Genomic DNA, 144,179 nt, shown 5'->3' with positions numbered 1-144,179 from the left:
GGTAGTGCAGTGGTGTTTGGGTAGTGTAGGGGGTACTGCTGGGGGTAGTGTTTTAGGGTTTAGGGTAGTGTTGTGGTGTTTGTGTAGTGTTAGGTGTTGTGTTTTAGGGTAGAGGAGTGATGTTTGGGTAGTGTAGGGGGTCATGCTAGGGGTTGTGTTTTACGGTTTAGGGTAGTGCAGTGGTGTTTGTGTAGTGTAATCTGTCGTGCTGGGGGTAGTGTTTTAGGGTTTAGGGTAGTGCAGTGATGTTTGAGTAATGAAGGGGTTGTGCTGGGGTTTGTGTTTTAGGGTTTAGGGTAGTGCAGTGGTGTTTGTGTGGTGTAGGGGGCCATGCTGGGGTAAGTGTTTTAGGGTTTAGGGTAGTGGAGTGGTAATTGAGTAGTATAGGGGGTCGTGCTGGGGGTAGTGTTTTAGGGTTTAGGGCAGTGCAGTGTTGTTTGTGTAGTGTAGGATGTCATGCCGGGGGTATTGTTTTAGGGATTAGGGCAGTGCAGTAGTGTTTGGGTATTGTAGGGGTTGTGCCGGGGGTATTGTTTTAGCGTTTAGGGTAGCACAGTGTTGTTTGGGTAGTGTAGGGGGTCATGCTGGGAGTAGATGTAGGGTTTAGGTTACTGCAGTGATGTATGTATGGTGTAGGTGGTCATTCTGGGGTAAGTGTTTTAGGGTATAGGGTAGTGGAGTGGTGTTTGGGTAGTGTAGGGGGTCACGCTGGTGTTAGTGTTTTAGGGTAGTACAGTGGTGTTGTGTAGTGTAGGGGGTCATGCTGGGGTAGTGTTTTAGGATTTAGGATAGTGCAGTGGTGTTTGTGTAGTGTTGGGGGACGTGCTGGGGTAGTGTTTTAGGGTTTATGGTAGTGCAGTGGTGTTTGTGTAGTGTAGGGGGTATGGCTGGGGGTAGTGTCTTAGGGTTTAGGGTAATGCAGTGGTGTTTGGGTAGTGTAGGGGGTACTGCTGGGGGTAGTGTTTTAGGGTTTAGGGTAGTGCAGTGGTGTTTTTGGTAGTGTAGGGGGTCATGCTGGGGGTAGATTTAGGGTTTAGGGTAGTGCAGTGGTGTTTGGGTAGTGTAGTGGGATCATACTAGGGGTAGTGTTTTTGGTTTTAGTGTAGTGCAGTTGTGTTTGGGTAGTGCAGGGGGTCATGCTGGTGGTAGTATTTTAGGGTTTAAGGCAGTGCAGTGATGTTTTGGTAGTGAAGGGGTTGTGCTGGGGGTAGTGTTTTAGGGTTTAGGGTAGTGCAGAGGTGTTTGTGTAGTGTAGGGAGTCGAGCTGGGGGTAGTGTTTTAGGGTTTAGGGTAGTGCAGTGGTGTTTGTGTAGTTTAGCTTGTTGTGCTAGGGGTAGTGTTTTAGGGTTTTGGGTAGTGCAGTGGTGCTTGCGTAGTGTAGGGGGTCATGCTGGGGGTAGTGTTTTGGGGTTTAGGGAAGTGCAGTGGTGTTTGGGTAGTGTAGAGTTTAGTGCTGGGGGTAGCGTTGTGGGGTTGAGGTTAGTGCAGTGATGTTTGTGTAGTTTAGGGGAGAGTGGTTTAGGGTTTAGGGTAGTGTAGTGGTGTTTGGGTAGTGTAGGGGGTCGTGCTGGGGGTAGTGTTTTAGGGTTTAGGGTAGTGCAGTGGTGTTTGGGTAGTCAAGGTGGTCATGCTGGGGGTAGTGTTTTAGGGTTTAGGGTAGTGTAGTGGTGTTTATGTAGTGTAGGGCATCGTGCTAGGGGTAGTGTTTTAGGGTTTAGGGTAGTGCAGTGGTGTTTGGGTAGTGTAGGGGGTTGTGCTGGGGGTAGATTTAGGGTTTAGGGTATTGCAGTGGTGTTTGGGTAGTGTAGGGAGTTGTGCTGGGGGTAGTGTTTTAGGGTAGTGCAGTGGTGTTTGTGTAGTGTAGGGGGTTGTGCTGGGGGTAGTGTTTTAGGGGTACTGGTAGTCCAGTGATGTTTGGGTAGTGTAGGGGGTAGTCTGGGGTAGTGTTTTAGGGTTTAAGGTAGTGCAGTGGTGTTTGTGTAGTGTAGGGGGTAGTGCTCGGGATAGTGTTTTAGGGTTTAGGGTAGTGCAGTGGTGTTTAGGTAGTGTAGGGGTACATGCTGGGGGTAGTGCTTTAGGGTTTAGGTTAGTGCAGTGGTGTTTGCGTAGTGTAGGGGGTAGTGCTCGGGGTAGTGTTTTAGGGTTTAGGGTAGTGCAGTGGTGTTTAGGTAGCGTAGGGGCTCATGCTGGGGGTAGTGCTTTAGGGTTTAGGTTATTGCAGTGGTGTTTGCGTAGTGTAGGGGGTCATGCTGGGGATAGATTTAGGGTTTAGGGTAGTGCAGTGGTGTTTGGGTAGTGTAGGGGGTTATGTTTTAGGGTATAGGGTAGTGCAGTGGTGTTTGGGTAGTGTAGGGGGTACTGCTGGGGGTAGTGTCTTAGGGTTTAGGGTAGTGCAGTGGTGTTTGTGTAGTATTGGGGGTAGTTCTGGGGGTCGTGTTTAAGGGTTTAGGGTAGTGCAGTGGTGTTTGGGTAGTGTATGGGGTAGTGTTTTAGGGTTTAGGGTAGTGCAGTAGTGTTTGGGTAGTGTAGGGGGTCATGCTAGGGGTAGTGTTTTAAGGTTTAGGGTAGTGCAGTGGTGTTTGTGTAGTGTAGGGGTCGTGCTGGGGGTAGTGTTTTAGGGTTTAGGGTACTGCAGTGGTGTTTGTGTAGTGTAGGGGCTCTTGCTGCAGCTGGTGTTTTAGGGTTTGTGTGGTGTAGGGGGTCGTGCTGGGGTAAGTGTTTTAGGGTTTAGGCTAGTAGAGTGGTGTTTGGGTAGTGTAGGAGGTTCTGCTGGGGCTAGATGTAGGGTTTAGGGTAGGGCAGTGGTGTTTGGGTAGTGTAGGGGGTCTTGCTAGGGGTAATGTTTTAGGGTTTAGGGTAGTGCAATGGTGTTTGTGTAGAGTAGGGGGTCATACTGGGGTTAGTGTTTTATGGTTAGTGGTAGTGCAGGGATGTTTGGGTAGTGTAGTGGGTTGTGCTGGGGGTAGTGTTTAAGGGTTTAGGGTAGTGCAGTTGTGTTTGTGTAGTGTATGAGTTCATAATGAGGGTAGTGTTTTAGGTAGTGCAGTGGTGTTTGTGTAGTGTAGGGGGTCATGTTTTAGGCTTTAGGGTGGTGCAGTGGTTTTTGTGTAGTGTAGGGGGTAGTGTTTTAGAGTTTAGGGTAGTGCCGTGGTCTTTGTGTAGTGTAGAGGGTCGTGCTGGGGGTAGTGTTTTAGGGTTTAGGGTAGTGCAGTGGTGTTTGTGTAGTGTAGGGGGTCATGCTGGGGGTAGTGTTTTAGGGCTTAGGGTAGTGCAGTGGTGTTTGTGTAGTGTAGGGGGTAGTGTTTTAGTGTTTACGGTAGTGCCGTGGTGTTTGTGTAGTATAGGGATTCGTGCTGGGGTAGTGTTTTAGGGTTTAGGGTAGTGGACTGGTGTTTGGGTATTGTAGTTGGTTGTGCCGGGGGTTGATGTAGGGTTTAGGGTAGTGCAGTGGTGTTTCTGTAGTGTAGGTGGTCGTGTTTTAGGGTAGTGCAGTGGTGTTTGGGTAGTGTAGGGGGTCGTGCTGGGGGTTAGTGTATTGGGGTTTAGGGTAGTGGAGATGTGTTTGGGTAGTGAAGGGGTCGTGCTGGGGGTAGTGTTTTAGGGGTTAGGGTAGAACAGTGGTGTTTGTGTAGTATAGGGGTTCATGCTAGGGGTAGTGCTTTAGGGTTTAGGGTAGTGTAGTGGTGTTTGTGTTGTGTAGGGGTAGTGTTTTAAATTTAGGGTAGTGCAGTGGCGTTTGTGTAGTATAGGGGATCATGCTGGGTGTAGTGTTTTAGGGTTAGGGTAGTGCAGTGGTGTTTGTGTGGAGTAAGGGGTTGTGCTGGGGTTAGTATTTTGGGGTTTATGTAGTGGAGTGGTATTGGGTAGTGTATGAGGTACTGCTGCGGGTAGTGTTTTAGGGTTTAGGGTAAAGCAGTGGTGTTTGTGTATTAATGCAGTAGTTCTGGGGGTAGTATTTTAGGGTTTAGGGAAGTGCAGTGGTGTTTGGGAAGTGTAGGGGTCGTGCTGGGGGTAGTGTTTTAGGGTTTAGGGTAGTGCAGTGGTGTTTGTGTAGTGTAGGGGCTCATTCTGGGGGTAGTGTTTTAGGGTTTAGGCTAGTGCAGTGGTGCTTGTGTAGTATTGGGGGTTGTGTTTTAGGGTTTAGGGTTGTGCAATTGTGTTTGGGTAGTGTAGGGGTTCGTGCTTGGGGTATTGTTTTAGGAATTAGGGTAGTACAGTGGTGTTGTGTAGTGTAGGGGGTCATGCTGTGGTAGTGTTTTAGGAATTAGGATAGTGCAGTGGTGTTTTTGTAGTGTTGGAGGACATGCTGGGGTAGTGTTTTAGGGTTTATGGTATTGCAGTGGTGTTTGTGTAGTGTAGGGGGTATGGCTGGTGGTAGTGTCTTAGGATTTAGGGTAATGCAGTGGTGTTTGGGTAGTGTAGGGGGGACTGCTGGGGGTAGTGTTTTAGGGTTTAGGGTAGTGCAGTGGTGTTTGGGTAATATAGGGGATCATGTTGGGGGTAGTGATTTAGGGCTTAGGGTAGTGCAGTGGTGTTTGTGTAGTGTAGGGGGTAGTGTTTTAGTGTTTACGGTAGTGCCGTGGTGTTTGTGTAGTATAGGGATTCGTGCTGGGGTAGTGTTTTAGGGTTTAGGGTAGTGGACTGGGGTTTGGGTATTGTAGTTGGTTGTGCCGGGGGTAGATGTAGGGTTTAGGGTAGTGCAGTGGTGTTTCTGTAGTGTAGGTGGTCGTGTTTTAGGGTAGTGCAGTGGTGTTTGGGTAGTGTAGGGGGTCGTGCTGGGGGTTAGTGTATTGGGGTTTAGGGTAGTGCAGATGTGTTTGGGTAGTGAAGGGGTCGTGCTGGGGGTAGTGTTTTAGGGTTAGGGTAGAACAGTGGTGTTTGTGTAGTATAGGGGTTCATGCTAGGGGTAGTGCTTTAGGGTTTAGGATAGTGTAGTGGTGTTTGTGTTGTGTAGGGGTAGTGTTTTAGATTTAGGGTAGTGCAGTGGCATTTGTGTAGTACAGGGGATCATGCTGGGTGTAGTGTTTTAGGGTTCGGGTAGTGCAGTGGTGTTTGTGTGGAGTAGGGGGTTCTGCTGGGGTTAGTATTTTAGGGTATATGGGAGTGGAGTGGTATTGGGTAGTGTATGAGGTACTGCTGCGGGTAGTGTTTTAGGGTTTAGGGTAAAGCAGTGGTATTTGAGTATTAATGCGGTAGTTCTGGAGGTAGTATTTTAGGGTTTAGGGAAATGCAGTGGTGTTTGGGAAGTGTAGGGGTCGTGCTGGGGGTAGTGTTTTAGGATTTAGGGTAGTGCAGTGGTGTTTGTGTAGTGTAGGGGGTCATTCTGGGGGCAGTGTTTTAGGGTTTAGGCTAGTGCAGTGGTGCTTGTGTAGTGTTGGGGGTTGTGTTTTAGGGTTGTGCAATTGTGTTTGGGTAGTGTAGGGGTTCGTGCTTGGGGTATTGTTTTAGGAATTAGGGTAGTGCAGTGGTGATTGTATAGTGTAGGGGTTCATGCTGGGAGTAGTGTTTTAGGGTTCAGGGTAGAGCAGTGGTGTTTGGGGAGTGTAGGGGGTACTGCTGGGGATAATGTTTTAGGGATTAGAGTACTGCAGTGGTGTTTGTGTAGTGTAAGGGGTTGTGTTTTAGGGTAGAGGATTGATGTTTGGGTAGTGTAGAGGGTCATGCTGGGGGTTGTGTTTTAGGGTTTAGGGTAGTGCAGTGGTGTTTGTGTAGTGTAGCTTGTCATGCTGGGGGTAGTATTTTAGGGTTTAGGGTAGTGCTGTGGTGCTTGTGTAGTGTAGTGGGTCATGCTGGGGGTAATGTTTTTGGGTTTAGGGTAGTGCAGTGGTGTTTGTGTAGTGTAGGGGGTAGTGCTGTGAATAGTGTTTTAGGGTTTAGGGTAGTGCAGTGGTGTTTGGCTAGTGTAGGGTGTAGTGCTGGGGGTAGTGTTGTAGGGATGAGGGTAGTGCAGTGGTGTTTGTGTAGTATATGGGTAGTGTTTTAGGATTTAGGGTAGTGCTGTGGTGTTTGTGTAGTGAAGGGGGACATGTTGGTGGTAGTGTTTGAGGGTTTAGGGTAGTGCAGTTGTGTTTGTGTAGTGTAGGCGGTCGAGCTGGGGGTAGTGTTTTAGGGTTTAGATTAGTGCAGTGGTGTTTGGGTAGTGTAGGAGGTAGTGCTGGGGTGAGTGTTTTAGGGTTTAGGGTAGTGCAGTGGTGTTTGTGTAGTGTAGGGGGTAGTGTTTGGAGAAGTGTTTTAGGGTTTAGGGTAGTGCAAAGGTGTTTGGGTAGTGTAGGGAGTAGGGGGTACTGCTGGGGATAATGTTTTAGGGATTAGAGTACTGCAGTGGTGTTTGTGTAGTGTAAGGGGTTGTGTTTTAGGGTAGAGGATAGATGTTTGGGTAGTGTATAGGGTCATGCTGGGGGTTGTGTTTTAGGGTTTAGGGTAGTGCAGTGGTGTTTGTGTAGTGTAGCTTGTCATGCTGGGGGTAGTATTTTAGGGTTTAGGGTAGTGCTGTGGTGCTTGTGTAGTGTAGTGGGTCATGCTGGGGGTAATGTTTTTGGGTTTAGGGTAGTGCAGTGGTGTTTGTGTAGTGTAGGGGGTAGTGCTGTGAATAGTGTTTTAGGGTTTAGGGTAGTGCAGTGGTGTTTGGCTAGTGTAGGGTTTAGTGCTGGGGGTAGTGTTGTAGGGATGAGGGTAGTGCAGTGGTGTTTGTGTAGTATATGGGTAGTGTTTTAGGATTTAGGGTAGTGCTGTGGTGTTTGTGTAGTGAAGGGGGACATGCTGGGGGTCGTGTTTTAGGGTAGTGCAGTGGTGTTTGGATAGTGTAAGGGGTCATGTTGGTGGTAGTGTTTGAGGGTTTAGGGTAGTGCAGTTGTGTTTGTGTAGTGTAGGTGGTCGAGCTGGGGGTAGTGTTTTAGGGTTTAGATTAGTGCAGTGGTGTTTGGGTAGTGTAGGAGGTAGTGCTGGGGTGAGTGTTTTAGGGTTTAGGGTAGTGCAGTGGTGTTTGTGTAGTGTAGGGGGTAGTGTTTGGAGAAGTGTTTTAGGGTTTAGGGTAGTGCAAAGGTGTTTGGGTAGTGTAGGGAGTAGAGTTGGGCAGTGTTTTAGGGTTTAGGGTAGTTCAGTGATGTTTGGGTAGTGAAGGGGTTGTGCTGAGGGTAGTGTTTTAGGGTTTAGGGTAGTGCAGTGGGGTTTGTGTAGTGCAGGGGGTCGTCCTGGGTGTAGTGTTTTATGGTTTATGGTAGTGCAGTGGTGTTTGGGTAGTGTAGGGAGTCATGCTGGGTTTAAGTGCTTTTGGGTTTAGGATAGTGCCGTTGTGTTTGGGTTGTGAAGGGGGTCATGCTGGGTTAGTTTTTTACGGTTTAACGTAGTGCAGTGGTGTTTGTGTAGTCTAGGGGGTTGTACTGGTGTAGATTTAGTGTTTAGGGTAGAGCTGTGGTGTTTGGGTAGTGTAGGGGGTACTGCTGGGGGTAATGTTTTAGGGATTAGAGTACTGCAGTGGTGTTTGTGTAGTGTAAGGGGTTGTGTTTTAGGGTAGATGAGTGATGTTTGGGTAGTGTAGGGGGTCATGCTGGGGGTTGTGTTTTAGGGTTTAGGGTATTGCAGTGGTGTTTGTGTAGTGTAGCTTGTCATGCTGGGGTAGTATTTTAGGGTTTAGGGTAGTGCTGTGGTGCTTTTTGTAGTGGGTCATACTGGGGTAGTGTTTTAGGGTTTAGGGTAGTGCAGTGGTGTTTGTGTAGTGTAGGGGTAGTGCTGTGAATAGTGTTTTAGGGTTTAGGGTAGTGCAGTGGTAATTGGGTAGTGTAGGGTGTAGTGCTGGGGGTAGTGTTGTAGGGATGAGGGTAGTGCAGTGGTGTTTGTGTAGTATAGGGGTAGTGTTTTAGGATTTAGGGTAGTGCTGTGGTGTTTGTGAAGTGAAGGGGGTCATGCTGGGGGTAGTGTTTTAGGTTTTAGGATAGTGCAGTGGTGTTTGGATAGTGTAAGGGGTCGTGTTGGTGCTAGTGTTTGAGGGTTTAGATTAGTGCAGTGGTGTTTGGGTAGTGTAAGAGGTAGTGCTGAGGTGAGTGTTTTAGGGTTTAGGGTAGTGAACTGGTGTTTGGGTAGTGTAGGGGGTCATGTTTTAGGGTTTAGGGTAGTGCAGTTGTATTTGGGTAGTGCAACGGATCATGCTGGGGTAGTGTTTTATGGATTAGGGTAGTATTATGGTGATTGGGTAGTGTAGGGGGTCATGCTGGGGGTAGTGTTTTAAGGTTTAGGGTAGTGCCATGCTGTTTGTGTAGTGTAGGGGGTCATGCTTGGGATAGTGTTTTATGGTTTAGGGTAGTGCAGTGGTATTGGGTAGTGGATGAGGTACTGCTGGGGGTAGTGTTTTAGGGTTTAGGGTAAAGCAGTGGTGTTTGTGTATTATTGGGGTAGGTTTGGGGGTAGTATTTTAGGGTTTAGGGAAGTGCAGTGGTGTTTGGGTAGTATAGGGGTCTTGCTAGGGGGAGTGTTTTAGGGTTTAGGGTAGTGCAGTGGTGTTTGTATAGTGTAGGGATCATGCAGGGGGAGTGTTTAAGGGTTTAGCGTAGTGCAGTTATGTTTGGGTAGTACAGGGGGTCATGCTGCGGGTAGTGTTTTACGACTTAGGGTAGTGCAGTGGTGTTTGTGTGGTATAAGGGTCATGCTGGGGTATTTTTTTTAGGGTTTAGGCTAGTGCAGTGGTGTTTGTGTAGTGTAGAGGGTAGTGCTCGGAGTAGTGTTTTAGGGTTTAGGGTAGTGCAAAGGTGTTTGGGTAGTGTAAGGGGTAGAGTTGGGCAGTGTTTTAAGGTTTAGGGTAGTGCAGTGATGTTTGGGTAGTGAAGGGGTTGTGCTGGGGGTAGTGTTTTAGGGTTTAGGGTAGTGCAATGGGGTTTGTGTAGTGTAGGGGGTCGTCCTGGGGTAGTGTTTTATGGTTTATGGTAGTGCAGTGGTGTTTGGGTAGTGTAGGGAGTCATGCTGGGTTTAAGTGCTTTTGGGTTTAGGATAGTGCAGTTGAGTTTGGGTTGTGAAGGGGGTCATGCTGGGGTAGTTTTTTAGGGTTTAACGTAGTGGAGTGGTGTTTGTGTAGTCTAGGGCGTTGTACTGGTGTAGATTTAGTGTTTAGGGCAGTGCAGTGGCATTTGTGTAGTCGTGGGGATCATGCAGGGTGTAGTGTTTTAGGGTTTAGGGTAGTGAAGTTGTGTTTGGGTAGAGAAGGGGGTCGCGCTGGCCGTAGTGTTTTAGGGTTGAGGGTAGTGGAGTGGTAATTGGGTAGTATAGTGTTCGTGCTGGGGGTAGTGTTTTAGGGTTTAGGGTAGTGCAGTGATGTTTGTGTAATGAAGGGGTTGTGCTGGGGTTTGTGTTTTAGGGTTTAGGGTAGTGCAGTGGTGTTTGTGGGGTATAGGGGGCCATGCTGGGGTACGTGTTTTAGGGTTTAGGGTAGTGGAATGGTAATTGAGTAGTATAGGGGTCGTGCTGGGGTTAGTGTTTTAGGGTTTAGGGTAGTGCAGTGGTGTTTGTGTGGTGTAGGGGTCATGTGTTATGGTTTAGGGTAGTGTAGTTGTGTTTGGGTAATGTAGGGGGTCGTGCTGGAGGTAGTGTTTTTGGGTTTAGGGTAGTGGAGTTGCGTTTGGGTAGTGAAGGCGGTCTCGCTGGGAGTAGTGTTTTGGGGTTTAGGGTAGTGTAGTGCTGTTTGGGTAGTGTAGGGAGTCATGCTGGGTTTAAGTGCTTTTGGGTTTAGGATAGGGCAGTTGTGTTTGGGTTGTGAAGGGGGTCATGCTGGGTAGTTTTTTAGGGTTTAACGTAGTGGAGTGGTGTTTGTGTAGTCTAGTGGGTTGTACTGGTGTAGATTTAGTGTTTAGGGTAGTGCAGTGGCATTTGTGTAGTCGTGGGGATCATGCTGGGTTTAGTGTTTTAGGGTTTAGGGTAGTGAAGTTGTGTTTGGGTAGAGAAGGGGGTCGCGCTGGCCGTAGTGTTTTAGGGTTGAGTAGTGGAGTGGTAATTGGGTAGTATAGGGTTCGTGCTGGGGGTAGTGTTTTCGGGTTTAGGGTAGTGCAGTGATGTTTGAGTAATGAAGGGGTTGTGCTGTGGTTTGTGTTTTAGGGTTTAGGGTAGTGCAGTGGTGTTTGTGTGGTGTAGGGGGCCATGCTGGGGTAAGTGTTTTAGGGTTTAGGGTAGTGGAGTGGTAATTGAGTAGTATAGGGGGTTGTGCTGGGGGTAGTGTTTGAGGGTTTAGGGTAGTGCAGTGGTGTTGGGTAGTGTAGGGGGTACTGCTGGGGGTAGTGTTTTAGGGTTTAGGGTAGTGCAGTGGTGTTTGGGTAGTGTAGGGGGTACTGCTGGGGGTAGTGTTTTAGGGTTTAGGGTAGTGTTGTGGTGTTTGTGTAGTGTAAGGTGTTGTGTTTTAGGGCAGAGGAGTGATGTTTGGGTAGTGTAGGGGGTCATGCTAGGGGTTGTGTTTTAGGGTTTAGGGTAGTGCAGTGGTGTTTGTGTAGTGTAATTTGTCATGCTGGGGGTAGTGTTTTAGGTTTTAGGGTAGTGCAGTGATGTTTGAGTAATGAAGGGGTTGTGCTGGGGTTTGTGTTTTAGGGTTTAGGGTAGTGCAGTGGTGTTTGTGTGGTGTAGGGGGCCATGCTGGGGTAAGTGTTTTAGGGTTTAGGGTAGTGGAGTGGTAATTGAGTAGTATAGGGGTCGTGCTGGGGGTAGTGTTTTAGGGTTTAGGGCAGTGCAGTGTTGTTTGTGTAGTGTAGGATGTCATGCCGGGGGTAGTGTTTTAGGGATTAGGGCAGTGCAGTAGTGTTTGGGTATTGTAGGGGTTGTGCCGGGGGTATTGTTTTAGCGTTTAGGGTAGCACAGTGTTGTTTGGGTAGTGTAGGGGGTCATGCTGGGAGTAGATGTAGGGTTTAGGTTACTGAAGTGGTGTTTGTATGGTGTAGGTGGTCATTCTGGGGTAAGTGTTTTAGGGTTTAGGGTAGTGGAGTGGTGTTTGGGTAGTGTAGGGGGTCACGCTGGTGTTAGTGTTTTAGGGTAGTACAGTGGTGTTGTGTAGTGTAGGGGGTCATGCTGGGGTAGTGTTTTAGGATTTAGGATAGTGCAGTGGTGTTTGTGTAGTGTTGGGGGACATGCTGGGGTAGTGTTTTAGGGTTTATGGTAGTGCAGTGGTGTTTGTGTAGTGTAGGGGGTATGGCTGGGGGTAGTGTCTTAGGGTTTAGGGTAATGCAGTGGTGTTTGGGTAGTGTAGGGGGTACTGCTGGGGGTAGTGTTTTAGGGTTTAGGGTAGTGCAGTGGTGTTTTTGGTAGTGTAGGGGGTCATGCTGGGGGTAGATTTAGGGTTTAGGATAGTGCAGTGGTGTTTGGGTAGTGTAGTGGGATCGTACTAGGGGTAGTGTTTTTGGTTTTAGTGTAGTGCAGTTGTGTTAGTGCAGTTGGGTAGTGCAAGGGGTCATGCTGGTGGTAGTATTTTAGGGTTTAAGGCAGTGCAGTGATGTTTGGGTAGTGAAGGGGTTGTGCTGGGGGTAGTGTTTTAGGGTTTAGGGTAGTGCAGAGGTGTTTGTGTAGTGTAGGGAGTCGAGCTAGGGGTAGTGTTTTAGGGTTTAGGGTAGTGCAGTGGTGTTTGTGTAGTTTAGCTTGTTGTGCTAGGGGTAGTGTTTTACGGTTTTGGGTAGTGCAGTGGTGCTTGCGTAGTGTAGGGGGTCATGCTGGGGGTAGTGTTTTTGGGTTTAGGGAAGTGCAGTGGTGTTTGGGTAGTGTAGAGTGTAGTGCTGGGGGTAGCGTTGTAGGGTTGAGGGTAGTGCAGTGATATTTGTGTAGTTTAGGGGATAGTGGTTTAGGGTTTAGGGTAGTGTAGTGGTGTTTGTGCAGTATAGGGGGTCGTGCTGGGGGTAGTGTTATAGGTTTTAGGGTAGTGCAGTTGTGTTTGGGAGGTGAAGGGGGTCATGCTAGGGGTACCCCCAGCAGTACCCCCTACACTACCCAACACCACTGAATTACCCTAAACCCTAAAACACTACCTCCTGCATGAACCTCTACACTACACAAACACCACTGCACTGCCTTGAACCCTAAAACACTATCCCCAGCATGACCAACTACAATACACAAACACCACTGCACTACCCTAAACCCTAATTCTACACCCAGAATGACCCCCTACACTATGCACACACCACTGCACTAACTTAAACCCTAAAGCACTACCCCCAGCATGACCACCTACACTACCCAAACACCACTGCCCTACTCTAAACCATAAAACACTACCCCCAGCTCGACCACCTACACTACACAAACACCACTGCACTACCCTAAACCCTAAAACACTACCCCCTATACTACACAATCACCACTGCACTACCCTCAACCCTACAACACTGCACCCAGCACTACACCCTACACTACCCAAACACCACTGCAATACCCTAAACCCTAAAACACTATTCCCAGCACTACCCCCTACACTACACAAACACCACTGCACTAACCTAAACCCTAAAACACTACCCCCACCACGACAAGCTACACTACACAAACACCACTGCACTACCCTAAACCCTAAAACACAACCCCCAGCATGACCCCCTACACTACCCAAACACCACTGCACTACCCTAAACCCTAAAACACTACCCCAGCACTGTCTCCTACACTACCCAAACACCTATGCACTACCCTAAACCCTAAAACACTACCCCAAGCACAAACCCTCGCACTACACAAACTCCACTGCACTATCCTAAACTCTAAAACACTATCCCAAGCATGACCCCCCACACTACACAAACACCACTGCACTACCATAAACCCTAAAACACTACCCCAGCATGACCCCCTACACTACCAAAACACAACTGCACTACCCTAAACCCAAAAACACTACCCCTAGCACGATCCCCCTAAACTACCTAAACACCACTGCACTACCCTAAACACTAAATCTACCACAGCATCACGCTCTACACTACACAAACACCACTGCATTACCCTAAACCCTAAAACACTACCCCAAGCATGACCCCCTACACTACACAAACACCACTGCACTACTCTAAACCCTAAAACACTACCCCCAGCACGACCCCCTAAACTACCCAAACACCACTGCACTACCCTAAACCCTAAAACACTACCCCAGCACTACCTCCTACACTACCCAAACACCTCTGCACTACTCTAAACCTTAAAACACTACCCCCAGCACAATCCCCTACACTACACAAACACCACTGCACTACCCTAAACCCTCAAACACTACCCCAACACAACCCCTTCCACTACCCAAACACAACTGCACTACCCTCAACCCTACAACATTACCCCCAGCACTACACTCTACACTACCCAAACACCACTGCACTTCCCTAAACCCTAAAACACTACCCCCAGCATGACCCCCTACACTACACAAGCACCACAGCACTATCCTAAACCCTAAAAAACTACCCCCAGCACGACAAGCTACACTACACAAACACCACTGCACTACCCTAAACCCTAAAACAAAACCCTCAGCATGATCCCCTATACTACCCAATCATCACTGCACTACCCTAAAACACAACCGCTACCACAACAAACACCACTACACTACCCTAAACCCTAAAACACTACCCCCAGCAGTACCCCTACACTACCAAAACACCACTGCACTATACTAAACCCTAAAACACTATCCCCAGCATGACCCCTACACTACACAAGCACCACACCACTACCCTAAAACACTACCCCTAGCACAACAAGCTACACTACACAAACACCACTGAACTACCCTAAACCCTAAAACACTACCCCCAGCACGACCCCCTACACTACACAAACACCTCTGCACTACCCTAAACCCTAAAACACTACCCCCAGCATGATCCCCTACACTACCCAAACACCACTGCTCTGCCCTAAACCCAAAAACACTACCGCCAGGACGACCCCCTTCTCTACACAAACACCACTGCACTGCCTTAAACCCTAAAATACTACCACCAGCATGACCCCCTACACTACCCAAACACAACTGCACTACACTAAAACCAAAAACACTACCCCTAGCACGATCCCAGTACACTACCCAAACACCACTGCACTACCCTAAACCCTAAATATACCCCCAGCATGACCTCCTACACTACACAAACACCACTGCACTAACCTAAACCCTAAAACACTACCCCAAGCATGACCCCCCACACAACACAAACACCACTGCACTACCCTAAAACACTATCCCAAGCATGACCCCCACACTACACAAACACCACCGTACTACCCTTAACCCCAGCATGACCTCCTTCACTACCCAAACACCACTGCACAACCCCAAACCAAAAAACACTACCCCAGCACGACCCCCTACACTACCCAAACACCACTGCACCACCATAAACCCTAAAACAGGACCCCTACACTACAAAAACACCACTGCACTACCCTAAACCCTAAAAGACTACCCCCAGCACGACCCCCTACACTACACAAACACCACTGCACTACCCTAAAAACACTACCCCCTACACTGCACAAACACCACTGCACTACCCTAAACCCTAAAACACTACCCCCAGCATGACCCCCTATACTACCCAAACACCACTGCACTGCCCTAAACCCTAAAACACTACCTCAGCACTACCTCCTACACTACCCAAACACCACTGCACTACCCCAAACCAAAAAACACTACCCCAGCACGACCCCCTACACTACCCAAACACCACTGCACCACCATAAACCCTAAAACAGGACCCCTACACTACAAAAACACCACTGCACTACCCTAAACCCTAAAACACTACCCCCAGCACGACCCCCTACACTACACAAACACCACTGCACTACCCTAAAAACACTACCCCCTACACTGCACAAACACCACTGCACTACCCTAAACCCTAAAACACAACCCCCAGTTTGACCGCCTATACTACACAAACACCACTGCAATACCCTAAACACTCAAACACTACCTCCAACATGACCCCTTACACTACCCAAACACCACTGCACTACCCTAAACCCTAAAACACTACCCCCAGCACGAATCCCTACACTACACAAACACCACAGCACTACCCTAAACCCTAAAACACTACCCCTTATACTACACAAACACCACTACACTATCCTCAACCCTACAACACTACCCCCAGAACTACACCCTACACTACCCAAACACCACTGCACTACCCTAAACCCTAAAACACTATTCCCAGCTCTACCTTACACTACACAAACTCCACTGCACTACCCTAAACCCTAAAACACTAGCCACAGCAGTACCCCCTACACTACCCAAACACCACTGCACTACCTTAACCCTAAAACACTACCCCAGCATGACCCCCTACACTACACAAGCACCACAGTACTACCCTAAACCCTAAAACACTACCCCATCACGACAAGCTACACTACACAAACACGACTGCACTACACTAAACCCTAAAACACAACCCCCAGCATGACCCCCTACACTACCCAAACATCACTCCTCTACCCTAAAACACAACCCCTTACACTACACAAACACCACAGCACTACCCTAAACCCTAAAACACTACCCCCAGCAGTATCCCCTACACTACCCAAACACCACTGCACTACCCTAAACCCTAAAACACTACCCCCAGCATGACCCCCTACACTACACAAGCACCACAGCACACCCTCAACCCTAAAACACTACCCCCAGCATGACAAGCTACACTACACAAACACCACTGCACTACCATAAACCCTAAAACACAACCCCCAGCATGACCCCCTACACTACCCAAACATCACTCCTCTACCCTAAAACACAACACCTTACACAACACAAACACCACTGCACTACCCTAAACCCTAAAACACTACCCCAGCAATACCTCCTACACTACCCAAACACCTCTGCACTACTCTAAAACCTAAAACACTACCCCCAGCACGACCCCCTAAACTACACAAACACCACTGCACTTCCCTAAACCCTCAAACACTATCCCAACACGACCCCTTCCACTACCCAAACTCGACTGCACCACCCTAAAACCTAAAACAATACCCCTGGCACGACCCCCTACATTGCACAAACACCACTACACTACCCTAAACCCTAAACCACTATCCCCTAAACTACACAAACACCACTGCACTACCCTCAACCCTACAACGCTACCCCCAGCACTACACTCTACACTACCCAAACACCACTGCACTTCCCTAAACCCTAAAACACTACCCCCAGCATGACCCCCTACACTACACAAGCACCACGGCACAACCATAAACCCTAAAACACTACCCCCAGCACGACAAGCTACACTACACAAACACCACTGCACTACCCTAAACCCTAAAACACAACCCCCAGCATGACCCCCTACACTACCCAAACATCTCTGCACTACCCTAAAACACAATCGCTTACACTACCCAAACACCACTGCACTACCCTAAACCCTAAATCTACCCCCAGCATGACCCCCCCCACACTACACAAACACCACTGCACTACCCTAAAACACTATCCCAAGCACGACCCCCCCACACTACACAAATACCACCGTACTACCCTAAACCCTAAAACACTACCCCCCCCATGACCTCCTTCACTACCCAAACACAACTGCACAACCCCAAACCCAAAACCACTACCCCGAGCACGACCCCCGACACTACCCAAACACCAGTACACGACCCTAAACCCTAAAACAATACCCCTACACTACACAAACACCACTGCACTACCCTAAACCCTAAAACACTATCCCCAGCACGACCCCCTACACTACACAAACACCACTGCACTACCCTAAAACACTACCCCCTACACTGCACAAACACCACTGCACTACCCTTAACCCCAAAACACTACCCCCAGCATGACCCCCCACCACTACCGAAACATCACTGCACTACCCTAAACCCTAAAACACTACCCCAGCACTACCTCCTAGACTACCCAAACACCACTGCACTACTCTAAACCCTGAAACACTACCCACACCTTGACCGCCTACACCTACACAAATACCACTGCACTACCCTAAACCCTCAAACACTACCCCCAACATGACCCCTTACACTACCCAAACACCACTGCACTACCCTAAACCCTAAAACACCCTAAACCCTAAAACACTACCCCAGCATGACTCCCTACACTACACAAACACCACGGCACTACACTAAACCCTAAAACACTACCCCTTATACTACTCAAACACCAGTGCACTACCCTCAACCCTAAAACACTACCCCAGCACTACACCCTACACTACCCAAACACCACTGCACTACCCTAAACCCTAAAACACTATTCCCAGCACTACCCCCTACACTACCCAAACATCACTCCTCTACCCTAAAACACAACACTTTACACTACACAAACACCATTGCACTACCCTAAACCCTAAAACACTACCCCAGCACTACCTCCTACACTACCCAAACACCTCTGCACTACCCTAAACCCTCAAACACTATCCAAACACGACTGCACTACCCTAAAACCTAAGACACTACCCCCAGCACGACCCCCTACACTACCCAAACATCACTGCACTACCCTAAACCCTAAAGCACTATCCCCTAAACTACACAAACACCACTGCACTACCCTCAACCCTACAACGCTACCCCCAGCACTACCCTCTACACTACCCAAACACCACTGCACTTCCCTAAACCTTAAAACACTACCCCCAGCATGACCCCCTACACTACAAAAGCACCACGGCACTACCATAAACCCTAAAACACTACCCCCACCATGACCCCCTACACTACCCAAACATCACTCCTCTACCCTAAAACACAACCGCTTACACTACACAAACACCACTACACTACCCTAAACCCTAAAACACTAACCCCAGCAGTACCCTTACACTACCCAAACACCACTGCACTACACTAAACCCTAAAACACTATCCTCAGCATGACCCCTATACTACGCAAGCACCACTGCACTACCCAAAACCCTAAAACACCAACCCTAGCACAACAAGCTACACTACACAAACACCACTGCACTACACTAAACCCTAAAACACTACCCCCAGCACTACCCCCTACACCACCCAAACACCACTGCACTACCCTAAGCCCTAAAACACTATCCCCAGCATGACCCCCTACACTAAACAAGCCCCACTGCACTACCCTAAACCCCAAAACACTACCCCCAGCATGACCCCCTTCACTACCCAAACACAACTGCACTACCCTAATCCCAAAAACACTACCCCCAGTACGACCCCCTACACTACCCAAACAACATTGCACTGCCGTAAACCCAACACTACCCCCAGCACTACCCGCTACACTACCCAAACACAACTGCACTACCATAAACCCTAAAACACTACCCCAGCACAACCCCTTACACTACACAAACACCACAGCACTACCCTAAACCCTAAAACACTGCCCCTACACTACACAAACACCACTGCACTGCCCTAAACCCTTAAACACTACCCCAGCACTACCCCATACACTACCCAAACACCACTGCACTACCCTAAGACACTACCCCAGCACGACCCCCTACACTACACAAACATCACGGCACTACCCTAAACCCTAAGACACAACCCCCAGCATGACCCCCTACACTACACAAACACCACTGCACTGCCTTAAACCCTAAAATACTACCACCAGCATGACCCCCTACACTATCCAAACACAACTGCACTACACCAAAACCAAAAACACTACCCCTAGTACGATCCCACTACACTAACCAAACACCACTGCACTACCCTAAACCCTCAAACACTACCCCCAGCACTACACCCTACACTACCCAAACACCACTGCACTACCCTAAACCCTAAAACACTATTCCCAGCACTACCCCCTACACTACCCAAACATCACTCCTCTACCCTAAAACACAACACCTTACACTACACAAACACCACTGCACTACCCTAAACCCTAAAACACTACCCCAGCACTATCTCCTACACTACCCAAATACCTCTGCACTACTCTAAACCCTAAAACACTACCCCCAGCACGACCCCCTACACTACACAAACACCACTGCACTACCCTAAACCCTCAAACACTATCCCAACACGACCCCTTCCACTACCCAAACACGACTGCACTACCCTAAAACCTAAAACACTACCCCCAGCACGACCCCCTACACTACCGAAACATCACTGCACTACCCTAAACCCTAAAGCACTATCCCCTAAACTACACAAACACCACTGCACTACCCTCAACCCTACAACGCTACCCCCAGCACTACCCTCTACACTACCCAAACACCACTGCACTTCCCTAAACCTTAAAACAATACCCCCAGCATGACACCCTACACTACAAAAGCACCACGGCACTACCATAAACCCTAAAACACTACCCCCAGGATGACCCCCTACACTATCCAAACATCACTCCTCTACCCTAAAACACAACACCTTACACAACACAAACACCACTACACTACCCTAAACCCTAAATCACTATCCCCTAAACTACACAAACACCACTGCACTACCCTCAACCCTACAACGCTACCCCCAGCACTACACTCTACACTACCCAAACACCACTGCACTTCCCTAAACCCTAAAACACTACCCCCAGCATGACCCCCTACACTACACAAGCACCACAGCACAACCATAAACCCTAAAACACTACCCCCAGCACGACAAGCTACACTACACAAACACCACTGCACTACCCTAAACCCTAAAACACAACCCCCAGCATGACCCCCTACACTACCCAAACATCTCTGCACTACCCTAAAACACAACCGCTTACACTACACAAACACCACTACACTACCCTAAACCACTACCCCCAGCAGTACCCCTACATTACCCAAACACCACTGCACTACACTAAACCCTAAAACACTATCCCCAGCATGACCCCTACACTACGCAAGCACCACTGCACTACCCAAAACCCTAAAACACTACCCCTAGCACAACAGGCTAAACTACACAAACACCAGTGCACTACCCTAAACCCTAAAACACTACCCCCAGCACGACTCCCTACACTACACAAACACCTCTGCACTACCCTAAACCCTAAAACACTACCCCCAGCATGACCCCCTACACTACCCAAACACCACTGCTCTGCCCTAAACCCCAAAACACTACCCCCAGCATGACCCCCTTCTCTTCAAAAACACTACTGCACTACCCTAAACCCTAAAACACTACCCCATACACTACCCAAACACCACTGCACTACCCTAAGACACTAACCCAGCACAACCCCCTACACTACACAAACACCTCTGCACTACCCTAAACCCTAAAACACTACCCCCAGCACTACCTGCTACACTACCCAAACACAACTGCACTACCATAAACCCTAAAACACTACCCCAGCACAACCCCTTACACTACACAAACACCACTGCACTACCCTAAACCCTAAAACACTACCCCATACACTACCCAAACACCACTGCACTACCCTAAGACACTAACCCAGCACGACCCCCTACACTACACAAACATCACGGCACTACCCTAAACCCTAAAACAGAACCCCCAGCATGACCCCCTACACTACACAAACACCACTGCACTGCCTTAAACTCTAAAATACTACCACCAGCATGACCTCCTACACTACCCAAACACAACTGCACTACACTAAAACCAAAAACACTACCCCTGGTACGATCCCACTACACTACCCAAACACCACTGCACTACCCTAAACCCTAAATCTACCCCCAGCATGACCCCCTACACTACTCAAACACCACTGCACTACCCTAAACCCTAAAACACTACCCCAAGCACAAACACCCACACTACACAAACACCACTGCACTACCCTAAAACACTATCCCAAGCACGACCCCCCACACTACACAAATACCACCGTACTACCCTAAACCCTAAAACACTACCCCCAGCATGATATCCTTTACTACCCAAACACAACTGCACAACCCCAAACCCAAAAACACTAACCCCAGCATGACCCCCTATACTACCCAAACACCACTGCACTACCCTAAACCCTAAAACACTACCCCAGCACTACCCCTACACTACCCAAACACCACTGCACTACTCTAAACCCTAAAACACTACCCCAGCACGACTCCCTACACTACACAAACACCACAGCACTACCCTAAACCCTAAAACACTACCCCTTATACTACACAAACACCAGTGCACTACCCTCAACCCAACAACACTACCCCCAGCACTACACCCTACACTACAAAAGCTCCACCGCACTACCCTAAACCCTAAAACACTACCCCCTGCAGTACCCCTTACACTACCCAAACACAACTGCACTACCCTAAACCCTAAAACACTACCCCAGCATGACCCCTACACTACACATGCACCACAGCACTACCATAAACGCTAAAACACTACCCCCAGCACGATAAACTACACTACCCAAACACCACTGCACGTCCCTAAACCCTAAAACACGACCCCTACATTACACAATCACCACTGCACTACCCTAAACCCTAAAACACTACCCCCAGCACGACCCCTTCACTACACAAACACCACTGCACTACTCTAAATCACTACCACCTACACTGCACAAACACCACTGCACTACCCTCAACCCTAAAACACTACCCCCAGCTCGACCACCTACACTACACAAACACCACTGCACTACCCTAAACCCTCAAACACTATCCCTTATACTACATAAATACCACTGCACTACCCTCAACCCTACAACACTACCCCCAGCACTACACACCACACTACCCAAACACAACTGCACTACCCTAAACCCTAAAACACTACCCCCAGCATGTCCCCTACACTACACAAGCACCACAGCACTACCCTAAACCCTAAAACACTACCCCCAGCACGACAAACTACACTACACAAACACCACTGCACTACCCTAAACCCTAAAACACAACCCCTAGCATGACCCCCTACACTACCCAAACATCACTCCTCTACCCTAAAACACAACACCTTACACTACACAAACACCACAACACTACCCTAAACCCTTAAACACTACCCCAGCACGACTCCCTACACTTCACAAACACCACAGCACTACCCTAAACCCTAAAACACTACCCCTTATACTACACAAACACCAGTGCACTACCCTCAACCCTACAACACTACCCCCAGCACTACACCCTACACTACAAAAACTCCACCGCACTACCCTAAACCCTAAAACACTACCCCCTGCAGTACCCCCTACACTACCCAAACACAACTGCACTACCCTAAACCCTAAAACACTACCCCCAGCATGACCCCTACACTACACAAGCACCACAGCACTACCATAAACCCTAAAACACTACCCCCAGCACGATAAACTATACTACCCAAACACCACTGCACGGCCCTAAACCCTAAAACACGACCCCTACACTACACAATCACCACTGCACTACCCTAAACCCTAAAACACTACCCCCAGCACGACCCCTTCACTACACAAACACCACTGCACTACTCTAAATCACTACCCCCTACACTGCACAAACACCACTGCACTACCCTAAACCCTAAAACACTACCCCAGCAAGACCCCCTACACTACCCAAACACCACTGCATTACTCTAAACCCTAAAACACTACCCCCAGCTCGACCACCTACACTACACAAACACCACTGCACTACCCTAAACCCTCAAACACTATCCCTTATACTACACAAACACCAGTGCACTACCCTCAACCCTACAACACTACCCCCAGCACTACACACCACACTACCCAAACACAACTGCACTACCCTAAACCCTAAAACACTACCCCCAGCATGACCCCTACACTACACAAGCACCACAGCACTACCCTAAACCCTAAAACACTACCCCCAGCATGACAAACTACACTACACAAACACCACTGCACTACCCTAAACCCTAAAACACAACCACTAGCATGACCCCCTACACTACCCAAACATCACTCCTCTACCCTAAAACTCAACACCTTACACTACACAAACACCACAACACTAACCTAAACCCTAAAACACTACCCCCAGCATGACCCCCTACACTACACAAGCACCTCAGCACTACCCTCAACCCTAAAACACTACCCCAGCATGACAAGCGACACTACACAAACACCACTGCACTACCCTAAACCCTAAAACACAAACCCCAACATGACCCCCTACACTACACAAACATCACTCCTCTACCCTAAAACACAACACCTTACACTACACAAACACCACTGCACTACCCTAAACCCTAAAACATGACCCCCTACACAAGACAAACACCTCTGCACTGCCCTAAAACACTACCCCCAGCACCACCCCCTACACTACCCGAACACCAATGTACTGTCCACCTACACCATACAAACATCACTGCAGTAACCTAAACCCTACATCTTCTCCCAGCATGACCCCTACACTACCCAAACAACACTGCGCTACCCTAAACACTAAAACAATACCCCCGGCACAACCCCTACAATACCCAAACACCACTGCACTGCCCTAATCCCTAAAACACTACCCTCGGCATGACACCCTACACTACACAAACAACACTGCACTGCCCTAAACCCTAAAACACTACCCCCAGCATGACCCCCTACACTACCCAAGCACCACTGCACTGCCCTAAACCCTAAAACACCAGCTGCAGCAAGAGCCCCTACACTACACAAACACCACAGCACTACCCTAGACCCTAAAACACTACCCCCAGCAAGACCCCCTACAATACCCAAACACCACTGCACTGCCCTAATCCCTAAAACACTACCCTCGGCATGACACCCTACACTACACAAACAACACTGCACTGCCCTAAACCCTAAAACACTACCCCCAGCAAGAACCCCTACACTACCCAAACACAACTGCTCTACCCTAAACCCAAAAACACTACCCTTAGCACGATCCCCCTACACAACCCAAACACCACAGCACTACCCTAAACCCTAAATCTACCCCCAGCATGATCCCCTTCACTACACAAACTCCACTGCACTATCCTAAACTCTAAAACACTATCTCAAGCATGACCCCCCACACTACATAAACACCACTGTACTACCATAAACCCTAAAACACTACCATCAGCACGACCCCTTCACTACCCAAACACAACTGCAAGACCCTAAACCCAAAAACACTACCCCCAGCATGACCCACGACACTACCCAAACACCACTGCACTACTCTAAACACTAAAACACTACTCCCTACTCTGCACAAACACAACTGCACTACCCTAAACCCTACAACACTACCCCCAGCATGACCCCTACACTACACAAGCACTACAGCACTACCCTAAACCCTAAAACACTACCCCCTGCAGTACCCCCTACACTACCCAAACACAACTGCACTACCCTAAACCCTAAAACACTACCCCAGCATGACCCCTACACTACACATGCACCACAGCACTACCATAAACGCTAAAACACTACCCCCAGCACGATAAACTACACTACCCAAACACCACTGCACGGCCCTAAACCCTAAAACACTACCCCCAGCACGACCCCTTCACTACACAAACACCACTGCACTACTCTAAATCACTACCACCTACACTGCACAAACACCACTGCACTACCCTCAACCCTAAAACACTACCCCCAGCTCGACCACCTACACTACCCAATCACCACTGCACTACCCTAAACCCTAAAACACTACCCCCAGCACGACCCCTTCACTACACAAACACCACTGCACTACTCTAAATCACTACCACCTACACTGCACAAACACCACTGCACTACCCTCAACCCTAAAACACTACCCCCAGCTCGACCACCTACACTACACAAACACCACTGCACTACCCTAAACCCTCAAACACTATCCCTTATACTACATAAACACCACTGCACTACCCTCAACCCTACAACACTACCCCCAGCACTACACACCACACTACCCAAACACAACTGCACTACCCTAAACCCTAAAACACTACCCCCAGCATGTCCCCTACACTACACAAGCACCACAGCACTACCCTAAACCCTAAAACACTACCCCCAGCACGACAAACTACACTACACAAACACCACTGCACTACCCTAAACCCTAAAACACAACCCCTAGCATGACCGCCTACACTACCCAAACATCACTCCTCTACCCTAAAACACAACACCTTACACTACACAAACACCAAAACACTACCCTAAACCCTAAAACACTACCCCAGCACGACTCCCTACACTTCACAAACACCACAGCACTACCCTAAACCCTAAAACACTACCCCTTATACTACACAAACACCAGTGCACTACCCTCAACCCTACAACACTACCCCCAGCACTACACCCTACACTACAAAAACTCCACCGCACTACCCTAAACCCTAAAACACTACCCCCTGCAGTACCCCCTACACTACCCAAACACAACTGCACTACCCTAAACCCTAAAACACTACCCCCAGCATGACCCCTACACTACACAAGCACCACAGCACTACCATAAACCCTAAAACACTACCCCCAGCACGATAAACTATACTACCCAAACACCACTGCACGGCCCTAAACACTAAAACACGACCCCTACACTACACAATCACCACTGCACTACCCTAAACCCTAAAACACTACCCCCAGCACGACCCCTTCACTACACAAACACCACTGCACTACTCTAAATCACTACCCCCTACACTGCACAAACACCACTGCACTAACCTAAACCCTAAAACACTACCCCAGCAAGACCCCCTACACTACCCAAACACCACTGCACTACTCTAAACCCTAAAACACTACCCCCAGCTCGACCACCTACACTACACAAACACCACTGCACTACCCTAAACCCTCAAACACTATCCCTTATACTACACAAACACCAGTGCACTACCCTCAACCCTACAACACTACCCCCAGCACTACACACCACACTACCCAAACACAACTGCACTACCCTAAACCCTAAAACACTACCCCCAGCATGACCCCTACACTACACAAGCACCACAGCACTACCCTAAACCCTAAAACACTACCCCCAGCACGACAAACTACACTACACAAACACCACTACACTACCCTAAACCCTAAAACACAACCACTAGCATGACCCCCTACACTACCCAAACATCAATCCTCTACCCTAAAACTCAACACCTTACACTACACAAACACCACAACACTACCCTAAACCCTAAAACACTACCCCCAGCATGACCCCCTACACTACACAAGCACCTCAGCACTACCCTCAACCCTAAAACACTACCCCAGCATGACAAGCGACACTACACAAACACCACTGCACTACCCTAAACCCTAAAACACAACCCCCAACATGACCCCCTACACTACACAAACATCACTCCTCTACCCTAAAACACAACACCTTACACTACACAAACACCACTGCACTACCCTAAACCCTAAAACATGACCCCCTACACAAGACAAACACCTCTGCACTGCCCTAAAACACTACCCCCAGCACCACCCCCTACACTACCCGAACACCAATGTACTGTCCACCTACACCATACAAACACCACTGCAGTAACCTAAACCCTACATCTTCTCCCAGCATGACCCCTACACTACCCAAACAACACTGTGCTACCCTAAACACTAAAACAATACCCCCGGCACAACCCCTACAATACCCAAACACCACTGCACTGCCCTAATCCCTAAAACACTACCCCCGGTATGACACCCTACACTATACAAACAACACTGCACTGCCCTAAACCCTAAAACACTACCCCCAGCATGACCCCCTACACTACCCAAGCACCACTGCACTGCCCTAAACCCTAAAACACCAGCTGCAGCAAGAGCCCCTACACTACACAAACACCACAGCACTACCCTAGACCCTAAAACACTACCCCCAGCAAGACCCCCTACATTACACAAACACCACTGAACTACCCAAAACCCTAAAACACTACCCCCAGCAAGAACCCCTACACTACCCAAACACAACTGCACTACCCTAAACCCAAAAACACTACCCTTAGCACGATCCCCCTACACAACCCAAACACCACAGCACTACCCTAAACCCTAAATCTACCCCAGCATGATCCCCTTCACTACACAAACTCCACTGCACTATCCTAAACTCTAAAACACTATCTCAAGCATGACCCCCCACACTACACAAACACCACTGTACTAAAATAAACCCTAAAACACTACCATCAGCACGACCCCTTCACTACCCAAACACAACTGCAACACCCTAAACCCAAAAACACTACCCCCAGCATGACCCACGACGCTACCCAAACACCACTGCACTACTCTAAACTCTAAAACACTACTCCCTACTCTGCACAAACACAACTGCACTACCCTAAACCCTACAACACTACCCCCAGCATGACCCCTACACTACACAAGCACTACAGCACTACCCTAAACCCTAAAACACTACCCCCAGCACGACAAACTACACTACATAAACACCACTGCACTACCCTAAACCCTAAAACACAACCCCTAGCATGACCCCCTACACTACCCAAACATCACTCCTCTACCCTAAAACACAACACCTTACACTACACAAACACCACAACACTACCCTAAACCCTAAAACACTACCGCCAGCATGACCCCCTACACTACACAAGCACCTCAGCACTACCCTCAACCCTAAAACACTACCCCAGCATGACAAGCGACACTACTCAAAAACCACTGCACTACCCTAAACCCTAAAACACAACCCCCAACATGAACCCCTACACTACCCAAACATCACTCCTCTACCCTAAAACACAACACCTTACACTACACAAACACCACTGCACTACCCTAAACCCTGAAACATGACCCCCTACACAAGACAAACACCTCTGCACTGCCCTAAAACACTACCCCCAGCACCACCCCCTAAACTACCCGAACACCAATGTACTGTCCACCTACACCATACAAACACCACTGCAGTAACCTAAACCCTACATCTTCTCCCAGCATGACCCCCTACACTACCCAAACAACACTGCGCTACCCTAAACGCTAAAACAATACCCCCGGCACAACCCCTACAATACCCAAACACCACTGCACTGCCCTAATCCCTAAAACACTACCCCCGGCATGACACCCTACACTACACAAACAACACTGCACTGCCCTAAACCCTAAAACACTACCCCCAGCATGACCCCCTACACTACCCAAGCACCACTGCACTGTCCTAAACCCTAAAACACCAGCTGCAGCAAGAGCCCCTACACTACACAAACACCACAGCACTACCCTAGACCCTAAAACACTACCCCCAGAAAGACCCCCTACATTACACAAACACCACTGCACTACCCAAAACCCTAAAACACTACCCCCAGCAAGAACCCCTACACTACCCAAACACAACTGCACTACCCTAAACCCAAAACAATACCCTTAGCACGATCCCCCTACAGTACCCAAACACCACAGCACTACCCTAAACCATAAATCTACACCCAGCATGATCCCCTTCACTACACAAACTCCACTGCACTATCCTAAACTCTAAAACACTATCCCAAGCATGACCCCCCACACTACACAAACACCACTGTACTACCATAAACCCTAAAACACTACCATCAGCACGACCCCTTCACTACCCAAACACAACTGCAAGACCCTAAACCCAAAAACACTACCCCCAGCATGACCCACGACACTACCCAAACACCACTGCACTACTCTAAACACTAAAACACTACTCCCTACTCTACACAAACACAACTGCACTACCCTAAACCCTACAACACTACCCCCAGCATGACCCCTACACTACACAAGCACTACAGCACTACCCTAAACCCTAAAACACTACCCCCAGCACGACAAACTACACTACACAAACACCACTGCACTACCCTAAACCCTAAAACACAACCCCCAGCATGACCCCCTACACTACCCAAACATCACTCCTCTACCCTAAAACACAACACCTTACACTACACAAACACCACTGCACTACCCTAAACCCTTAAACATGACCCCCTACACAAGACAAACACCTCTGCACTGCCCTAAAACACTACCCCCAGCACCACCCCCTACACTACCTAAGCACCACTGCACTGCCCTAAACCCTAAAACACCAGCTGCAGCAAGAGCCCCTACACTACACAAACACCACAGCACTACCCTAGACCCTAAAACACTACCCCCAGCAAGACCCCCTACATTACACAAACACCACTGCACTACTCTAAACCCTAAAACACTACCCCCGGCATGGCCCCCTACACTACCCAAACACCACTGCACTACCCTAAACCCTAAAACACTACCCTATCACTACCTCCTACACTACCCTAACACCTCTGCACTACTCTAAACCCTCAAACACTACCCCCAGCACGACCCCCTACACTACACAAACACCACAGCACTACCCTAAACCCTCAAACACTACCCCAACACAACCCCTTCCACTACCCAAACACGACTGCATTACCCTAAAACCTAAAACACTACCCCCAGCACGACCCCCTACACTGCACAAACACCGCTGCACTACCCTAAACCCTAAAACACTACCCCAGCACGACAAGCTACACTACACAAACACCACTGCACTACCCTAAACCCTAAAACACAACCCCCAGCATGACCCCCTACACTACTCAAACATCACTGCACTACCCTAAAACACAACCCCTTACACTACACAAACACCAGTACACTACCCTAAACCCTAACACACTACCCCCAGCAGTACCCCTACACTACCCAAACACCACTGCACTACCCTAAACCCTAAAACACTATCCCCAGCATGACACCCTACACTACAAAAGCACCACGAGACTACCCTAAACCCTAAAACACTACCCCTAGCACAACAAGCTACACTACCCAAACACCTCTGCACTACTCTAAACCCTAAAACACTACCCCCAGCACGACCCCCTACACTACACAAACACCACCGCACTACCCCAAACCCTCAAACACTACCCCAACACGACCCCTTCCACTACCCAAACATGACTGCATTACCCTAAAACCTAAAACACTACCCCCAGCACGACCCCCTACACTGCACAAACACCACTGCACTAACCTAAACCCTAAAATACTACCCCCAGCACGACAAGCTACACTACACAAACACCACTACACTACCCTAAACCCTAAAACACAACCCCCAGCATGACCCCCTACACTACCCAAACATCACTCCACTACCCTAAAACACAACCCCTTACACTACACAAACACAACTACACCACTCTAATCCCTAAAACACTACCCCCAGCAGTACCCCTACACTACCCATACACCACTGCACTACCCTAAACCCTAAAACACTATCCCCAGCATGACCCCCTACACTACACAAGCACCACGAGATTACCCTAAACCCTAAAACACTACCCCTAGCACAACAAGCTACACTACACAAACAGCACTGCACTACCGTAAACCCTAAAACACTACCCCCAGCATGACCCCCTACACTACCCAAACACCACTGCACTGCCCTAAACCCAAAAACACTACCCCCAGGACGACCCCCTTCTCTACACAAACACCACTGCACTACCCTAAACCCTAAATCTACCCCCAGCATGACCCCCTACACTACCCAAACACCACTGCACTACCCTAAACCCTAAAACTCGACCACCTACACTGGACAAACACCAGTGCCCTAATTTTATCCCTAAAACTACCCCCAGCACCAACCCTACACTACAAAAACACCACCTCACTACCCTAAACCCTAAAACACTACCCCAAGCATGACCCCCTACACTACCCAAACACCACTGCACTACCCTAAACTCTAAAACACTCCCCCAAGCACGACCCCCACATTACAGAAACACCACTGCACTACCCTAAAACACTATCCCAAGCACGACCCCCACTCTACACAAACACCACTGTACTACCCTAAACCCTAAAAAACTACCACCAGGATGACCCCCTTCACTACCCAAATACAACTGCACAACCCCAAACCCAAAAACACGACCCCCAGCACAACCCCCTACACTACCCAAACACCACTGCACGACCCTAAACCCTAACACACGACCCCTACACTACACAAACACCACTGCACTACCCTAAACCCTAAAACACTACCCCAGCACTACCTCCTACACTACCCAAACACCACTACACTACTCTAAACCCTAAAACACTACCCCCAGCTCGACTGCCTACACTACACAAACACCACTGCACTACCATAAACCCTCAAACACTACCCCCAACATGACCCATTACACTACCCAAACACCACTGCACTAACCTAAACCCTAAAACACTACCCCCTACTCTACACAAACACAACTGCACTACCCTAAACCCTGCAACACTACCCCCAGCATGACCCCTACACTACACAAGCACTACAGCACTACCCTAAACCCTAAAACACTACCCCCAGCACGGCAAACTACACTACACAAACACCACTGCACTACCCTAAACCCTAAAACACAACCCCCAGCATGACCCCCTACACTACCCAAACATCACTCCTCTACCCTAAAACACAACACCTTACACTACACAAACACCACTGCACTACCCTAAACCCTTAAACATGAACCCCTTCACAAGACAAACACCTCTGCACTGCCCTAAAACACTACCCCCAGCACCACCCCCTACACTACCTAAGCACCACTGCACTGCCCTAAACCCTAAAACACCAGCTGCAGCAAGAGCCCCTACACTACACAAACACCACAGCACTACCCTAGACCCTAAAACACTACCCCCAGCAAGACCCCCTACATTACACAAACACCACTGCACTACTCTAAACCCTAAAACACTACCCCCGGCATGGCCCCCTACACTACCCAAACACCACTGCACTACCCTAAACCCTAAAACACTACCCTATCACTACCTCCTACACTACCCTAACACCTCTGCACTACTCTAAACCCTCAAACACTACCCCCAGCACGACCCCCTACACTACACAAACACCACAGCACTACCCTAAACCCTCAAACACTACCCCAACACAACCCCTTCCACTACCCAAACACGACTGCATTACCCTAAAACCTAAAACACTACCCCCAGCACGACCCCCTACACTGCACAAACACCGCTGCACTACCCTAAACCCTAAAACACTACCCCAGCACGACAAGCTACACTACACAAACACCACTGCACTACCCTAAACCCTAAAACACAACCCCCAGCATGACCCCCTACACTACTCAAACATCACTGCACTACCCTAAAACACAACCCCTTACACTACACAAACACCAGTACACTACCCTAAACCCTAACACACTACCCCCAGCAGTACCCCTACACTACCCAAACACCACTGCACTACCCTAAACCCTAAAACACTATCCCCAGCATGACACCCTACACTACAAAAGCACCACGAGACTACCCTAAACCCTAAAACACTACCCCTAGCACAACAAGCTACACTACCCAAACACCTCTGCACTACTCTAAACCCTAAAACACTACCCCCAGCACGACCCCCTACACTACACAAACACCACCGCACTACCCCAAACCCTCAAACACTACCCCAACACAACCCCTTCCACTACCCAAACATGACTGCATTACCCTAAAACCTAAAACACTACCCCCAGCACGACCCCCTACACTGCACAAACACCACTGCACTAACCTAAACCCTAAAATACTACCCCCAGCACGACAAGCTACACTACACAAACACCACTACACTACCCTAAACCCTAAAACACAACCCCCAGCATGACCCCCTACACTACCCAAACATCACTCCACTACCCTAAAACACAACCCCTTACACTACACAAACACAACTACACCACTCTAATCCCTAAAACACTACCCCCAGCAGTACCTCTACACTACCCATACACCACTGCACTACCCTAAACCCTAAAACACTATCCCCAGCATGACCCCCTACACTACACAAGCACCACGAGACTACCCTAAACCCTAAAACACTACCCCTAGCACAACAAGCTACACTACACAAACAGCACTGCACTACCGTAAACCCTAAAACACTACCCCCAGCATGACCCCCTACACTACCCAAACACCACTGCACTGCCCTAAACCCAAAAACACTACCCCCAGGACGACCCCCTTCTCTACACAAACACCACTGCACTACCCTAAACCCTAAATCTACCCCCAGCATGACCCCCTACACTACCCAAACACCACTGCACTACCCTAAACCCTAAAACTCGACCACCTACACTGGACAAACACCAGTGCCCTAATTTTATCCCTAAAACTACCCTCAGCACCAACCCTACACTACAAAAACACCACCTCACTACCCTAAACCCTAAAACACTACCCCAAGCATGACCCCCTACACTACCCAAACACCACTGCACTACCCTAAACTCTAAAACACTCCCCCAAGCACGACCCCCACATTACAGAAACACCACTGCACTACCCTAAAACACTATCCTAAGCACGACCCCCACTCTACACAAACACCACTGTACTACCCTAAACCCTAAAAAACTACCACCAGGATGACCCCCTTCACTACCCAAACACAACTGCACAACCCCAAACCCAAAAACACGACCCCCAGCACAACCCCCTACACTACCCAAACACCACTGCACGACCCTAAACCCTAACACACGACCCCTACACTACACAAACACCACTGCACTACCCTAAACCCTAAAACACTACCCCAGCACTACCTCCTACACTACCCAAACACCACTACACTACTCTAAACCCTAAAACACTACCCCCAGCTCGACTGCCTACACTACACAAACACCACTGCACTACCATAAACCCTCAAACACTACCCCCAACATGACCCATTACACTACCCAAACACCACTGCACTAACCTAAACCCTAAAACACTACCCCCAGCACGACTCACTACACTACACAAACACCACAGCACTTCCCTAAACCCTAAAACACAACCCCCTATACTACACAAACACCACTGCACTACCCTCAACCCTACAACACTACACCCAGCAGTACCCCCTACACTACCCAAACACCACTGCACTACCCTAAACCCTAAAACACTACCCTCAGCATGACCACCTACACCACACAAGCACCGCGGTACTAACCTAAGCCCTAAAACACTACCTCCAGTATGACAAGCTACACTACACAAACACCACTGCACTACCCTAAACCCTAAAACACAACCCCCAGCATGACCCCCTATACTACCCAAACATCACTCCTCTACCCTAAAACACAACCCCTTACACTACACAAACACCACTGCACTACCCTAAACCCTAAAACACTACCCCCAGCAGTACCCCCTACACTACCCAAACACCACTGCACTACCCTAAACCCTAAACCACTACCCCCAGCATGACCCCTACACTACCCAAACACCACTGCACTACCCTAAACACTAAGACACGACCCCCTACACTACACAAGCAACACAACACTACCCTAAACCCTACAACACTTCCCTCAGCACGACAAGCTACACTACACAAACTCCACTGCACTACTCTAAACCCTAAAACACTACCCCCAGCACGACCCCCTACACTACACAAACACCACTGCACTACCCTAAACCCTAAAACACTACCCCAAGCATGATGCCCTACACTACCCAAACACCACTGCAATGCCCTAAACGCAAAACACTACCCCCAGCACGACCCCCTACACTACAAAAACACCACTGCACTACCCTAAACCCTAAAACACTACCCCCAGCATGACCCCCTACACTACAAAAACACCACTGCACTACCCTAAACCCTAAAACACTACCCCCAGCATGACCCCCTACACTACACAAACACCACTGCACTACCCTAAACCCTAAAACACTACCCCCAGCATGACGCCCTACACTACCCAAACACCACTGCACTGCCCTAAACCCAAAACACTACCCCCAGCACGACCCCCTACACTACAAAAACACCACTGCACTACCCTAAACCTTAAATCTACCCTCAGCATGACCCCCTACACTACACAAACACAACTTCACTACCCTAAACCCTATAACACTACCCCCAGCACGACCCCCTACACGACCCAGACATCACTGTACTACCCTAAACCCAAAAACACTACTTCCAGCACGAACCGCTACATTACCCAAACACCACTACACTACGCTAAACCATAAAACATGACCCCTACACGACCTAGACATCACTGTACTACCCTAAGCCCTAAAACATGACCCCCTACTCTACACAAACAACACTGCACTACACTAAATACTAAAACAATAAACCCAGCACAACCCCCTACACTACCCAAACACCACTGCACTACCCTAAACCCTAAAACTCGACCGCCTACACTAGACAAACACCAGTGGCCTACCCTTAACCCTAAATCTACCCCCTGCACCAACCCTACACTACACAAACACCACCTCACTACCCTAAACCCTAAAAGACTACACCAGCATGACCCCCTGCACTACCCAAACACCACTGCACTACCCTAAACCCTAAAACATGACCCCCTACACTAGACAAACACCTCTGCACTGCCCTAAAACACTACCCCCAGCACCACCCCCTACACAACCCAAACACCACGGCACTGCCCTTAACCCTAAAACACTTCCACCAGCACGATCCCCCTACACTGCCCAAACACCACTGTACTGCCCTAACCCCTAATACCCTACCCCAATTCGACCCCCTACACTACCCAAACACCACTGCACTATCCTAAACCCTAAATCTACCCCAGTACGCCCCCCTACACTTCACAAACACCACTGTACTACCTAAACCCTAAAACACTACCCCAGCTCGTCCCCCAACACTACACAAACACCACTGCACTACCCTAAACCCTAAAACACTACGCCAGCATGACCCTCTACACTACACAATACCACTGTACTACCCTAAACCCTAAAACACTAACACCAGTGTGACCCCCCTACACTACCCAAACAACACTGCACTACCCTAAACCCTAAAACACTCACCCAGCGTGACCCCCTACACTACCCAAACACCACTCCACTACAATAAACCCTAAAACACTTACCCCAGCATGACCACCTACACCACACAAACACCACTGCACTACCCTAAACCCCTAAACACTACCCCCAGCACTACCTCTACACTACCCAAACAGCACTACACTACCCTAAACCCCAAAACACTACTCCCAGCGCGACCGCCTTCACTTCCCAAACACAACTCCACTACCCTAAACCCAAAAACACTACTTCCAGCACGAACCGCTACATTACCCAAACACCACTACACTACGCTAAACCATAAAACATGACCCCTACACGACACAAACACCACTGCACTACCCTAAACCCTAAAACACTACCCCCAGCACGACCCCCTATACTACTCAATTACCACTCCACTACCCTAAACCCTAAAACACTTACCCCAGCATGGCCCCCTACACCACACAAACACCACTGCACTACCATAAACCCTAAAACACAAACCCCAGCACAACCCCTTCATTACTCAAACATCACTGCACTACCCTAAACCCTAAAACACTACCCCCAGCACGAACCCTATACTACCCAATTACCACTCCACTACCCTCAACCCTAAAACACTACGGCCAGCGCGACCCCCTTCTCTACCCAAACACAACTTCACTACCCGAAACCCTAAAACACTACACCCAGCATGATCCCCACGACTACACAAATGCCACTGCACTACCCTAAACACTAAATCTACACCAGTACAACCCCCTAGACTACACAAACACCACTCCACTACGTTAAACCCTAAAAAACTACCCCAGCATGACCCCCTTCACAACCCAAACACAACTGCACTATCCTAAACCCAAAAGCACTTAAACCCAGCATGACTCCCTACACTACCCAAACAGCACTACACTACCCTAAACCCCAAAACACTACACCCAGCGTGACCGCCTTCACTACCCAAACACAACTCCACTACCCTAAACCCAAAAACACTACCTCCAGCACGACCCCCTACATTACCCAAACACCACTACACTACCCTAAACCCTAAAACATGACCCCTACACCACACAAACACCACTGCACTACCCTAAACCCTAAAACACTACCCCCAGAACGACCCCTTATACTACTCAATTACCACTCCACTACCCTAACCCCTAAAACACTTACCCCAGCATGGCCCCCTACACCACACAAACACCACTGCACTACCCTAAACCCTAAAACACAAACCCCAGCACAACCCCTTCATTACACAAACATCACTGCACTACTCTAAACCCTAAAACACTACCCCCAGCACGAACCCTATACTACCCAATTACCACTCCACTACCCTCAACCCTAAAACACTACGGCCAGCGCGACACCCTTCTCTACCCAAACACAACTTCACTACCCTAAACCCTAAAACACTACACCCAGCATGATCCCCACGACTACACAAATGCCACTGCACTACCCTAAACACAAAATCTACACCAGTACAACCCCCTAGACAACACAAACACCACTCCACTACATTAAACCCTAAAAAACTACCCCAGCATGACGCCCTTCACAACTGCACTATCCTCAACCCAAAAGCACTTAGACCCATCATGACTCCCTACACTACCCAAACACCACTGCACTATCATAAACCATAAAACACTACCCCAGGACGACCCCCTACACTACACAAACCCCACTGCTCTACCCTAAACCCTAAAACACTACTCCCAGCACAACCCCTTCACTGCCCAAACATCACTGCACTACCCTAAACCCTAAAACACTGCCCAACTCTACCCCCTACACTACCCAAACACCTTTGCACTACCCTAAACCCTAAAACACTACTCCCAGCACTACCCTCTACACTACACAAACCCCACTGCACTAGCCTAAACCCTAAAACAATTACCCCAGCATGACCCCTATACCACACAAACACCACTGCACTACCCTAAATCCTAAAACACTACCCCCAGCATGACCCCCTGTACTACCCAAACATCACTGCACTACCCTAAAACCTAAAACACTCCCCCTGCACGATCCCTACACTATACAAACACCACTGCACTACCCTAAACCCTAAAACACTCCCCCTAGCACGACCCCGACACTACCCAAACACCACTGCACTTCCCTAAACCCTAAAATACTACCCCCAGACCTACCCCAATAATACACAAACACCACTGCTTTACCCTAAACCCTAAAACACTACCCCCAGCAGTACCTCATCCACTACCCAATACCACTGCACTACCCTGAACCGTAAAACACTATCCCAAGCATGACCCCCTACACTACACAAACACCACTGCACAACCGTAACCCTAAAACACTACCCCCAGCATGATCCCCTGTACTACACAAACGCCACTGCACTACCCTAAACACTAACTCTACACCAGTACAACCCCCTAGACTACACAAACACCACTGCACTACGTTAAACCGTAAAAAACTATCCCAGCATGAGCCCCTTCACAACCCAAACACAACGGCACTATCCTAAACCCAAAAGCACTTAAACCCAGCATGACTCCCTACACTACCCAAACACCACTGCACTACCATAAACCATAAAACACTACACCCAGGACGACCCCCTACACTACAAAAACCCCACTGCACTACCCTAAACCCTAAAACACTACACTCAGCACAACCCCTTCACTACCCAAACATCACTGAACTACCCTAAACCCTAAAACACTGCCCAACTCTACTCCCTACACTACCCAAACACCTTTGTACTACCCTAAACCCTAAAACACTTCTCCCAGCACTACCCCCTACACTACAGAAACACCACTGCACTACCCTAAACCCTAAAACACTCACCTCAGCACTACCTCTTATACTACCCAAACACCACTGCACTAATCTAAACCATAAAACACTACCCCCAGCTCGACCGCCTACACTACACAAACACCACTGCACTACCCTAAACCCTCAAACACTACCCCCAGCATGACCCCCTTCACTACACAAACACCACAGCACTACCCTAAATCCTAAAACACTACCCCTATACTACACAAACACCACTGCACTACCCTCATCCCTACAACACTACCCCCAGCACTACACCCTTCACTAGCCAAACACCACTGCACTACCCTAAACCCTAAAACACTATTCACAGCACTACCCCCTACACTACACATACACCACTGCACTACCCTAAACCCCAAACACTACCCCCAGCATGACCCCCTTCACTACACAAACACCACAGCACTACCCTAAATCCTAAACACTACCCCTATACTACACAAACACCACTGCACTACCCTCATCCCTACAACACTACCCCCAGCACTACACCCTACACTAGCCAAACACCACTGCACTACCATAAACCCTAAAACACTATTCACAGCACGACCCCTTACACTATCCAAACACCACTGCACTACCCTAAAACCTAAAACACTACCCCCAGCATGACCCCCTTCACTACACAAACACCACAGCACTACCCTAAATCCTAAAACACTACCCCTATACTACACAAACACCACTGCACTACCCTCATCCCTACAACACTACCCCCAGCACTACACCCTACACTAGCCAAACACCACTGCACTACCCTAAACCCCAAAACACTATTCCCAGCACTACCCCCTACACAACACAAACACCACTGCACTATCCTAAACCCTAAAACACTACCCCCAGCAGTACCCCTACACTACCCAAACACCACTGCACTACCCTAAACCCTAAAACACTACCCCAGCATGACCCACTACACTAAACAAGCAACACAGCACTACCCTGAACCCTAAAATAATACCCCAAGCACGACAAGCTACACTACACAAACACCACTGCACTACCCTAAACCCTAAAACACAACCCCCAGCATGACCCCCTACACTACCCAAACATCACTCCTCTACCCTAAAACACAACCCCTTACACTACACAAACACCACTGCAGTACTCTAATCCCTAAAACACTACCCCCAGCAGTACCCCCTACACTCCCCAAACACCACTGCTCTACCCTAAAGCCTAAAACACTATCCCCAGCATGACCCCCTACACTACACAAGCACCACGGCACTATCCAAAACCCTAAAACACTTCCCCCAGCACGACAAGCTACACTACACAAACACCACTGCACTACCCTGATCCCTAAAACACTACACCCAGCATGAACACCTACACTATACAATCACCACTGCACTACCCTAATTCCTAAAACAATACCCCAAGCACGAACCCCTACACTACCCAAACACAATTGCACAACCCTAAACCCTAAAACACAACCCCCAACACTACACAAGCACCACGGCACTAGCCTTAACCCTAAAACACTACCCCCAGAATGACCCCCTACACTACACAATTACCACTGCACTACCCTAAACCCTAAAACACTACCCCCAGCACGACCCCTACACTTCCCAATCACCACTGCACTTCCCTAAACCCTAAAATACTACCCCCAGAACTACTGCATTAATACACAAACACCACTGCTTTACCCTAAACCCTAAAACACTACCCGCAGCAGTACCTCATACACTACCCAATACCACTCCACTACCATAAACCCTAAAATACTAACCCCAGCACAACCCCCTACTCCACACAAACACCACTGCACTACCCTAACCCTAAAACACTACACCCAGCATGATCCCCTATACTACACAAACGCCACTGCACTACCCTAAATCTAAAACACTACCCCTACACAACACAAACACCACTACACTACCCTAAACCCTAAAACACTACTCCAAGCATGACCCCCTACACTACACAAACACCACTGTTCTACCCTAACCCCTAAAACACTACCCCCAGCACGACCCCTTTCACTACCCAAACACATCTGCACTAACCTAAACCCTAAAACACTACCCCAAGCATGACGCCCTACACTACCCAAACACCACTGCACTGCCCTAAACGCAAAACACTACCCCCAGCACGACCCCCTACACTACACAAACACCACTGCACTACCCTAAACCCTAAAAAACTACCCCCAGCATGACGCCCTACACTACCCAAACACCACTGCACTGCCCTAAACCCAAAACACTACCCCCAGCACGACCCCCTACACTACAAAAACACTACTGCACTACCCTAAACCTTAAATCTACCCTCAGCACGACCCCCTACACTACACAAACACAACTTCACTACCCTAAACCCTATAACACTACCCCCAGCACGACCCCCTATACGACCCAGACATCACTGTACTACCCTAAGCCCTAAAACATGACCCCCTACACTACACAAACAACACTGCACTACACTAAATACTAAAACACTAACCCCAGCACAACCCCCTACACTACCCAAACACCACTGCACTACCCTAAACCCTAAAACTCGACCGCTTATACTAGACAAACACCAGTGCCCTACCCTTAACCCTAAATCTACCCCCAGCACCAACCCTACACTACACAAACACCACCTCACTACCCTAAAACCTAAAACACTACCCCAGCATGACCCCCTGCACTACCCAAACACCACTGCACTACCCTAAACCCTAAAACATTACCCCCTACACTAGACAAACACCTCTGCACTGCCCTAAAACACTACCCCCAGCACCACCCCCTACACAACCCAAACACCACTGCACTGCCCTTAACCCTAAAACACTTCCACCAGCATGATCCCCCTACACTGCCCAAACACCACTGTACTGTCCTAACCCCTAATACCCTACCCCCAATTCGACCCCCTACACTACCCAAACACCACTGCACTATCCTAAACCCTAAATCTACCCCCAGTATGCCCCCCTACACTACACAAACACCACTGCACTACCCTAAACCCTAAAACACTACCCCAGCTCGTCCCCCAACACTACACAAACACCACTGCACTACCCTAAACCCTAAAACACTACCCCAGCATGACCCTCTACACTACACAATACCACTTCACTATCCTAAACCCTAAAACACTAACACCAGTGTGACCCCCTACACTACCCAAACAACACTGCACTACCCTAAACCCTAAAACACTCACCCAGCGTGACCCCCTACACTACCCAAACACCACTCCACTACAATAAACCCTAAAACACTTACCCCAGCATGACCACCTACACCACACAAACACCACTGCACTACCCTAAACCCCTAAACACTACCCCCGGCACTACCTCTACACTACCCAAACAGCACTACACTACCCTAAACCCCAAAACACTACTCCCAGCGCGACCGCCTTCACTTCCCAAACACAACTCCACTACCCTAAACCCAAAAACACTACTTCCAGCACGAACCGCTACATTACCCAAACACCACTACACTACGCTAAACCATAAAACATGACCCCTACACGACCTAGACATCACTGTACTACCCTAAGCCCTAAAACATGACCCCCTACTCTACACAAACAACACTGCACTACACTAAATACTAAAACACTAACCCCAGCACAACCCCTTACACTACCCAAACACCACTGCACTACCCTAAACCCTAAAACTCTACCGCCTACACTAGACAAACACCAGTGCCCTACCCTTAACCCTAAATCTACCCCCAGCACCAACCCTACACTACACAAACACCACCTCATTACCTTAAACCCTAAAACACTACCCCAGCATGACCCCCAGCACTACCCAAACACCACTGCACTACCCTAAACCCGAAAACATGACCCCCTACACTAGACAAACACCTCTGCACTGCCCTAAAACACTACCCCCAGCACCACCCCCTACACAACCCAAACACCACTGCACTGCCCTTAACCCTAAAACACTTCCACCAGCACGATCCCCCTACACTGCCCAAACACCACTGTACCGCCCTAACCCCTAATACCCTACCCCCAATTCGACCCCCTACACTACCCAAACACCACTGCACTATCCTAAACCCTAAATCTACTCCCAGTATGCCCCCTACACTACACAAACACCACTGCACTACCCTAAACCCTAAAACACTACCCCAGCTCCTCCCCCAACACTACACAAACACCACTGTACTACCCTAAACCCTAAAACACTACCCCAGCATGACCCTCTACACTACACAATACCACTGCACTACCCTATACCCTAAAACACTAACACCAGTGTGACCCCCTACACTACCCAAACAACACTGCACTACCCTAAACCCTAAAACACTCACCCAGCGTGACCCCCTACACTACCCAAACACCATTCCACTACAAACCCTAAAACACTTACACCAGCATGACCACCTACACCACACAAACACCACTGCACTACCCTAAACCCCTAAACACTACCCCCAGCACTACCTCTACACTACCCAAACAGCACTACACTACCCCAAACCCCAAAACACTACTCCCAGCGCGACCGCCTTCACTTCCCAAACACAACTTCACTACCCTAAACCCAAAAACACTACTTCCAGCACGAACCGCTATATTAGCCAAACACCACTACACTACACTAAACCATAAAACATGACCCCTACACCACACAAACACCACTGCACTACCCTAAACCCTAAAACACTACCCCCAGCACGACCCCCTATACTACTCAATTACCACTCCACTACCCTAAACCCTAAAACACTTACCCCAGCATGGCCCCCTACACCACACAAACACCACTGCACTACCCTAAACCCTAAAACACTACCCCCAGCACGAACCCTATACTACCCAATTACCACTCCACTATCCTCAACCCTAAAACACTACGGCCAGCGCGACCCCCTTCTCTACCCAAACACAACTTCACTACCCTAAACCCTAAAACACTACACCCAGCATGATCCCCACGACTACACAAATGCCACTGCACTACCCTAAACACTAAATCTACACCAGTACAACCCCCTAGACTACACAAACACCACTCCACTACGTTAAACCCTAAAACACTACCCCAGCATGACCCCCTTCATAACCCAAACACAACTGCACTATCCTAAACCCAAAAGCACTTAAACCCAGCATGACTCCCTACACTACTCAAACAGCACTACACTACCCTGAACCCCAAAATACTACACCCAGCGTGACCGCCTTCACTACCCAAACACAACTCCACTACCCTAAACCCAAAAACACTACCTCCAGCACGACACCCTACATTACCCAAACACCACTACACTACCCTAAACCCTAAAACATGACCCCTACACCAAACAAACACCACTGCACTACCCTAAACCCTAAAACACTTACCCCAGCATGGCCCCCTACACCACTGCACTACCCTAAACCCTAAAACACAAACCCCAGCACAACCCCTTCATTACACATACATCACTGCACTACTCTAAACCCTAAAACACTACCCCCAGCACGAACCCTATACTACCCAATTACCACTCCACTACCCTCAACCCTAAAACACTACGGCCAGCGCGACCCCCTTCTCTACCCAAACACAGCTTCACTACCCTAAACCCTAAAACACTATACCCAGCATGATCCCCACGACTACACAAATGCCACTGCACTACCCTAAACACTAAATCTACAACAGTACAACGCCCTAGACTACACAAACACCACTCCACTACGTTAAACCCTAAAAAACTACCCCAGCATGACCCCCTTCACAACTGCACTATCCTAAACCGAAAAGCACTTAAACCCAGCATGACTCCCTACACTACCCAAACACCACTGCACTACCATAAACCATAAAACACTACCCCAGGACGACCCCTACACTACACAAACCCCCCTTCTCTAACCTAAACCCTAAAACACTACCCCCAGCACAACCCCTTCACTACCCAAACATCACTGCCCTACCCTAAACCCTAAAACACTGCCCAACTCTACCCCCTACACTACCCAAAAACCTTTGCACTACCCTAATCCCTAAAACACTACTCCCAGCACTACCCTCTACACTACACAAACCCCACTGCACTAGCCTAAACCCTAAAACAATTACCCCAGCATGACCCCTATACCACACAAACACCACTGCACTACCCTAAATCCTAAAACACTACCCCCAGCATGACCCCCTGTACTACCCAAACATCACTGCACTACCGTAAACCCTAAAACACTCCCCCTGCACGATCCCTACACTATACAAACACCACTGCACTACCCTAAACCCTAAAACACTCCCCCTAGCACGACCCCTACACTACCCAAACACCACTGCACTTCCCTAAACCCTAAAATACTACCCCCAGACATACCCCAAGAATACACAAACACCACTGCTTTACCCTAAACCCTAAAACACTACCCCCAGCAGTATCTCATCCACTACCCAATACCACTGCACTACCCTAAACCGTAAAACGCTATCGAAGCATGACCCCCTACACTACACAAAACCCCACTGCACTACCCTAACCCTGAAACACTACCCCCAGCATGATCCCCTGTACTACACAAACGCCACTGCACTACCCTAAACACTAAATCTACACCAGTACAACCCCCTAGACTACACAAACACCACTGCACTACGTTAAACCGTAAAAAACTATCCCAGCATGAGCCCCTTCACAACCCAAACACAACGGCACTATCCTAAACCCAAAAGCACTTAAACCCAGCATGACTCCCTACACTACCCAAACACCACTGCACTACCATAAACCATAAAACACTACACCCAGGACAACCCCCTACACTACACAAACCCCACTGCACTACCCTAAACCCTAAAACACTACCCTCAGCACATCCCCTTCACTACCCAAACATCACTGAACTACCTTAAACCCTAAAACACTGCCCAACTCTACTCCCTACACTACCCAAACACCTTTGCACTACCCTAAACCCTAAAACACTTCTCCCAGCACTACCCCCTACACTACACAAACACCACTGCACTACCCTAAACCCTAAAACACTCACCTCAGCACTACCTCCTACACTACCCAAACACCACTGTACTAATCTAAACCATAAAACACTACCACCAACACGACCCCTTACACTATCCAAACACCACAGCACTACCCTAAAACCTAAAACACTACCCCTATACTACACAAACACCACTCCACTACCCTCATCCCTACAACACTACCCCCAGCACTACACCCTACACTAGCCAAACACCACTGCACTACCCTACACCCAAAAACACTATTCACAGCACTATCCCCTACACTACACAAACACCACTGCACTACCCTAAACCCTAAAACACTACCCCCAGCAGTACCCCCTACACTACCCAAACACCACTGCACTACCCTAAACCCTAAAACACTACCCCCAGCATGACCCACTACACTACACAAGCACCACAGCACTACCCTAAACCCTAAAATACTACCTCCAGCACGACAAGCTACACTACACAAACACCCCTGCACTATCCTAAACCCTAAAACACAACCCCCAGCATGACCCCCTACACTACCCAAACATCACTCCTCTACCCTAAAACACAACCCCTTACACTACACAAACACCACTGCAGTACTCTAATCCCTAAAACATTCCTTCCAGCAGTACCCCCTACACTCCCCAAACACCACTGCTCTACCCTAAAGCCTAAAACACTATCCCCAGCATGACCCCCTATACTACACAAGCACCACAGCACTATCCAAAACCCTAAAACACTTCCCCCAGCACGACAAGCTACACTACACAAACACCACTGCACTACCCTGATCCCTAAAACACAACTCCCAGCATGAACCCCTACACTATACAATCACCACTGCACTACCCTAATTCCTAAAACACTACCCCAAGCAGGAACCCCTACACTACCCAAACACAATTGCACAACCCTAAACCCTAAAACACAACCCCCAACACTACACAAGCACCACTGCACTAGCCTAAACCCTAAAACACTACCCCCAGAATGACCCCCTACACTACACAAACACCACTGCACTACCCTAAACCCTAAAACACTACCCCCAGCACGACCCCTACACTTCCCAAACACAACTGCACTTCCCTAAACCCTAAAATACTACCCCCAGAACTACTGCATTAATACACAAACACCACTGCTTTACCCTAAACCCTAAAACACTACCCGCAGCAGTACCTCATACACTACCCAATACCACTCCACTACCATAAACCCTAAAATACTAACCCCAGCACAACCCCCTACTCCACACAAACACCACTGCACTACCCTAACCCTAAAACACTACACCCAGCATGATCCCCTATACTTCACAAACGCCACTGCACTACCCTAAATCTAAAACACTACCCCTACACAACACAAACACCACTACACTACCCTAAACCCTAAAATACTACTCCAAGCATGACCCCCTACACTACACAAACACCACTGCACTACCCTAAACCCTAAACACTCACCTCAGCACTACCTCCTACACTACCCAAACACCACTGTACTAATCTAAACCATAAAACACTACCACCAACACGACCCCTTACACTATCCAAACACCACTGCACTACCCTAAAACCTAAAACACTACCCCCAGCATGACCCCCTTCACTACACAAACACCACAGCACTACCCTAAATCCTAAAACACTACCCCTATACTACACAAACACCACTGCACTACCCTCATCCCTACAACACTACCCCCAGCACTACACCCTACACTAGCCAAACACCACTGCACTACCCTAAACTCTAAAACACTATTCACAGCACTACCCCCTACACTACACAAACACCACTGCACTACCCTGAACCCTAAAACACTACCCCCAGCATGACCCACTACACTACACAAGCACCACAGCACTACCCTAAACCCTAAAATACTACCCCCAGCATGACCCACTACACTACACAAGCACCACAGCACTACCCTAAACCCTAACATACTACCCCCAGCACGACAAGCTACACTACACAAACACCACTGCACTACCCTAAACCCTTAAACACAACCCCCAGTATGACCCCCTACACTACCCAAACATCACTCCTCTACCCTAAAACACAACCCCTTACACTACACAAACACCACTGCAGTACTCTAATCCCTAAAACATTACCCCCAGCAGTACCCCCTACACTCCCCAAACACCACTGCTCTACCCTAAAGCCTAAAACACTATCCCCAGCATGACCCCCTACACTACACAAGCACCACGGCACTATCCAAAACCCTAAAACACTTCCCCCAGCACGACAAGCTACACTACACAAACACCACTGCACTACCCTGATCCCTAAACACTACTCCCAGCATGAACCCCTACACTTTACAATCACCACTGCACTACCCTAATTCCTAAAACAATACCCCAAGCACGAACCCCTACACTACCCAAACACAATTGCACAACCCTAAACCCTAAAACACAACACCCAACACTACACAAGCACCACTGCACTAGCCTAAACCCTAAAACACTACCCCCAGAATGACCCCCTACACTACACAAACACCACTGCACTACCCTAAACCCTAAAACTCTACCTCCAGCACGACCCCTACACTTCCCAAACACCACTGCACTTCCCTAAACCCTAAAATACTACCCCCAGAACTACTGCATTAATACACAAACACCACTGCTTTACCCTAAACCCTAAAACACTACCCGCAGCAGTACCTCATACACTACCCAATACCACTCCACTACCATAAACCCTAAAATACTAACCCCAGCACAACCCCCTACTCCACACAAACACCACTGCACTACCCTAACCCTAAAACACTACGCCCAGCATGATCCCCTATACTACACAAACACCACTGCACTACCCTAAATCTAAAACACTACCCCTACACAACACAAACACCACTACACTACCCTAAACCCTAAAACACTACTCTAAGCATGCCCCCCTACACTACACAAACACCACTGTTCTACCCTAACCCCTAAAACACTACCCCCAGCATGACCCCTTCACTACCCAAACACATCTGCACTAACCTAAACCCCAATACACTAACCCCCAGCAGGACCCCCTACACTATCCAAACACCACTGCACTACCCTAAAACACGACCACCTATACTACAGAAACACCACTGCACAACCCTAAACCCTACATCTACCCCCGGCACAACCAACTACAATACCCAAACACCAGTCCACTACCCTAAACCCTAAAACACTACCCCAGCACGAAACCCTATACTACACAAACACCACGGCACTACCGTAAGCACTAAAACACTACCCCCTACACTACACAAACACTACTGCACTACCCTAAGCCCTAAAACACTACCCCCAGCATGACCCCCTACACTACACAAACACCACTGCACTACCCTAAACCCTAAAACACTACCCCCAGCACGACCCTCTACACTACACAAAGACCACGGCACTACCCTAAACTCTAAAACACTACCCCCTACACTACACAAACACCACTGCAATACCCTAAAACACTACGCTCATTATGAACTCCTACATTACACAAACACAACTGCACTACCCTAAACCCTTAAACACTACCCCCCAGCACAACCCACTACACTACCCAAACATCACTGCACTACCACTAACCATAAAACTCTAACCCCAGCATGACCCCCTACTCTACACAAACAGCATTGCACTACCCTAAACCCTAAAACATTACCCCTAGCACGACCCCCTACACTACCCAAACACCACTGCCCTACCCTAAACCCTAAAACACTTACCCCAGCACGACTCCCTACACCACACAAACACCACTGCACTACCCTAAACCCTAAAACACTACCCCAGCCCGACCCCTACACTACACAAACACCACTGCACTACCCTAAACCTTAAAACACTAACCCTAGCATGACCCCCATACTACCTAAACACTACTGCATTACCCTAAACCCTAAAACACTACCCCATACACTACCCAAACACCACTGCACTACCCTAAACCCTTAAACACTACCCCCAATACTACACAAACACCACTGCCCTACCCTAAACCCTAAGACACTACCCCCAGCAGTACCCCCTACACTACCCAAACACCACTGCTCTACCCTATACCCTAAAACATGACCCCCTACACTACACAAACACCACTGAATTACCCTAAACCCTAAAACACTACCCCAAGCACGATCCCCTACACTACACAAACAACAGTGTACTACCCTAAACCCTAAAACACTACCCCCAGCATATCCCCTTCACTACCCAAACACAACTGCACTACCCTAAACCCTAAAACACTACCCCCAGCATGACCCCCTAAACTACACAAACACCACTGCACTACCCTAAACCCTAAATCTATCCCCAGCATGACCCCCTACACTACACAAACACCACTGCACTACCCTAAACCCTAAAGCACTACCCCCAGCATGAACCCCTACACTACCTAAACACCACTGCAGTACCCTAAACCCTAAAACACTACCCCGAACACTACCCCCTACACTACACAAACACCACTGCACTACCTTAAACCCTAAAGCACTACCCCAGCCTACCCCCTACACTACCCAAACATCACTGGACTACCAGTAACCCTAAAACACTACCCCCAGCACAACCCCCTACACTACACAAACACCACTGCACTACCCTAAACCCTAAAACACTACCCCCAGCACAACTCCCTACACTACCCAAACACCACTGCAATACCCTAAACCCTAAATCTACCCCCAGCACAACCCCCTACACTACCCAAACACCACTGCACTACCCGAAACCCTAAAACACTACCCTTTGCACGACGCCCTACACTACATAAACACCACTACACTACCCTAAATCCTAAAACACTACCCCCAGCATGACCACCTTGACTACCCAAACACCACTGCACTACCCTAAACCCTAAAACACTACCCCCAGCACGACCCCCTACGCTACCCAAACACCACAGCACTACCCTAAACCCTAGAAAAGAACCCCCCACCCCATGCCCATTCCCCCTTACCTCTCACTCCTCGTGGTTCCTCTCTCCTCGTGGTTCCTGCTTCACGTCATCTTTGAGGGGCGGTGCGCATCGTTGTGAGGAAACTGAACAGCCTCTGTTTCCTTACAATGACTTGGATCGTCTGCATGTTTTTAGAACACATGGTCATTTACCATACATACCTTTACAACGAAATTTGTTGTAAAAGCATGCATGGTAAATGACCATGCATTCTAAAACAATGCATAGTAATGACTTTGCGATGTACAACGCATGCGTGGTAATGCATTCTTTGCAATGGTATCGCGAGGTAAAAAAGTCATAGTAACGGCTGTTTACCAATTGAAGCTGGCCCCTGTTCTTCAGTGAGTCGTTTATTTGATAAATTAGCAGGAAGGAATGTGTCTTTTTTGCCGAAAAGTGCATTGCAGGCTGTTGTATTGTGAAAGTGTCCGCATGGCCCGTGTTCACTTCGGGTGAGAGAGTGGAAGAGTCTCTTTGGATCTAAAGGAGTTCTGTTGTTGGACAGGGCCGGCGCAACACGTCATCGGAAAACACAGCTAATGGAAAGCATCCACCCCGAAGTGTGGAGCAGTGCCTTGAGAGGTCAACGAGTGTGCGTCCCACCGCTGTATGACTGTACCTCGTGACCCATTTTCCACCTCCATGGTAAGGGAGGCAGAAGCGGTATCGCAGGTCCTCTTGAAGACCGTTGTAGCACTAATTCTACATTTTGAAACTAGGGCATTTTAACCTCGTTGTTCCTGCCAGATACAAAGAGAAGATCCTGTGTTATTCAGTGCCCTCGTTACCTTTTTTGTGGGTTGTGGTGCTTGTCACTTCGCTGCCCCGCCGGTGCACACGACTGGGCACCCCACCTCGTGTGCCATCTGCAGGGCCTCTGCCCTCAGATCAATGGTTTCAGTTCTGGAGTGGCATCATAAACAGTTGCTCCCAAAGGACTAGCCTGAACACTTAGGTGAATATCCCCTGCACCAGCATTCCACGGAAATTCTTTCCTAGCTCTCCCACATCGACTAGGACATCATAATAGCACAACTCCGCTCACGACACTGTATGACGTCATCGGAGCCATAAGAGGACCTCGTCGGCGTGCTGACGTCAGTTCCACTAATTTTTCTGTGTACCGAGGCAAACAGGCGGACCGAGACATTTTCACATGTATACTTAGTATACTAAATATATAAATATATATATATATATATATATATATATATATATATATTCAGTGAAAAAACCATAGGTTTCACACACGTTATAGTTAGCTGGACATTTCACTCGTAAAAAAACCAATGAAATTTCCCCGTTATAGTTAGTTAAGCTAACTATAACTCGCGCGCCCGCAATGCACTGCTGATGACGTCACATATGACATCACTCATGACATGGTTAGTGACATCACTCATGACATCACTGATGACATCTCAAATGACATCACTGATGACATCACTGATGACATCATCCAGTGAATGTGTGTTTTTCTGAAAATTAAATATGTTTTATATATGTATATCTCAAGGTCGATGGAAGAATAAATGAGTACATAAGTGTCTAAATGGATGATTTGTTTTTGAAAAATTGATTGTATTACTGACTGATTAAGTGTATCTTATTGAATACATGGCTAAGTGAGTAATGTTTAAATGTGTAAATACCTGTATTAGTCTCTCACTTTGTGTATAAGTGGCTGCATGGGTTGGTGAGCAGCTACATGAGTGTCTATATAGGTTATTAGTTGTTTTTTTGAGTATCAGTATGAGTGTCTGAGTGTCTGTATGGTTCAGTGGGGGGTATTACGTAGTGCATAAGTGCATGAATGAGTGACTCACTGTTTGTATGTGTTGAAGACAGCATATGTGCAGGACTGTATGGGTGGAAGAGTGTGTGTATGGGTGTGTTAGTGAGTGAATGGCTGTCTCAATAGTGTCTTTATGAGTAACTACATATGTTTTAAACTAGTATATGTGACTATTGGTGTATATAAGTGAGTATATGTGAGAGTGAGAGATTGAAAGAGTTCCTGTATGAATAAGTATGTGTTTCTATAAGTGATTGTTTAAAAGACTAAGTATGTGTAAGTTTCCATAGAAGTAAGATGGTGGTGTGTGTATAAATGTATATGCAAATAAATGTATGTTTGATTCTTTATTAGCATGAGTAACTATGTGTGTGAGTAACTCTATGGATGAGAGGCATTGTGTTACAGGATGTATAGGTGTATGAGTACATATGATGTGTGAGTACACGAATGAGTGACTGTACAGGACTGTTGGTGAATAAGTGGATGTTTATGTGGATCTTAGAATTATTGAAGAGGTTGTTGTAATTGGTATTGGTATGTCCATTTTTTTGAAAATTTCAGTCTCTATTTTTGAATGTGTGTATCAAAGGTTATATTAGGGTGAGAGGAGGTCTGCCACTCTATCACATGGATGATGTCATCAGTGATGTCATCAGTGATGTAATTTGAGATGTCATCAGTGATGTCATGAGTGATGTCACTAACCATGTCATGAGTGATGTAATATGTGACGTCATCAGCAGTGCATTGCGGGCGCGCGAGTTATAGTTAGCTTAACTAACTATAACGGGGAAATTTCATTGGTTTTTTAAGAGTGAAATGTCCAGCTAACTATAACGTGTGTGAAACCTATGGTTTTTTCACTGAATTTGCAAGGTTTTTTAAATGCTAATTCCTAACTATAACGTGTGTGAAACCTATGGTTTTTTCACTGAATTTGCAAGGTTTTTTTAATGCTAATTCCTAACTATAACATGTGTGAAACCTATGGTTTTTTCAGTGAATTTGCAAGGTTTTTTAAATGCTAATTTCTAACTATAACGTGTGAAACCCATGGTTTTTTCAGTGAATTTGTATGGTTTTTTAAATGCTAATTCTTACCTATAACATATGTGATTCCCATATTTTTTTTTATTGATTTTGTATGATTTTTTTATTATAAATTCTTGTATTAAATGTGGTTTTTTTTTTAAAAAAAAGTTTTTTTTTAACTTTTTATTCTCTTAAAACACTATGTTTTTTTTAAAAAAAATCTGCAATATATCAAGTTTTCTCTTTTTTTTTTTTACCAAACAGGTAAGATATATTAGTATAACATAGAAAATATATATATATTTTTTTTTTTTAGTGCGCGTACGGTAAGCGTACGGTAAGCGTACGGTTTACGCAATGTCCGTAATTTATCTACTCTGTTTGCGTATAGTTACGCAATTTGCGTAGCCGCGCGTACTGCGCGTGGGGCGCTTAGGCGTGTACGCTACACGCGCACGTTACGCGGAAGTGTTGTGGAGTGACTTTTTTTGCGCATTCGCGCAAGCGCGTGTCTTTTTTACGCGCATGCGTACTTTTACCGTAAGCGCACCGTAAGCGCACCGTAAGCGTAACGTACGCGCACGTTGGGTCATGTGACCAAGAAACAAAACTTTTGATTGGTTTAAAGTACTTTCAGTTCTAGAACTCTCCTACACCACACCCATTCCCCTCATTTCTGCTTGTGATCCCTTAGGAGAAGGAGCTGTCTTGTCTTTGTGATACGATGGCAGAACAGCAGACCTCTTCTGAGAGTGAGGCTAGCAGCACTACCTTGAGGCAGAGAAGGAGGAAACAAAAGAGCTCTTTCATATGGGAGTATTTTTCTTTTCCAGAGGGCAAGAAAAAGGTAAATGCACCTTTAGTGACTTGTAAGCTGTGTGACCGTGTACTTTCAAGAGGGAATCCTAACAAGAAGTATTCCTTCGGGAATCACACTATGTTGAGACACCTTCATGATGTACACGGTAGGACATATGCTCGACATACTGGAGGAAACCCTTCAGTAAGTCAACCAAGCACATCCACAGCAGCTCAGCCTGGTCCATCATCTGCAGGGCCGAGTCCATCTTCGGCAGGTCAGCTGAGCCCTTCATCTGTGGGGGGAGCATCTCCTTTTTCTGGTCCTCTGGAAATTAACCATCGGTTTGCAAGGGTTACAATGCGGTGTGCCACTTGTCATGGTCTAATTGCTCATAGGGAGACCAGTGTTGCCCTAGTTAATAACAAAATAGACCAGCACATTTGTCCTACCGACTAATATTCCCATTCTTTCTTTCCTCTGTCCCTGACCGAACACAACGGCTCTTTTAAGAGCCAACCTTACCTTTCAACTTTTTTAAAATATTTTTTTAAACTTTTTTTTGATTTTTTTTTATCGTACGCGTACGGTACGCGTATTTTTTTTTTTTTTTTTTTTAAAAAACACTAAAAATCAATTATCACATTACAAGGTCCTTGAGAGACTACAATGAAAAACTGAAAATGTGATTGTGGAGAAGTGGAAAAAAGGGACCATGAAATTTCTGACTTACCATACCCACTCCAAAAATTATTTTTAATTAAAATGTAATTTTAATTGCTATAAAAATGGTTCAAGTTTTCGAAAATTTTCTTTCTCAATCTGAAAAAAAAGAAAAAAGTATTAATATTTAATAAAACATTTTATAATACAGTACACATATTTACATATTTTCTAAAAACAATTTTTTGCCTTTTTTTTGCTGTTTTCAGAATATATTGCATTTCACTATAAATCGTGAAAGCAATTGCATTCATCACTTAACAGCGGGCAAACAAAAAATAACAGCAGCTGGGTGTGTGCTATGAGTCTGCTTCTGCATAAAAAAAATAGTTCCCCCTTTCCTACTTATGCAACTGTAAAATTACCAGAGCAATACGCAATAAATCTCTGCCTGTAATTCCTCTTTGCACACAGAGTCATGTTTTCATATTAGTCAGAAAACGAAATTTCTTTGCCAATTTGAAAGCACACTTACTACTCTTTTTTTTTGGCAAGTGATAAGTACTTTTACAGACTGACACATTATGAATCCACTTTTCAGATTCTTAAAAAAGCACATGTCCAAACAGCTTTTTCAGACCAGCAACATGTGTAACCTGGGTGACTGAGTACACTCCAGCAAGGGCAACCAGCCTTAGTGATGCTGAATGTATTTGCATTACTGACTGAAACCTCAAACCCCACTCGGTTGTGAATACTGTGCATGATTCCACAGGATAAGCAACTGGCTGTGTGCTAAGAGTCTGCTTCTGCACAAAAAAATACCTCCCCCTTTCCATCTAATGCAAATGTAAAATCACCAGAGCAATACCAAACAGCTTTCTGAGACCAGCAACATGTGTAACCTGGGTGACTGACTACACTCCAGCAAGGGCAACCAGCCTTAGTAATGCTGAATGTATTTGCATTTCTGAGTGCAACCTCAATCCCTAAAAGTATTCCTTATTTATACCAGTACACCTTAATTTATCGTAAAAACATAGTCCATATTATTTTACATGTTCCTCACATTTAAATTTCTCCCAAAACACAAAATGATAAACACAACTTCAACAAAAGGAATTCCAATTCTATTATTCATTTCTTAATTTACCATATACATCCCCTCTCAAACTCTAAACTCACCTTTAAAATTAGTTAGTTGTGAAAGAAATGTGGCACTCAAACAGCAGATTATCAGAGCCAGGATCTCTGTTCTGTACACCTCTCTCCTCTCAGCAGAACCAGATAATGGCAAAGTTTCCCTCTCTTTTTCCACACATATACATGTTAATTTCAAATCTCAGTGCTTCCCCCTTTTTTCAAATGTAATCACACATTTCTATTGGTTGAAAACCAACCCTTTTCCAAAAGTACCCTTCCCCCAACTTGACTTCAGCCTAGTACCCTTCCCCCAACTTGACTTCTGCCTGCTACCATAGCAACAGCTCTTGAAACACTGCTGTGTAGAGTTAGGTCAGAAGTTCACCACACAATGTTTCATTTCCAAAGAGCAGGAGTGCTTGACTTTTCAAACCTAACAGCAAATCCATAGTAATGTTCTTTGGTAACACATTTTTATGTACCAATACAAAACATGCTTCTATAAATTTACACATACAGCCTAGTTTTTATTGTAGAATGGTATGAAACAGCCAATCAGTTTAAAAAAAAATATATATATATGTATGCCTCCATTTACAAACTGTCTTAAATTTCTTTTTACCATTCTACTGAATTACACCTCCTGAGTGCATCCAGTTCTCCTTTGAAGATGTTCACAGTGTGGATTGTAGGGCACAGCTATGTCTTCTGGAGTGAAAAGTATGCAGAGAAAACAGGTATGGTGAGAGACCTTGATTTGCCAAATGTAGACATTAAATGGATTGGTCAGAGAGGGTTAAAGTGGCACCAATTGATGCCATTGGTGAAATCCTTCATGCAAATCCAACACCCTGACCTCATAATAGTGCACTGTGGTGGCAATGACCTAGGCACTTTGACTGGGGTAGGTCTGGAAATGCTTATGAAGGAGACCTTTGCACAACTGTTTTCACTTTTCCCTAAAACTGCCTTTGTGTTTTCTAACATATGCCAAAGGCAAAAATGGAACTGGTCCAATCATTTCTGTCCACAGATTGACAAAGCAAGAAAGCACGTCAACAAATCTGTTTCTGCTTTCCTCCGAGACTATGGTATGGGTTCCATTTACCACAACAACTTGCGTTATGACATGCAAGACATTTATAGAGGAGATGGTGTACACTTCAATGATGAAGGGAACAGAGTCTTCCTCTTGAACCTTAGACTCTGCATCGGTACTTACTTGTAGGTACCACTAAAAAAGCAAATCACTTCATAAACACAACGGCTCTTTTTAGAGCCCCCTAATATCTAAACACTTAAATCTGATTTTTTTTTCTTCTTTTTTTTTTTTTCTACCGTACGCGTACGGTAAGCTTACCGTAAGCTTACCGTACGCGTACCCCGCGATTTTTTTTTTAAATTAATAAATGGTTTTTTTGTACTTTTCTGTCCTTCTTTGACCCCCTTTCAAATGTTATGGGGTCTGTAACTCTATTCCTTGCCCCCTTTTCAAGTTATCACCCTTTTTTTTCTGAGTGAAACACACAAAATGGCGGCCGCCGCTTCCTGGTTTCGACCGATTCGAATGTTTACTAAGATCTAACAGCCAATCAGAATCGCGCTCGCGCACGTCACCGTACGCGTACGGTAAGCTTACCGTAAGCGCACGGTAAGCGCACCGTAAGCTGCCACAGATATATATATTGATTTAAATGCTATTTTCTCAGGAACTACTGAACAGATTTACACCAGACCTACAAAAGGCACTTCCTTGACCTGAGGACTACCTCTCTGCCAAATTTCAAGTAACTCTGTTCAGCCGTTCGGGCTGTAGCTGTGTCTAAAGGTCCTATTGAAAAATGCATGGGAAAAACGCGTTTTGGGTCGCCCCTTTTTTCTCAGCCCCCGCTTGACGAATCCCCCCGAGACTTTCAGGGTAGGAGCGGAGCGTAGCGCCCCATTAGTTTTGAAAATTTCGCGCGGATTCGTCAATCTGCGTCAAAGTTATTCAAAATAGAATGTTGCGGATTTCCTATGGAAACACGGTCCTAACTATAACTACCTACTGGCGACCGCCAGTAGGTAATATATATATATATATATATATATGTATATATTATCTACTGGCGGTCGCCAGTAGATAGTTATAGTTAGGACAGAGTTCCCATAGGAAATCTGAAAATTCTATTTTGAATAACTTTGGCGCTGGTTGACTTATCTTCGTGAAATTTTCAAAACTAATGGGGCGCTCCGCTCAGCTCCTACCCTGAAAGTCTCGGGTTGATTCGTCAAGCGGGGGCTGAGAAAAAAGGGGGTCCCAAAACACGTTTTCCCCATGCATTCTCCCATAGGACCTTTAGTCGAAGGTACAGCCCGAACGGCTGAACAGAATTACTTGAAATTTGGCAAAGTGGTAGTCCTCAGGTCAGGCATGTGCCTTTTGCTTAAATGGTGTAAATCCGTTCAGTAGTTCCTGAGAAAATCAAAAGTAAAATCACATATATATCTGGGCGGAGCCTAACCACACATCTCATCGTGAGATGTGATTGGCTGTCAGCACTTCATCCAAGAAGTGTTGGCAGCCATCTTGGGACCAATATACATGATAGCACCTCATTAAAAAGCATTGCAGTTAATAGAAGGTTTTAAGACTTTAGTTACATTATAAATCATTTGTTGATGGTACCATACTCATTTTAGGAATTGTGGTGTGTTCTAAGGTGATTTTACCATGTGAAAAAGCCTTCTGCTGTGATATCATGAATCATGTTTGAGAGAAAACTATTTTCTCATGCTTTTCCCACAGAGGTTTGGAAGGTGATCTATAAGCTAACTGAGAGCATATTTTCTGTAAATTCACATTATCTTTCTCAGTCATGTGAGAATGAAGTCTGACATTCTCAGTAAAACATGTACATCCAAAAAGGGCAGAGACTGTCAGTTGATTCCTTTGTGTTCTACTGCAGCTTCCCAGAGTGTTCTAAAGAACAACTAGAGCACTAACAGTCCTACTTATGACAAACATATGGCACACTTGAAGCCATCTTGGTTGGAATCAAGTGGTAATTCTTAAAACATTTAATTTAAAAAGGAACAAAATGAGGGGGTTCATTTTGCCATAGAAAGTATGATTAGTGCTGCAGAAAGAAAAATTAGGGCACTTTTTGAGTAACTTCTCAAATCCTCTTCTATTTCATAAAAAAATTCTGACATGCAGACTGAAACATGCACTTTTAATACCAGCAGCAGACTTCCCTGGTGAGCAGTAGCTTTACTACAGTGATCTAATAAGCAACTAGAGTGCTAGCATTCTGAATTTATGGCAAATTTGTGACACATCTGAATGCCTTCTTTATGGAATCAAAGTAAAAAACTGAAAGTATTTCCTACTGAGGAGACTGTAGTAAATGAGGAAATTAGGAAACATCATAACAAATAAGTCTCCCAAAATGGCCACCAGAGACAAAAGAGCCCAAATGTAGCCCAAATATCACCCAGATGTAGCCCAAGTATAGCCCAATGACAGAATGTCCCAGAGTGTTCTAACGAACAACTAGAGCGCTAACAGTCTTACTTATGACAAAAGTATGGCACACCTGAAGCCATCTTGAATGGAATAAAGTGGTAACAGTTAAAACATTTAATTTACAAAGGAACAAAATGAGGGGGTTCACTTTGCCATAGAAATTATGATTAGTTCTGCAGAAAGAAAAATTAGGGCACATTTTGACTTCTCAAATCCTCTTCTATTTCATAAACAAATTCTGACATGCAGACTGAAACATGCACTTTGAATACCAGCAGCAGACTTCCCTGGTGAGCAGTAGTTTTACTACAGTGATCTAATGAGCAACTAGAGTGCTAACATTCAGAATTTATGGCAAATGTGTGACACATCTGAATGCCTTCTTGATGGAACCAAAATAAAAAACTGAAAGTATTCCCACTGAGGAGACTGCAGTAAATGAGGAAATTAGGAAACTTCATAACAAATAAATCTCCCAAGATGGCCACCAGAGACAAAAGAGCCCACATGTAGCCCAAATATCACCCAGATGTAGCCCAAGTATAGCCTAATGACAGAATGTCCCAGAGTGTTCTTACGAACAACTAGAGCGCTTACTGTCTTACTTATGACAAAAGTATGGCACACCTGAAGCCATCTTGATTGGAATAAACTGGTAACACTTAAAACATTTAATTTAAAAAAGAACACAATGAGGGGGTTCATTTTGCCATAGAAATTATGGTTAGTGCTGAAGAAAGAAAAATTAGGGCACATTTTGAGTGACTTCTCAAATCCTCTTCTATTTCATTAAAAAATTCTGATATGCAGACTGAACCATTGCACTTTTAATACCAGCAGCAGACTTCCATGGTGAGCAGTAGCTTTAATACAGTGATCTAATGAGCAACTAGAGTGCTAACATTCAGAATTTATGGCAAATGTGTGACATATCCGGAGGACGACGGCGGGACAACAGGTACAAGGCAGGCACTGACCAGAAAGACTGGTCATCCCCTTACCGCTTCCCTCCAGGAAGCCTTGGCTAATAACCCAAAGCGTATGCATGAGAAGGGAATCCCCCTCTCACACATAGAAAAACGCCTTAGTGAGTGTATCACATAGTCTGTACCACAACACTAAGTCTGTTTTATTTTCACCACACCCTTTTAAAAACGGTCCTGAGGAAAGCCAGAATACTCTAAGGCACTGGCTGAAACATGTCGACCATCTGAAGGACGCAGGGGGCAGTAACTCTCCACCCTTACACGTCCTGTAGCCTTACTTTTAACCGCTGGTGTCGGCCCAGTTATTAAAATTTAATTTACCCTTGGGTACTGGGACCACCACCAAGCCGTTTTAAATCACAATTCACCCAACCTCACTGCACTCTCAGCAATATACCAGCTCCGCTGTAATCAGGCGTCGTAGCACACCCGGGACATACTAGGTGTCACTGGGTGGGCCCGATGATGAAGCATGCCACCAACTAGGTTGGTGGGTGAGGGCTTCATGAATACACCTACAAGGTGTCTGTGACAGAACTACTTTGAGTACTGCATCACTTTGGTCAACTTAAGCTAGTCTTCTTTGTTTAATGACATATCTGAATACCTTCTTGATGGAATCAAAGTAAAAAACTGAAAGCATTTCCTACTGAGGAGACTGCAGTAAATGAGGAAATGAGGAAACTTCATAACAAATAAATCTCCCAAGATGGCAACCAGACACAAAAGAGCCTAAATGCAGCACAAATATCACCCAGATGTAGCCCACATGTAGCCCAATGACATGGTGTGCAAAACACTTATTTTTTGTGTATTTGCAGTTTTATAGTGCAGACTTGTCAGGTATTGGAATGCTTTACATGAGCATTGGTTACATCACACAAGATCAAATTCATTTTGGTTGTAGACATGGGGAGATTAAGTGATTTGACCACAATCACAGAATGTTGAGCTGAAGCAGAAACTCCAACCTGGTTCCCCAGTTGCAAAGTCTGCAGCTCTGGAAGTAACACCACATCCTCTCGCCAAGGTGCAACATTTAATCAAGTGGTCAACTGGAAAAAAAACCATAAAGATTACATATAATTTAAAAGTTCTTTGTCGCTATTTGAAAACTCAGAAAATATGTCCTCATTTTAGTTTTTTAGAGCACTAACCATAATTTTGATGCAAATAAGACCCTCTCATATATGTAATTTCTAAAGGAAATGCTCTAGGTATTACTGTTTTGATTACATCAAGATGACGTCAGGTGTTCCACACTTTTGTAATAAATATAGAATGTTAGCAATATAGTTGTTCATTGGGATACTGTTGAGAGGCAGAGGCCAGGGGCACGGACTCTTAAAATTGAAGGCAGGTAGGAGAGTGCAGAGGCAACAATTTGACCACACTGGGCAGGCAGGAAGGGCAGTGGCAGTACAACAGACTATGGAGGGCAGTGGAAAGGGGGGCAGGGGCAACAAACCAACAATACAGGACTGGCAAGAGAGGCTGTGGCAATATAATAGACCATTGTGGGCAGAAGGAAGAGGCAGTGGTAGTACAACCATACATGCCAACAGACCCGTTTCAGCCAGGAAACGTCCAATGTTTTTAAGCTCAAATGGGCTTTATTTGATCTGTCTCCTGTCTACAATCTCCTCTTTTTCAATGTAACTCAAAGGGGAAAATCAATACCCCAGTTTTTTTTCAAAATCTCCCTCTTACCAAGTTCAAAATGTTCGCAAGTATGGTACATTGAATCATGGTAGGCAGGAGGAATTGGGGTAGGGACATGGACTCGGATAACAGAGGACAGGAGGGACATGGAGAGGTGCACCAAACTGACCCTACAGGGCAGGCATCAGGGTTTGCAGCAGCACAATACACCACACAGCGCATGCGGGACGGGAGTGCAGCACAACAATCCATAGCAAGCAATAGGGAGGGGACAGGACCATGCATATGGACAAAAGAGAACAGATGGGAAAGAGGCAATGGTAGCTAGCTGACCATAATGGACAGACAGGAGAGAAAGCTGCAGCATAACAGACCATAAAGGGCAGGAGGGACGGATCAGGGGCATTACAATGGAACAGACAAGCCAGGAGGGAGGGAATAGGGTGTCTGCACATGGAAACAGAGGGCTGGGGGCAAGGTGGCAGGGCAGGAGCAGCAAGATGACCAGGGAGGTCAGGCAGGATGGGCACTAGACACAAGACACACCATGGAGAGCAACAATGAGACTATGGTGGCATACACACAGACCATGGAGGGAAGGTGGGAGGGGGTCAGGGGCAGATAGCTGACCACACAGGGAAGGTGGGAGGGGCCATGGCAGCACAGAAGACCATGCATGGCAAGCGAGAGGGTTAGTGGCAGCACAATGGCTATGATGGGCAAGAAGGAGGGTGCAGGGGCATGCACAAAGGACCATGGAGGATAGAAGGGAGGGTCAGGACCTGGGCACAGACAAGAGAGTTCAGGGGAAGGGGCCTCACAACAGACCACGCAGAGCAGGCAGGAGGAGCAGTTGCAGCACAACAGATCAGGGAGGGCAGAAGGGTGAGGCAGTAAAATGGACCATGGAGGGCAGGAGGAAGGGGATAGGGGTATGGCATGTGGACAAGCAGGGTGGAGGTGGCAGGGACAGGTTACAGTCATCTGACAATGCTAGGCAGGTGGGAGGGGAGTGGCAGCTCAACAGAACACTCAGGGTAGATAGGAGTGGCAGGTCCATGGAACATAGTGGGCAAAAAGGATGGAGCAGGGGCATGCACAAAGACATCGGAGGGCAGGGGGAAGGAGAATAGGGGCAGCAAGCTAAGCACAGAGGCTAAGCAGGAGGTCAATGATGGGCCATGGAATTGGGCAATGGAGGGCAGGAGGAGTGGACTGGTACATCATGCTAAATGGAGGGCAGTGGCAGAACATCAGACCACGCATGGCAGGAGGGAGGAGGCTAGTCCATGGATTCAGACAACAGAGGATAGGGAGGAGGTGGATGGGGCAGCAAGCTAACTGTTCAGAGAAGGTGGGTATTAGGAACTTTATTGTTTTTAAAATGTGTGTCTGTGCAAACTACTTCAAATATGAACAAGTATGTAGCATAATCTCACTTTTATTCAGGAAGAAGTGGACGTTTGTGACTGTGACTCCGGGCTCACTTGGCAGAAACACCCCCTGACCCTCCCCCCCTATCTCAAAATGTAATGCCCGTGAAAAGGGTAGGTGGACGCAGTGTTATATAGAACATAGTCGTGAGAGCACGATTGAAAATGAAAACTAGATGTAGTATATGGTATAAACTATGCACCAAAAAGTGTGATATAAGATGAACCGGGGCGTGAAATATAATATGCAATACATTGTGCGCAATGACAGATTCATTGGAGAGCGCGAGATAGCACAGGCACTAGCTCGTGCTATGCGATATGCGCCTTGGAGTGTAATATGCACAAGGCAGTGTTGTGTAACATAACTAGTCTCTAAAGTTGTAATATAAAATATGTGCTGGGGAGTGTAACGTTACATATGCACTGTGACAAAGATATGGATCCCAGATTGTAATATGTATGGCATAGCGCTGTGCGTTATAACATACACATCGAGGAAGGCACGTTAGATAGGGCAATATAACCCGTGCGAAGGCAAGTGTGGCATGACATATTCACGGGGTGGTGTTACAGTGCACATGGACTAGAGAGTGTCATAGCATACGCACTAGCTGGTGGAATACAACACAGAGGTGTGAGGCAATCGGCGGGCACGGGTGGGTGTAACACAGCATTGGGCTCAGCCAGGAGCACGCTGTGACTCTCAAGTAAGGTTCGTCTCCTTTCCAGAAAGTAAAATAAAAAGTATTACACATCCGGCGGTGGATATGTTTTTTATTAACCGTGAGGGGGGTTTCTTGCATAGTTTGGTCGAATTTTTGTCGAATCCCCTTTGAATGGCTTGGTGTGCGTGTATATTAAATGTGCCCATCAATACCTACCCATGTTTGTATAAATAAACGACAAGGGTGTCTACTTCGAGAGTACCCACTGGCGGGGGGGCCGGGATTAGGCACGGTAGGGCGTCAGACACGTCAGAGCTTCACTAGCGGTGTAAATACATTCCATGTGGATTCATTCCATGCATAGTCGCCTTTTAATGAATATCACGTAAATCGGCATGGTGATAGGTACTTACGGTTTGTCCAGCATGTCCTAGGTGTTTCTATAAATATATATATTTTTAAAATAATGAAAAAACAAAGGCCAGCCCCGGGGGATGGGGTCCCCGGAGCCATAAGTGACCTGAGGAGGGGGGCAACGCAGCCCCCTCCTAAATAATTTAAATAAAAAAAAGGCCATGACCCCGGGGGTTGGGGTCCCCGGGGCCGATTAAGGCCTTGGGAGGGCCAAATGAAATTTTTTCAACAAAAAAAAATTTGGGTGCAGGCCCTGGGGGATGGGGTCCACAGGGCCAGTAAATTAGAAAAAGAAGGGGGGGCACACAGCCCTCCTTCTTAAAAAAATAAAATAAATAAAAGACCGGCATCGCGCTGGAGGCCACGCCCCCTCCTTTCAGCACTCTGCAAACGCGCCCCCTGGCCAGATGTAAGTTGGGGAATTAATTCCCCATCAATACTGGGGGTCCCTGAGGGCCAACTAGCCCAACAGGTATCTCCAGTGTGCGCCAGGTAGCTGCGTTGCAGACAGGTGTTCTGAGGCCACGCCCCTTTTTACACCTCTATGCAACGCAGCTCTGTGGCGCTTACTGGAGGTACCTAGTGGGCTAGTTTGACCCTAGGGACCCTTAGGATTCAAGGGGACTTAATCTTTCAACTTAGAATGGCCACAGGGCGCGTTTACACAGTGGTGAAGGGAGGGGACGGGGCCTGAGGTGACGTGTGCAAACAAGCCCTGTGGCGCGTTTTTAGTTGGGGAAATAATTCCCTTTCAATCCTGAGGGACCCTGGGGGCCAACTAGCCCACCAGGTGCTTCCAGTAAGTGCCACTGCTCTGTGTTGCAGAGAGGTGGTGCAGGCCGTGCCCCTTTTTACTCCTCTCTGCAATGGCTCTTACTGGATGTACCTAGTGGGCTATTTTGCCCCTAGGGATCCTCAGGATTCAAATTAACTTAATCTCCCAACTAAAAACGGCCACAGGGCTTGTTTACACAGTGGTGAAGGGAGGGGACGGCGCCTGAGTTAACGTGTGCAAACAAGCCCTGTGGCGCGTTTTAAGTTGGGGAAATAATTCCCCTTCAATCCTGAGGGCCCCTGGGGGCTAACTAGCCCACCAGGTGCTTCCAGTAAGCGCCACTGAGCTGCGTTGCAGAGAGGTGGTCAAGGCCGTGCCACTTTTTTCACCTCTCTGCAACACAGCTCTGTGGCGCATACTGGAGGTACCTAGTGGGCTAGTTGGACCCTAGGGACCCTAAGGATTCAAATGAACTTAATCTCCCAACTAAAAACGGCCACAGGGCGTGTTTACACAGTGGTGAAGGGAGGGGACGGGGCCTGAGTTAATGTGTGCAAACAAGCCCTGTGGCGCGTTTTAAGTTGGGGAAATAATTCCCCTTCAATCCTGAGGGACCCTGGGGGGCCAACTAGCCCACCAGGTGCTTGTGGAGAGGTGTGGCTCACTGGTTAGAGGCGGCAGACCCGTAAGCAGAGAATCGGCCAGGGACCAGGGTTCAATTCCCGACGCGGCAGGGTCGTGGACCAGGGTCAAAACGGACTCGATAATTCTCGCCTCGGTACCTACTCTAACCAGGAACACACTCGGCAACTCTGGGCATTAAGCTTGCCTCATCTCTACAACGGCCCCCCACAGACGCCGGGGATGCCTGGTTTCACCTTGGAGATACCCAGTAAGGGACCATCTCACAGGGAAAACCAGGACGGGTTCCCCAGCGGTCTTCAGCGCCAGGATATTCCGACAGGAGTGATAGTGCGCTTTACAAGTACACACACATTTTTCCAGTAAGCACCACTCTGCTGCGTTGCAGAGAGGTGGTCTAGGCCGTGCCCCTTTTTACATCTCTCTGCAACGCAGCTCTGTGACGTTTACTGGAGGTACCTAGTGGTCTAGTTGGACCCTAGGGACCCTCAGGATTCAAGGGGACTTAATCTCCCAACTTAAATCGGCCACAGGGCGTGTTTATACAGTGGGAAGTGAGGGGACGGGGCCTGAGGTGACGTGTGCAAACACGCCCTGTGGCGCGTTTTAAGAGGTAGTTTTAATCCCCTGCCCTATTATATACTAGGGGCTTACAGAGGAGGTCATGCTGATCACAGGGGGACCCCAACGCATAGTGTTCCCTAGTGTATGTAGGTGTTTTCACTGTATTCTGAGTGTCTTTTAACATAGCACTGGCTCTAGGACTGGTTAGTCAGACTCAGTTACCACCAGTATCCGTCTGAAAAAGTTGAGGGTACAGGATGATTTTGCAACAAGGCTTCTTTCTGCTCTTCTGTTTGTTCTTTCTGCACGTTATCCTTCTTCCTGCACTTTTCTTCGTCTTTGAGGACTTCTGTTGCTTCTTACTGCATTTCTTTTTTTTCTTTCTGTGCGTTTTTTCTTTTTTCTTCACATGTCCTATCTCTGTAGGCATAGTTAGAAATTGGCATTTAAAAAACCTTTGAAATTCACTGAAAAAACCATAGGTTTCAGGCACGTTATAGTTAGGAATTAGCATTTAAAAAACCTTAGAAATTCACTGAAAAAACCATAGGTTTCAGGGGCGTTATAGTTAGCTGGACTTTTCACTCATACAAAACCATTGAAATTCCCCCGTTATAGTTAGTTCAGCTAACTATATCTCGCGCGCCAGCAATGCACTGCTAATGACAACACATATTACATCACTCATGACATGGTCAGTGACATCACTCATGACATCACTGATAACATCTCAAATGACATCACTAATGACATCACTGATGACATCATCCTTGTGATAGAGTGGCAGACCTCCTCTTCCCCTAATATAACCTTTGATACACACATTAAAAAATAGAAACTACAATGTTCAATACAATGGACATACCAATACCAGTTACAACAACCTATTCAGTAATTCTAAGATCCACATACACATCCACTCATTCACCAACAGTCCTATACAGTCACTCATACATGTACTCACTCATCATATGTACTCACACACCTATACATTCTGTTACACAACTACACTCATCCATAGAGTTACTCACACACATAGTCACTCATGCTAATAAAGAATCAAACATCCATTTACTTGCATATACAGTTATACACACACCACCACACTTACTTCTACATAAACTTACACATACTTAGTCTTTTAAACAATCACTTATAGAAACACATACTTATTCATACAGGAACTCTTTCAATCTCTCACTCTCACATATACTCACTTATATACACCAATAGTCACATATACTAGGTTAAAACATATGTAGTTACTCATTAAGACACTATTGAGACAGTCTATCACTCACTAACACACCCATGCACACACTCATCCACCCATACAGTCCTGCACACATGCTGTCTTCAACACATACAAACAGTGAGTCACTCATTCATGCACCTATGCACTACGTAATACCCCCCACCGAACCATACAGACACTCAGACACTCATACTGATACTCAAAAAACCAACTAATAACATATATAGACACTCATGTAGCTACTCACCAACCCATGCAGCCACTTATGCACAAAGTGAGAGACTGATAGAGATATTTACACATTTAAACATTACTCACTAAGCCATGTATTCACTAAGATACACTTAATCAGTCAGTTATACAATCAATTTTTCAAAAACAAATCATCCATTTAGACACTTATATACCCATTTATTCTTCCATTGACCTTGAGATATACATATATAAAACATATGTAATTTTCAGAAAAACACACATTCACTGGATGATGTCATCAGTGATGAACATTTGAGATGTCATCAGTGATGTCATGAGTGATGTCACTGACCATGTCATGAGTGATGTAATATGTGACATCATCAGCAGTGCATTGCGGACGCGCGAGTTATAGTTAGCTGAACTAACTATAACGGGGGAATTTCAATGGTTTTGTACGAGTGAAAAGTCCAGCTAACTATAATGCCCCTGAAACCTATGGTTTTTTCAGTGAATTTCTAAGGTTTTTTAAATGCTAATTCCTAACTATAACGTGCCTGAAACCTATGGTTTTTTCAGTGAATATATATATATATATGCAGCAAATCGAACTCCTCAAACCTCCACAGCAGCGCACAAGCAGCAGCAGCGGCGAACAGAGGAAAACAGACCCGGAAAAATTGGCAGGTAGATTTCTATTCTTTCACTCTGTGACGCCTTTCGAGCACAGCCATGCCCTTGTTCACACACAGAGGACCATTCCACCATTACATTTTAAATATGCTGGGTGAGTTACTTCCTGTGTCACGTGATCATAGACACAGAAGACAGATTTCGGGAAAATGCTAGATGTAGGCCATAATTTTTTACACATGGTTTGTAAATCTAGAAAATGTGCAAAATATTGCTGTATAAATACATATGCACATTAAAAAAACACAATAACAAATATCTACAGTGCACATAAGAAACTTGATGTATATATCAGACACAAATACGAACATGTATATATACACTGGAATGGATTAAAAACAACATAATAAATAAGCTGTCAATAAATAGGATAAAAATATCTCTAATAAAAAACAGTATAAATACAATGAAAAAACAATTCCAAACATTATCCAGCAAAAGTCTTCCTTATATGGACAATATCAGCCTAAATGTTGCTTAATTATAGTATTGTTTTTCTAGTTCCAAATGCACATGAACAAATGGGACAAACGCCATGCTCCTATAGGCCTAACTAGGCAAAAGTGCAAAAAAAAGGAAACTTGATTTATATACATATATTATCATACACGTCTATAATATCATGTATAGTGAATCAGAAAGTGCCATATAATAAGTGCAAGTGTTTCCTGATGATACATAGTGCTAATACCTCTAAAATATCCTTTCAATTAAGAAAAGTATTTTAGTATAAAAAAACCTTAAAAAATGCAATAAAACCAGATATAAAGAGTGTTGGAAGCAGCTAAGGTTCCCTAAAATATAATTAGTCCAGACAAAAACAAAGTATTGTATCTAGTGTCCTAGAAAAGAGCAAGTATGTAAACAATATCTGAGTAGCTGGAAAAAACACAGATAATGAATAAAAGAGGATAAGGGGAGACAACTTCCACCTTTTCTTAAAGAAAATTGTGCAAATCCTCAGTTGTATTCAGTCCATGTGGGACTATACTATCTAGCTCCAGAATGATACGGGATTCAAGTTGTCTTAAAATTTTTTCTTTGTTGCCCCCCCTTCTTAGGGGTGAAATGGCATTAATCACAAAATATGAAAGGCAACTCAAATCATTGTCATGTGTGCTTTTAAAATGTCTTGCCACAGGATAGGATGTATCGTTGTTCACTATGGCCCTGATATGCTGCAATATTCTGAAGTGCACCTGCAGCTTGGTACTACCCACATAACGTAAACCACAGGTGCACGTCAGAACATATACAGCATATTCAGTGTGGCAGTTGTAGTTGCCTTGAATGTCGTAGTTCTTATCCGAAAAGTGGGTTGTGTATTGAGTGGTATTGGTACCAAACTTACACGCCCGGCAGGAAGAACATTTAAAAAAGCCTTTCCTTGGTTTAAGCCATGTACCCGTTCCTCCTATCTCTGGACTGTTCTTAACTAGCTGGCTCCTCATTGACTTGGCTTTCCTATAGGTAATGATTGGAAAGTTGGGAAGGCGAGGTCCCAATACCCCATCTGTTAATACAATGGGCCAGTTTTTTCTCATGATGGATTTAATTTTTCTCTCTTGTCTGCTGTAAGTTGTAATCAGTCTCGGACTAGTTTCAGTTTCTAACTCACTTACCACCTTTACTTTATTTTGTAATCAGGTGTCTCTTGATCTATCTTGTGATTTAGAAAGGGCACGTGTATCCTCTTAACTTTAGTCTCTCAATAGCATTATGTGTGCACTTATCCAATTCTTCAGTCATGCTACAAATGCGCTTTATCCGCAGCATTTCGCCAAATGGAATACTATCAATCAAATGCTTTACATATATTTTTATATATATATATATATATATATATATATATATATATATATATATATATGTATATTCAATGAAAAAACCAAAGGTTTCACACATGTTATAGTTAGCTGGACATTTCACTCGTAAAAAACCAATGAAATTCCCCCGTTATAGTTAGTTCAGCTAACTATAACTCGCGCGCCCGCAATGCACTACTGACGACATCACATATTACATCACTCATGACATGGTCAGTGACATCACTCATGACATCACTGATGACATCTCAAATGACATCACTGATGACATCATCCAGTGAATGTGTGTTTTTCTGGAAATTAAATATGTTTTATATATGTATATCTCAAGGTCGATGGAAGAATAAATGAGTATATAAGTGTCTAAATTGATGATTTGTTTCTGAAAAATTGATTGTACAACTGACTGATTAAGTGTATCTTTTTGAATACATGGCTTAGTGAGTAATGTTTAAATGTGTAAATACCTGTATCAGTCTCTCACTTTGTATATAAGTGGCTGCATGGGTTGGTGAGTAGCTACATGAGTGTCTATATAGGTTAATAGTTGGTTTTTTGAGTATCAGTATGAGTGTCTGAGTGTCTTCATGGTGCGGTGGGGGGTATTACGTAGTGCATAGATGCATGAATGAGTGACTCACTGTTTGTATGTGTTGAAGACAGCATGTGTGCAGGACTGTATGGGTGGATGAGTGTGTGCATGGGTGTGTTAGTGAGTGAATGACTGTCTCAATAGTGTCTTCATAAGTAACTACATATGTTTTAAACTAGTACATGTGACTATTGGTGTTTATAAGTGAGTATATGTGAGAGTGAGAGATTGGAAGAGTTCCTGTATGAATAAGTATGTGTTTCTATAAGTGATTGTTAAAAAGACTAAGTATGTGTAAGTTTCTGTAAAAGTAAGTGTGCTGGTGTGTGTATAACTGTATATGCAAGTAAATGGATGTTTGATTCTTTATTAGCATGAGTGACTATGTGTGTGAGTAACTCTATGGATGAGTGGGATTGTGTTACAGGATGTTTAGGTGTATGAGTACATATGATGTGTGAGTACATGTATGAGTGACTGTATAGGATTGTTGGTGGATGAGTGGATGTGTATGTGGATCTTAGAATTACTGAATAGGTTGTTGTAACTGTTATTGGTATGTCCATTGTTTTGAAAATTTTAGTCTCTATTTTTGAATGTTTGTATCAAAGGTTATATTAGGGTGAGAGGAGGTCTACCACTCTGTCACAAGGATAATGTCATCAGTGATGTCATTTGAGATGTCATCAGTGATGTCATGAGTGATGTCACTGACCATGTCATGAGTGATGTAATATGTGACGTCATCAGTAGTGCATAGCGGGCGCGCGAGTTATAGTTAGCTGAACTAACTATAACGGGGGAATTTCATTGGTTTTTTACGAGTGAAATGTCCAGCTCACTATAACATGTGTGAAACCTTTGGTTTTTTCATTGAATTTCTAAGGTTTTTTAAATGCTAATTCCTAACTATAACGTGTGTGAAACCCATGGTTTTTTCAGTGAATTTCAAAGGTTTTTTAAATGCTAATTCCTAACTATAACGTGTGTGAAACCCATGGTTTTTTCAGTGAATTTGCAAGGTTTTTTAAATGCTAATTTTTTTTTTTCTTCTATTTTTTTTTTACATATTTTTATTTTAATTTTCTATCCTTTTTTAAAGACTATGGTTAAATTTTAAAAATTCTACAATATGTTTTTTTATATATATTTTATAAAATAAACAGGTAAAATTTATTAGCAATAAATTTTTTCCTTTTTTTAAAATTTTTTTTTTAGTACGCGTACCGTAAGCTTACGGTAAGCGTACGGTTTACGCAATGTCCGTAATTTATCTACGCTGTTTGCGTATAGTTACGCAATTTGCGTAGCCGCGCGTACTCCGCGTGGGGCGCGTACGCGTGTACGCTACACGCGCACGTTACGCGGAAGTGTCGGGGAGTGACTGTTATGCACATGCGCGCAAGCGCGTGTCTTTTTTACGCGCATGCGTACTTTTGCCGTAAGCGTACCGTAAGCGTACGGTAGGTCATGTGATCATGAAACACAACTTTTGATTGGTTGAAACTACTTTCAGTTCTAGAACTCTCCTACACCACACCCATTCCCCTCATTTCTGCTTGTGATCCCTTAGGAGAAGGAGCTGGGTTGTCTTTGTGATACGATGGCAGAACAGCAGAGCTCTTCTGAGAGTGAGGCTAGCAGCACTACCTTGAGGCAGAGAGCGAGGAAACAAAAGACCTCTTACGTATGGGAGTATTTTACTTTTCCAGAAGGCCAGCAAAAGGTAAAAGCACCCTTAGTGACTTGCAAGCTGTGTAAGCGTGTACTTTCAAGAGGTAATCCTGACAGGAAGTATTCCTTTGGGAATCACACCATGATGAGACACCTTAAGGATGTACACAGAAGGACACATGCTCGACTTACTGAAGGTAACCCTTCAGTAAATCAACCAAGCACATCCACAGCAGCTCAGCCTGGACCATCATCTGCAGAGCCGAGTCCTTCTTCTGCAGGTCAGGTGAGCCCTTCATCTGTGGGGGGAGCATCTCCTTTTTCTGATCCTCTGGAAATTAACCCTCGGTTTGCGAGGGTTGAAGTACGGTGCGCCAATTGTCACGATCTAATTACTTATAGGGAGACCAGTATTTCCCTAGTGAACATTAAAATAGATCAGCACACTTGTCGTACCGTCTAATATTCCCAATCTTTCTTTCCTCTGTCCCTGCATGAACACAACGGCTCTTTTAAGAGCCAACCTTACCTTTCATCTATTTTTTATATATTTTTTTAAAAACTTTTTTTTTTTTTTTTTTACGGTACGCGTACGGTACGCGTAATTTTTTTTTTTTTTTTAAAAAACACTAAAAATCAATTATCACATTACAAGGTCCTTGAGAGACTACAATTAAAAACTGCAAATGTGATTGTAGAGAAGTGGAAAAAAGGGACCATGACATTATTGACTTACCATACCCACTCAAAAAAAGATTTATTAATTTAATTTATTTTTAATTGCTTTTAAAATGGTTATAGTTTTCGAAAATGTTCTATCTCAATCTGAAAAAAAAGAAAAAAGTATTAATATTTAATAAAACATTTAATAATACAGTACACATATTTACATATTTTTCAAAAAATATTTTTGCCTTTTTTTTGCTGTTTTCAGAAAATATTGCATTTCACTATAAATTGTGAAAGCAATTGCATTCATCATTTAACAGCAGGCAAAAAAAAATTAACAATCTCAAAGATTGTTTTTAAAAAAGCCCAGAATCTCTTTTTTCATAAACATAACTTTAAAGAAATGCATAATATTCTAAAAAAATATCATCTAATATCTATACTTATTTCTTTAAAATACCGTCTGATATTTTTGTTTCAGAAGTATAATCACAATAATATATGTCAAATAACTCCACAATACATCTGGTTCCATTTCCTTTAGGCCAAATAGTAATTTTAAAATTCTTTTTTTGTTTAATTTCCAATGGTAATCCAATAAAAAACAAAAGTTTAAATTGTACAGATGTCACCGTTTCTCTGTAACATTTTGGTTTCCGAAAGATTAATTAATAATTAAAGAGGTCCACAATAGAATTGTTTACTTTTCCGCATGGCCAAATAGTAATTTTAAAAATCTTTTTTGAAAAAATTTCCAATGGCAATCCAATAACATTCCAAAATTTAAATTGTGCAGATGTTACCGATTTTTTCTAAATTTTTGGTTTTCCAAAGTTTCCTTAAAAAATGGAAAAATTCCACATTACAATTGGTTACCTTTCCATTAGGCCAAATGATAATTTGTTAAATCTTTTTATTTGTAAATTCCAAATGGTAATCCAATAAAATGGTAAAATTGTTTTCTCCAGATGTTGTCAAATCTCTCTAAAATTTAGGTTTCAGGAAGATTAGATAGGAATTTGCTAAATCAAAAGGCAAACGTTGCTTAAAAATCAATTGGGAATCATTACACAGTGTCCAGCCTTTTTCACATTTAAGATAAACTGTGTAATGACCAGAAGTTACAGTAGGTCCATCATGGAAAATTATTGCAACTGTTACAAAAGTTTTTCCTGAAATTGATAATTGCTGTCCTGTAAACTTCTTTATTAAAGTATCCAATTTTGAACCATCAGCTCTACATCGTTGCATCATTAAAATTACATACTGTCTGTATTCCTTTAAAATTAATGTTGAAAACATGTCAGATTTACACTCACTGCATTGCATGCTATGATTAGCATCTTTAACTAATTTAGGAAAAGTGATTGTTTTACTCTCTGGCAATGTTAAATAAATAAACCTTTCAGAATCAACATTAGAGCCACATATATTATAACAGTTTTCACAACTATGTTCCCATTTATAAGAGAGACCAAATACATTTTCAATGTTAACCCCTTCTTCTTCCAGTACCTGAAGAAAATAAATCAAGAATTCCTGTGCGTCTTGCTGTACATTTTGAGAAAACTGTGTTCGTCCTGAACATACATCTAAAACTTTTCTAATTTCAGTAGCACTTTCTATTTGAGTTTTATCATTACTCAGCTTTTCAAAAAGGAGACTCAGCACAGTACAGAATCTTTTTCCCTGATTTACTATTATCTGCTCTTGCAAACTTTCCAGATAAAATGCAACATTCAGCACTACATTAGCGTAGCAGTTGACACCAGAGCTATTTTCAAAATAACATCCTACAACCTGTTCTTCATTTTCCTTATTCTTTTTGCTTGCAATTACATCACTCCTCTTTTTTTTCCTCCTCTCTACATCTTCATTACAGATATTCTCATTTCTCCTTTTACGAGAAACTACACGTTTCTCCAACACAGGATACTGACCTAAATGAGGAGCATAGCTTCTTCTTAATCTATTATACTCCTTTACACAATTTGTATCAGCACTAACTTTTGAATCATCAAAGTCTATCATGAATAAACCTGATAATGTTTTCACTCGTGACAAAGCAACATATGCCATACCTTCTTTGAACACAGTTGAACCAATGTTCACAAATGCACAATCTACAGTCAATCCTTGAGACTTGTGAATAGTTACAGCATATGCTAGAGAAAACGGAAACTGCTTCCTACGTACATATAAGTCTTTCACAAGCATGAAACGAACTGTACAACGACAAATATCTTTAACTTCTTCTATCTGATCAAATTTTATTTTTAAACATTCAATTCCATCTTTTTTCTGATAATTAATAAAACCCACAACTCTTCCCATAGCTCCATTAACTAAACCTTTTTCAACATCCAAATTTCTCCTTAAAAATACTCTACAGTTCATGCAAACATATAGATTTTTTTCTAATCCAGCTGTTTTGGAAATCTTCTTCTCTAGTGAATCCAATTTATTTTTCAGTGTGCCTGTTAATGTGACAGTAATTCTTCCATCCTCAATTTTGTCCACTGCTTCCAATTTCCTGATATCTTCCTTTTCCAATTTCAAAAGCTCCTCATTGAATATTGAGCATTCACGTAGAGTTGGCATTAAGCAGATGACACTTTTGTTTTCTGCAATGTTCTTGTATATCTTCTCTGCAACTATTTCTTCCTTTGGAAATAAATTATGTAGCAGCCGAGTCTGTAATGCTTTTTTGCCAGCTTCTGTGAGTAGTCCAATCCTGATATCTTTCAGAATACTTCCATATTCTTCATCGTTTGCTTGCCTCATATTAGTTGTAAGTTCCTTGTACTCAAAGAAGGACCAAATATTTGTATTACCGATGCTTCCCAATGACTTCTTCGTGTCTTCATGTGTCACAGTATTAAACACTGGTTGTCCTTTAACTGGAGTAAGTTGCAAAAGATCTCCAAAAACTATGACGTGTTTTCCTCCAAATAACACGTCATAGTCTGACTTCAGAATTTGCTGCATTCTTAAATGCACAAAGGCAAGCATTAAGTTCGATACCATGCTCACCTCATCAATAATGAGAACTTGCATCTTCTTCAATACTCTTCAAACTTCCAAGCATGCTTCTCCAGTTAGCTTGTTGTATTGTATTTTGTTCTCATGCTCCACTGGTAACATTAGCAAACGATGTAAAGTGATTCCTTTTATGTTATATGCTGCTAACCCAGTTGGAGCAGTAACCACACAAGACAAAGTAGAATCCGTTTTTTGCTGTAGGTAGCTTCTGATGACTTTTATTAGGAAACTTTTTCCAGTTCCAGCTTGTCCGCTTACATACATCCTGATTGGATGAAATGATGTGCATGAGCAATCTTTTTTTTCATGTAGAAATCCGTGATCAATTTTGTTTCTGATCTCTTCATAAATTTGTTGCTGCTCTTCGTTCAGTTGTCTTTCCAAATTTTGTAAGTCTATAAATTCTCCTTGAGCTTGATTCATAGCCGTTTCCACTTCATTCATGGCTATTGATGCTTCATTTTCAACGATTGGTTGTCCTAGGGGATCTTGACTGAGTGTTCCTGAACTTTGGCTGTCCTGAGAACTGTCTCTAGCTATTTCTGCTGCAATTGTAGTTTCCTGTTCAATTTCTTCATTTAACATTTGCAGATAAGTTGTGAATGTACTGCATTGTATGCTGTCTTTGCAAGCATTAAAAGAATCTTCATAGCTTTGAAATTCTCCCAGTAGTTCATCCTCTGTACGCCATGGTTTAAACAGCTGTAAAAGAGCCAAGTAGTAAAATTCCTTTTTGTCAGTAGTGTCGCAACTCAGCTTCCGGTGATTTATCAAACTTCCTTTTGTTTGCTTCACCAAACATCCTTCCTCACCAATGACTTTATATTTTCCATTGTTGATGTCTTCTGCGGCTTTCCGTGAATAAATGTAGTTCTGCAGCACTTCATAGAGACACATGTTCTCCAGATGATGACTTCTCTTTGGGTAATATGTATCCAACATGTTTGATTTCAAAATATCTGTACTTTCTGGGTCATTCTCGGCCAAATATTCAATTTCTCCAACAGATTTCAGTACCCGATTTCTCATTGCTGCAAGGCCTAAACTTGCCCAAATTATTCTTCTTGATTTCGAGTAGAGACTTGCAGAAGATAACCTATCTGAACATTCGTAGGATCCAATTTCTCGATGCGATAACATCTTCAAACTGAAACTGTACAGCTTCTTACTGACAGTTTTCTCGTGAGAAATCTCTTCCCACATTTCCTTCAATTCTGTTTTTTCTGATTTCGTAATGTAAGACGTTACATATCGAGCAACAGCAATGGAATTGTCAGCTACATACTGTATATCCATGTTAGCGTTCCACATGGATAAAATCACTGGGTTGTAGTCATTTATATTTTTTTATTCTTCTTTTCTTTTAAGGTTGTAGGTATTCTTAGGTGATTTTCTTGTGATAGTATGTCTCACAGATGACATAAAACTGTTAACTCTTCCATTTGAAAGAACAGGTCTAGGAAATCCAAATCGACATTTAGTGTAGTATTTATCTTTGCTCTTGTATTTCCGTCGACAGTATTTTCCACACCGATGACTTTGGAAACGTAAAACTTGCTCCTTTAACTTTTTCTCTTCTGTGCTTTTTGGTATAGCACATGTTGCATATTCTTCAATGTAAGATAACACTGCTTCATCAGTATCTGTTCCAAACTTTGGGGCATCCTTGATCCACAACAGCATATGAATATGAGGAGCACCTCTTGCCTGGTACTCTTTTCTCCAAAAGAAATCCACTACTTCTCCTAGAGGTGGATTTTTTTTATTGCAGATGAAGGACATCATAGCCTCAAATCTATGATTGAAATATCTGCAAACATTAACCGGATCCAATGAGCACAGTTCTCCTGCTGTCTTGTATTCAATGTTTTTAATGTTGGAATTTGCCTCTCGTAGAAAATCCAGTAAATCATCCCAAGCGTACTCGGCACAGCTTAGGGTAAGGAACCATGTTGGAGTTCCTAAATTCCGTAACATGCATTTTAATTCACCATGGCGTCGGTACCAATATTCATTTGTCCCAAGCTGACAAGCCATCAGATTGATCAGTTGTGTTTCCAAATGATCATCTCGGTGCTGCACTTTCTCCATAAAATCCTTAGCAGACACATTTTGTAAATGTACTCCACTTTTTAAAATGTGATTTACTGCATAAGACAGTGCAGACAAGTCGCTTTCAAATAAAAGATGGAACAAATAAGGAATACTTTGTCGAAATCTGGGATCTTCAGCATGTAGTCTTGTAGTCCGATACTCAGAAGCTGGAATCTGTTCCGGACGTTCATCGTATCGTCCTCCTTTTCCTTTAGGAAACAGCTGGGGAAAACATCGAGCTTCCAAGCTCTCCTCCCATACACTCACGGGAGTTCCTTTTGCTTTCTTCATCTGAAATAGATCAATATTGTCTCCCATAACTTCTTTTGAATGAAGAGGATGTATGCTAAAATGTTCATAAATTTCTTCTTCCTTTGACTTGTCCACTTTTTCAATTTGTCCAGTTGGTGTTTCTGTGTCTTCTTGTAAATCTTCTTCTTCTTCTTCTTCTATATAAATTGATTCATACCATTTATTATTCCTTTTCAAATACAAATTTGCTCTTTGTACTTTCCGTACATCTACCAGCTCCTGCCAAATCTTCTTATTCTTTGTAGGTACACCATTAACCAGAATAATTAATGGTTCAGTTTCCAAAGTATCCGCATCAATAGTTTCCATATTTTTTTTCAAATCCAAGGGCAAATACACCACTCTACCTTTTAAACCTCTCAGTAAATCTGAAGGAGGTAATTTACCAGTTTTGGGCTCCATACGTACTATGGTCTGGAACGGATGAACACATTGAATGAGTATAGACTCATATGTATTTAATTCAGAAAGTTCAGCAGGAATAGCATCCAATTCTAAATTATTATGTACAGCTCTGGTCGGCATTCTATTTTCCTCTAACTTGTTGTAACAGTATTTACAAATACGCTGAACTTCACCCAATTCAAAACAATTTTCAAGAAATATATAGGTGGCAAAATCCTTCCACTTATAATTATCTTCATTTTCACTCTTTCTGTAGAGATCAACATACCTGGTTTGTTTTCTCTAATGAGTTCTGCGGCAACAAATACAAGTAATATTTGGTCTTTCATTAGAGATTATTGCAAATTTTGTTATGTGATCATTAAATGTCTTACTTACAGAGGGTTCTACATTTTCTTCCACTTCTTCCTCATTTACTGTGTCCTTCTCTGCACTGTTTTGTTCAGGACCAAAGTAACAAAACTGAATTTCATCAACAACCTTCTCTACATCTGATACCGTTCCACGGAACAGAGCCCTATTCAATTCATCTAACTTTATTGCTGGACTTTTAGCAAAATACAACCGTCTCACAAACTTTCTCATTTCAGTATGATGAACAGCCAGCATCCTAAAATGATGGAAAACACTATTACACACTTTTCTAGATAGACAAGCCAGAGAATGACCCTGCAAACCAGTATTCTCTCTCACTCTGCATGGATCTAGACTTTGAAGCACCTTAATCTTCTGTTTCACACTTTTTTTGCTATATTCTCTTAGAAACTCACGAAATTTATCAATAGATTCCTGACGCACAGTGCAAATACTACTACAATTCCAAGTGTACACTGGGGCTTTAGGACGTCTCCCCATAGCCTCATCCGCCATCACTTGTACCTCATCTCTTGGAACCATTATCTCCTTCTCCTTTATGCAACCATTTTTCACTTCATAAGCACGACCTCTGGTGTCAACTGCATGCAGCAAACTATTACTTTGAAAATAACTCTCTTCATTAAAAAAAGGTTCACTACTTGAACTATGCATCCATTTTCCTAAAAACACTTTACAAAAGTTTGTTCTGTTCACTACTCTTTTCCTTTTGCTATGTGATTTCAGTACATTAACCATTTTGTCTAATGTACGCATCCTATTCAAAATTAAAATGAATAGTTTCCTTTTTAATTCTAATGCCTTTGCTGCAATGGCTTCAATTTCTTTTTTTCTCTTATAAAACTTTGCCTTTTGCTTATATTTCTTCACATCCTTTATCAAATTGGACATAACTCTCCTCTGAAACATTTTTCTACGTATCTCTTTAAACGCTGTTTTTCTGTTTAAGTTTATCTTTTTAGTTGCAGAAGGTATATTTGCATTAACTAAATTCTCAATTTTTTCCTGCCCTTTTCGATTGAAATCATTCTTTCCAGTACAGACATTTTGTACATTTTTCCTTTTTTTGAATATGTTCCTTAGAAAATCTTTTGTTTGCTTACCAGAAGATTTTTTCTTCTTCCCAACATGAGCATCTTCAACTAACTTAGGTCCTCCAGTTGTCTTCAAATATAGGTTTTTTTTTTGCTCTTTTTTACTCTGGATTTTGTAGGCATCTTAAATTTTGTTCACTGCTCTTCAGCAATACCTGAAAAAAAATAAAAAAAAATTCCTTTATTTTATTTAAATATATTACTACATTTGTTTTCACATTAGTCACAAAACGAAATTTCTTTACCAATTTGAAAGCACACTTACTGCTCTTTTTTTTGGCAAGTGATAAACACTTTTACAGACTGACACATTATGAATCCACTTTTCAGATTTTTTAAAAAGCACATGTCCAAACTGCTTTTTCAGACCATCACCATTTGTAACCTGGGTGACTGCCTACACTCCAGCAAGGGCAACCAGCCTTAGTGATGCTGAATGTATTTGCATTACTGACTGAAACCTCAAACCCCACTCGCTTGTGAATACTGTGCATGATTCCACATGGTAAGTAGCTGGCTGTGTGCTAAGAGTCTGCTTCTGCACCAAAAAATGGCTCCCCCTTTCCATCTAATGCAACTGTGAAATCACCAGAGCAATACGCAATAAATCTCTGCCTGTAATTCCTATTTGCACACAGAGTCATGTTTTCACATTAGTCACAAAACGAAATTTCTTTGCCAATTTGAAAGCACACTTACTGCTCTTTTTTTTGGCAAGTGATAAACACTTTTACAGACTGACACATTATGAATCCACTTTTCAGATTTTTTAAAAAGCACATGTCCAAACTGCTTTTTCAGACCAGCACCATTTGTAACCTGGGTGTCTGCCTACACTCCAGCAAGGGCAACCAGCCTTAGTGATGCTGAATGTGTTTGCATTACTGACTGAAACCTCAAACCCCACTCGCTTGTGAATACTGTGCATGATTCCACATGGTAAGTAGCTGGCTGTGTGCTAAGAGTCTGCTTCTGCACCAAAAAATGGCTCCCCCTTTCCATCTAATGCAACTGTGAAATCACCAGAGCAATACGCAATAAATCTCTGCCTGTAATTCCTATTTGGACACAGAGTCATGTTTTCACATTAGTCACAAAACGAAATTTCTTTGCCAATTTGAAAGCACACTTACTGCTCTTTTTTTTGGCAAGTGATAAACACTTTTACAGACTGACACATTATGAATCCACTTTTCAGATTTTTTAAAAAGCACATGTCCAAACTGCTTTTACAGACCAGCACCATTTGTAACCTGGGTGTCTGCCTACACTCCAGCAATGGCAACCAGCCTTAGTGATGCTGAATGTATTTGCATTACTGACTGAAACCTCAAACCCCACTCGCTTGTGAATACTGTGCATGATTCCACAGGGTAAGCAGCTGGGTGTGTGCTAAGAGTCAGCTTCTGCACCAAAAAAAGGCTCCCCCTTTCCTTCTAATGCAACTGTGAAATCACCAGAGCAATACGCAATAAATCTCTGCCTGTAATTCCTATTTGCACACAGAGTCATGTTTTCACATTAGTCACAGAACGAAATTTCTTTGCCAATTTGAAAGCACACTTACTGCTCTTTTTTTTGGCAAGTAATAAACACTTTTACAGACTGACACATTATGAATCCACTTTTCAGATTTTTTAAAAAGCACATGTCCAAACTGCTTTTTCAGACCAGCATCATTTGTAACCTCGGTGTCTGCCTACACTCCAGCAAGGGCAACCAGCCTTAGTGATGCTGAATGTATTTGCATTACTGACTGAAACCTCAAACCCCACTCGCTTGTGAATACTGTGCATGATTCCACATGGTAAGCAGCTACCTGTGTGCTAAGAGTCTGCTTCTGCACCAAAAAATGGCTCCCCCTTTCCATCTAATGCAACTGTGAAATCACCAGAGCAATACGCAATAAATCTCTGCCTGTAATTCCTATTTGCACACAGAGTCATGTTTTCACATTAGTCACAAAATGAAATTTCTTTGCCAATTTGAAAGCACACTTACTGCTCTTTTTTTTGGCAAGTAATAAACACTTTTACAGACTGACACATTATGAATCCACTTTTCAGATTTTTTACAAAGCACATGTCCAAACTGCTTTTTCAGACCAGCATCATTTGTAACCTGGGTGTCTGCCTACACTCCAGCAAGGGCAACCAGCCTTAGTGATGCTGAATGTATTTGCATTACTGACTGAAACCTCAAACCCCACTCGCTTGTGAATACTGTGCATGATTCCACATGGTAAGCAGCTACCTGTGTGCTAAGAGTCAGCTTCTGCACCAAAAAAAGGCTCCCCCTTTCCTTCTAATGCAACTGTGAAATCACCAGAGCAATACGCAATAAATCTCTGCCTGTAATTCCTATTTGCACACAGAGTCATGTTTTCACATTAGTCACAAAACGAAATTTCTTTGCCAATTTGAAAGCACACTTACTGCTCTTTTTTTGGCAAGTAATAAACACTTTTACAGACTGACACATTATGAATCCACTTTTCAGATTTTTTACAAAGCACATGTCCAAACTGCTTTTTCAGACCAGCATCATTTGTAACCTGGGTGTCTGCCTACACTCCAGCAAGGGCAACCAGCCATAGTGATGCTGAATGTATTTGCATTACTGACTGAAACCTCAAACCCCACTCGCTTGTGAATACTGTGCATGATTCCACATGGTAAGCAGCTACCTGTGTGCTAAGAGTCAGCTTCTGCACCAAAAAAAGGCTCCCCCTTTCCATCTAATGCAACTGTGAAATCACCAGAGCAATACGCAATAAATCTCTGCCTGTAATTCCTATTTGCACACAGAGTCATGTTTTCACATTAGTCACAAAACGAAATTTCTTTGCCAATTTGAAAGCACACTTACTGCTCTTTTTTTTGGCAAGTAATAAACACTTTTACAGACTGACACATTATGAATCTACTTTTCAGATTTTTTACAAAGCACATGTCCAAACTGCTTTTTCAGACCAGCATCATTTGTAACCTGGGTGTCTGCCTACACTCCAGCAAGGGCAACCAGCCTTAGTGATGCTGAATGTATTTGCATTACTGACTGAAACCTCAAACCCCACTCGCTTGTGAATACTGTGCATGATTCCACATGGTAAGCAGCTACCTGTGTGCTAAGAGTCTGCTTCTGCACCAAAAAATGGCTCCCCCTTTCCATCTAATGCAACTGTGAAATCACCAGAGCAATACGCAATAAATCTCTGCCTGTAATTCCTATTTGCACACAGAGTCATGTTTTCACATTAGTCACAAAACGAAATTTCTTTGCCAATTTGAAAGCACACTTATTGCTCTTTTTTTGGCAAGTGATAAACACTTTTACAGACTGACACATTATGAATCCACTTTTCAGATTTTTTAAAAAGCACATGTCCAAACTGCTTTTTCGGACCAGCATCATTTGTAACCTGGGTGTCTGTCTACACTCCAGCAAGGGCAACCAGCCTTAGTGATGCTGAATGTATTTGCATTACTGAGTCCAACCTCAAACCCTTAAACTATTCTTTTATTATACCAGTACACCTTAATTTATTGTGAAAACATAGTCCATATTATTTTACATGTTCCTCACATTTAATTTTCTCCCAAAACAGAAAATAATAAACACAATTTCTACAAAAAGAATTGCATTTCTATTATTCATTTCTTAATTTACCATATACATCCCCTCTCAAACTCTAAACTCACCTTTAAAATTAGTTAGTTGTGAAAGAAATGTGGCACTCAAACAGCAGATTATCAGAGCCAGGATATCTGTTCTCTACACCTCTCTCCTCTCAGCAGAACAAGATAATGGCAAACTTTCCCTCTCTTTTTCCACACATATACATGTTAGTTTCAAATCTCAGTGCTTGCCCCTTTTTTTCAAATGTAATCACACATTTCTATTGGTTGAAAACCAACCCTTTTCCAAAAGTACCCTTCCCCCAACTTGACTTCTGCCTAGTACCCTTCCCCCAACTTGACTTCTGCCTGCTACCATAGCAACAGCTCATGGAACACTGCTGTGTGGAGTCAGGTCAGAAGTTCGCCAAACAATGTTTCAATTCCACAGAGCAAGAGTGCTTGACTTTTCAAACCTAACAGCAAATCCATAGTACTGTTCTTTGGTAACACATTTTTCTGTACCAATACAAAACATGCTTCTATTAATTTACACATACAGCCTAGTTTTTATTCTAGAATGGTATGAAACAGCCAATCAGTTCTTTTTTTTTGAAAAAAATATGTATGCCTCCATTTCCAAACTGTCTTTCTTTTCATATTGCCATTCTACTGAAAGACACCTCCTGAGTGCATCCAGTTCTCCTTTGAAGATGTTCACAGTGTGGATTGTAGGGCACAGCTATGTCTTCTGGAGTGAAAAGTATGCAGAGAAAACAGATATGGTGAGAGACCTTGCTTTGCCAAATGTAGACATTAAATGGATTGGTCAGAGAGGGTTAAAGTGGCACCAATTGATGCCATTGGTGAAATCCTTCATGCACATCCAACACCCTGACCTCATAATAGTGCACTGTGGTGGCAATGACCTAGGCACTTTGACTGGGGTAGGTCTGGAAATGCTTATGAAGGAGACCTTTGCACAACTGTTTTCACTTTTCCCTAAAACTGCCTTTGTGTTTTCTAACATATGCCAAAGGCAATAATGGAACTGGTCCACTCATTTCTGTCCGCAGATTGACAAAGCAAGAAAGCACGTCAACAAATCTGTTTCTGCTTTCCTCCGTGACTATGGTATGGGTTCCATTTACCACAACAACTTGCGTTATGACATGCAAGACATTTATAGAGGAGATGGTGTACACTTCAATGATGAAGGGAACAGAGTCTTCCTCTTGAACCTTAGACTCTGCATCGGTACTTACTTGTAGGTACCACAAAAAAATCACTTCATAAACACAACGGCTCTTTTTAGAGCCCCCTAATATCTAAACACTTAAATCTGATTTTCATTTCTTTTTTTATTTTATTTTTTACCGTACGCTTACCGTACGCATACCCCGTGATTTTTTTTAAAATCAATAAATGTTTTCTTTGTACTTTTCTGTCCTTCTTTGACCCCCTTACAAATGTTAGGGGGTCTGTAACTCTCCTCCTTGCCCCCTTTTCTTGTTATCACTCTTTTTTTTCTGAGTGAAACACACGAAATGGCGGCCGCCGCTTCCTGGTTTCGACCGATTCGAATGTTTACTAAGATCTAAGAGCCAATCAGAATCGCGCTCGCGCACGCCACCGTACGCGTACGGTAAGCGTACCGTAAGCGCACCGTAAGCTGGCTCAGATATATATATTGATTTAAAGGCTATTTTCTCAGAATCTACTGAACAGATTTACACCAAACCTACAAAAGGCGCTTCCTTGACCTGAGGACTACCTCTCTGCCAAATTTCTAGTAATTCTGTTCAGCCGTTCGGGCTGTAGCCCTGTCTAAAGGTCCTATGGAAAAATGCATGGGAAAAACGCGTTTTGGGACCCCCCTTTTATCTCAGCCCCCGCTTGACGAATCCCCCCGAGACTTTCAGGGAAAGAGCGGAGCGTAGCGCCCCACCTATTTTGAAACATTCGCGAGGATTCGTCGACCGGCGCCAAAGTTATTCAAAATAGAATGTTGCGGATTTCCTATGGAAACGTGGTCCTAACTATAACTACCTACTGGCGACCGCCAGTAGGTAATATATATATATATATATATATATATATATATATATATATATACATATATATATATATATATACATATATATATATCCAAGAATACTGCTACTTCCGGATCGCTGGGCCCCGTGGAAGGTGGCGCACATGCCAGCAGAGCGTACCGACAATCAATATTCTCACAAAGTCCCAATACGTGCGCTCTCAGAACATGACAAAACACAGGCCAGATGGAAGGTGCAAATTGTTTATTACACTACGCATTTCGACTGCCTCCGCAGCCTTGATCACGTGTAAAGTGCACACCAATAGAGTGTCCTTATGAAAACATTGTTAAAATAAATGAAGGGCAAATGTATAGTACAAGCATGGCGGCCATACTGGAGTGGTACACATAAACTCCAGGTGTTACCACGAACATATACCTGTTGTTTGAAAAGGATTCCTGTAAAGAAAGTCAAGCAAACATAAAATCAAACTAATAATACATGTCGAAGTCAACAAAGGTATGTACAAAATTGCTAAGCATACTTGACATGACATCCTGTCGCTAAGAACCCCAGCGTGCCCTATACTTAAGCCCCAGACGCTCGCGTGTGCATGTGGGTGTGCAGTTCACTGCGTACGGGGTCAAGTCTATTCAATCTGGGAATGTGTCAACCGTGCTGCAGTCCCACACCCTACTCCAATAGAGTAATGTAATAGGGTGGCAAAAATTATAAATTATAAATTTAATTTACAGGAATTCTTTTTCAAACAACAGTCCTGGTATATGTTAGTGTTAACACTCGGAGTTTATGTGTACCACTCCAGTGAGGACTGCACCACCGCGGACGAAAGAGGGCTGACGGGCTCCTGATGCTGGGAGCCTGCTTCAGTCCATCAGCTTTGGCAGAATATTTTTGGCAACGCAGTATGCTGAGCATGGGGAGCCCACTAATGGCTGTATTGTTTTGCTATAATTGATATGACAGCATTGAGTTTTATTACGAACCGTGGTATTCACTTAGAGACTACTGATCCCATAATGCAATTTTGACATCATTTGAAGCCGCACCTGTTGGCAATAAAAGGTACTAGTGAATTACATCAGAAGTCTTTTGCCATTTATCATGCTGCCACTCATGCCTGTGATCAAGGACGTATGAAAAGTCTGAAACGCGTAAGACAATTTTGATTGACCTATGTTTCTGCTGACTGCGCTGCTGTCTGAATTTACGAAGTTTTACTGATGGAGAGTGCGTCCTGAGCTTTGGCACTTGTGAAACTCAATAAATTGCACGGCAGGCCAGCCGTGAGGACTGCACCACCGCGGACGAAAGCGGGCTGACGGGCTCCTGATGCTGGGAGCCTGCTTCGGTCCATCAGCTTTGGCATAATATTTTTGGCAACGCAGTATGCTGAGCATGGGGAGCCCACTAATGGCTGTATTGTTTTGCTATAATTGATATGACAGCATTGAGTTTTATTACGAACCGTGGTATTCACTTAGAGACTACTGATCCCATAATCAGTAGATGCAGTTGATTGATAATGCAATTTTGACATCATTTGAAGCCGCACCTGTTGGCAATAAAAGGTACGAGTGAATTACATCAGAAGTCTTTTGCCATTTATCATGCTGCCACTCATGCCTGTGATCAAGGACGTATGAAAAGTCTGAAACGCGTAAGGCAATTTTGATTGACCTATGTTTCTGCTGACTGTGCTGCTGCCTGAAATTACAGAGGTTTACTGATGGAGAGTGCGTCCTGAGCTTTGGCACTTGTGAAACTGAATATATCTATATATATATTTATATTTAAAAAAATTGTGAATAATTTTTAGTTAGGAAAACTATAGTCAATCTTTTTTTTTTAAATATTATACAGAAGTCGCGCACCCTACACGATGGCTGCACGCATTCTGGTAGCCATTTTGAAAAGTCTTGCTGGGGTCGCGACTTCGGCGTAATTTGTAAAGTATGAAATATCTTTAAATTAATTATAAATAAAAGTTTTCCTTTAAGTGTTTGTCTAAATTTATCAATAAAAGTATTTTTAAAGTATTATTTTCAATATAATTCCGACGAAAAATTATTCGATTATTATTGGATTTCTGAGTTTAGGAGGGATGGCCGTTTTGCTTGATCTGTTTTGCAAGATTTTTTGGTCTAATCAGGTGGACACCCTCCTCCGGCTTGGGGATTCTATTCAAAAGGTGAGGAATCCACAGGAAGAAGCATCCATCAAAAGAACATGTTACTTACCTTCCGGTAATGCTTTTTCTGGTGGATACAGTATCTGCCTGTGGATTCCTCACTATCCCACCCGCCTCCCCATTGTCCACCTGTTTCTACCAAAAAGATGCTATTACTGTTTGGCATTTCCGATGATGTCATACGGTGTCGCGAGCGGAGCCGTGCTATTATGACGTCTTCGTCAGCATGGGGGAGCTAGGAAAGAATTTCCGTGGAATGCTGGTGCAGGGGATATTCACCTAAGTGTTCAGGCTAGTCCTTTGGGAGCAACTGTTTATGTTGCCACTCCAGAAACTGAAACCAGTGATCCGGGGACAGAGGCCCTGCAGATGGAACACGAGGTGGGGTGCCAAGTCGTGTGCACTGGTGGGGCAGCGAAGTGACAAGCACCACAACCCACAAAAAAGGTAACGAGGGCACTGAATAACACAGGATCTTCTCTTTGTATCTTGCAGGAACAACAAGGTTAAAATGCCCTAGTTCCAAAATGTAGAATTAGTGCTACAACGGTCTTCAAGAGGACCTGCGATGGCGCTTCTGCCTGGAGGCGGCACATGTGTCACGCGGTATAGTAATTGTTACACCTGGCACCATTGGCGTGAGTCTCCCTTCCTTTTTTCGCTGTGTCTCCTCTGTTCTTGCTGGTTATAGATGCTCTGGGCGCTGTGCCGCTGCCATTCAGTGCCACAGCGCGAATGCTCCCTTTGTAAAGATGACATATGAATTGTTACATCCATGATTGGCTTATTCAGTTTACCTGTTAGTCCCTAGTAGCGTGGCCGGTGTGTGCCCAGGGCTTGTAAACCGAATGCTGCTGGTGGGCCTGCAGCACTGGTTTGTGCCACCCACAGAAGCAGCTTGTAAAGTGTGTCTCAGACCTGCCACTGCAGTGTCTGCGTGCAGTCCAGAACTGCCATCTTGGCTGTGAAGTGCACCCGCTTCCCAGCCCCTAAACCTTCCCTTGGCATCATGTAAGCCCCCCTTATGATAGGGCACATTGTATGTGTAAGGTAGGACATGCCCTGTTGTATGTAGCATGTCCTGGTAGTGAATTACACCCAATTTCGTTTTTCACTACTGTAAGGCTACCTGTTCTCCATAGGCCAGAATGGGAGGTCTGGGCTATTACATCCTATAGTCCTAACTGACCCACAGAACATGGTAGAAAAACAAATCTAGTATGCCTGAGCTCAGAATATTAAAATACATCTTTTAGTGAAGGTTATTTTTATATTCTGTGTTTGAAACTACCACTTTTAGAGTATAGGTACTTTCTTGCCTAAGCCTTCCAGTTGCTCTGCTATTATGTGTATTGGCTGTCTGGTTTTGGAGGGACAGGGCAGGCTGAGTCAGACCTGGGTTGAATAGAGCGACCTGCCTAGGTGTGAGGGGAGGGGTAGCTCCTGCACTTGAATAGGGCTGTGCCTGGCAAGGTGAAAGCTGGCTCCACCTCCCGCTGTGCGTCTGAGGCAGACCCCCTCTTTCTGAAAGGAAGGAAGCAGCCTGATCAACAAAGTGCTCCAGGGCTGGGCAAAACCGGTTCTGGCTGGGTTCAGAGGCTTGGGACCCCTAAAAACAAAGACTTTGGGGGTATAAATATTTGTGCACAAACCCCTACAATTGGTATTGCTCCTGGATAACAAGAAGAACCTCTGTCCGTGTGGCTACAAGAATCTGCAGGAGAAGGACTGTCCTTGTGCTTGTGTGCTGTTCCTGGGACTGGCCTGCAGTTGTTACTACTGGACTTCAAGAAGAGGAAAGGAACTTTGATTGGACTTTTATTTCTTTTGCTACAGCAACTACCCAAGGGCTAGGAGAGAGCTAGCCTCCTGCTGGAGTCTCAGGCACATCAGACTCCACCATCAGCCTCCTGTTTCCTCCCAGCGAGGATTACTATCTGCAGGTGAGGCTCCTGTGTGTTCCAGGACCTCTATTTCTACTGTTGAGAAGAGAGCGCTGAAAATCGTCGCTAACCTCCGTTAGCGAGCCGCTGCAGCTGGTGAGCGTGAGAAAAATCGCCGCTCCGCTGTCGCCGAGCGCTCGCTAACCCCGAAGATCGTCGCAGCACCTGTCTGCGGGCCTGAAAACGCCCGCTATCCGAAGATCGTCGCAGCACCTGTCTGCGGGCCTGAAAACGCCCGCTATCTGAAATCATCGCAACAGGATCATCGCAGCGCGGACGCCGAGCGTTCGCCATTTTCCCCGCTTCGAATCCGGATCGTCGCTCCCTCGCGGAGCGCCATCTCTGTCAACGCAGCAAGATCGCACACGCAACAGGCTCCGTGTAACATCCTCCCTTCGCGGCAAGGATTTCATCGCATCACCGGCTTAGCGTGAGGAAGTTTGTCGCTTTGTCCTGCCCGCAACCCAGCGCATCATCCTCCCTCGCGGTAAGGATTCAACGCATCGCTGGTTAGCGTGAGGAAATTTCTCGCTACAACTCCTTAGCGACATTTTTGTTGCTTTGCTCCAGGAACCAGATACTTTGTGAGTAAAAGGGTCGCAGAGACCCCTGCCTTGAACTAAACATCATTTTGTGCATCCTGAACTATTTTTCCTTGCAGCATTTCTAAAGTAATTATATTTTTATAGTATTGTGGATTTTTACTGTTATTGGTCTTGTAGTTAAGTCTATATAAAAATACCTATTTTTCATAACTACTTGAGTGGTGTCCATTTGTAGTGTTCCTCATTATATTACTGTGTATGGTCATAAATGCTTCACACACTGCCTCTGAGATAAGCCTAGCTGCTCGTGCTACGTTACCACAGGGTTGAGCAGGGGTTGTCAAAGGGTGTAGGCTGCTTACTCTGACTTAGGAAGAAGGGTCCCTACTTGGACAGTGGCCAGCCATTGCCAACTAGAGACCTCCATTTCTAACAGTAATACTGCGGTGGGACGCACACTCGTTGACCTCTCATGGCACTGCTCCACACTTCAGGGAGGAAGCTTTCCATTAGCTGCGTTTTCTGATGACGTGTCGCCCCGGCCCCGTCCAACAACAGAACTCCTTTAGATCCAAACAGACTCTTCCACTCTATCACCGGAAGTGAAACCAGGCCTCTCGGACACTTTCACAATACAACAGCCAGGAATGCACTTTTCGATTAAAAAAACACAGTCCTTCCTCCTAATTTATCAAATAAACGACTCACTGAAGAACAGGGGCCAGCTTCAATCGGTAAACAGCCGTTACAATAACTTTTTTACTTCGCTATACCATCACAACACATGCATTACCACGCATGCGTTGTACATCATGAAGTCATTACTACGCATTGTTTTACAACGCATGGTCATTTACCACGCATTCCTTTACAACAAATTTCGTTGTAAAGGTATGTATAGTAAATGACCAAGCGTTCTAAAAAACATGTAGACGATCCACGTCGTTGTAAGTAAACAGAGGCTGTTCCGTTTCCTCACAACGACATGCACCGTCCCTCAGAGACGACATGAAGCAGGAACCACGAGGAGAGAGGAACTACGAGGAGTGAGAGGTAAGGGGGTGTGAGAGGTCGGGCCCCGAGATAACAGCTAACCACACGGGTCGACTACCAGGAGCAGAATCCTTCAGGACGAGGAAGGAACATATCAGGGACATACGTCTACAAACGCGGCCCAAGGAAAAGACACACCCACCTCTCATGTCTTTTCACTGCAGCGGGGAGGAGTTGACTCCGGAAGCTGTAGCGCGGTCACCTTGAAAGCGAGGGCCGCCCAGGAAGAGTTGTCATCGTCCAGCGGAAGCGGATCCCAGTGTGAGGAGTCGAAGGCGGAAGTGCGAGGCGACCAGGAGAGAAGGGAACGTGAAGACGATGACCGGAAGGAAGACGAGGAAGACGGCGAGCGGAGAGAAGACGAGGAAGAAGAAACAGATGACCACTGTTCTGAAGAGTGGTGGTGTCCACCGGAGGAGGCTGAGGAGCGGCCGCAACTCAGGAGAGTTGTGGCGGAGACGGTGAGTGACGCTAGTTCAGTAGAAATAGGGGATGGTTTAGGCGAGGGTGGTGGGAGAAGGGAGGTTATCGGGTGAAGGAAAGGGGAGGGTGGGAACGGTCTCATCCTGGGTTACAGAAGCGAGTGAACCCTGGAAGCCCGCTTGTAAACACTACCTTTGTTTGTTTTGCACCGCGTTCGACCCCCCCTTCACTTAACCCTTCCTTGAATTCGTTGTTTCCCTATCATTTCACAAATCCACTTGAGTACACCGGGAAAAGGATCCTAAAGAGCACCGGGTGTTGGTGGCGGTAATAAACAACAGTACAAGCTCTGGACGGAATTCACTGACGGTCACCATTATTTTTTCTCTTTTACGAGCCTCCGGTTCAAGGTACCACCACGGACGAAGTTGAGCATCAGTCCCTGGCCCCCGGCCCAACCCGTGAAGACCCCAAGGCGACAACCCCATCATCCCATTCCGAGGACTCTGACTTGGAGGAAAACCCATTATCTACCCCCCTACAGCCCCAAACTGTATCACTTGAAAATAAAATACCTGCTGTTAGACAGTATTATCAAGCCTCCGCGTCTGTATATCCGACCCGCCCTCCCACAAGTGGTGTCAGAAGTGGGATCCAGCGGAGACATGGAGGCGGTTTTGGCAAAAATGGCAGAGAACCAGGAACACCTGGGTAAAGTAATGGAGAGGTTTCTCAGCGTGGTGGAAGAAGACCAGGACAAGATGCAGAAAGTGTTGACGGGACAAGGACAGGCCCATGAGACAGCAATGGACAGACTCACTGAGGCCCTGGGACATTAACAGGGGCCTACCTCCCTTCTGTCCATCATCCTACAGAGATGTGTCAGTGGGGAGGACCCAGATATTTTCTTTAACAACTTTGAGCGAATAGCCACCGCTGCTGCCTGGCCTGCTGACAAGTGGGAACAATACTTGAGACCCCTTCTGTCAGGGGATCTACAAGCAGCCTACCAGGCATCGACCGTACAAGGAACGGTCCCCTATGCGGACATTAAGCAATGTATAATGGAGAGATTAGGGGGTCGATGACGAGTCCTACCGGATAAAGCTGAGACAAATAAAAGAAGGACCCCAAGAGACCCCTCAGGCTCTGTACTTTCGGGTGAAAGACAAGACCGATAGATGGCTGAAGCCTGCCACTACCGACAAGTATGGTATCATGTCCAAAATTTATCTGGAGCAATATTTGGCTTCTCTTCATCCTCCCATACAGAGATGGGTGAGACAACAAGCCCATCTCACCCCGGAGACAGCCGTAGAAATAGCCAGCGCCTATAGTCGTGCCCAGGAGATACAAAAGGGAAAGGATGACTCCTCATGGAAAGCAGGCGGATCTGGAACGCACCTACCCTCTCGTCCCCCGGTGGTAAAGAAAATGGATCCTGTAACCATAGTTCTCGGGCCTCCTGGAATACCAGTCTTCAGGCCTCCCCCACCTGGACCCATAATGCTTTCATTGTGGAGGGATGGGACACATAGCTCGATTTTGCCCCCAAAAAGAAGAGCCCATGGAAATCGGGAGGACTCGTAATTACTATTGTTCCTCTTCTGACCAAAGACTTCACCCATATCATTGTAGAGTAAAGGTGAATGGACAACCCACCATGGCTCTAGCGGATACAGGGTGCCGACAAAGCGTCATCAGACCCCAAGACCTAGAACCCTGGATTGGACCCATTGATGGGACCGTGGCTATCCGCTGCGTCCATGGAGATACTAAGCAATATCCCACCACCAAAGTCCAAATACAGCACCCGAACGACCCTGGCACCTCCCTGAAAGTGGGGCTTATCCCCAACTTACCAGAATAAGTCATTCTTGGGAATGATTACCCTAACCTACCACAGATGCTGAAACAAGTCCCTGTGAAGGAAGAGAATTGGTGGGCCACAGCGCCTTTTTCTGGAGAAGAAAACCAGGAGTGGCCAAAATCCAAACCCAGGAAAAGCAAGAAACAAAAAAGAGCCGAAAAGGGAAAAAGCATTACAGTGATGCCTGTCTTACCCGATGAAAACCCCTGGGAAACAGATAGAAACTTATGTGCCACACAACTCCCTTCCCAGCCACCTTCGCGCCATACAGGACCACCTCTCCTTCAGAAGGCAGCTCAAGACCTGGCTCTACGAGCACTGACCCCCCCCCCTCCCCCCCAGCGCCTTGAGACCCTTACGGGTGAGTAGCGCGCTTTATAAATGTAACTGATTGATTGATTGAACAGGAAGATCCAGCATTGCAAGAAGCCTGGAAAGTCACCCTAGATCAGGAAGACCCCTTGCATGTAGGTCCTTATTTTTTTACTAGAAATGGGTTACTGTATTGAAAAGTAAATCCCACCCAGACACCCCAGTTACTGATTCCAACACCCTTTAGAGAAAAAGTGTTATTTTTAGCTCATAGCCATCTGTTGGTGGGTCATTTTGGGGCTGAGAAAACTGAGCGACAGATAACAGAAAGATTCTATTGGCCGGGGATTTTTCAGCAAGTGAAGAGATACTGTAAGGAATGCCCCATTTGTCAGAAACATAGCAGGAATAGACCCCCTCCTGTACCCCTCCGCCCACTCCCTATCATAGAGGAGCCATTTAGTAGAGTAGGGATGGACATCATAGGTCCCCTATTACCCTCTCGAAGTGGGTGTCGGTACCTGCTGGTCATAGTCGACTATGCCACTAGATTTCCAGAGGCAATAGCCTTACGACGTCCAGATACCACCAGCATCGCGAAAGCCATGATAACGGTATTCTCAAGGGTAGGATTCCCAAAAGAGATCTTAACAGATCAAGGCACTCCCTTCGTCTCTAAGGTATTGAAACATGTGTGCACCCTATTGGGTATCCATCAAATTCGGACCGCCGCTTATCACCCCCAAACAGATGGGTTGGTGGAGCGGAACAATGCCACCCTAAAGACCACCCTTAAGAAACTCCTAGCCCTAGAGACAAGGAAATGGGAGGACATGCTACCCCTAGCTCTATTCTCTATAAGGTGTAAAGTGCAGAAGAGTACAGGGTAGTCGCCCTTTGAATAGTTGTTCGGTCATCAGCCCAGGACATTACTGGAGATGGCTCAGGAAAAATGGGAAACCGAACCAGACAATACCAAACCCCTAGTTGAATACATATCCAATCTGAAGACTCACTTAGGACAGATTCGGTCCATTGTCCGCACTAATCTAGAGGAAGTGCAAGCCACCCAAAAAGCCCAATACGACAAAAAGGCTAAAGAGAGAACCTTTGCTGTAGGTGATCCCGTCCTACTCATGATGGCTTCTTCAGACCATAAATTGTTGGGGCAGTGGCAGGGCCCCCACATTGTAACAGAAAGGGTAACACCTGTTACCTACCGTGTTGTGACGGATCCGGTTAGGGGTATCTCTCAGATATACCATATCAATTTACTGAAAAAGTGGGAGGGACCCTTACCAACACTCGTTACTGAGGCAGAGGCAGTGGTTCCTTTATTTGTGCAATGTATGGATCCCGCACTTTCCCCCACATTGAAGAAGAACTTATATGACGTTCTTGTGCCTCTTTGTGATATCTTTTCTTTGACGCCTGGACTAACGTCCATGGTAGAGCATGCCATCAAGACAATCCCTGGTAAAAGGGTACGTCTCAGACCTTATAGAATACCCGAGGCACGCCGGACAACTATCGGAGAGGAAATAGACAAGATGTTACAAATGAACATCATAGAACCCTCCGTCAGAGAATGGAACTCGCCAATAGTTCTTATTCCAAATCCGGATGGTTCGGTAAGATTTTGTATCGATTTTGTTGGAGGGAAGATTTATTACGGGTCGAGGGGGCAGGGGGCTGAGCACATAGCACTTGAAGCCTTCACGGTGTGAGCGAGGGAGTGAGTTAGGGACAAAAGGGGCACCTTAATTTGAGCCGGGGTGCCTAGGAACGCTCGCTCTAAAAATGAAGGAAACAGACATGTGAGCCATGGAATTTGAAACTGAGTACAATGGCAGTTTAATGTGAAGGTACAACTTCAAAGAAACTGCAATACAAAAGGCATAAAAATACAAAATACAGAATCTAGATAGTCACATGGATAGGTTGATATTCTCTGTATCTAAACTATTGTACTGTCAGAGAGAGAGAGAGGCTAAATCTAAGGAACACATTTATAAATGCACCATGGGAACAGCATAAATGAAGTAAAGTATGTCTCAGAATACATAACACCTTTACCTAGGAACACTCATGTTTACCCAAGAGTGAGCAATCCTGTAAATACAATACAAAACATTTTAACCCCTTCCATGCGGGGCGGATTCCCCCGCGGTGCTGACCGTTACCTGCGCGGGCGTGGTCATGACGGAACGGTTCCGTCATGAGCACAGCTCAACCGACGCTCATGACGGAACCGTTCCGTCATGAGCGTCGAAGGGGTTAAATGCAAAAGTGAAGAGAAAAATGATTAAACATAACATGACATTTCATATTGGTAAAATAGAACAAAATACTTTAAGCAAAGCAGAGCAAGACACTTTGAGTAAGACAAGACAAAAGCTTCTTAGCTCTTGGGGAAAAACCTACACTGCCTGTTACCTACATACAGGCAGTGAGGTAGTCCGCCGAGGATTGTGTGAGCTCCCCTTTTATATGGTTTTAGGTTATGAGAAGCGCCTACAATAACGTCATCTCACGCCACTTCTACCTACGTCAGTCTACCCCAAAAGCTTTGTCTGCAATTTTTATCAGACGTCTCGTCATTTATCCACTTAATGCGGACCGTAGATTAGGTGAAAAGGTCAGTTTCTCAGGCCAATCGCTTGTCGTAAATTGCATAGGGCAAGCAGAAAAATGGGTATTGTAAAGGGATTCTATATATACATATATAAATCTCCTGCGTTGCTTAGCTTGACACATCTGCGGTGGCTACTTCTTTAAAGGCATGTACCAGCTCAGGAAGGATGTACCAACCCAGGATGCAGCCTACTGTATGTCGAAAGTTGCAGGGGGATGTTGAACTTTGAAACAGTGAACTTAGCACACGGGTAGGGTGGGGGCCCCTAGTTTGGAGCAGGAGGCCTCGCAGAATGAGGAGCTGGATATGATTTGGGTCAGACCTGCCTTCAGCCTGCTACACAGCAAAATGGCAAAACTATGGTCAACTTAACAATGAGACCTACATATTGAACAGAAGGTCCTACACAGGGGTTTCATGCTGGCTAAGTGGTAAGGATGTCCCAGGGTATTTGTTATATAGTAACACAGAACCCTCTGGTCAATTTAATACGGCCTACAAATTAGGTTGGCAGGGCAAGGACAAGGGTCTCATACCTCAGGTGTGGACAGAACGGGCCTGGGGCATGCTATGATACAAAATCTACCCTCTCTCATTCCCTCCTCTTGTTCATTTTATGAACAAAATCCTCACAGCAAACCTTTCAAGTCTTCGAGGTATTTGGTAATGGTAGCAGGCTGTATTTAGTGTAGTCCTATTGTTACCTCTACAACTTCTATAAGTGCTAAGTTATTCACATTCCCTGTTCTATCCTTGTTCTCCCTTTGCTAATTATGCATTTGTCAGGAGGTGCACCCATGATCATTTCCTCCAATTGTCCTGAAAGCCTTGAGCAAGTCTTGAGGCATTGTTCCAATCGTTGGTACGTGTAGCTAGTGTGGCTAGTTGGAAGAATGTATTATCTTCTGCTGCGTCTGTACTATGTTAAAAAAAGTCTGCTGAATAATAATGTAGAGCCTCAGAAATTATACATTTAAACAGAAAAAGTAACCATTGGTGTCTGTCTTCAAGTAATTTGAGAGGTTTGCAAGCACTTCTGATTACTTAGGCACATTCGATATGAATAAAACAAAGTGAAGAAAAGGTAAAGATGTCTCATTGTCACAACTTGTAGACTGAGGGGTTGGGGCGTCGATGTTTCCAGACGTTCTTTGAGTGAAGTATCCTTGGGGCCCGCTTACACACTCGTCCTTTCTCCTCTGTGTAGCACGTGCAACCCTTCAGGATGAGCTTGGGATACCATTCCCACTTGGTAGTTTCCGTGGAACACATGTAGTTTCTGTGTGGCTCCTTGCCCCTTGCACAACCCCTCAATCACCTGTGAGATGAACGCCGGTCCATTTTCAGAACTCAAAAGCATAGGTACTCAAAAGCACAGTATGAAATCTTTCAGGAGGCATTTGGCAATAGTTTGTGCATTGCTGTTCTTGAATTGGCATGCCTTAGTCCATTTGCTGATCATGCACACAATAACCAACACGTACTTGTAGTTTTAATAGCGGGTATGTTGATGAAGTCCATTTCATGTGGGAAATGAAGTGGCCTAAGGCAGTGAAATACAGCTTTAGGAAAACAGTTTGATCCTCCTATCACATCGTACAAGTGATGAACCATGAAAAAAAGACGGGCCATAGGGGAAAGCATTATTGTTGGTAAACATTTCTTTCCATTTGGGTCTATTCATATCCCTTTTCTGTTTGTATACATCCTTCTCTGTTCCCTTCTTCCTTTTTTCCACCCAGCCCTTTTAATAATATATTTAGTGTCATATGCTATTCTTTCTTGTACATCTGCATCAATAAATTCTTTACCAATTGATACACAGTCCTTGGGGGAGGTATGTGCAGCACAGTCTACAATTGAAACTTTGGTAATAACAGGCCTTGCAATAGTTGAGCTATTAATGGTGGACGCTGCATGTGTTGTCCAGCTAAGGTAAGGAGGGAACTCCAAATGAAGAAAAGAACCCAAAAATTATATTGGCATCCCTATACAAGACTTTAAAACACAATTCTTTGTCTCCAAAAGCAAAAAAGGAATCAAAACATTGCACCATAGCTTGACCCAGCAGCAAACACAGATGAGAATCTCTGTCACAGTAACACCTTTAGTAATCAAAAACACTCATAGTTGTCAAACTGTGCCAAGGGATGTGGAATTCCCGTAGCCCCACTCCCAGGACATATTCTATTGAGGTCAAGGGCAACAAGTTTTCATGCATATTTCATCCTTAGGACAAGTAGGCCCAATCCCTACCGCACAAACCCTTTGGCTGTTAGTTTCCTGTACCACATTATGGATCAGGTAAAGGCATTGTCTGCAAAACAAAGATAATATTTGTGTCCATGCATTAATGCTGTTCAAACTTGCATTTATTGTTCATTAATGCAAAGTCTTTATTATCTGGGTGAACGCACTAAGTAAATGTTGTAAGCTCAGGCTGCACTACTGATAGTGGTTGGAGTATAAACATGGGAATACACCTTTTAGCAATGTGAGGCTATGTATACTGCTCTCAGAATGCTCTTCGATTAGATGCAAATATTTGCAGAAGCTTGAGAGCAAGACTGATAATTCTCTGCCTTTAAAATAAAATGTTCACAAAAAGAATGCAAAACATTTAGCTAAACTACTGGAATAAGGTAGGTACCATTTATTTTTTTTGCAACATAAAAATAAACAAGCATTGGTAAAGCCAATGATATTGTTGTTCAGCCTTTTGGCTTTGTCAATGCACAATTTGTCTTGGCAACATCTTTGTGAAACCTCATTGGTGTGGGAGTTGCTGGGCCCTCACCATTATAACAAACATTGGCAAAAGCAGAAATTGTTGTGGTCTCAAAAATCACACATTACACAGTAGTTCCTGGCACTGGATAAAACAACTGTGTGTGGATATGCTCCTTGTGAAAGAACAGAATGAAGTCACTTACAGTGAAGCTTGCCAAGAGAGGGATGGAGAGCCAACATTTTACTAAGCATAAAAGGTCATTGTTAACGCCAGACCTAATTAGGGGCCAAATCATGAAATAAAGTGCACCCATGTCCTTGTATTAAGTGCAGATATACAACACACTCAAATTCACAATACTACAGAAGTAGGCCAAGAAATAGTACTCCTAGAAAATATTTGTGAACTGTATTTAAGCATGAGCAAATATGCAGGTGTACTATATTGCTCAAGCAAAAATCTGAGCTAGTATAAGTTCACTTTTCCTTCAGCCACATTTTTTTTGTAAGCCAGAACTTTTGTTTACCATTACCTTCAGCCCCAGTATGTAGATCTGCGGAAACGTGGCAACATAAGGGAATTGTTAGTATTCAAAGCGTACTATGGAAAGAGTCCTAACATAATCAGAGAGGCTATTTCAGAGATCTTATATATTGACATTGCTGCCATAATTTGTCGCTGCATTACATGCCACAAAAGGAACAAGTGTATTTTGTTACATGACAAGTATATTTAAGAAGCAACCTGCCACATGAACAAGTAGATATTTAATTAAATCCCACATCCCTTTGTGACAATCCCTACACCTTGAAACCTATTTTCAAACACCCTGAAATATTGCACCTATATATTAAAACACATGTTAAATCTGTACACATTGTATCCTTGAAACATTATAATACGAAGCACAGTTATTCAATGCACACTATCCTTCTGTATTGGCATATACTCATTACAAATCATCAATACCTAAACATAATATAAACGCAACATTACTACTTTTCCTATTACTCCTATCCTCTGTGTCCCTGGCGAATGCACTGCATTTAGAATGCATTTTAGCACATTCCACCTTACATTGTAATTTATTACTCCAATATTCTCTCCAACTCTGAAGTACATCTGCTTGTGAATATGGCGGTGTTCCTGTTGTGGCTGATCACCTGTCCGCTTCTTCTTTGGACTCAGGGATGATGGGGCGGGCCCTTCTCCTTCTGCCTGAATACCTTAGTAGAAAGAAACTTTGCAGTGGGTGTTAATCTATACAAATATATGCCTTCTTACATAATTTCAATGCCACTGTAACGTTTAGTTGATGTGACCTATACATATATTAATTGATCAGGGAGAAGTATATGGGGCGTTAAGTTGTTGTCAGAACATTGTAATATTTGTTACTGAAAACAGAGTGATCCATGGGCAATAAACTATTTTTGCTTTCTCTCAATTTATTACCTTTAAAACAGTCCGTTCAGGCAGTGCTGAAAGTTGTTGCTGCTTTTATATCGTAATGGACACATGGTCTAGCTGTCATTCAAACGTGTGGGAAAATGTGGTTGTCCTGAGCCTGTGGTATGATAAATTTTCCTATTTGTATTTTATTTCTAACCAGACACGAGGTGATGAAAACAATAACATTGAGCCGAAATCCAATACACTTTTTGGAGACGCAGGGAAGATCTACTAATAATAACCTCTAATCATTCATTAACTAAGAAAGCGAAAGAAGAACCCAAACAGAAAATAGAAACTTTTAAGAGAGATACAAACTTGTAGTGGTCGAACTACAAAATATATGCAACCACCTCCAAAGTCTGCAACTCTAATTTTAGAAGGCCTCTTCAAACTCACACCTATTATCCCGACAACACTGTAATACTGAGCATTGCTTACTCCATGCCAACCTCCTTTAACATTGAGATCTACTTTATATCTGCACGTATTATTTATTCTTTTGTATTTTCCTAGTACTGGGGCATGTGGTGGCTACCTGTGGTAATCTTATTCCTACGAATCTCTGGTTGTCTCATATTTTGAAGGCTGCACACAGCTGTGCATATCCGAAAACATATTCCTTACTTCCTCTCACCCATCTGCACATAAACACATACATATTCCTTCACTGAACTGCACTACGTGAAACCTGAAAACACTGTATTCAATCTCGGCTTCCCCCGTTACCAAATTGTGTGATTCTAGGCAACTATTTCTCTTCACTTCCACAGACACAAATATATTTCTACAAATACATTTTCTTTCTTCTAAATCCTATGTGTGCTGCCAACCACAGGAACCCCTTTCCTGCCTGGCTCAACGCCCAGAATCTGTGGTCGGCCAGGAATGCTACTTCTGAAGGCAGCCTCAAAAATCTGTTAACCCTTCAACACCATGTAATATCCAGACATGTGTTGACTTTAATTGTACGTAAAATATAGCTAATTTTAAAATAATATGGCTTTTTTGTAAAGCGCATGTTTACTCAGAATGGTATTGTAGTGCAAAATAGCAAATCTTTATTGTTCCCCTAACTCAATGGTACTCATTTTATCCAACTTGGAAAGATGAAAGGCTGAGGAGACCTAGCAGCATTTGACGTGTGCCCATGAAGTCAAACCATGGGTATATCTAGCGTGCATTCCACTCCATCATTTTAGCTCCCCTATTCTGTGCACTTCAGTCTTAACTTGCTTATTCCAATCTTCTGTCTAATGTAATGCACACGTTAAGTTAAGAGTGCTTTGCAATAATGTGTTAGAATAAGGGCAATCCAGAGGAGAGAGAAAAAGACCATTTCAAAGTACAATAAGAAATTAGAGCTTCAGCCAAAGAGGCTTAGATAGAGGGCTGAAGGAGACCACACAGGCGTCAGTGACCCAAGGGGTCACTGCAGCGGGGAAGTCCGTTGAATGGACTAAGGAGCAGATTTTTATACTCTTTTAATGATGAACTATTGACCACAAAAGGACAACATTATCATGTGCCTCTGACCTATAGGACATGACGCATTGTGGTGGAGAAGTGTGGCTCAATGATTAGAGCGGCAGACCCTGATTCAGAGGTCTAGCCCGGGACCAGGGTTCAATTCCCCGCCTCGGCAGGTCTTGGGCTCAAAAATTCCACGGACCTGATAATTCTCGCCTCGGTGTCTATTCCAATCATGGATTCCCACTCTGCAACTCTGGGCAATAGCTTGCTTTATCTCCACAACGGCCCCCACAAAGCTAAGGATGCCTGGCCTCCACCTTGGGGGTGCCCAGGAGTGGACGCCTCACAGGGAAAGCCAGGATGGGTTGCACAGCGATATTTGTACAAGCGCCTTGAGACCCTTGCGGGTGAGTAGTGTGCTATATAAGTATCAAATTTACATTTACATTTACTTCTGGGAAATATTTAAGAAAATAGAAGTGCCACCCACGCTACAAAAATGTTCTCAAAGGTCACAGGATTCTTGACCATGAATTAAAATGAAATTGAGCACCCATTGAACAGAATTTGCGTCACTTCAGGGAGAAAGGCCTATAAGCCAGGTAAGAGAGGGAGAGACGCTAAATTGCAAATCGAGAGAAGATGACAGACATTATATCTATTAAAATACACCACATGTAGCTGAAAAAGGAGAAAAACAGAGGACACCCATTACAATATGGAGAGAGAAGTCGAAAGGCGTTGGCTACTGCCAGGCCTGAGATAGGAAACCACAATGCAATGTGATGAAGAAAAGTAGCTCCCCTTTTGGAAGCACGCAGTTGAAAAAAGACACTGTTAAACTCAATGTGATAAGATGCCCCCCATTCCCTGCAGAAATAAACGTTCAAACAATACAATTTACACCAATAAGTAATCAAAACTCAAAACAAATGTGAGCTGCCAGACGCAGTTCCATAAGCAAGTATTTGTGGCACAAAGTGAGAGACGCCAGACACAACCACCCGTCGCCAAGTACATGCTTCAAAATATAAATGTGAGGAAATATTTCAATAATTTGGGGTATATTGTTGTGCACTATGTCGTCAGTTATCTGAAAATGATTTTTGCTAATTAAAAGTGGTGCTGAGCCACATGAGTCAGACAGGGGCTGGGGGGGGGGGGGGCAAGGGGTAGCTCTATAATACTATTTATTCACAAAAAGGCAACAGCTCTAATATATAAAAAAAACAGTTACAATCCTAGTTATTATTGGTCTTACTAAATACATGAAAGGTTGGTGCGCCAGGCACAGATTCTTAAAAAGACAACCACAATGCATGCTAAAAAAGGCCACAGGAGATTTGACCGAAATATATTCGCACTTCAATTATACAAAATGTGAAGCATATTATGTACACGTCTATCTGTATATATAAACCCACAGCGCTATTTGCGCATTCTCCTCTTCTGGCCTAAACATGTACAGAAGGGCGTTTTAAAATAACATAGCAAAAAATAAACGTCTTTACATTTCACTTTATCATTTCAACACAGGAAGAGAACAGGAAGGTGTTCTGTTCACAAACCATAATCACACAATACTCATGTTGACTGTCTTTGGAAATATAAATATATACTGACAGTCCCTCGCAAAAGCCGAGGAAGTATGATAACTGCTTATCATAAATCCTCATGTGCCAGTCACAAGACTTAGTGTGACACATCGTATCCGGGACTCAGAACCGCTCCTGAGCCCGCAAAAAGCTGAGATTTGCATCATGCAAACTCCTTGCCTTCCTGCACAGGCGTTAACTCTATCTCCATTACACAAAATATATCTCCATAACAGTAAAAAAAAACATAGTGTAAGTCCTAAAAAAAACAATGCTTAAACTAGCGAAAATCTAATATCTAATAAATCATCCCGGGGAAACCACTTTTAATCCACAAACAGGAGATATCCCTCAGCTCGATAGCTACGCAAGCCGGGATAGTCTGCCTCTTCCCTATTAGTAATGAAATAGGGGGCCCCACTGAATTATCAGAGGAGCACCAGAAATACAAACACGTAAATAATCACTGAAAGATTGTAAATTCTAAATTCAACCTTTCCCTCTCTGTCAGATGGTCCCTTTTGACCTCCTGGGACAGAGGCCCCCTCTTATTTATTATATTTCGAGAGACACCATAACATGCTATAAATGAGCACCACTGAAAGACGCCAGACGCAGTCTTTCCCTTGGCTATATTTTTGGCTATTGGATTATGTAATGGGAGTGGATGTAGATCCGAGAGCGGATATTTATTCTATTTTCGGTGTTCACCATTTGGGTTCACCCTCACCCCCATAGGTCCTGAAGAAGTGTCGCTCGAATATGGGGCATATTTGACATGAAACATGTCGACCTTATAGATTCACTAGCCACCTAGGCACTTTATGTCCTGTTGGTGGCTCCATTGTTTTTACTTAGTCCCAGATCTACATTGTGAATTAAAATATCCTTAGATCTGTAACCTATTTTATACTCACTCATGTAAGTTACTTCACACATAGCACTTGTTGCCCACATACACCCTTCACATACGGCATTCTCAGATCTGAAGAACTCCGCCAAAGCAGCCACCAGGCCCGTTGGACATTGCAGCGCCGGACCGACGAGGAGCACCCTATGATGAAGCATGACACCCTAACAGGTGTGTGAGGGCATTACGATCTGAAAATCAGATCTCCCAGCGATAATACTACTGGTATGCAGTGACACCCTTCACATACATGCCCCAAGAGAGGAACTGTTCACCCAGAGTATCTTTTACACGGAGCACCAGCCACGTTCCAAAGAGCCATGATCCAGATCTTACGACCCCATGAAAAATACGCTGGGGCGTATATCGACGATACAGTCATCTATAGCGATGATTGGGCTCAACACATGTCGCACCTGTCCTTAGTTATAAAAGCTTTAGGACAGCATGGAGTTAAGATCAACCCAGCCAAAAGCCACCTAGCAGCACAAACTGTGAAATACCTGGGCTATTTAATAGGAGAAGGGGTCATTCGACCACAAGATTCCAAACTAACTGCCATATCACAGATTCCCTTACCTAAAACGAAAAAGGATCTCCGGGCCTTTTTGGGGTTACTCGGTTACTACCGACGATTTGTTCCCAATTTTTCTCAAACAGCAGCCTCTCTCACCACTCTACTACAGAAAACCGTGCACACAGAAGAAAGACTAAAACAACCCTCACAGGAGGTTTTATAGGCTTTTGAGACACTTAAACACTCCCTAACATGAGACACAGTATTAGCCAGTCCTGATTTCTCACTTCCTTTGGTCCTCCAGACCGACGCTTCAGACCAGGGATTGGGCGCCATATTATCCCAAGTGACCAAACAGGGGGAGGAGAAGCCTATCTTATATATCAGTAGGAAATTATTTCCAAGACAGCGTAACTATGCAGTTATTGAAAAGGAAGCTTTAGCGATCAAATGGGCCATAGAGACTTTAAGATATTATTTGGAAGGAAGGGAATTCACCCTTTTCACAGATCATGCCCCTTTGGAATGGCTAGCACGAAACAAGGGAAATAATGAATGAGTGCTAAGGTGGTTCCTGGCACTACAACCTTACAGGTTCCAAACCCGACACCGGAAATGGACAGATCAAGGAAACGTGGACTTCCTGTCAAGATACCCACAAGACAACATCCCTAGTAGTAAGACAGCAAGGGGAAAGGGGTGTGAGAGGTCGGGCCCCGAGATAACAGCTAACCACACGGGTCGACTACCAAGACCAGAATCCTTCAGGACGAGGGAGGAACATATCAGGGACATACACCTACAAAACATGGCCCGAGGAAAAGACACACCCAACTCTCATGTCTTTTCACAGCAGCGGGGAGGAGTTGACTCCGGAAGCTGTAGTGCGGTCTCCTTGAAAGCGAGGGCCGCCCAGAAAGAGTTGTCATCATCCAGCGGATGTGGAACCCAGTGTGATGAGTCGAAGGCGGAAGTGCGAGGCGACCAGGAGAGAAGGGAACGTGAAGACGACGACCGGAAAGAAGACGCGAAAGACGGCGAGCGGAGAGAAGACGAGGAAGAAGAAACAGACGACCACTGGTTTGATGAGTGGTGGCGTCCACTGGAGGAGGCTGAGGAGCGGCCGCCACTCAGGAGAGTTGCAGCGGAGCCAGTGAGTGATGCTAGTTTAGGAGAATTCGGGGGAAGGTTTAGGTGAGGGTGGTGGGAGGAGGGAGGCTATCGGGTGAAGGAAAGGGGAGGGCGGGAACGGTCTCATCCTGGGTTACAGAAGTGAGTGAACCCTGGAAGCCCGCATGTAAACACTACCTTTGTTTGTTTTGCACCGTGTTTGATCCCCCCTTCACTTAACCCTTCCTTGAATTCGTTGTCTCCCTATCATTTCACAAATCCCCTTGAGTACACCGGGAAAAGGATCCTAAAGAGCACCGGGTGTTGGTGACGGCAATAAACAACAGTACAAGCTCTGGGCGGAATTCACTGACGGTCACCATTATTTTTTCTCTTTTACGAGCCTCCGGTTCAAGGTACCACCACGGACGAAGTTGAGCACCAGTCCCTGGCCCCCGGCCCAACCCGTGAAGACCCCAAGGCGACAACCCCATCATCCCATTCCGAGGACTCTGACTTCGAAGAAAATCCATTATCTACCCCCCTACATCCCCAAACTGTATCACTTGAAAATAAAAGACATGCTGTTAGACAGTATTTCAAGCCTCCGCATCTGTATATCCGACCCGCCCTCCCACAGGGGGATTGGGCATGGGGTGGGGGTTTCTTTCCTAGGGTTTAGGGTAGTACAGTGATGTTTGGGTAGTATAGGGGATCGTGCTGGGGGTAGTGTTTTAGGGTTTAGGGTAGTGCAGTGGTGTTTGGGTAGTGTAGGAGGTCATGCTGGGGTAGTGTTTTAGGGTTTAGGGTAGTGCAGTAGTGTAAGTTGTTGTGCTGAGTGTAGTGTTTTAGGGTTTAGGGTGGTGCAGTGGTGTTTGGGTAGTGTAGGGGGTCATGCTTGGGTTAGTGTTTTAGGGTTTAGGGTAGTGCAGTGGTGTTTGTGTACTGTAAGGGGTCATATTAGGGGTAGTGTTTTAGGGTTTAGGGTAGTGCCGTGGTGTTTGGGTAGTGTAGGGGGTCTTGCTGAGGGTAGATTTAGGGTTTAGGGTAGTGCAGTGGTGTTTGGGTAGTGTAGGGAGTCGTGCTGGGGGTACTGTTTTAGGGTTTAGGGTAGTGCAGTGGTGTTTGTGTAGTGTAGGGGGTTGTCCTGGAGGTAGTGTTTTAGGGTTTATGGTAATGCCGTGGTGTTTGGGTAGTTTAGGGGGTCGTGCTGAGGGTAGATTTAGGGTTTATGGTAGTGCAGTGGTGTTTGGGTAGTGTAGGGAGTTGTGCTGGGGGTAGTACTTTAGGGTTTAGGGTAATGCACTGGTGTTTGTGTAGTGTAGGGGGTTGTGCTGGGGTAGTGTTTTAGGGTTTATTGTAGTGCAGTGGTGTTTGGGTAGTGTAGGGGGTAGTGCTGGGGTAGTGTTTTAGGGTTTAGGGCAGTGCAGTAGTGTGTGTATAGTGTAGGGTGTCATGCTGGGGGTAGTGTTTTAGGGTTCTGGGTAGTGCAGTGGTGCTTGGGCAGTGTAGGGGGTCATGCTGGGTGTAGTGTTTTAGGGTTTAGGGGAGTGCAGTGGTGTTTGTGTAGTGTAGGGGGTCATGCTGGGGGTAGTGTTTTAGGGTTTAGGGTAGTTCTGTGGTATTTGTGTAGTGTAGGGGGTAGTGGTTTATGGTTTACTGTAGTGCAGTGGTGTTTGTGTAGTGTAGGGGTTCATGCTGTGGGTAGTGTTTTAGGGTTTAGGGTAGTGCAGTGGTGTTTGTGTAGTCTAGGGGGTCATGTTTTAGGGTATAGGGTAGTGCAGTGGTGTTTGGGTAGTGTAAGGGGTACTGCTGCGGGTAGTGTTTTAGGGTTTAGGGTAGTGCAGTGGTGTTTGTGTAGTATTGGGGGTAGTTCTGGGGGTAGTGTTTTAGGGTTTAGGGTAGTGCAATGGTGTTTGTGTGTTGTATAGGGGGTCGTGCTGGGGTAATGGACGTGGATCGCACATTACACATCCTGGCTCAACCTCCTACATTGACCTCCAATGAAGCTATCCCAATCCAAATGGAGAAAGTGTTTTCGCAATCAGAACACATTGGCAGTTCACCTTCCATAGCGGGCCTTACACCCAGACCTAATGTAGATATCCACAAGCATTTGGAGACCATGCATTATGACTCTATGAGCGGCTCGTCCTCTATAACTAATCAGACGCCCTCACCTACTACTTACCTGTCCAACTCAGTCTGGAGCACGCAACTTAGCGAGTTAGCCACTGGTCTGTCGCATCTCATGGATGAAATGCATAACCTTTCTACTATCACTAAAAAACTGCTTATCTTACACAGAGCCACCAATGACACCGTGAAACAAATCAGTCTCCAAATGAAAAACTCCACCCCCATGAAGGATCATTCGGAGAACAGTAGTCAGTATAACCAAATCAACGTCCAACACACTAGACACATACCCAAGGCCACACTCCCAAATAATACTAATCCGGGTAGTTTACCCTTCTCTACGTGTCCTAGGAGGTCATGCGATGAACTATCTGATAGTGACATTGACGACCTTCTCTCATCCTATGCCCGATGTGACACCATCCAAACCATTGTAACCAATACCTCCAGAGAACCGACTCTCAACAACAGATCTATAAATAGAGACAACCTCACAAATATCAACCTAGAACAGATTACCTTAAACCTCTCTATTAATAAGTTGAAGTGTGGGCTCATTAATTGCAGATCTGCTAGCAAACATGCTACGGAGATATTAAATCTCATTCTAGAGAATGACTTAGATATTATGGTCCTCACAGAAACCTGGTTAAATAGTTCCTCCTCACCCATCCTCGACTCACGTGTTCCTCCTTCCCACGACCTAATACGATCAGATAGAATTGGGAAACTAGGGGGAGGGGTAGCCTGCATTTATCGTAACTCAATATCAGTCAAACAAGCAGGGCTATCTTCCAGTGATTGTCTATGCATTAATATTTCAGATACTAAGCGCATCGCCAGCAAGCTACACATATTCTACCACCCCCCAGGCGATAACTTGCCTTGTATTGATGAGATAATGGAGATCATGGCTTCTAATGCCAACTCACAAGTTCATCATATCTTCTTGGGTGACTTTAACCTCCATTGGAACAACGCAAATGATCATATTGTAGGTTGTCTTAAAGAGTTTGTCAGTACAGGAGCTATCTTAATTCTGTGACAGCCCAACTCATAACAAGGGAGAGGTATTGGACCTCATCATTGCAAAACCAAACATCGTCTTACTAGAATCCATCACCCCATGCGATTGGACTGATCATTATTGCATCCTCTTCTCCATCATTAGCGAAGTTACTCAAAAAAGGGGCCAACCATCAAAAACAAGGCAATGGAAAAGGAACGTACAAAATATCCCCTTGTTAAACCGTTGTAACGCCGCTCTGACCCCCAGGATGGACATTACTGATGTACATGACCTCACAACCTTCTATAATGACTCGTTGCTTGAAATACTGGACTCCACAGCGCCCCTCCAGGAAAAAAATGTATCCACTAAGATTTCCAAACCATGGTTCAACAAGGGCTTGAACGTGGAGCGTAGACACCTAAGAGTTGCAGAGCGTCCATGGAAATCGGCTCCTACCACTGATAATCTTGAGCACCTGAGAAGATTAAGGAACTCTTACAATAGGAAGAGTCTTAAGGCAAAGGCAGACTTTTTCAGAACTCAGCTGAACCAAGCTAGCAACCGGCCCAAAAAACTTTTTGAAATTGTCAAGCAACAATCATGCAATATAACTAACTCTATGGAATCAAACGACCTGGCCATACCTACCTGTGATGTGCTTGCCAATTTCTTCAACGAAAAGACTAAGTCCATCGAGCTTAATATAAAATCCAAGTTGGTGCTACCGCAAACTATGGGCCAAGATTCCAACTGTAGCGATTTCTTCAAAGTACATTTTGATAATCCAGGGAAAGTCACAAAAAACAATGCCTCTTGGCACACCTTCTCGCCAATCTCTCAACAAATTATAGACAACACTCTCCAAGCAATCAACACCTCCAATCATTTCTCTGAGCCCCTGCCCCCCGCCTTGTTCAAAATTTTAAAACCATCTATCCCACCATTATGGGCTAAAATTGTAAATGCCTCCCTAAGTCAAGGTGTCATTCCGGACTGCCTTAAAATAAGGCAGGTCACACCCATACTTAAGAAAGCTGACGCCACTCCATCTGATCTAAACAACTACCGGCCCATAACCAGCATCCCTACTTTGGCGAAACTATTGGAGAAATGTGTACAAATTCAATTGTGCAATCACATTGAGCACTATAACCTCCTAAATGAATCGGGCTTCCACCAAGGGCACAGCACAGAATCTGCACTCACCCATATTATGAATGACATCCTTAAAATACTTGACTGCAATGAATCATGCCTACTGATTCTTCTTGATCTGCCCTTCGCCTTCAATACGGTCAAGCATGACAAACTTCTGTCCCTACTGGAACGAAGGATGGGCCTCTCGGGCACAGTGCTGCAATGGTTCTCCTCCTTCTTGAATAACAGAACTCAAAGATTCAAGATGAAGAATTCACTCTCGCAATCCTCTTTGGTCAACCTAGGTGTTCCTCAGGGATCTGCCCTATCACCCATTCTTTTCAACCTCCTAATGGAGCCTTTGGCAAACGCATTGAGATCTGTATCATTTATAAGCTGATGACACCCAACTGTATCTGAAAATCACCTCGCCAGAAGATTTCATTGCCCTCAACACTATTCTACTGAACACGCAAAGCTGGCTCACTAACAACCACCTCATGCTGAATACCCAAAAAATGGAATTCATCCTCATCTCGCCACCGAGCCACACATCAAATCAAGACTTATGGTTAGAACACCTAACCTCCTTTGACTGCGTCCTCCTCATCATTTACTCAGCAAAATCCCTAGGACTCACCATAGATAAACATCTGAATATGCAGTCGCACGTCTCTAGTGCCTCCAAGGGAGCTAATTACAAGCTGAGTATATTAAGGAAACTCAAATCCTTCCTCCCTCAGGCTGATCTAAAAATGGCAGTACAAGCCCTAGTGCTACCCAGTTTAGACTACGGAAGCACCACCCTCTATGGTCTTCCTAAATACAAGCTGGCTCCACTAAAAGCAGCATTGAATTCAGCTGCTAGACTGGTATCTGGAACCAAGAGAAAATGTCACAGCTCTCCAACCTTGAAAGCCTTGGATTGGCTGCCCTACGAGTCAAGAATACACCTTAAAGTGGCCTGCATGACACACAAAGCAATTCACAACAATACACCTATTTATCTGGCTCTAAAGTTGGAAAGGTCTGGAGGCTGCAGATGACTTCGAAGTGCGAGCACTTTCCTTCTGAAACCCCAATCCTTCCATTAGAAGAGAACTGGCTGTAGAGCTTTCTCAGGGATTGCACCAAGGATCTGGAACTCCCTACCTCCAGTAGTTCGTGGAATCACTTACCTTTCCGCCATCAAAAAATAAGTGAAAATACTACTAATGAACAAATTCATACCATAAGTCTGATTTCTATGATGTCACCGAGTGATCTTTATGATCGGAATACTTTTGCTGACCTCAAGTGGAATGGTTGAGTCCTCATTATGTATGACGAATATCACTACCCTTACTGTTCAATAACCGTATGTAGTGTAAAGCTTAGCTAGTGGTGGGTCTCTCTTGGTTTTATCTATACACTTTTTATCCATTGGGATTCGATTGTGGTTATAATATGTATGTTTGCTAGCACACGCATCTAATGTTCTTTAACTGTATATTGTACTACGTCCTACAGTATCATGGTCCTCTATGTTTGTTAATCATATATCTTCTATTCCTTTTGTATGAATTGATACTTTTGAATTTATGTATACGACCTCAACCATTTTTAGGTCTCGTGACCTGCATTGCACTGTGCAACAGTGCTCGCGCAGGCGAGAGTTCTTTTGTCCGGGGTTCAGAAATCGACTCTGGAATCGCACACACACTCGTGCGTGTGCGATTCCTTTTCAGCTCCCCCATTGGCCTTTTCATGCGTCTTCTTCTAAAAGACTGTAGCCAATTGGCCCGAGGCGCGTGCATAGCTCCTCCCATGGCCTATTGGTGTCTATAACATGCACCAAGCGCGTAATAGACACCAATAGGTCGTGGGAGGAGCTATGATCGTGCCCATACACAGGCATGCCGCGCGCGCCACTTATTTGTCTTTACTTTTGGTATAAGAGCGGCACTCACGCTTCACTTTTGATGTTATAAGTAAAGCGCGGGTGCCGCGATTATACCAAAGGTAAAGAAGTATAATAAAGCATCTATTTCTTCACTTTTGGTATAATCGCGGCAAATGCGCTTTACTTATAACATTGAAAGTAAAGCGTGTGCGCCGGGATTATCTGAAGGTAATGAAATTTTAAAAAACATCTATTTTTTTACTTTTGGTATAATCTCGGCACCCGCGCTTCACTTTTGATGCTCTAAGTAAAGCGCGGGTGCCGCGATAATACCAAAGGTAAAGAAGTAGAAAAAAACATCTATTTCTTGACTTTTGATATAATCGTGGCAAATGCGCTTAACTTATAACATTCAAAGTAAAGCGCGGGTGCCGCGATTATATTAAAAGGTAAAGAAATAGCTTTTTTTTCTTCTATTTCTTTACTTTTGGTATAATCGCGGCACCCGTGCTTTACTTATAACATTAAAAGTAAAGCGCGGGTACCGCGTTATCCCAAGGGTGAAGAAATAGTTGTTTTTTTCTATTCCTTTACTTTTGGTATAATTGCTGCACAAGCGCTTTACTTATAACATTAAAAGTAAAGCGCGGGTGCCGCGATTCTACCAACAAAAAAAAAGAAATAGAAAAAAAAGCTATTTCTTTACCTTTGGTATAATCGCGGCACCCGCGCGTTACTTTTAGTGTTATAAGTAAAGCACAGGTGCCGCAATTATATTGCTGTATAGAGATGTAGAGGAAGTAAGGTATGCATACAAAGGTACATTTAGGGACTTTTTAATAGAGATGCCCAGAGAGAGATGCAGAGATAAAGAAGCACAAACAAATGCACTAATAAAGATGCACAAATAAAAACGCACTGACAGACATGCACATGAAGAGATGTACAGACAGAGCTGCATGAACGATGCACAGAGTAACTGTTATAAACAGACATAGTTACAAATATATAAATGCAAAGCTTAATATACACATATAGAGAAAGAAATGCACATGTAAAGACAAGCATGTGTACACAAAGACAGTGATGTGCACACATACATAGTGATGCATACATATAGACCATAATGTACATATATAGATAGTAATGCACACACAGAAAAAGTGATGCACCTACAAAGACAATGAAGCACAAAACAGACATTGATGTGCACACAAACACTAAGATGCACGCAGAGACAGTGCTGTACACAAATAGATAGTGATACACACACAGAAATTGATTCATATGCAAAAAGAATGATGTACACAGATACAATAATGCACACATAAATGCAATGTGTTCACATACATACAGTTATAATGATGCATGTACAGAGACAGTGATGTGCTAACAGAGAGATGTGTACAAAAAAATAATGCACACACAGGGCAGAAATGCAAAGACTGAGCATACACTGATACAGTGGTACACAGAGCTAGTGAGTTGCACAAAGTAAGCTATACATATAGGAAGAGGCATATAAAAAAATGCACATATAGAAATGCATAAACAGAAATGCACTGACAGAAATCTCGCGACAGAAAGACAAACAGAGATGCACAGATCGATATTTGCAGACACAGACAGTGAGAGAGAGATAAACATATAGATACAGAAGTAATTAGAAAGCAAGTAATGGAGATATTGGTGGGGAAGAACTAGAGTACTGGTAAACATGTAACGTTTACAGTTACTCTTCTATTGTCCATGTCACCTAGATTATTGACATACATACATAAACCCACAAGGGTGCACACACACATAGATACATATACATAGTGAGACACAAATAGAGACTGATGTAAACACACATAGAGCAATACATAAGGATAGAGAGACAAAGCTACATACATAGACAGAGAGACACAGACATATATAGGGACACACATACATTGAGATACAGAATGATAGAGAAATAGATATAAATACACAAAAGCTACACTTTTCATGAGCACAGACCTACTACACACATACTCAAAAGGACACTGACAAACAAAGAGAAACACAGAAACAGAGGCACATACACAAAGACAAACTGAGACTGACAGACAAAGAGTAACAGGAGCAGAGATGAAGACAGAAACCTATAAACACCAAAATGCACATATACAGTGAGACACATACGCGCAAATATAGTGTACACATAGGTAGATGCATACAGGGGAGCATGATGCACCTAGAGGACTATATACAGAGACAGAGGCACACAGACAGGAAGAGAGAAGCGCACATACTAAGAGAAAGATGAATACACTGTAAGAGAATAAACAGACACTAACGAACATAGACCTACGTACATAGACAAACGGACACTGAGAAGCAAAGAGACACACCGAAACAGAGGCACATACATAAAGGATGACACTGAAAACGATAGATAAAGAGGAACAAAGGCATACCAGAAGTGTAGATACAGAAAAGGGAAAACAGAGATGCACAGATACAGATGTAGAAACACAAACGACTAAAGAGTGACAAACACATACAGACAGAAGTAGTTAGAAAAAAGTGAGAGAGAGAGTTAGAGAAACAGAAACAGAGACAGAGATGCAGAAACAGAAACAGTAACACATTCACAAATATAGAAATATAGTCAGAGGTTAATGCACTGAGATAGTAATGTACATGTACATACAAATACAGAGACGCACAGACAGTGGCATTGATGTAAATGTAAATGCACATAAAGAGAGATAAAGTGTACATACAGATACGCATAGCTAGGTAGCAAAATACAACTGTAAATGAAGAGAGCGAAAAATATAGACATAGAAAGTTACAAACAAACATACTTATACAGATATAAACACAGAGCAAGTGACATACAAATATACAAACGCACCTAGAGACACATACACAAACAGAGATAGCTGCATAGAAAGACAGACATACACACAGAGACACATACAGAGAGAGATGTTGAAACAGGTACAGATTAGAAAACTTAGAAGATAAATACAGGGAAAGAGACAATGAGTTTGAAGACAGAGACACATACACAGATATAGATACTGAGCACAACACATACAGAAACGCATATACAGAGCTACATATGCAGAATGAGACAAAGAGGTAAAAATGAAAACACATATATATAGATGCAAAGACAGAGACCACACACAGATACACTTAGCAAAGTTATTTTCTGTTCTAATGATGAAGTTTTTCTTGTTCTAATGTAGACCCTCTTTGTATTTTTTGTACTACAAAACACCAGGCCTTTTTTGAGACATGTAGATAACAAGTTAAATGGGAGGCTGGTGTGAAGGCATGGAAATGTGACACGGCTGCAGTGCAGATCAGATAAGAAGTGAGAAAAACTAAACAGATGGCTCAAGTTGTTTTACGATGTGCACGTTGGTGCCTCTAGTATGTGTTAATGTTGTTCAGTTTAGTTGCTTTTTTGCATTTTGTTTTGCACGTTTGAAGTCTAGTAGCTATGTATTTAGAGTCTTAGTAATATGTATCCTTGTGTTCTGAATAGAGGCATAGATAAAGACAAACACTTATAATGAGCAAAACGTACGTAAGAGTCAGCCACATACACATATATATAGTGTACACATAGGTAGACGCACACAGGTAAGCATTACGAACATAGAGGAACATATTTAGAGACAGAAACACACAGATACACGGGAGAGAGAGAGAAACGCATATAGTAACATAAAGATAAATAGAATATGAGAGAAGAAACAGACTCTAAAACAGATACATATACAGCAAAAAAGAAAAGCATACACCAAAACAGATGTCATAGAATGACAGAGCTGTACACACACAGTAAATACACTGAGGCAGAAATGCAAAGACTGAGCATACAATGATACAGTGGCACACAGAGCTAGTGAGTTGCACAAAATAAGCTATACATAAAGGAAGGGCATATATAAAAATGCACAGATAGAGACGCATAAATGGAAATGCACTGATCGAAATTGCGATACAGAAAGGGACAAACAGAGATGCACAGATAGAGATTTGCAGACACAGATGACGATAGAGAAACAAATACATAGATACAGTAGTAGTTAGAAAGCAAGTTATGGGGAGATTGGTGGGGAAGAACGAGAGGAGTGGTAAAACTTTAACGTTTTCAGTCACTTTTCAATTGTGCAATTACTCATCTTACCGACAGACACATAAACTCATAAGAGTGCGCACAGACACAGAGAAACATATATATAGAGAGAGATACACAGATAGAGACAAATGTAAATACACGTAGGGCAATACATAAGGACAGAGAGACAAAGCTACATACATAGATAGAGAGACACAGACATATACAGAGACATACATACATTGAGATATAGAATGACAGACAAATAGATATAAATACACAAAGCTACACTTTTCATGAACACAGACCTACACACATATACAAAAGGACACTGACCAGCAAAGAGCAACACAGAAACAGAGGCACATACACAAATATTGAAACTGAGACAGATAGACAAAGAGTAATAGAGGCAGAGATAAAGACAGAAACTTATAAACACCAAAACGCACATATACAATGAGACATATACATGCCAATACAGTGTACACATAGGTAGATGCATACAGGGGAGCATGATGCACCTAGAGGAGCATAGACAGAGACGTACAGATAGACAGAGACAGAAAGAGAAACGCATTAAATGAAAGATGAATACACTATAAAAGAAGAAACAGACATGAACAAACACAAGTGTATACACATTCACAAAAGGACACTGACAAGCAAAGAGATACACAGAAAAAGAGGCACATATACAAACACTGAGACAGATACACAAAAAGACACAGTGACAAAGATAAAGACAAAAACATATAAACACCAAAACGCACATATAGAGTGAGACATATACACGCATACATAGTGTACACATAGGTAAACGCACACAGGAGAGTATGACACACACAGAGGAGCATATACAGAGATAGAGACACAGAGATAGACATGAAGAGAGAAACGTACATACTGAGAGAAAGATGCATACACTGTGAGAGAAGAAACAGACATTAATTAACATAGACCTACATACATAGAGAAAGGGACACTGAAAAGCAAAGAGATACACAGAAACAGAGGCACACATACAAAGAATGAAACTGAGAACGATAGACAAAGAGAAACAGAGGCATAAATAAAGACAGGAATTTATAGATACGAACACACCTGTGTATGTCGGTCTCTGTATTAAAATGCAGAAATTGTGTAATAAAGTCTAAACACAAAAGTAGCCAGTACAAACTATAAATGTATCCGTTACCTATACAGTCGCTAATCTTTTACATACACTGCAGAGATTAAGGTACACTTTGTGTTTGTAAAATACCCCTCACACACAAAATGCTTAATTGATGTCATGCTTCATCATTGGGGTCTTCCCGTTCTTGCTACAGTACGGGCATGCTGCAACCTACGGAGACGTAGAAGCACTTTTTTTGTGTTATAGCATGTGTTTGGCAAGAGAGACAAACACATACAGACAGAAGTGGTTGAAAAAAGTGAGAGAGAGAGTTAGAAAACACAAACAGAGACAGAGATGCAGAAACAGAAACAGTAACACATTCGCACATAGAAATACGCGGTCAGAGGCAGTAATGCACTGGGATAGTAATGTCCATACAAAGAAAGAGACGCACAGACAGTGGCAATGATGTAAATGTAAATGCACATAAAGAGAGAAAAAATTTACATACAGATACACATAGCCAAGTAGCAAAATGCAGCTAAAAATGAAGAGTGAGAAAAACATAGACATAGAAAGTTAAATAAAAAGATACTGATACAGATATACACACAGAGCAAGTGACAGACAGATATACAAACGCAGTTAGAGACACATAAACACAAACAGAGATAGCTGCATAGAAACACAGACATATATACAGAGACACATACAGACAGAGATATAGAAACAGGTACAATATTAGAAAACTTAGAAGATAAATACAGGAAAAGAGACAATGAGTCAGAAAGAGACACATACACAGATATAGACACTGAGTGAAACACATACAGAAACGCATATACAGAGTTACATATGCATACTGAGATAAAGAGGGAAAAATGAAAACACATAAATACAGATGCAAATACAGAGACCACACACAGATACACTTAATAAAGTTCTTTTTTGTTCCAATGCTGAAGTTCTCTTTTGTTCCAATGTAGACCCTCTTTGTATTTTTTGTACTATAAACCAGTGAAAATAAGCAAACTGTTAGGTGTTAAGTTACATATTTTTATTATAAACATTAGTATCTATCTTTTGCAGTATATATTAATTTGTAATGCAGGTAGGTAGAGTGTACGTGTTAGCATATTGTGGATAAAAGTCGCTCATTTGGTTCTTTTTAACAGTTGTAGCTAGTGCGAAAACAAAACACCAGGCCTTCTTTGAAACATGTAGATAACAAGTTAATGATGGAAATGTGACACGGTTGCAGCGCAGATCAGATAAGGAGTGAGAAAAATTAAACAGATGGCTCAAGTTGTTTTACGATGTGCACGTTGGTGCCTCTTGTATGTGTTAATGTTGTTCAGTTTAGTTGCTTTGTTGCATTTTGTTTTGCACTTTTGAAGTCTAGTGGCTATGTATTTAAAGTCTTAGTAAAATGTATCCTTGTGTTCTGAACAGACACATAGATAAAGACAGGAACCTATAATGAAGAAAACGCATGTGTAGAGTCAGCCACATACACACATATACAGTGTACATATAGGTAGACACACCTAGGTAATTTAACGTACATAGGGGAGCATATTCAGAGACACAAACACACACATACACAGGGAGAGAGAGAGAAACGCACATAGTAAGAGAAGATAAATACAATATGTTGGACCTGGCCCTTTTGGCCGGATGGTCCCTAGACTTTTCGCCTTCCACCTGTACTTTTTCTGACCTGTTGTTGGCTATTCTATGACTCTGGGCACTTTACCACTGCTGTTCAGTGCTAAAGTGCATATGCTCTCCCTAAGTAAAATGTATATGTTATTTGGATTCCATGATTGGCTTATTTGGTTTACTGTCAGACCCCAGTAAAGGGCACCAGGAGTGCCAGGGCTTGTAAGTACAAATGCTGCTGGTGGGCTTGTAGCACTGGTTGTGCCACCCACAGAAGCGGCCTGGTAAAATGTATTTAAGGTCTGCCAGTGCAGAACCTGCGTGCAGTCTGGTACTGTCATGCTGACTGGGCAAGTGCACACACTTGCCCAGTCCCTAAACCTTTCCCTTAACTTCATATTAGTCACCCCTATGGTAGGCCCAAGGGCAGGGTGCATTGTAAGCATAAGGTAGGACAAGCCCTGATGTATGTGGCATGTCCTAATAGTGAATTACAGCCATTTTCGTTTTTCACTATTGTAAGGCTACCTGTTCTCCATAGGTCAGAATGGGCTGTTAGAATTGTTATATCCTATGATCCTAACAGACCCAGGGAACATGGTAAAAATTCGAGTTTAGTATGCCTGAACTCAGAATAATAAAATACATCTTTTAGTAAAGTTTATTTTAATATTCTGTGTTTGCAAATACCACTTTTATAAAGTTGGTATTTGCTTGCCTGACCATTTCAGCCCGCCTCTGCTATGATGTGTATCTGCCTGTCTGGTTGTGTGAGTGACAGGGCTGGGGAAACCCAGAGGGGCAGGGCTAGGTAGCCTGGAGGTGAATAGGGAGATTGGCAGTCAGATGGGTGGGAGGAGTACACCAGGGCTCTGAATAGGGTTGTGCTCTGCTACCACAATGCTGGCTCCACCTCCTGCGGAGCGGCTGATGTCTCTGCCCTGCACCCTGAATAGAAAGGCAGAGTCATGTCAACAGAGTGCTCAAGAACTGGTTTGGACTGGGCAAAGGCCCCTCAACCCCAGAGGAACAAAGGAATTAGGGGTACAAGTATTGGGACCCTGCTCCCAAGAAATTAGATCCTGCTGAAACAAGAAGAACCTCTGCCAGAGGAGAAGGAACTGGGAAAGCTGTAGGAGGAGTAACTGTCCCTGACCTGGGGGATTGGCCTGCAGTGGTTGCCTTGCTGCTGAAGGAGAGGAGAAAGACTACTAAAGACTTTGCTTCAACTTGTGCTTTGAAAAGATCTCCAAGGGCTTGAACTGAGCTTGCCCCTGAACGAAGTCCCAGGACCAGTGGACTTCACCCCCAGCTCCCCAGAGTCTTTTGGAAGTGCCTGCTGCTGTTGTTGGGCCTTCTGAGGGACTGCGTGTCGCAAGGAGCTGGAAGCGCGACGCAAGGGAGAGAAGCGTGCCGCCGTCGGAGCCGCTGTCGTCGCATCTCGCAGAGAGTGTCGCCGCTGCAGCATCGCATCGAGCGGAAGAGTCTCGCATCATTCCGAAAGCGCCTCGCATCCACGGAGAAGCGTGCCGCCGTCGGAGCCGCTGTCGTCGCATCTCGCAGAAGGGGTGTCGCCGCTGCAGCATCGCATCAAGCGGAAGCGTCTCGCAACGTCGGAGAAGAGTGCCGCTGCCAAGGCCGCTGTCGTCGCATCTCGTCAAGGGTGACGCCGCTGTAGCTGGCGCATCGAGTCGAGCCTTCTCACAACATCGGAGAAGCGTAACGCATCTGGACGATCCCGTCTTTATTTCTTTTGCACCAAGAACTTCAACGCATCTGCATCGCTGCAACACTTTAGTTGCCCTGCGTGTCGCATCTAAGGTACATTGACTGAAAGTGTCGCATTTAAGAACTTAAGAGAAACTAAGCAATCTTCTACCAACTAAGCAACCGTATTGTGTATTTTTAATCGTTTAATGGTCTTGTGATAATCCTATATAAAGAATCCTTATTTTTAATATAAATACCTGTGTGGTGTCTATTTGTAGTGTTGTCACTTGCTTACTGTATGTGTTCACAAATGCTTAACCTATAACGCTCTGAGATAAGCCTTGTCTGCTCGCGCCAAGCTACCTAGAGGGTGAGCAGGGGTTATTTTAGGAGTGTAACTCCTTACCCTGGCTGGAGGAAAGATTCCCTGCTTGTCACAAGTACCTACCTGTGCCAACCAGAGAACCCGCATTCTAACATTGGTGGTCAGCGGTGAGGATTCTGGACTTGCATTTGTGACTCATGTACAGTAATTGGTGAACACTACTTAGTGAGTGCAGACCTTAAACGCAACCAATACTTGTTGGTAGATTTCTTTTTGGGACTTTCTATTTTTGAGTACTGCCAAACTTAACCATGGTGAAGAAAGCAGCATCCATAGTCTCTGTCAATACAGAATGTGAATGGGAAGAAGAGAAAATAGACAGTTACACTGCCAAGCAGCTAAAGTCCTTCTGCAGGAAATTCAAGGTTTCTACTACTGGATGTAAAGGCAAGGCAGAGTTCTACAAGGCGCTGAGGGCCTGGGTAGAAGCCAGGAATGCCACTGAGAATGATAATGCAGAGGAGCAGTTAGATGGACCAGTGGGTCCAAGTGGAAGGAGAACCCCTTCCCCTGCCGGTAGCAGTGTTTCTGGTAAAAATCTATCTCCAGAGGAGCTGGCAGATAGAAGAGAGTGTAGGATGCACGAAATAGAGCTGACCAAGCTCAAGTTAAAAGGGCAGTTAGAATTGGAATGGCAAATTAGAAAGTTAGCCCTAGAGGAAATGAAAGTGGAAATGGAGCATGAGTTGAGTATGAGGAAGCTTGACTTAGAGCTCGAGAGGCTTGAGACCATGAGTGTCTCAGCCCAGCAACAAGAAATGTGTGTAGCTCAGAGATTGAGCTTTGCTGAGTGGGAGGAGGAATCCAGCTCAGATGGTGGCAGCAATATTGAATGTTCTAGTGCTGAGAGAGTAGTACACACACCCAGAGAGGTGGCGCCTGACTTGAAGGAGGGGGTTAACATACACCAGGAGGTTCAAGGACATGAGGTAGCTCCAGTAGTGCGCAGTGTCCCTGAGAGGAATAGGGTAACTGGCGCAGGGGTTCATGATCCTAGTGGTGGGAGGGACACTCTATTGACTCTAGATGAGAGGTGCAGGGAGAGGGGTTCCCCCAGAATTGAAGTCCTGGTATGTGAGTGTGAAGACCGCCCAGAAGAGTGTGGGTTGTGTGACAGAGACAGTCAGATACTGTCTTGCCAGTCTCAGGAGAGTGGTGTGGAGTACGTGTGCGAGGCACTAGATGGTGAGGTGAAGGATAGTTTGGTCAACCCTGCTAGGGGGCTGTGCGATCCAATTGTGGGAGAGCATATTGTAAGTCCCTGTTTTCCAGAGCTATGCCAACACCTGCTGGAGAGTGAGTTCTCTGACTGCAGGGAGCTCACATTGGAGGCAGACCTTTTGGTGGAGTCCAAAGGGTCTGGAAAAGCATTGGGGAGTGATCCCAAGATGAGTGGTTCAGGTATCTTCAAACCCAGTGTGGTGGAAGTGGCTCAGAGTAGCCCAACTAGGTCCTGTAGTAGTGAGAGGGGTGTAGGGCCTCACGTCCTGTCTTTAAGGGGAAGGAGTGAGAATGGGTTGTGTCCCGGTAGTGCCCTACCTCAGTCTCAGAGCCTGGATGGTCCTTTAAGGGAACACCAGGTGGGGAGCCTAGTCTGTCCTGAGGGGCTGCCCGTTGTGCTGGATCCCCTAGTGTCTGGTGAACGGGGAGTGTCTGTAGCAGGCCTCCCTCAGTTATAGTGTCTGGCAGTACCGCTCCAGTTGGGAGGGTACAGAAGTCCAGATTGAGGGGTGAGAGGGGGAAAGAGTCCCCAGTGGAAGAACCAGTGGGTCAGGGGCCAACCAGAAGGGCTGCATCACCAGTGAATGACCATGGTGACACCACTTCTGTCCTGGGGGATCTTCGCGCACTGTCAGATGGTCAGGGGCCGGGAGATCTGCACCAGGCAGACTGTCACACGACACATGAGTTATGTGTCACCCTCAGGGGGGGCATGCGTGCTCCCCAGGAAGTCCTGGTGCGCCAGGCGAACGTTCAACCGCATGGGTTGGCCCCAGGGTTGGGAAGCCAGGTTTAGGTGTTGTCTGACCTGGAGGGTGGGACAACTGTAATCAGTGTCCCGACCCATGTTGCTTCTAGGGGCACCACTCCAGTTGGGAGGGTGCAGTACTCTGGAAGGGGGTGCAGACGGAGGGAGTCCTCGCCTCTGTCCCCGGGGCAGCCTGAGGGTTTAGACCCTAGGTTGGAGGGCCAGGTTCGGGGTGTCCCCCCTGACCTGGACGCCCAGTTGCAGGACAGAACCCCTGAACTGGTGGGCGAATTGCGCAGGACACCTGCCACAGGTGCCCTGGCAATTCTGGAAGGGGGTACCACTCCAAGTGGGAGGGTACAGAGTCCCAAGGAGGTGGACTGGGTGTGGGAGAGGCCACCACAGTCTTTGGTCCAGCCACCGGGTACAGGCCTGGGGCTGGTGGGTCAGTGCCAGGATGTCATACCTGACCTGACAGGAGGGAAAATGGACAAAGGTTGCCAAGCACCTGGGGCTACTGCCCCCGCTCCCTGGCGCCACAGAGGTTTGAGAGCCCTGAGAGGCATACGGCCTGGGTCTCATCCCTGACTACTGTCAGTTGCCACTGTAGCATTTTGCTGTCTGTCTGTTGGAACACACCTGTGAGCCAGTTAAGGTTAGGTGCTGCACGGGTGGTGTCCACAGGTGAGGAGAAGGGTTCCCCATGGATTGGCTTGGTGGGCCCTGAGAGTATGGACAGAGGGATTCCAATAGGTTCAGATTGGCGTAGGACTAGAGTAGGCCCCTGCATTTGCGGGCCAGGTCCTTGTTCTACCGCCTGCAGCAGGGAAGCCCATCAAGGTAGTGATTGGTCTACCCTGCGTTTTGGCTGGAAGGGGGTTGTGTTGGACCTGGCCCTTTTGGCCGGATGGTCCCTAGACTTTTCGCCTTCCACCTGTACTTTTTCTGACCTGTTGTTGGCTATTTTATAACTCTGGGCACTTTACCACTTCTGTTCAGTGCTAAAGTGCATATGCTCTCCCTAAGTAAAATGTATATGTTATTTGGATTCCATGATTGGCTTATTTGGTTTACTGTCAGACCCCAGTAAAGGGCACCAGGAGTGCCAGGGCTTGTAAATACAAATGCTGCTGGTGGGCTTGCAGCACTGGTTGTGCCACCCATAGAAGCGGCCTGGTAAAATGTATCTAAGGTCTGCCATTGCAGAACCTGCGTGCAGTCTGGTACTGTCATGCTGACTGGGCAAGTGCACACACTTGCCAGTCCCTAAACCTTCCCTTAACTTCATATTAGTCACCCCTATGGTAGGCCCAAGGGCAGGGTGCATTGTAAGCATAAGTTAGGACAAGCCCTGATGTGTGTGGCATGTCCTAATAGTGAATTACAGCCATTTTCGTTTTTCACTATTGTAAGGCTACCTGTTCTCCATAGGCCAGAACATGGTAGAAATTCGAGTTTAGTATGCCTGAACTCAGAATAATAACATACATCTTTTAGTAAAGTTTATTTTAATATTCTGTGTTTGCAAATACCACTTTTAGAAAGTTGGTATTTGCTTGCCTGACCATTTCAGCCTGCCTCTGCTATGATGTGTATCTGCCTGTCTGGTTGTGTGAGTGACAGGGCTGGGGAAACCCAGAGGGGCAGGGCTAGGCAGCCTGGTGGTGAATAGGGAGATTGGCAGTCAGATGGGTGGGAGGAGTACACCTGGGCTCTGAATAGGGTTGTGCTCTGCTACCACAATGCTGGCTCCACCTCCTGCGGAGCGGCTGATGTCTCTGCCCTGCACCCTGAATAGAAAGGCAGAGTCATGTCAACAGAGTGCTCAAGAACTGGTTTGGACTGGGCAAAGGCCCCTCAACCCCAGAGGAACAAAGGAATATATAAGTATTGGGACCCTGCTCCCAAGAAATTAGATCCTGCTGAAACAAGAAGAACCTCTGCCAGAGGAGAAGGAACTGGGAAAGCTGTAGGAGGAGTAACTGTCCCTGACCTGGGGGATTGGCCTGCAGTGGTTGCCTTGCTGCTGAAGGAGAGGAGAAAGACTACTAAAGACTTTGCTTCAACTTGTGCTTTGAAAAGATCTCCAAGGGCTTGAACTGAGCTTGCCCCCTGAACGAAGTCCCAGGACCAGTGGAATTCACCCACAGCTCCCCAGCGTCTTTTGGAAGTGCCTGCTGCTGTTGTTGGGCCTTCTGAGGGACTGCCTGTAGCAAGGAGCTGGAAGCGCGACGCAAGGGAGAGAAGCGTGCCGCCGTCGGAGCCGCTGTCGTCGCATCTCGCAGAGTATCGCCGCTGCAGCATCGCATCGAGCGGAAGCGTCTCGCATCATTCCGAAAGCGCCTCGCATCCACGGAGAAGCATGTCGCCGTCGGAGCCGCTGTCATCGCATCTCGCAGAAGGGGTGTCGCCGCTGCAGCATCGCATCGAGCGGAAGCGTCTCGCAACGTCAGAGAAGAGTGCCGCTGCCAAGGCCGCTGTCGTCGCATCTCGTCAAGGGTGACGCCGCTGTAGCTGACGCATCGAGTCGAGCCTTCTCGCAACATCGGGGAAGCGTAACGCATTTGGAAGATCCCGTCTTTATTTCTTTTGCACCAAGAACTTCAACGCATCTGCATCGCTGCAACACTTTCGTTGCACTGCGTGTCGCATCTAAGGTACATTGACTTAAAGTGTCGCATTTAAGAACTTAAGAGAAACTAAGAAATCTTCTACCAACTAAGCAACTGTATTGTGTATTTTTAATCGTTTAATGGTCTTGTGATAATCCTATATAAAGAATCCTTATTTTTAATATAAATACCGGTGTGGTGTCCATTTGTAGTGTTGTCACTTGGTTACTATATGTGTTCACAAATGCTTAACCTATAACGCTCTGAGATAAGCCTTGTCTGCTCGCGCCAAGCTACCTAGAGGGTGAGCAGGGGTTATTTTAGGAGTGTAATCCCTTACCCTGACAAGAGGAAAGGTTCCCTGCTTGTCACAAGTACCTACCTGTGCCAACCAGAGAACCCGGATTCTAACACGATATGAGAGAAGAAACAGACACATTACAGCAAAAAAGAAAAGCAAAGACTAAAACAGTGATGTCATAGAAAGACAGGGCTGTACACACAAAGTAAATACACAGAGACAGAAATGCAAAGACTGAGCATACAATGATACAGTGGCACACAGAGCTAGTAAGTTGCACAAAATAAGCTATACATATATGAAGAGGCATATAAAAAAATGCACAGATAGAGACGCATAAACACAAATGCACTGACAGAAATTGCGAGGCAGAAAGGGACAAACAGAAATGCACAGATAGAGATTTGCAGACAGACGACGAGAGAAAACAAACACATAGATACAGAAGTAGCTAGAAAGCAAGTTATAGGGAGATTGGTGGAGAAGAACGAGAGGACTGATAAAAATGTATCGTTTTCAGTCACTCTTCAATTGTGCACGTTACTCATCTTATTGACAGACACAAACTCACAAGAGTGCACACACACAGAGAAACATACATAGAGAGAGAGACACAGATAGAGACAAATGTAAATACACATAGAGCAATACATAAGGACAGAGAGACAAAACTACATACATAGATAGAGAGACATAGACATATACAAGGACATACATAAATTGAGATACAGAATAACAGACAAATAGATATAAATACACAAAGCTACACTTTTCATGAACATAGACCTACAGACATACACAAAAAGGACACTGGCAAGCAAAGAGCAACACAGAAACAGAGGCACATACACAAAGACTGAAACTGAGACAGATAGACAAAGAGTAACAGAGGCAGAGATAAAGACAGAAACCTATAAACACCAAAACGCACATTTACTGTGAGAGACATATACGCAAATATAGTGTACACATAAGTAGATGCATACAGAGGAGCATAATGCACTTAGAGGAGCATATACAGAGAGAGAGACACACAGATAGACAGAAAGAGAGAAATACACATACTAAGAGAAAGATGAATACACTGTAAGACAACAAACAGACACTAACTAACATAGACCTATATACATAGACAAACGGACACTGAGAAGCAAAGAGATACACCATAACAGAGGCACATACACAAAGGCTGAAATTAAGAAAGATACACAAAGAGGAACAGAGACTTAAATAAAGACAGAACATATAGACATGAAAACGACTGTGTATGTAAGTCTGTATATTACAATGCAGAAATTGTATAATAAAGTATTAACACAAAGGTAGCCAGTACAACCTATAAATGTATCTGTTAATTACTTTTGCTAATTCGTAACATACACTGCATATATTATGGTGCAGTCTGTATTTGTGAAATACTCTTCACACATTAAATGCTTATTTGATGTAATGCTTCATCATTGGGGCTTCCTACAGAGCTACACTTAGGTACACGAAAACAGACTTACACACATATAGAAAAGGACATTAGCAAGCAAAGAGATATACAGAAACAGAGACACATAGACAAAGCTAGAAACTGAGACAGATAGACAAAGAGGAACAGAAACAGAGATAAAAACTGAAACATATAAACACTAAAAGGCACATATAAAGTTTGGTACATACACACAAATACAGTGTACACATGGGTAGACACATACAGCGGAGCATGACGGGCACAGAGGAGCATATACAAAGACAGAGACACACGGATAGACTGAGAGAGAGATAGAAACGCAGAGACTATGAAAAGGATGAATACACTATGGGCCATATGTAGGAAGCCAAATACCGGTCGGTAACAGCCGATTTTCGGTAAATATCCCGTTACCGACCGGTATTTAGGCATTTGCTATGTAGGGGGCATATTTCAGGATTCGGTAATTTACCGAATCGGTAAAATTACCGAATCGGTAAAATTACCGATTTGGTAAATACCGAATCCTGAAATGAGATGTAGGTAACACTCAAATGAGTGATGGGTAGGAATTAGAATTCGGTATTTACCACCAAATATAGGTTGGTGATAAATACCGAATCCCTAGCAAAACGTGACATTTTGCTGATGTCAAAGTGCCATGTGGCAGACATACATGCCCTTAGGGCATGTATGTGCGCCACATGTGCACACATGGACGAATCAGGGGTGCAACAGGGTGTCAATGTGACACCCTGCCACCCATGATACTGCCTCCCCCATTACCGATTCGGTATTTACCGATTCGGTAATGGTAACTGGCTTCCCATTCATTCCTATGGGCCTATTGGCCCATAGGAATCAATGGGGAGGTATGCATCATTACTGAATCGGTAAATACCGATTCTAAATTACCGACCCTTTCCGAATCGGTAAATTTTACCGATAGATTACCTACATCACATTTACCGATTCATAAATACCGAATCGGTAAAATTCGGTATTTATGAGTCGGTAAATGTGACCCTACCTACATATGGCCCTTAGAGAGAAGAAACAGACAGTAAAACAAATACATCACTGCAAAAGAGAAAAGCATACACTAAAACAGAGATATGCACAGAGAGGCAGAGCTGTACACACAGAGTAAATACACAAAGCAGAAGTGCAAAGACAGAGCATACACAGATACAGTAGTACAGAAAGCGAGTGAGTTGCACAAAGCAAGACATACACATAGAAAAAGACATAAAAAAATGAAGAAACACAGATCTATAGAGAGAAATGCACTCACAGAAGTGTAGAGACAGAAAAGGCTAAACAGAGGTGCACAGATAGAGATGTAGAAACACAAACGACCAAAGAGAGACAAACACATACAGACAGTAGTTAGAAAAAAGTGAGAGAGAGAGTTAGAGAAACACAAACAGAGATGCAGAAGTAGAAACAGTAACACATTCACAAATATAAAAATACACAGTCAGAAGCAGTAATGCACTGAGATAGTAATGTACATACAAATAAAGAGACGCACAGACAGTGGCAGTGATGTAAATGCACATAAAGAGAGACAAAAAAGTACATACAGATACGCATAGCCAGGTAGCAAAATGCAGTTGTAAATGCAGATGGAGAAAAACATAGACATAAAGAGTTAATTAAAAACATTCTTGTACAGATATAGACACAGAGCAAAAGACAGACAGATATACAAACGCACTTAGAGACACATACACAAACAAAAATAGCTGCATAGAAAGACAGACATACACACAGAGACACATACACACAGAGATATAAAAATTGGTACAGTATTAGAAAACTTAGAAGACAAATTCAGGAAAAGAGAGAATGAGTTGGAAAGAGAGAGACACATACACATATATAGACACTGAGCGAAACACATACAGAAACACATATACAGAGCTACATATGCAGACTATGATAAAGAGGTAAAAATGAAAACACATATATCAGATGCAAAAACAAAGACCACAAACAGATACACTTGGTAAAATTATTTTCTGTTCTAATGCTGAAGTTCTTTTTTGTTCTAATGTAGACCCTCTTCGTATTTTTTGTACTACAAAACGGTGAATATAAGCAAACTGTTAGGTGTTTAGTTACATATTTTGTCTTATAAACATTAGTATCTACCTTTTGCATTAAATAATAATTTGGAATGCAGGTACTTAGAGTGTACGTGTTAGCATATTGTGGATAAAAGTCGCTCATTTGGTTCTTTCTAACAGTTGTAGCCAATGCGAAAACAAACACCAGGCCTTCTTTGAAACATGTAGATAACAAGTTAAATGGGAGGCTGGTGTGAAGGCATGGAAATGTGACACGGCTGCAGTGCAGATCAGATAAGAAGTGAGAAAAACTAAACAGATGGCTCAAGTTGTTTTACGATGTGCACGTTGGTGCCTCTTGTATGTGTTAATGTTGTTCAGTTTAGTTGCTTTTTTGCATTTTGTTTTGCACGTTTGAAGTCTAGTAGCTATGTATTTAGAGTCTTAGTAATATGTATCCTTGTGTTCTGAATAGAGGCATAGATAAAGACAAACACTTATAATGAGCAAAACGTACGTAAGAGTCAGCCACATACACATATATATAGTGTACACATAGGTAGACGCACACAGGTAAGCATTACGAACATAGAGGAACATATTTAGAGACAGAAACACACAGATACACGGGGGAGAGTGAGAAACGCACATAGTAACAGAAAGATAAATACAATATGAAAGAAGACACAGACACTAAAACAGATACATATACAGCAAAAAAGAAAAACATACACCAAAACAGAGATGTCATTTAAAAACAGGGCTGTACACACAGAGTAAATATACAGAGGCAGAAATGCAAAGACTGAGCATACAATGATACAGTGGCAAAAGTGCTAGTGAGTTGCACAGAATAAGCTATACATATAGGAAGAGGCATTGAAAGAAATGCACAGATAGAGACGCATAAACAAAATTGCATTCTACAAATTGCGAGACAGAAAGGGACAAACAGATGTACAGATAGAGATTTGCAGACACAGACGACGAAAGAGAAGCAAATACATAGATACAGAAGTAGTAAAAAAGCATGTTATAGGGAGATTGGTGGAAAAGAACGAGAGTACTAGTAAAAATGTAACGTTTTCAGTCACTCTTCAATTCTGCACATTACTCATCTTACTGACAGACACCTAAACTCACAAGAGTGCACACACACAGACAAACATATACATAGAGAGAGAGACATAGAGACACATGTAAATACATATAGAGCAATACATAAGGACAGAGAGACAAAAGTACATACATAGATAGACACAGACATATACAGAATACAGACATATAAATATAAATACACAAAGCTACACTTTTCATGAACACGGTCCTACACACATACACAAAAGGACATTGACAAGCAAAGAGCAACACAGAAACAGAGGCACATACACAAAGACTGAAACTGAGACAGATAAACAAAGAGTAACAGAGGCAGAGGTAAAGACAGAAACTTATAAACACCAAAACGCACATATACAGTGAAACACATAAATGAAAATACAGCTACACATAGGTAGATGCATACAGGGGAGCATTATGCACCTAGAGGAGCATCATCAGAGACGCACAGATAGACAGAGAGAGAAAGAGAAATGCATTAAGAAAAAAATGAATACAATATAATAGAAGAAACACACGCCCAAACACAAACATATACACATATACAAAATGACACTGACAAGCAAAGAGATACATAAATACAGAGGCACATATACAAACACTGAAACTGAGACAGATACACAAAAAGAAACAGTGACAAAGATAAAGACAAAAGCATATAAACACCAAAACGCACATATAGAGTGAAACATATACACGCATATACAGTGTACACATAGGTAGACGCACACAGGAGAGCATGACACACACAGAGGAGCATATACAGAGATAAAACACAGAGCTAGACATGAAGAGAAAAATGCACATACTAAGAGAAAGATGACTACATTGTGAGAGAAGAAACAGACATCAATCAACATAGACCTACACACATAGAGAAAGGGACACTGACAAGCAAAGAGATACACAGAAACAGAGACACATACACAAAGACTGAAACATACATCCAGTTATAATTATGCATATACAGAGACAGTAATGTGCTAACAGAGAGATGTGTACAAGAAAAATAATGCACACACAGCTACAGTGATGCACATACAGAGACTTATGTACACACAAATAAATAGAGACTGTGTGAGAGACACATACAGAAATGCACATACAAGGCATAACATACATAGAAAAAAATGCAGTGTTAGACACACTCATGCATCTTTAGTTTAATATTCAGAAAGAGAGATTATAAAAAGTTCAAACAAATACAGATATTAAAAATACACATATACACATTGAGAAAGAGATACATATATGTACATACATAAACACTTACAGAAAAAATCCGACGCACACAGAGATAGATACACACAGAGAAACATAGCTAGAGATACATAAAGAGATACATACATATACAAACATACAATAATAAATACACACAAGCAAATATGCAGACACAGATGCACAAACCAAGACATACACACAAATGCATAAAAAAGACGTACACACTAAAGAAATATAAAGAAATCAAATAGAATGAACACACAGAGATAAACACATACTCCACTAAGTTTCATAACACAGAGCATTACCAAACTGTTTAAACGAAAGCGAAACTAGTGCAATTCACGCCCTGTTGTAAAACATTGCCTTGCACGCCGATTTGTGCCTCGTCTTGAGCCTTTGTTACTAACCAACTCAAATTACTAGGAATTTATTGCTTTTCACCTTATTTAACCTCCCTGCAATACACCTGCTGCAAACACTATTAAAGGCTAAAAATATTCTTTTCGGATTATGATGAAGCGAGTGAGACTAACATCAGTGGATTATGTAATAAATCTACATTTTGCCCAGAAAGTGCATCTATGCCAAACGAGATTCTCTTTTTTGAAGAACAAATATTGAAGGAAATTGATGAATTCAATAAAAAGAAAACTTTCTTTAAACCTAACTTTTCCCAACTTGAGTTGGCGGCACTGAAAGATCTTACTAATAACCCCCTTATAGTAATTAAACCCGCTGATAAGGGAGGTGGGATTGTCCTATGGGACACTAATGATTACGACAATGTGTTATTGAACCAATTGAATAATTTGAAACATTATCGCTCTAATATTGATAACGGGACTTCACGTCTTAAGGCTTTAATTCTACATCTGACCACTCAGGCATTAGAAGAAGGTTATATGTGTAAAAAAGAGTATGACTACCTAAATACCACGACACAAAAAACTCCCAATATTTATGTATTGCCGAAAATTCATAAAGATACATGACAACCTCCGGGGCGGCCAATTATTGCTGCGTGTGGGTCGTTGTTGGAACCTTTAGCGAAATATATAGATGTATTTTTAAAACCTTTCATTCCTTTGACAAAGGCTTACATCAGAGATACCATGGACTTTATTTCTAAAATCGAAAATTCAATATTTGATAGTGACCAGCAGTTGTTGGTCACTTTCGATATTGAAAGTCTTTATACTAACATACCACAAGAAGAAGCCTTGCTAGTACTGGGAATGGTGTTAGATAGGAGGCCCAGGCCACACGTAGTACCTACGGATTTTATTGTAGCCCTAGCTAAGATCTGTCTTAAAAATAGCTTTTTTGCCATTGAAGATGAATTGTACACCCAAGTGAAAGGCGTAGCAATGGGTTGTTGTTTTGACCCGGAGATTGCGAATCTTGTTATGGACGCCTTCGAAAGGAAGTTCATTTTTCATGATCTCATATTGTTCGATGGATTCGATTCATCGATGACATCTTTATGATATGGTCAGGGACCCAGGAACAACTTGTCGTGTTCCACAATTGGTTGAACGCACGCTCAGTGGACCTTAAATTTTCTATCAACCATAGTAATGTCAAAATTAACTTTTTAGATGTGTGCGTGCGCAACAACGAGGGGATACTAGAAGTATGTCTTTACACTATGCCTACAGATCGCAATACTCTATTGCATTTTACTAGCGGTCACCCTAGGACCCTTAAAGAGAATTTGCCGTGCGGCCAATTTTTAAGGATCCGGCATAACTGTACGAATAAAACAGATTACTTTGAGAATGCTAAAAAACTACAAACCAAGCTATGTAATAGAGGTTATCCCAGGAAACTGGTTAAAAATGCATTAAAAAGAGCATGGTTCACCCCACGTGAAACTTTATTATCTCCTAAGTAGAAGCAGGTATCGGACCGGATGACATGCGTGCTGACCTATAACCGAAAAGCAAACAAAATAAAACAGATCATTCTAAGGAATTGGAGGTTAATTCAACAGTTTGATATCCCTAAGCCGTTGTTTGCATTTTGCAAAGGAAAGAATATTCGGCAACATTTAGTGAAAGCTACACGGACTATCACGCCGAAGGGTAACCTAAGAAATATGCTGGGTCTCTCACCAGTAGTTGGACGTTTTAAATGTAACAGCTGCGTGGTTTGCCCTTACACGACCAACTCAAAATATGTAATGCTGAATGATAAAAAACACATTCAAATTAACTTTTCGAACTGTAATATGAGAAATGTTGTGTACTACCTTACATGTCCTTGTGATAAGGTATACATAGGACAAACGACACAAACAGTGAAGATGAGGATAATGCAACATCAGTCCAGAATTCGTTGTAAAACACAGGGAGCACCTTTGGTTCAACATTTTAGCGAATGTAACCACAATGAAAATGATATCAGGTGGTCTGTACTCCTGGTGGTAAAATCCCCAAATAAGGTGGCTTTACAAATGACCTTGAACAAACTTGAAGCGCGTATGATAGAAAAGTATCAGACTGCGAGGTTAGGTTTGAATGACCGGGATGAAATAGGGGCATTAATTTGACCAGTATACCTTTGGTGATGCTCCTATGTAAGACACGTCGGGTTGTTTACTCGAACGGAATATATGTAAATATATATTATATTTCTGTATAGCTTAGCGATACTGTTCTCCACAGATTTTGTTCTGAGTATACCGTATGTATAGTTTTGTGTAATATATGTGTTACTGTATGAAACATACTCGTGTTTTGTTCATCAATGAACAATACATCTAAGGATGATTGTTGACTTTTTATACACTGTTAAATAGGCGTTCTAGAGATTGTAAGTCCATCTCTGTGCCGTTCCAGGTCCAATGTGTTGTCACCATATATTTTTTGGGTTCTCCTCAGAGAGTTCCTGGTTCTGCAGAATTGCGCGTTAGTTCGCTAGAACAGGAAGATAATTTCTTCTTTCTGTGTTTTGTTATTTTATTTGTTGTCCTTTAGGAGTGGGTTCATTTTTTAGTTAGTTGTTTGCCCTCACCGCATTTTTATAATGTTTAGTTGTAGAATCTTGACGAGTTGAGAGTACCTGCGCTGAAGAGTCAGTCCTGTTTCTGTGGTTTCGTTTGGAACATGGAAATGTTACTGCTTTTTTTTATGTTTAGCAGCCTCGATGGCACGAACAGAGTAATCCTCTGTCTATTTTGATAGTTGGCCTGATGCACGTCCCGATCACGTGGGACGCTGTGTGATTTTACTTAATGGTGCTCGCCCGGGAAGCTGATGCTCGTTTGGCTGGCCCGTTTTTGTGATTCAGTCGAGTGATTTATTCACCACCATTTTAAGGTCAGTAAATAGGCCATGTTTAGTGCAGTGGCCGCGATTCATATGTGGAAGCTGAGAATAGCCGGTGTGAAGGATCTCGCTTTGAATGGAACCCCCTCCTTTTGTTCCCGTTTATTTTTTAGAATTGTCCCTGATTCTCGGATGAAGCGGCCTTTTGACCTGTATTAGTAGTACGTGAGACGAGTTGTCTGAGTGACGTTAAGGTAAGAGACCAACGGAGAGGTAGATTGTATTGTGTGGTTGATTTCTTGAGAACTTTTCCCTTGTTGTAGACCCTGTTGCAACCTATTTGATTCTTCTGTTGCAGTGTTCTGCACGATAACGTTCTGGTGCGAAGCATGCCACCCTGATTGGTGTTGCATAAGTGAGTGCCCATTTTTTAGCCACATGTTTTCATTTATTCTCCTGCTTATGCATTGGAGATGTGCCTGGCAGGTTTGCTGTGTGAGCACTAGTTGTTAAGGGGACGGTCTGATGATATTGGTCTATTCTATGGTCTTTGGGTGTGGACTCAATCGGAGCTCTGGTGTCTTTGTTCTGCTCTTTTGCACAAATGTGTGTGGAGTTACTTTGTGCATGTTTGTTTCTGGCAACATTAAAACATCTTTATTGTGCTTTTTGTCTTTTATTATTAGTTTTCACTTTTACTTTTCCTTTGGTGACCCACATTTGGATTAATGTGGCACAGAGATTGAGACAGTTTGAAAAATGATTCCATATTTTATGTGAGACCTTGCATATTTTTGTAGGTCCTTAATTCACCCTGTCCTGAGGAAGCCAAGATTGTTTGGAGGCCGAAACGCGACCGCGCCGACACATTATAAAAAGAGGAGTCTGATGAAACTAGTGGAATGAACTTCTTAATGTATTTTGTTTGACACAATCTTGAAATTCAGGTTCTTGATTAAGTAGAACCGATTGTGCTTTACATGACTACCTCAGAGTGTACTTCCTGTATGGAATAGTTGGACACTCGTTCTTGTTTTGACTTCTTGGGTGAAAAGGAATTACCCATTACGTATTATTTGTATGAATATTTGTTTTCTTTTTCTTTGTCTTTTGTATATAATTGTTGTATATATGTGTTCTATATGTGTATATTGTATGTTTGAAAATAGTGTGATATAACAGGATGATATATATCCCTGGATTACTATAATTAAAATTTGTAATCATGTTTTCAATGGTATGTGATAGTTGCCTATTTCACCACGATATTGAAATAGAGGACATTGTCCCTATTATAGGAGAATTTATAGTCTCCTATTATAAAAGAGCATTGATATTGTCGTACTTTAATATTCGGGACCGCGTAGGGGACAGGGCCCTACCCCTGTCTATCTTGGTATTAACAAACCGCAAATGGTAAATGCGGCATGTACGAGTGCTTTATATACCGTTCTAGCTATGTATGCACTGTGTACACGTTATTCTGCTTCACTACGCGGGTTCCATTTTGGAAGCAGTGGCCATCTTGTCATTGCCCTCACATAGGCTATGATGGAGTAAATACGGGCCTCACAGTACATGGGCTTTCCCTCTGACTTCTCTGTGACCTGGGCAGCTGGCTCTGCTGCCCCAGGTCAAACCGGTCTCACAAGCTCCCCTTCCTCCGTCCACCTGTGATTAGCATCAGGGCTTGACCCGTCATAAAACCCTTTCATTCTACACTATCCTCCGGCTAATCTCTTTCACACCTGCTTGTTCCTGCTTTATGACTTGTTTCCCAAAACAGGAGATGCTCACGTTTATTGGGGGGTCTATTGACATCAAATATGGGATCTGAACCTTACTGTGTAAATCATTGTGGGCTGGCCGAACTGGAATGTGGGATGGTCATCATGACTCTGCTTTTTTCGTTGTAATGTATACCTTTATATGGCCATATCGTAAACCAAGGAATGTGTGCCTGGAGCATGATATTTTGTACTTAAGGAGAAGCCCGTTCCTATGATTTTCAGCAGTCTCCTGAGAACATACACGCTGTTGTACTTCTAGGATACCTGTCATTGGTCTGCAGCCAATAAACGAATCTTTGACTTCACCCAGAAGACTCTGTGTTTCTGTAGGTCTGGAACAGGGTGAACCCAGAAGTCATAGGGTGTGTGCCCCTGCACCGCTGGGACTAAAATACCCAGTACTTCAGTTTGGCGCCCAACTCGGGACGATTTCAGCGGTACCAGTCCAAGCCAGAGGTTCGTGAGGAGCTTCGTGTGGAAATTCCGGAGGAAGGCCGCCACTTCATCGACCCCTGCATGTCGACGTGGTCCGAAAGTCTTTTCTGCGAGGTTCTCCGCGTCCCGACGGCTACGAAGGACTGCTGCCCTGATTAATCGACCTGTTTTGGACCCTTGACGAATTTGAGAGAGCGAAACAATCGAGAGAGTCTTCTGGTGACGCCATCGATCAGCAATATTCAGTTAAGTATAAGTGGAGCGTCTCCCATTTGTTTTTGGTATCCTTCGGGATCGTTTGATTTGGTAATTTGGTACTTTGGAGTTTGCAAACGCCAAAACCAGAGGACTCGTGTATTCACGAGGCTATCGTAATCGATAATCCTTTGACGTTTGGATCTAGACTAGTGAGCAAAGATGCCTGGTTCTGGACTATTTGGTAGATTATTCTGTTTGGGTTGTGGAAAAGATTTCCAGCTAGAGGAATCATGTCCGGTTCCTCCGGTTGGAACTCCAACTTATGAGCTCTATGTAAAACATGGCGTAGGCCCCATTGCATATAACGAAGTATGGATCCACTACACTAGGAAAGATGGTGTTTTAAAATGGCCCCAAAATGGTAGTTTTGATACCGATATTTTAGATAATTTGGAAATTAAATTGTTTAAGAAGAAAGCCCGGCCGGCGATGTTTGACTCTTTCCGCTTATGGCGAAAAGAAGCCAAACAAAAGGAAATTAAGTTAGCGAAAAAGAATAAGAGAGAGAAAGGTATGACAGTGATGCAAGCAGCTGTACAATTTAAAGACAATGAAGAGGAGCAGATGAGTGAGCAATTGCATAGGCAGCGCAAGTTAGGGATTGACAAATGTTACCCAGCTTTACCACATTCTAAGCAGAATGAGTTAGAAGAAAAGGAGAAAGATCCCCTGATGTCACATTTATTGAGTTCGCCACCCCCGTATGCTCAAAATGCCACGGCGCCTCCCCAGCTTGTAAATATGCCACCTCCAGTGCATATACTGCAAGCCTTGCCGCTACCGCCAGCTGCTTTGCAGCAGGTTCCTATCCATGTAGCGCAGCCCTCTCAAGGGCCGCCAGTTGTGCTTCCAACTGCCCCCGCACTTCTTGCGACTTTGCCTAATACAGCAGCTGCCTCCCCTGACACTCTTCCTTCCACCACTCCAGTACCTGTCTCTACATCCTCTTTTCTTCCCTCTGTTTTTCCCCCTGTTCTCGCCTCAGCTTCTCCTTCAGCGCGACAGCGCTTAGCTAATGTGGTTACTACATTAATGTCGCCCCTCTTTGAGTCATCTGGTGCGACTCCTGGTTTACAGCGTAAGCAGTTGCGCAGCCAATTGCCTAACCCTGACGAGAAAAAGGTAATAGATAACATGGCGCGTAGATGGATCGTTTTCCCTTCACTGTATGATGTGGAATCAGTTGTCAACGTTTTCCATCAGTGGGATGCCCCGAAACAGAGATATGTGTTTGAGAAAATGTGCGAAATTCTCTGTGAAGAATTGGAGGATAGTGGTAAAAATCCGAACCCACAGGAATTGTGTAGAGTGAGGTTCGATTTTGGAACTGGTATAATTGTGGACCGCGAGGTAGATAAAGCAGTTGCGGTTGTATTGTCCTTTAGGAATGATGATTGCCAACAATCGTTGTTTGAACAAGATGTCCTTGTGGGGAAAAAGGTAAAAGCGCGACAATACCCTATGAGAGAAGTTCCCCCGGTATGGAAGGAAGCGGTTGCAGCTGCAGGTGGTAACCCCGCTGTGGCAGCGCATTTCCAGCGTGTTTGGGTGCATGTTCCATGGAAGCGCTCTGAGGTGTTAGCGCTTAAGCAGTCCTTGCCTGATCCCCGTAAAAACCCAGCAGGTTATTATAAAGAGTTGTCACAGACGGCAGGGTCATGCATTATGAATCTGGCCGACATAGACATGTTGTTTGGTAATGTTGTTCCACAGCCTCTATGGGGGTCAATTCGTAATGTAGATCACAATGCAGAACTAGGGGATACATGGGCTAACATTGTTGCTGCTGATGCTAGACAAACTGGTGGTGCGAAACCAGAACCTTTAGTAGCTGAACTGCCTGGTAGAATCATCACGTATATGAAGACAATAATGCCTGCGATGCGCGTAAATTGGGACAAGTTATCTGCATGCAAGCAGAAGAAAGATGAGACAGTGTCAGACTTCTTTACTAGGTTTGAAGAAACGTTTATTGATCACAGTGGGCAGGATATGAGTACTGAGGGTGGCCAACGGTTATTTGTGGATAAGTTTGTGCAGAATTTACTTCCTGACCTGTGTAAAAAGTTAAAAGATTCAGAAAGTTCTTGGGCTGTTTCTTCTTCAGCGCAAATACTGGCTACTGCACAGTATTATGAGAATAGAGATAAGGACGAGAAAGATAGAACAGAAAAGAAAACGAAGGAACTAAAGACAAAGGTCCTTTTACAGCAGGCCTATCCGCCACGTGGAGGTCAGAATAATTATAGGCAACCCCAAGGTGTCTATCACCAACCCCAACAGTTTCAGAACAATCAGCAAATGAACGGGTATTACCAACCACGTGTCCCTGTAGGTCCCAACCAATGTTCATACTGCAAAGAGGAAGGTCATTATAAATATAGTTGCCCTAAATTAATGCAGCGGAACGGTAATGCGTATGGCGCAAGAGGTAGGGGTGGTCAGCAAGCTCCTAGAGGCAGAGGGCGTGGAAGTGTTCCCCAGAACGCGCGTCCTCTGCCGCCTCAAAGTACCATCAATAGCTTTGATCAGCAAGCTAACGCGACTAGTAATACGGCCCAGTATTATAATAATGATTATTATGCAGAGGACGGCGATGCAGAAAGTAATGATTACTAGGACAGCCATAGACAGAGAGAGGGAGTTGTTTCAGTGCCAGTGGATCAGAGTGGACCGTATGTTGAGGTGACTACAGCAAATGTAACGGAGCCTTTTCTGCTAGACACTGGTGCTGCAAAGAGTTCAATCATGCATTCAAAACTCCCTGGCGCACCTTTGTCTGGCGATATAAATGTTTCAGTAGGTTTTTCTGGCGCCCCAGTTAGGAACCCGATTTCTAGTCCCATGTCACTTTCTGTTGGACCTTGCGAGCTGAAAGCACCCCTGATTCTGACAACAGGTTGTGGTGAGAATTTGCTGGGATTAGATTTGTTGAAAAGATTGCACGCTACACTGTATTGTTCTCCTTCAGGAGTACAACTTACATTAGGCAAGAAAGTGATTTCCCCAATGTACTTGTCTAAAAATACAATGCCACCTGAATTGTCATCCCTTCCGGATGCCCTTTGGGCTACTGGTCCCAATGATGTGGGCCTCTTGGAGATACCGCCATATGTGGTGACTTTAAAAGCTAATGTCAGACTGCCACGTATTCCCCAGTACAAGATCTCTAATGAAGGGCAGAAAGCATTGTTAGACATTGTCAGCGACTTGATTAATAAGGGTGTGATTGAAGAGACAAGAGGCAACGTTTGCAATAGTCCGATTTTACCTGTCTTAAAACGAACGGATCCTTCACAGCCACCTGTTTACAGATTTGTGATTGATCTTAGAGAGGTTAATAAGATTGTTGTGCCACAGTTTCCGGTTGTCCCCGATATAACTGTCTTGTTAACGATGATTCCAGCCTCTGCTGCATGGTTTTCAGTGATCGATTTAAAGAATGCTTTCTTTAGTATCCCAATTGCAGAAGAGAGCAGGGACATTTTTGGTTTTAGTCTGGGAGGCCGAAGCTTCCGCTTCAAACGCGCTCCCCAGGGCTACTGTGAGAGTCCATCCATATACAGTCAGGCTTTGAAGGCGCAGCTTGATGCACTTGTTTTACCTAGTGGCGCTATCCTGATTCAGTACGTGGATGATTTACTAATTGCCGCGGATACTGAGAAGATCTGTAAAGAAGCCACATTGTCACTGTTGCGCCATTTATCCGCTTTCCATCACAAAGTGTCTCTCTCTAAGCTGCAATATTGTCGACAAGAAGTGACCTACTTAGGTCATCTCTTATCGAAGGAGGGAAGGAAACTGACCCCAGAAAGAATTCAAGCCATTGCACAGTTGAGTGTGCCAAAAACACAGAGAGAAGTACGTGCTTTCTTGGGCATCACTTCATACTGTAGGCATTGGATCCCTAGTTTTTCTTTATTGGCAAAACCTTCGTTAGCCTTAACATGCAAAGACACACCGAATCCTATCCCATGGTCTGAAGAGTGCCAGAAAAGTTTTGTGGAATTGCGTAATGCATTATGTTCAGCACCTGTGTTGGGTACCCCTGACTACAGTAAGCCTTTCACATTGTATGTTCACGAGAAAGATGGTTGTGCGTTGTCAGTGTTAACACAGCCTTTTGGCGACAGACCGCGCCCATGCGCATATTTTTCATCAACCTTGGACCCTGTAGCGAGGGCATTGCCAAGCTGTCTGAGAGCGACAGCTGCTGCAGCGATGTCTATCCGACAATCTGCTGGTTTGGTAATGGACAATACATTGATTGTTATGGTTCCACACGCTGTAGACACATTATTAAATAGGACCAAGACACAACACTTGACTAGTGCGCGATTATCAGGTTATGAACTTACACTGTTAGCAAATCACATACACATAAAAAGATGCAATACGCTGAATCCAGCTACATTGTTGCCAATTCCAGCAGACTCAGATGAGATTGAGCAACATGACTGTCTGTTCAGAACAGAAGAAGAGACGAAAGGGAGAGTAGATCTAAAAGATACTCCCCTGACTGAGTGTGATGGCACTTTATGGGTAGATGGTTCATGTTTCAAGCTCCCTAATGGTGACACGACTGCTGCATATGCTATCACGACTTTACACACGGTCGTGGAAACTGCACGAGTGCCACACAATTCGGCCCAAGCAGCGGAATTAATCGCCCTCACGAGAGCATGCGTGTTATCTGAAGGAATGAGAGTGAATATATACACAGATAGCCAGTACGCCTTTGGCGTGGCTCATAATTTTGGGCGACTGTGGAAGGAGCGTGGGTTCCTGACGTCGCATGGAGCTAAAATTCAGAATGGCAAGTTGGTGAATGATCTCCTTGAGTCACTGACCCTACCGTTGCAAGTTGCGATCATGAAATGCAGTGCGCACAGGAAAGTCACAGATGATGTTGGACGTGGGAATGCGTTTGCTGATGAGACCGCGAGAGAAACAGCACAGAATGTGAAGACTAGAATGTATGTTGCAGGCCCCGCAAGATGGGTTAATGATGTGGGAATGTGTGAGAACACAATAGAGAGTGTGAAGTCGCTTCAAGCT

Source organism: Triturus cristatus, chromosome 1_1, assembly GCF_964204655.1.
Source record: "Triturus cristatus chromosome 1_1, aTriCri1.1, whole genome shotgun sequence".
In the NCBI taxonomy this organism is placed as follows: Eukaryota; Metazoa; Chordata; class Amphibia; order Caudata; family Salamandridae; genus Triturus; species Triturus cristatus.
The sequence above is the reverse complement of the archived record's forward strand: the minus strand, read 5'-3'. Positions refer to the sequence as shown.